This window comes from Sorex araneus, chromosome 1 (genome assembly GCF_027595985.1).
Source record: "Sorex araneus isolate mSorAra2 chromosome 1, mSorAra2.pri, whole genome shotgun sequence".
In the NCBI taxonomy this organism is placed as follows: Eukaryota; Metazoa; Chordata; class Mammalia; order Eulipotyphla; family Soricidae; genus Sorex; species Sorex araneus.
In genome coordinates, this window is record NC_073302.1 from 145,662,604 (window position 1) to 145,790,261 (window position 127,658).

Sequence of the window (127,658 nt, forward strand, 5' to 3'; positions counted from 1 at the left end):
ATAAAAATGCTAAGATGCAATTTGATCTCATTGACCCAATGCTTCCAGACTTAAAAAATAAAACAAAAACAAACTACTCTAGTCTGAAGGATAGTGTTTCCTGTATACTGCTGTGGTAGAAACTTAGGTTTTGTGTGTGTGTGTGTGTGCGTGTGTGTGTGTGTGTGTGTGTGTGTGTGTGTGTGTGTGTGGCTGGTGACAGTGCTTGCATGCAAAACATGCTTTTAGCCCATTAACTCTTTCTCCAGTCCTAGATAATCAAATTTTTGTTAGGTGTTCAGAAAGGGAAAACGTTCATACGGAAGTTTTCCTTATTTGCAAGGGTTACTTTGTGGCCATAACGCCTGTGCTGCTTGTAGGATGGGGGAAATGACAAAGCAGCACCCTACTCCCACCCCACCTTTTTTTCTTTCTTATGTGACCTTTTAAAAAGCAGTGATAGGCTCTTTGCTGGAGAGCTTTCCTCCAGTTGCCCAGCCCTAGCCTCTCCCCTCTCCCCATGAATGCTATGTGCTTTCCCTGGAATGCTTAAGGTCTTAAGGTCTTTCCTTCAGATATGTAGCTTATCTTTAGTAGACAGTAATTCCTTTCCTGACTCTAGCAGTTGAGGAGAATCACAAAGTAAGAGTACTGTCTTTCAGAGAATTCAGTTCCGCAATGTGGAAGAAGGACCCATAGTATCAACCAATCAACAAATAATAGTTTATTTTCTATGGTGGCTCTGGAGTTGTTAATTATCACAGAATCACAGTTAGGTTGGCTTGTTTAAAGAGCTTTAGTTCTCTTTTTAGTCATAATTGAGTCCATTTGTGTTCAAGTTTCTGTGGGAGGATTTTCAAAGGAAGCTAATCTGTAAAGTCTGGAACAGGAATGCCTTGTTTTTTTTTTTTTTAAAAAAAAGAAAGAAATGGAAAACTTGGCTATATGTGTGCTGTTTTATGTTAGAACTATAGTCAATGATGAATAACAAAGATGAATCATTATTTCTGATTACTAAATACACAGATCACCTGTGATTTCACCTTTTTTAAAGAGTCTAGATGCAAATTTTTATAAAGATGTGAAAAAGAATCATTAGAGCAATATTTGACAAAATAGGTACTTTATTGAAAAGTATGCCGGCGCCCATTCTTGGAAGAGCAACATTTGGGGGTTTACTCTCTTTTCTATTTGCTTTTGGGCCACATTTGCGGTGTGGAGGGTAACTCCTGGCTCTTTGCTCAGGAGGACCATGCACGAGGTGGCCAGGGACCGAACCAGGATTCCAGCATGCAAAGCGTGTGCTCCATCCTTTGCACTCTCTTCCTAGCCCTCGGCATGGGGACTCATTCTGTCATTCTTACTCTCAAAAGTAAGCAGTGGTGTTAAACTGATTCTTCAACAATCAATTACGGTGCACTTTATTGTCTATATTTCTTTACTTTTCATATTCTGTTGTAAGGAATGAAATTACATTTCCCTTTCTTCCTCACTCAGTATCGGTTATTCCTATGTTATTCCTATATTCTCTCCTATCTAAAAGCTGCTTTGGGGAAACAATCTGATGAATTAGTTATAAATGACTAATAAGGCTTTAAATATTACCTTTCCTGGGATTAAGGCTTTGTGCTAGGGAAATAAACCTTTCAGAGGGATTAAATTCCAGTGGCAAAATTTCAGATGTTTAGAAGAGTTTTTTGGTTATAGGACATTTTGTCACTTTTTTTTTTTGTTATAGGACATTTTGTTATCTGAAAATCAACCAGATTAGTCCCTAATATAAGTTGGAAAAGAAAAAACAAAAGCTAGGATCAGGATAGATTTCTAGGCTGGGGGCTGATAGGGTCCTACTTATTTTTGGGGTGTGGTGTGCAGTAAGTTTACATCTATTGTAGTACATTTAAAGGATTAAAGCAAGGCTCAGACCCCTGTTGGTGTCCTGCTGGGTTTAGGACAAACCCCATTCTGGGATGCTTTTAGAGAGCAACCCTTTGGATAGAACTTAACCACAGAATTCTGACCAGAATCAACCCAGTTTTGGTTGATGGAGTAGGAAACCTTTATTGTGACGATTACACATTGGAGTTCATACAATGGCTAAGATTCATGTTAACATAAAATAGACAGCTAGCTTGGATTTTATTGACCCCAGGAGCCCTTTCCTAGCTTCCAGCTAAGCTTCCAGACTCCAGCATGGAACAAGGCTGAAACCTCACAGTTCCGCTGAAAAGCTGTGTTTTAACCCCTGCACTGCTGGAGAAGGGAAATGTGTCTATGCATAACAGAATCTCTGGAATATTTTTGGAGTTTTTTCAAGTGTTTGTCATTAGCATACAACTCACTTTGGTAAACAATTTGATGGACTTTATGAACTCTTTCCTTTGGATGCAAGCCAAAAATCATCTGCAGGGCATCCAGCTCTTTATTCAAACGTGATAATAAATAATTATCTCTGGAACACAGACGGAAGAACTGAAGCAGTGTCTTCAGGGACACAGAGACTAATTACCATCACTGTTCGCGGTTAAGTAAAGCAGAGGCTGGGGGCGGGGAATGGTTTGTTCCCTATCTACTACACTCCATCTCGGGGTAAAACAAGGCCTTCTTGTTTGTTAAGATATTTAAAGCAGTAACTGCAAAAATTGTGCAATATTACGGTCGAGATGTTTTATGTCATATGTGTTGATAGACTGTTTAAGAGTCTCTCTCCGCAATGAACGCAAACCCTGCCAGCCTGAATAATTAGGGCCAGCGCAAACCAACCACTGCACCACCGAAAGCGTAGGGGTTGGGAGCCAGTGTCGCATTCGCAGTGTATCCAAATGTTTCCCCTAACAAAGCCACAATCTCCAGGCAATTTCGCGGGCCATTTTTCCCCCCCACCTCTCTCTCCCCCCCCCCCCCAACCAGCGCCAGCTTTGTGTGCCCGCCGGTGCAAGGCTGAGACTTTGGAGAAGCCCCAGCTGCGTTGCAGGGTGAACGAGCTCCAAGCCAGCCAGGGCCGGCGTGGGAACCTCCACCGAGCTGCCGCTGTGGTTTCCTGCAAACTGAGCGTGCCATTAGAGGAAGTTGGTGGGGTGATGCAGTCGAGATACCTGCAGCCTTAATTAACCGCGGCGAGCTGCACTTGAACCCGTCGACCACGGGCGGACCCGGCAGCGCCAGCGGCCCGATCTGGGCTCAGGGCTGCGGGGGGTGTGTGTCTGTGTGTGTGTGTGGTGTCTGTGTGTGGGAGGGGGCGTGTGTATGTGTGCAGGGGGAGAGCGGGGGGCGTCACAGGGCCCCCACTCGGGGGTGTAGCTGCGTCGCGGGAGCCCGCAGGCCTCTCGCGGCCTGGGCCCAAGCTGGCCCCAAGCCCCGCCTCGCACGCGCACTCCGCGGCCGCCGCCGGCCCCTCCCCCCTCGCGGCCCCGGGCCCGCCGACCCCCGCCGCTGCCGCCGCCGCCGCCGCCGGCAGCCCCGCCCCCGCGCGCGGTGACTGGCTCACGCCGGCCGCCAGCCCGGCTGTGGGCGGTTGGGGCGCAGCCCGCGGGAGGCCGCCCCGCCCCCGTCGCGGAGCCGCCGCCGCTGCCGCCGCCGCCGCGCGCAGCCTCCCCCCACCCACCCCCCCTTGGCCGCGGGGCGGTGGCGCTGTTGCCGCCGCGGCCTGTGAGGCCGTCACTCCCCTCCGCCCCTGCCCCCTTCCCTCCTCCTTTCTCTCCGCTCCCCTCCCTTCGCAGTCTCTCGCTCGAGTGAATGTGGCGCGGCGGCGCGGGACGCGGTCTGGGTCCCCGCCGCGGCCCCGCGAGCTCCTGAGGCGAGAGACGCGGCCGCCGTCGGCCCCCCGCCGCCCCCCGTCACTCCGCCCCTCACCCGACGCGCCCCGGGGCGGGGGGAGCCGCTGCCGCCGGGGGCCGAAGACGACGGCGGGGAACGCGGGGGACGGCGGCGGGAAAGCGGGCGAGCAGCTAGCCGAGAGGGTGCGAGGGCCCGGAGGGCCGGCGGGGACGGACGCACGGACGGCCCCGCCGCCCGGCCGCGCGCGGGGGTGACGGGCCGTGGGGGGGGGGGCGCCTTCGAGCCTCGCCCGGCCGCGCGGCTCGGGCTCGGGCTCCGGCTCGGGGGCGGCCTCGGCGGCGCGAGGCGCGAGGCGCTGGGCGCGGCGGGCGCTCTCGAGACAATAACCCCGCCGGCCGGCCGCGGGGGCTGCGGCGGGGAGGCGGCGGCGGCGGCGGCCTAGCGCGGCCGAGACTCGCGCCCCCGAGCAACCCCCCCTCCCCCCGAGCGGGGGGCGTCTGGGCCTCGTCCGGGCCGGCCCGGGCCGCCGCGAGCCGGAGCGTCCCGGCCGACGCCCCCCGCGGCCCCCCTCCCGCTCGGCGGCGCGCGGAGCTGCTTTTCCGGGTTCCCCTGGACCGAGCTGGATCCTGCTGCTCTCGCCAAGGCAGGAAGTGAGTTGCGCTCGCTAATTCCGGGCGGTGTCACGAGTGAAAAGTTTCCCACCGCCACCCCCCCCCGCCCCCACCTTGGGCGGAGAGCCTGGCGGTGGGGGAACTGGGGAACTCCTGCCCGACGCCGGGACCCGAGAGCCCGCCGGACTGCCAACCCCCCCCACGCCCCCGCGCCGCGGCCAGCCCCCCGGCCGGCGCGCCCCGCGCTCCCTTCCTCCTGCGGGAGGCCACTCCACATCCGCCCTCGCCGGGGACCGAAACTCGCCGGGATCCAGGGAGACTCGCGAAGGGAAGGAAAGAAATCATGTCCGGCCAAGCCTTGACAAAGCTGCCCTGAGACGCTGCCCGGCCGAGAGGTAATTTTTTGCATTTTCTCAGGAGGGAGGGAAAGAGGAGGGGGAGAAAAGAAAAAAAAAAAAAAAGTCAAGCAAGTTGCGAGGCTGCCGCGCCAGGCAAGCAAGGAGACGAATCTTGAGGGGGGCAGCGTTAAAAAACAAAGCAAAAGTGAAATGAAAAGGAAAAGGGCTGGTTTGGCAGCGTCCGGCCGCGGTGGAGCTGGCGGGGGGCGTCGGTGAGGGGCCGGGGTGGAGGCGTGATGTGCGCCCCCGTCGCCTGCCGTCTGCGCTCGGGCTTCTGGCCGGGGAAGCTGGCTCGGAGGCGGCGGGGCCGGCGTTGGGAGCCCGCGGGAGACAGCGCGCTTATTGTTGGGGCCCCGAAACTTTTTTTTTTTTTTATTTCCTGGAACATGAGCACCGTGTTACAGGATGAAGTTGCTGAACCTGACAACTTTGGCTTTGCAGGGAAGTTGGGTGCCTGCAGCGAGCGCCCCGGCCGAGATGGCTGCCACATTTGTTTGTACTGGGACCGAATTTTTCGGCTCTGGCGCTCTTCGCATCGAGTTTTTAGTTCCAGCTATTATTATTTTTTTTTCCTTAAAAAAATGTGGGGGAAAAAGTTGTTTCGTTGGATTTGATCAACAATAGCAGTAACAGCACAAATCGTTTTTTCTTTTCTTTTCTTTTCTTTTCTTTTTTTGTCCTTTTCATCCCGAAGTGGGTCGTATAAGTATGAGTTTTTGATGAACTGGTTTCTTGCAGACTTTTAGAACCTGGTTGTAACACTTGTTCGGTTGATTGATCGACCGCAAGTATCTGCTGGGTTTTCCTCGTTTGTGCCCCAGTAGGACGAGAAAGGAGATTGTTGAGTGCGGGGAATGAAGAGAGAGGTATCATTGGAAAGTAAGGGGCAAGTCTGCCAGGAGCTTCATTTTGTTAGGGCTTTTCTGCAGGGCTGAACAAGACGTATGTAAGGGGAAAAAACAGCCCAAAACGGGGTGTGTGTGTGTGTGTGGTGTTAGTGATTGTGATAAACAGCTGTATCTTTCTGGAGCGTACATTATGTACATTTCTGTATTGACCCAAGTTGTTTTGCCCGTTTTTTCCCAAGGAGTGATAGGTACTTCACTATCCAGACCCCCAACTTAGTGAAGCATGGGAGACTTTCCTCTCTAACGAGTTAGAGACTCAGTTATGCCTAGTTCTTTGTAGCTCAGATTAGTTTTGGTCGCTGCAAATTATTCCTTCAGCGATGTTTTTGTGTTTAATTTAAAAGTCAAGTTTCTGCTAAAGGAAGGCGAAAGATAATAGTGTACTTTTGAGTAAGTATTGAGTATGCTGTTCTGTTGGGTATTGGTAGGTATATGCCAGATACAAATTGATGTTTGGATTGCCCAAATTACTTCACTGCTTGTTATTTGTTGCTTTTAAATACATGTCAAAATACGAATCATTTAACTCTTTATTACTATATATGTTGTTTTGATTCCCCCGGAGATCCTTTTTCTTTTAATGTTAATTAATATTTGGAACTATCAAGTAATTCCTGTTTAAGTTAAAGTAGCTTTATCAAAGACTTTATAGTGCATAATCTGCTTTATGATTTTGGAGAAGGTATCATTAGGTGGAGGAGAAGGTTATTCTTGGACATCTGAAAGAATGGCACAAAATAGATGGCATTGAACTTCAGTTTCCTTAAATGGCTTATACTTGGCCTTGGAACAACAAAGCCTTTCTACATAGAACAGGTTTTTTTTAAGAGAATTATCACTTGCATAGATATTTCTCTATGTTGTTAAAATTTACATATAAAAAGTATTGTAGTACTTTATAGTAACTATTTAAGTTCCTAGTTGTAGAAGTTGTTCTTTGATTTTTTTTTTTTTTTGGCTTGAGGGAACAAGAATGTTTAGATGCACACAGTACATTTTTTTAAAAACTGAGATACTCACTTTTGTAATTGCCTTTGATTCTTTTTATTCTCAGCATAGCAAAACTATGTTACTTAGAATGGTACTGGTTTAACACTGAAATAACTAGTGAACTTTTAGCTTTATATTATTGTAAAACTCTGTAAATATTTTCAAAGTCCTGTCTAAATTATGGCTGGTTTTAAAGTATCATTTTAAAAGATACTCAATTACATGTTTTTAAATAATTTCAAAATTGGGATTTTTATATCTTGTACATTTCCTTAAACTTGTGAGTAGAGATTCCTCACAAAATGTTTGTTTATATCGTACAAAATGTACATTTAATGACTTTTCTAAAGGTACACAGGAGTTTTCAATAGTCATGAATGTAATCCCTTGACTAATTAGGTATTAAATTATGCAGTCCTTGATGTTTGAAATCAAACTGTTGCTGTTTTCATGTATGGAAAGCTTACAACCTTCAAATATGGCAGTCATATTTTTATTGTATGCTATTACTGGATGAGATGGCAACTGTAAAGTTAAATTACATCATTGGTAAAGTTCTAAAATCTTGTTCTTTTGGCGATAGTGGTATTGAATTGTTGGTAGTAGTCATACCTTACTTTAGGGAACACTTTAAAATTTCAGAAAAGTAGCTATTGATAGCATAGTTTTGAGTATAAGCTGTTTGGGATTTAGAAATAGATTATAAGTGATTACATAGTATTTTGGGGGAGGAATTTTGGGTCACACTGGGTAATGCACAGGGGTCACTCCTGGCTCACGCACTCAGGAATTACTCCTGGTGGTGCTCAGAGGACCATATGGGATGCTGGGAATCGAACCTGGCTTGGCCGCGTACAAGGCAAATGCCCCACCCGCTGTGCTATTGCTCTAGTCCCTATGTAGTATTTTGGATAATGAAAATTGTAGTGATGTATAGCAAAGTTTTTCCCCTAATTATTACATAAATCAGATTTTCTTTAAATATACTTTGTTGGTTACATTTTCATTTGACTCCCTTGCTCATCCTCTTCTTTGTACATGCCCCTTTCCCCCATTGGAAACACACCTGGTTTATAAGCTAAAGAGGTCTTTCTCTCTCTCTTTTTTTTTTAATTCTGACAAAATACTTTGTTTTTGTTCTTAACTGTCTACAGTATACTTTCCTGTTTTAATTGTTTTGTCATTAAAGATGTGTATGTGAATTAATGTCTAATATCTTCATTTGACTTTTCTAAGGAGATAAATTTACTTCTGTTTTCCATTTTTTCCTTGACTTATTTCACATTATTATTATTGCTATTTTGGGGGGCGCCTGTCTTGGATCTGTATTGTACCCATATTCCTTATATTTCTTTCAGCTTTCTCCTGTCTTTTGTTTCTTAAATTTAAGAATGAAATGTAGCTAATATTCAGTTTTCTTGTATAATTCCTTTAGCTTATTTTTATTTATTTACTTTCCTAATTTTCTGTATGTTTAGCTGTTCTTTCTTAATTATATTTTGCCCTTTGCCTCTTTTATTAGTCCATGGTTTTCACTTGAAAAGCTGTCCAAAGCATGAGTAGGAAAACTATTTGATTAACCCCATTTACTTTGAATATCCACCCCCACCCCCTCACCCCACTTTTTAGATTTTGGGCAATGCTCAAGAATTACTTCTGGTGGTGCTCCATATGGGACCATATGGGATGCTGGGGATCAAGCCTAGGTCCACTGCATGGACCTAGGCCTTCAAGCACCCTACCCACTGTTCTATCTCCAACCGTTTTGAATATATATTTTTTGTATTCCAGCTCAATTTATATATCAGTATATTAATCTTGCATTTATCTTTCATTAATATTACTGGTTAATATTTATATTTTGTTTCCTCAGTTATTTTGAAAATTGTTCTAGAACTGGGCTGAAGAGATAATTCAACAGACAGGGTGCTTGCCTTGCATGTGTCAGCCCAGGTTTGATCCCCTGAGGTCTGCCAGGAGTATTGCTGGGCATCACCGGCTGTGACCACCCTCCTTCCCTTTCAAAAAAAAAAAATTATTCCAGAGCTCTACCTATCTTAAAAGAGATCAAATCGTTAATATTATGCTTCTCTTCAATTCCCATACCTTTTTGTTTTATTATGCTTTTGAGTTTTTAAAATCAGAATATTACCCCTACATCTCCCATTTGTTTGTTGTTGTCGTTCCTTTTCTTTCTGTCCTACCCCTCAAGTTAGATGTTTGCTCTATCAGTATTCCTAGAATTTGGAATTGCCACCTTTTGTCTTATTTCACATTTCTTTTCCTTCTGTTGATATCTTCATGAGACCTATTGTTACTAGTTTTGGCATATTAAATACGCCACAGGTAGCTTGCCAGGCTCTGCCCCGTGCAGGCGGGATACTCTCCATAGCTTGCCAGGCTAAGAGCCTCCAATCGTTGGGAAAGATGAGTAAGGAGAGGCTGCTAAAATCTCAGGGCTGGGACGAATGGAGACGTTACTGGTGCCCGCTCGAGTAAATAGATGAACAACAGGATGGCAGTGACAGTGATACAGTGATATTTTCATGATAGAGTGTGGTTTGAGTGTAGAACACACACATGCTTGGTTGTGGTGCTTGCATATTCGGTTGTGGTCACCAGCGATTGCATACTTTACCAGTGCTTGCCCTGGGTCACACTGCTTTAGTTGTGGTGCTCATGCACAGACTCTGGGTTTGTACTCCTGGTCACAATGTTAGCAAATCATTTTACTTGCCATGCTCACCAGGAGTTGAACCCTTTTATTTGTGGTGCTTTCACACAATGACTGTGGTGCAGCTGAAAATTGGTTGCTGCATCTCTGATCTCAGACAGTAGAGCTCCCAGGCTACTAGGATTAATTTTGGTGCATGTGGCAGTGCTGGGGATTGAACTAACAACCTCATGTTTGCAAAGCAAGCACTTTAGTCACTGAGTCATCTCTTGTTCCCCACAGACTTTATTAAAGTCTTTAACCTTATTATCACTTCAGTTTTATTTCTTTTGCTTTGGAACCACACCTGATACTGGGATACTGGTGTTTGCTCCTGATTCTGCTGTTGTTGCTCCAGGTGTACATGGGGACTAAGTTGTGCCAGGACCAAACCTTGGGCACTGGCATGCAAAGCAGGCACTCCAGTCCTCTGAGCTATCTCTCTATCCCTGTCACTTTACATTTTATATCATGTCTCATTTAGTGAAAGTCTTGAAAGTTTTATAAGTGATAGTCTGTAGGTCAGTAGATAACAATATATAAAATTAGGTTAATAAAAGATGATTTACGTTAATCAGTGCAGGTTATTTATGACTTCAGATATATAAACTAGCAGAAAAGCTAGAAAATATTAAAAAGATTTAAGTGATCTAGCAGGTATAATAAAATTAGGGGGCTTCCTTTCACAAGGGCATCCTATTCAGAGCCCACTTTTGCATACAGTGATCTATTTTCTGACTTTTTGATGTATTAGATGGAATGAGAAAGGAATGAAATGAGACCTTGACAGTACTATAAAATTATGACTGATGGCTTTATGGCAAGAGAAGAAAATGGAAAGAATAATTTTGAAAATGAGTCTTCTGGGCTACCTTGCTTTAGGGCAGAGACCTTATACAGAGGATTCACTTTATAATAGCACAAAATAATTATAAGTAGTATTAGCTCTAAGGTTAGTATATCAGTCTTGGTCTTAGGATCCCTTCCTATACTTGCAAATTATTGAAAACTCTGCATTACTTTGGTGTTTAGGTTGGTTATACTTAGTATAATTCTCAAGTTAGATTTTTTTGGTTTGTTTCTGTGCTACATTCAGTGATTCTGGAGGCTCACTCTGGTAATGCTCAGGAAATCATGTGTTGCCAGGTATTGACCTAGGTTTTCTTCATGGAAAGCATGAGCTAATTTCATTGAGCTATTTCTCTTAACCCAAATTAAGAAAGAATTTAAATTACTTTAAAAGTAACAGTAAGCCCTTGCATGTTAACATGATACTGTTTTTGGCTGTTACTTTGTTTTTGTTCTTTTGGCCATGCCTGCAGTGCTCAGGGTTACTTTTACTCCTTGTTCTGTGCTCAAGGATCACTCCTGGTGGTTCTGGGGGACCACATGTGGGGCCCGGGATAGAAGTGAGGTTGGCCATGTGCAAGGCAAGCACCTTATCTCTCTGGCCCCGTTTAAGTATTGTTTAATAAGAGTGTTTTGAAATAGGTCTCGAGAAAAAAAGTGTGTAGTACTAGGAATTGAACTCAGCACCTCACATTGCAAGGCATGTATTTTACCATTGAGCACATCCCTAGCTATACAAATAGTTACTTTATTTTGGTGATACTGGAGATGTAGTTAGTGGCTTTGGACATACCATGCATGCACTTTACCTATTTGACCCACCCCCACCCTAACTTCCAAGTAGTTTTTTAAAGTTTAGTAATACTGGATATTCTTTTTACCTTAAAATTCGTTGCTTTATCTTGCGTTTTACATTTTTTACTGGTTTATAATTTTGTAGCATCACATACTAGTTATTTGGTAGAAACTGGTTTGTTGAGTTAAATTTTACTTTCTCCAAATGTTGACACACTTCATTATGCAATAGCAAAGAAAAGCAAGAAAATAAATTGTTAGTATCATAACTATTAGAAAAGTTTTCGGAGGCTCGTGAGTGTAATGTGACAGAGACAAATTTTCAACAACTCTTAAGTTTTCAATTGGAAGTTTAAATATTAAACAGAGGCATCAAGTATTATTAGTGCTTGTGTTGTGTCAGGTGACTGACAGTGGTAATGGGTGGGGTGGAATAGGCAGGAATTGCACCCAGGGCTTCTGTACATGCACATCAGCCCTTTGCACTATTTTTCCTGTCCTAGTGTTTTTGAAGTTGCAGGCTTATTGATTTGTTTTTGGATTGATTGTTGCTATTACTGTGGTGTCTTTGGCTTGTACACTTGGTTGCATTGCTCTTACAGTTGGTTGCTGTGTGCTGGGTTTCACTTTAGGCACCAGGAATCCCACCTGTTAGTTACTGGTGGATTGCACTGGGCAGTGTGTGACAGTGCCAGGGATCAAACTCATTGCTTTATGCTTGCAAGGCAGGTGTTTTAATCCTGAACCTCATTCCTTGAGCCTTATGTGGTTTGTTCTGAGAGTTCTGTCAAATTTCTAAGTCTGGAGGTAAAAGACCTATACAAAACACTGCTAATAAATAAGAGAGAAATAAGAGAGGACATGAGGAAATGAAAACATATTCACTGTTCATGGATCAGGAGGATTAACATTGTCAGGATGGCAATATTCCACTGAGCATTATACAGATTCAGTGCTGTCCCTGTGAGAATACCCATGACATTTTTCAAAGAAATAGATCAAACACTTCTGAAATTCATATGGATTAATAAATCGGGTCCTGAGTAGCCAGAGTAGTCCTAGGGAAAAAGAAGATAGAAGGTGTCACCCTCCCCAATATCACACTGTACTACAAAACTTTAGTAATTCAAACAGCATAGTGTTGGAATAAAGACTAGTGAGGGTAGCAGGGATTAAGGGAGGGTGAGTGACAATGTTGGGGGTTGCTACGGCAGGGGATACTGGCGTAGGAAATGTACACTGGTGGAGGGATGGATCTTAAAAAAGTTTTAGACTGAAACCTGATCATGAAAGCTTTGTAACTGCATCATACATTAAGGAAATAAATCATTGTCACTGTGTCACTGTCATCCCATTGTTCATCAGTTTACTCGAGAGGGCACCAGTAACGTCTCCATTCGTCCCAGCCCAGAGATTTTAGCAGCCTCTCCTTACTCGTGTTTCCCAACAATTGGAGGCTCTTTTAGGGTCAGGGGAATGAGATCTGTTATTGTTACTGTATTTGGCATATTGAATATGCCACGGGGAGCTTGCCAGGCTCTTCCATCAGAATAAATTAAATAACAAAATAAAAAACAATGACATGTCATACCTATAAGAAAAATCAAAACATCCTCTCCCCATAAAAACAATTTTTTGTGTACTAATTAAAACTAGTTTCTAGCTTCTTTTAATGTCTAAAATCCTTCTTTCTTTAAAATCTTTATTTTGTGGCAGAGTGATAGTATATTGGTAGGGCACTTGCTTTACATGTGGCAACCCAGGTTCCATCTCTGGTGTCCCATACAGTCTCCTGAACACTGCCAGCAGTAATTTCTGAGTGTAGAACCAGGAGTAAGCCCTTAGCAATGTAATAATATTAAGCACAGCATTATTTACAGTGGAAAACTGAAATGAATTTGTCAAAACTAGGGGAATATATAATGTCTATATAATGGATATCATTCTGAAATAACTCATGAAATAATTTTCATAAAATATAAATTTCATATAGAGTATTATTTTCATGTATATAGATAGATGCCTTTATGTGAAATGCAATATATAGCAGTGTCTGAAACACCCGAAGGGAAATAAATCAGAATGTCTTAGTGCACCACCATATTCTTGAACAGTTGAATGGCCCCATTGGCCAAGAATCATCAGGAATGATCCCACAAGACCCTAGAGCACCACTTGGTAATAAAATATTATTTTTATAAGAGAAGACTTTACTTTCTTATTGCATCAAACAAATGGATGTAAGATTAAAAACTCAGAGTAACACTAGGAACACATTAACATCACTATCAACGTTAATTAAAGACTTACTAAGCTCACATTTGCTTTCATATAATCATTTTCTAAATAGATTTTAAATAGAATTATGTCTTAAATTTACATTGAAAAATTAATTTAAAACAGAATTTTGAGCAGTGGATTTTAATTTGGCTAAATCATTTTTTAAAATGTTTTACTGTATCAGATATGCTTTTATATTCAAGACTGTGTTTTACAATTTTTTTCCTAATTGTTATAATACTTTTATATTTTTCCATCATTTTAAAAAATTTTTTAATTTATTTATTAGTGAGTCACAGTGGGGGTACAGTTACAGATTTATACATTTTCATGCTCATGTTTCCTTCATACAAAGTTCAAGAACCCATCCCTTCACCAGTGACCATTCTCCACCACCAATAAACCCAGCATCCCTCCCCCCCAATCCCATCTCCCCCTGCCCCCATCCATCATTATTTTTTACATTTGAAATAAACCTGTTAAATATAAAAGTATAAAAATGATATTCAAAGTCACTAGTAATTTTACAATTCATAAAAGATGATAGCATTGGGAGAGGTGAGAAAGGACTTTCCAATTAAAAAAAAAACAACACTCTCAGATCAGTGGAAAGAATTGAAAATCCAGAGACAGATCCTCAGGTACATGAGCAGTCCATTTTTGATAAAGGCCAAAATAACTATGAAATAGAGTAAGAAAAGCCTCTTCAACAGATGATGTTGCTGGTTGGCCACATGCAAAAAAAAAAAAAAAAGAATTCTTTGTAATGCCATGCACAAAAGTCAAATTAAAATGTATTAAATACCTTGATATCAGATCCAATCTATAAGTTACATTAAGGAAAATGTAGGCTAAACTTTCCATGACATTGAAACTAGAGGCATTTTAAAGAAGTTAAGACCAGGGGCTGGAGTGATAGCACAGCGGGTAGGGCATTTGCCTTGCACACGGCCGACCCGGGTTCGATTCTCAGCATCCCATATAGTCCCCCGAGCACCACCAGGAGTAATTCCTGAGTGCATGAACCAGGAATAAATCCTGTGCATCGCTGGGTATGACCCAAAAAGCAAAAAAAAAAAAAAACAAAAAAAAAACCAGTTAAGACTATTGACCAAGCAAACAGAAACAAAGATCAACAAATTAGAACTACATTAAGTTAAGAAGCTTTTGCACCTCAAGGGAAGCTTAACCAAAATACAGAGACATCCTGCAGATTGGGAGAAAATATTGGCCCACCGCTCATCTGATCAAGGGATAATATCCAAGATATATATAAAGCACTGGTAGAACTTTACAAGAAAAACAAATCCAGCCCCATCCAAATAAAAAAGAAATGAGAACAGATGAGCAAAAACTTTCTCAAAGAAGTATAAATGGCCAAAAGGCATGTGAAAAAATGTTTTCTATCACTGATAATCAGGGAAATATAATTGAAACAACAATGAGATAGCTCCTTACACCATAGAGACTGGCAAACATCATAAAGAACAAAAACAACCAGTGTTGGTGTGGATGCAGAGATGATAGTGGCGAGAAGGGACCCACATTCACTGCTGATAGGACTATTGATTAGTCCAACCTTTCTGGAAAACAATATGATCATTCCTCAAAAAACCTGAGGAATTGTGCCCTTAGTTAACACAGAAATTCCACTTGGCATATATCCCATGGGACCAAAAACAATGTAGAAAAGACATTTGCACACCTGTGTTCATTCCAGCACTATTTACAGCCAAAAATCTTGAAAACCAGATGTCCAAGAACAGATGACATTGGTGGATTGGTGGAGGACAGTGGACACTGGTGAATTAATGCTGAAACATTGTATTTCTGAAGCCCAGAAGTTACAAAGAGTAACTTTGTAATTCACTTAATAAAAATTCACTTAATAAAAACTTAATAAAAATAAACAGAAAGGTAGTGTTTAGAATATGTTAAATCTTTCTAACCTTAGTTTGTCATTCATTCAGGTCTAAATGATGTTTCGTGTAAAAGGGCCAGTTTAGTTTATAACCTAAAGTAATTATGCCAGTGCTTTTCCTCAGCATTGTTCTTCCTTTAACATATACTGTGAAAATGTGTATTGACTTGTTTGAATAAAGATATATATGATGCAAGGTCTCATACAAGATATGTGTTCTACTTCTGAGCTGCATCCTTAATTCATTAAAATTCTTTTTCTTTTGTTTTTGGGTCACACTTGGTGATGCTCAAGGGCTACGCAAGCTTGATGCATTATTGGGTTCATTTCTGGCATTGCTTCAGGGGACCATTTAATGCTGAGGACTGAACCCAACCCCCAGTATGCAATGCTTGAGCTCTAGCCCATGGAATTGTTTCTCTGGCTCCATTAGAGATACTCCCTTTTCTTGGTTTGGGGGCTACACCTGAAGATGCTCAGGTCTTAACTCTTGTTGGTGCTTGATAGAATCATGCCTATTATTGGGTATCAAACCTACATTGGGTGAGAGCAAGACAAGCACCTTAACTGCTGTTCTTTGTCTTTGTTCTCTGAAGAAATTCTCAAGGAAGAGTGGAATTAAAAGAAATGAGGGCCAGGGAGATACTCCAAATGCTTAGTGTGTTGGTATTATACCCAGCGCTTCATGGTCCCTTGGGCACTGATGGGAGCAGTTCAGACACAGACAAACCCCCTCTCCCTCCCTCCCAAATCTGGAAATACATAATGGTAATATAGCTTGATATTACTGCCTCTGAGCTAGGGTTCTAGGACACTACTATTGTTTTTGTATGTTGCTCTCTATTTTACTGGTCTTTGTTTCCACCACACCCAGCTGTGTTCAATATTTACATGTTCTATGAACTGTTTTGACTATGCAAGGCAAGTGCCATAACCCTTTACTATCTCTCCAGACCCAGTTGCTGTCAATTTATACTGGGAAAGGGCTGCTGATGCTTTTTAGTGTTAGAAAGTTTGGACCTTGAACACTCTTGGAAGATATCTCAGAGTACGTGAGAATTTAGGTGCATGTTGGGAATTGGGAATATGAGATTTTATTGAATTTTTTTCTCCTTGGTGTTGCAGTCTATCAAAATCCTGAGGCTTAATCTTTTACTTCAGATTTTTTCATTTCTTTCAGTAAGTTTTGGTGTGGTGGATAGAATTTCAAAGAATTTTTTTTCCCCACACAGGATTTGAAATTTTCATGATTATGCTAAGTGTTGGATCCCCCATACTACAAAGCATTGTACTAGATGTACCCTTTTCATGTAACTGTTTTACTATAGTTTTATTACTTGACTGACTGCCCAGGATACAAATCTGCCAATCTTTCTTTCTTTCTTTATTAACAAAATATTTTGGACACCCTACTTTTATGTTTCTTTTTGTATCTGCCTAGCCAAATATATTGTGTTTTGCTGTCATTCCCACTCCACCTCTAATCATTTTTACATTCTCTGCAAATTTCCTTATTCTAGTTCAATTTGTTTTGTTTTTGTTTTTGGACCACGCACAGCAATGCTCAGGGTTTACCACTGACTTGGTGCTACGGGCTCACTCCTGCAGTGCTCAGGGAATTGGGTGTGTTGCCTGGGATGGAATCAGGTTGACTCTGTGCAAGGCGAGTGTGTTAATACCTGTACTATCTCTCTGACTCTCCTTTCTAGTTTTAATCTGTAGATACAGCCTTTTCGGGTGTTTATATATACTTCTTTTCTACTTTAATCTTTCTCATGTTTTGAAGCTTGGGACAATAAAACCCTAAAAGCATAGTACAAAGATAATTTTTGTTTATATAAATTTTTCACCCATACCCTGCCTTTCCCAAATACTTTATTTTCTACAATAAAGACACTTTCTTACATTGACTTTGTAACAATCAAAATCAGGAAGTTAACAAGAATGCATTCTAATATCCGAATCTCACTGGATGTGTGATGATCTTTTAGAGCAAAAGAATCCAGTAAAGTCATTTGTCTTTTTAGTCTCTGTAAGTTTACAACAGTTTTTGCTTCCTTTTAAGATCTTAACACTTTTTTAGGCTATTCCTGGAAACAAACTCAAGACCACACATGCAAGGCAAGTGCTCTACTGCTAAACCGTATCCTTGACCACAAAGTCTTTTTTTTTTTTTTTAATAATGTAGGAGTACTGCTGATTTATTCAGCCACTGATTAAGCTGATTGAATTGGGCATGAACTCCACATTACTTTTATGTTTATTCTATTCTGAATGTTAACTTTATTATTATTCCCCCCTCCTTTTTTATTCATCATGAGATACAGCTACAAAGCGTTTATGTTTGAGCTTCAGTCATGTAATCATCAAACACCCATCCCTTCACCAGTGCACACTTTCCACCACCAAAATCCCCAGTATTCCCCCCAACCCCCCATTCCAATCCTTCCCCTGCTTGTGCAGCAGACAATTCCCCCTATACTCTCTTTCTGCTTTGGTTACATTCGATATTTCAACACCAATCTCACCACCACTCAAACCTGCCAAAAAGGCAGTGCTAGACAATTTGTTTTGTATTGCTTGTTATGGATAGAGTATAATGTCCAAGAAATTCTGTGTCATTCTGTTCTGGGAGCTTTAGTGTATAGTCTCTGGGTCTTGGCTATTGATGAGATTACATGGTGCCAGGGGCAGTTTGTGGGTGTGACTGCCAAGATACTGGAAAACTGGGGATCTGGGAGGAGGAGGCCCAGTCCCGATCCAAGCAGGCTTGGAGGTCTCAGTCATGGGTTCCCGCATGTCTGGGTTTTCCTGTAGTTCTGCTCTCTGGTGAGGTTCATCCCCTTTTGGGTGAGGCTCATCCAGGCATGTAGAGAGTGACCTTGGGCATGGTGGCGATTGGGTTCTGGAGGTTTTTGACTGCCGGGGTTCTGCTTGAGGCAGGGAGGGAAACTCAACCCACCCCGCTCCGAGGTGCCCCGATGAAGACAGCCTGGCACAGGGTTGGGGCATTCTGCTGCGCTCTCTTCTGGGAGCTTTAGTTTATAGTCTCTGAGTCTTGGCCATTGATGAGATTACAGGGCGCCAGGGGCAGTTTGTGGGTGTGTCTGTCAAGGTACTGGAAAACTGGAAACCTGGGGGGAGGAGGCCGGAGCTCTAATCCAAGCCAGCCTGGGGCTCTCAGTCATGGATTCCCACCTACCTCTGTGCTACAGACCCTAACTGCGTCTTTTGATCTCTTTCGAGCTTTATGGGTCTCTGAAATAGGGCCAACAAATGAGCTTAAATAGCTGAGATGGAGGTGGTTTGTGGGTACTGTGGGCTGTTTAATTCTTGGTAAACTTGGCCCCAAGTTGTTGGGGTCTGGATAAAGGCACAGCAGCAATTTTGGGGTATTTGGAAGTCCGAAGGTATCATCAAGCTGATGAACTTGCCCCACAGGTACAGGTTTACCTGCTAGCGGCACCATACTCCCATTTTTTTTTTATAATGTAGGAGCTCTGCTATTTATTCAGTCAATTATTGAGCTGATTGAATTGGGCATGAACTCCATGACCACAAAGTTTTAACACTTTAAATATTACTGATCTAGTTATTTTATAAAATATTCCATAATTAGCATCTGATCAGATTTTATTTTTAGAACTTTGATGTTTAGATATTTGTGTTCTGAAAGAAGTAATGCTGCTTTCTTATTTTATCTTATGGGGCAGATAGTTTCAATTTTCTCAACTGATAATTAGTGATTATCTGATTAAGATTGTAATTGCCAGACATTTTTCTGTCTTGGTACTATAGCACTGTCATCCCGGTGTTCATCAATTTGCTTGGGCAGGCACCAGTAACGTCTCCATTATGAGACTTGTTACTGTTTTTTGGCATATCGAATATGCCACAGGTAGCTTGTCAGGCTCTGCTGTGTGGGTGGGATACTCTTGGTAGCTTGCCGGGCTCTCCGAGAGGGACGAAGGAATCGAACCTGGGTCAGCCATGCCTCACCCACTATGCTATTGCTCCAGTCCTCTTGGTACTGTTTTCTCAAAAATTAATTTTTGGGGTAGGTATTTTGAAAATATGCAAACACTTGTTCCTCCTCAGATTCTTACTCATGTCTACAATTACTCATTATTACGATATACATACTCATATGATTCTATACTTCTTTATCTCAGTTATGAAATGATATTAATTTCAGTTCTATGCTAGTGCCACAGGGTTTTTAAATTTTACTGACTTTCCATAAATGTAATTTATCTGGTAGTGAAAATTACTCTTGTTTCTATAAATTGTTTTAAATGAGATGGGATGAGGTAAACATTTATTCATACGTGTTCATTTATTTTCAGTCATAAGTCCCTTTAGTCCAATTAATTTCTGAAGTATTTCTAAAGGGATATAATTTAAAATGTAAATATGTTGGGGAAATAGTTCAAGTGCTAGAGCATAAGGCTAACATGTGCTACGCCCTGAGTTTAATTTCCGGAATTGCATGGGTCACTGAACACCAAACTCAGGCCCATACAACCACCCATAGGTCCCTCCAGAGCTACAGGGTCCCTATGTAAAGGTACAATGTGTATAGTATATATAGTAAAATACACTTAACACTTAAAGGAACTTTCCTTTTGGAGGTGGGGGAACTGTTACAGATGTCTATGCCCATCGGTACTTGGGTTCACCTTTTTCCATTTCTAGGAGAGGTTAGCAGACTACCAGGGCTGTATCCAGTGTACTGGGTATTGAACTCAGGGCCTTGCACATGTGAGGCATAAAGCTGTCTGCACTTGAACTGTATCCCTGACCTGAGAAATATTTCATGTCTCAGTAATTTCAGGATACAGTTTGAAAGTTGGATGGAATTATTACTTTGTGCATGTATGTGTGACGAGGTTGGAGTGACTAGATCCCCAAGGGTATTCAGGTTTTCAGGGGCCCTGGTGTGTGTGTGTGGGTGGAGGGGAAGGTCTGATGTTTAGATACTTTAGCCTAGTGGTACAGGGGATACCATTGATACACCTGTTGGTATGCTGAAAGCCCTGTGGTGCTGGGGATCAGACTCTGGGACTAATGTATTCAGGCACACACTGCAGCCTTTTATCTGTCTTCCCAGCCCCTGAAATGAATACTTTGATTATCTACATTGGATGACGTGTATAATATTGCAGCACAATTTTAGAATGAATCCAGTGATTCTGATGCAGCTGTGTTTTTCCTTTTTGGCATTGTGTTGTTTGTACAAACCCAGAAATTTGATCATGTACCTATCATCCTGATAATAGGCCTTAGAATTTCAAACCTTAGACCAATTCTAGAATTTGGGGATAGGGGCAGGCAAATGGTTGTTTCACTTATATTACTAACAGTGCACGAACTCTTTAGTCTGAAAGTGAATCTTCTTGTTAAGGCTAGAATAATTTGACTTGATTTAACCCTCTCTGGAGATTTTAGAAGTTGTTTCAGCATATTAGAGTATTTGTGTGTGTGTGTGTGTGTGTGTGAGAGAGAGAGAGAGAGAGAGAGAGGGAGGGAGAGAGAGAGAGAGAGAGAGAGAGAGAGAGAGAGAGAGAGAGAGAGAGAGAGACTACAATAGATCAGTCTTCTAGGAAAAGATAAGGATCCTGGCAGTAGCAAATGGATTCTTTGGGTGCTGTGTTAATCTCTGGGGACTTTAAAAGATTTAGTTAATTGTCCTAGGGCTAAATGCAGAGTAGCAAAGACTGTGTGTAGTAGATGCAGTCTAATTCTTCATAAAGAGCACTTTTTAAAAAAAAATTGCCCATAAGCCAGAAATGTTTTTTTTTTTTTTTAATTAGTGAATCACTGTGAGGTACAGTTATGGACTTACAACTTTTCGTGCTTGTGTTTCAGTCTAGAGCCATAGCACAGCGGGTAGGGTGTTTGCCTTGCACAAGGCCAACCCAGGTTCTATTCCTCTGCCCCTCTCGGAGAGCCCAGCAAGCTACCAAGAGTATCTCGCCCGCACGGCAGAGCCTGCAAGCTACCCAGGGTATATTTGATATGCCAAAAACAGTAACAAGAAGTCTCGAGATGGAGACGTTACTGGTGCCTGCTTAAGCAAAATCGATGAGGAACAGGATGACAGTGACAGTGACAGTGTTTCAGTCATACAATGCTCGAGTACCCATTCTTCCACCAGTGCTCATTTCTCCACCACTGATGTTCCTAGTATCCCTCTTATCCACCCCCCACACCCCATCCCCTCCACCCCTCCCCACCTCTGTTGCAGGGCATTCCCTTTTGTTCTTTCTCCTTTTTGGGTGTTGTGGTTTGCATAAGAGGTATTGCGTGGCCATCGTGTTTGATCTGTAGTCTACTTTCAGCTGCCATCTCCCATCCCCATCCGGTCCTTGAGCCACACTTTACTTGGTGTTCCCTTCTCTATCTGAGCTGCCTTTTCCTCCAGCATGTGAGGCCAGCTTCCAAGCTGTGGATCCAACTTCCTGATACTTACCTCTACTGTTCTTGGGTGCTAGTCTCCCATTCTGTTACTTTATATTCCACAGATGAGTGCAATCTTTTTGTCTGTCTCTCTTTGACTCATTTCACTTATCATGATACTTTCCATGTTGATCCACTTATATGCCAAGGTCATTGCTTCATCTTTTCTAACAGCTGCATAGTGTTCCATTGTGTAGATGTACCAGAGTTTCTTTAACCAGTCATCTGATCTCCGGCACTCGGATTTTTTTCCAGATTCTGGCTATTGTAAACAGTGCTGCAGTGAATATTCGAGTGCAGATGTCATTTCGACTGTACTTTTTTGCCTCTGCGGGATATATTCCCAGGAGTGGTATTGTTGAGACAGATGGGAGCTCAGTTTCTAATTTTTTGAGAAGCATCCATACTTTTTTCCAAAAGCTAAGCCAGATTTCTTCCTTGTCTTCCTTACTTGACCTTTTGTATACATTGGACATGTGTGTTGTGTTTGTGTACATATATATACTCATACATATATATGTGTGCTCATACATGTACATGTGCTCATACATGTACATGTATATTTTAAAAAATAAAAGGGATGGGGCTGGAGTGATAACACAGCGGGTAGGGCATTTGTTTGCCTTGCACACGGCCGATGCAGGTTCGATTCCCAGCATCCCATATGGTCCCCCAAGACTGCCACGAGGAATTCCTGAGTGCAGAACCATGAGTAGCCCCTGAGCATTGCCGGGTGTGACCAAAAAAGTGAATAAATAAATAATAAAAATGGACCTATGTACAATTATTTTGTTTAGATGTGAGGGATATGCAAGTATGTTAATTAGCATTAGGATTGTTTCAAGGTGGTTACATACAATGATGCCATACAGAATAAAGGTTCATTCCTGTATTCATTCATATGCAGTTATGTACTTTTTTGTGTTTTTAATTTATTGCTTTTGGGGGGAGTGGGGGGGATACTTGATGCTTTACTTGGGGCTGGACCACTCCTCTTCGTGGTGCTTTACGGACAGTGCAGTGCTAAGAATTGAACCTAGGAATTGAACCTAATGTGCTTTAGTCCTTTGAGCCTTCTTCTGGGGCTCACTTTTTTTTTTTAATTGAAAACATTTTTTTTAATTTAATCACCTTGAGATATAGTTACAAAGCTTTTGTGATTGAGTTTCAGTCATAAAATAACAGAACACCCATCCCTCCACCAGTGTACATTTTCCACCACCAATGTCCCCAGTGTCCCTCCCACCACCCCCACCTGACCCCACTCCCTGCCTCTATGGCAGGCATTTTTCTTCTTACTCTCTCTCTCCTTTTGGGCATTATGGTTTGCAATACAGATTCTGAGAGGCCATCATGTTTGGTCTTTGATTCATCACACATCTCCATCCCAAGTGATCCCTCCAATCATCATTGACTTAGTGGTCCCTTTTCTATCCCAGCTGCCTGCTCTCCTAGCTCATGAGGCAGGCTTGCAACCATGGAGTAACCTTCCTGCCCCTTGTCTTTACAGACCTTGGGTGTTAGTCTCATATTGTGTTATTTTATATTCCACAAATGAGTGCAGCCATTTTGTGTCTGTCCTTCTCTTTCTGACTCATATAATTTAGCATGATACTCTCCATGTCCATCCACTTATAAACAAATTTTATGACTTCACCTTTTCTAACAGCTGCATGGTATTCCATTGTGTAGATTTACCATAGTTTCTTTAGCCAGTCTCCGTTCTCTAGCACAGATTCTGGCTGTTGTGAATAATGCTGCAGTGAGCATACAGGTGAAGATGTCATTTCTACTATACTTTTTTGCACCCCCAGGATATATTCTCAGAAGTGGTATTGCTGGGTTTTATGGAAGTTCAGTTTCTAATTTTTTGAGGAATGTACATTGGGACCCACTTTTACATCTTTTTTCTTTCTGGTTTGATTCCTCTGCCCCTCTCGGAGAGCCCAGCAAGCCACTGAGAGTATAGAGCCCACACTGCAGAGCCTGGCAAGCTACCCATGCATATTGGATATGCCAAAAACAGTAACAATAAGTCTCTCAATGAGAGACATTACTGGTGCCCACTCGAACAAATCAATGAGCAACAGGATGACAGACAGACAGATGTTGGCAGGTTAAAATATAGAAATTCTTTGAGAAACAACTGTGCATTTTATTTACTTATTAATTTTTCCTTCCCTTTTGTTGTTATTTTTATGGTGTACCAAGACACATACTCACTTTATTATGGTGCTTACATACTAGATCTTGGTTGAAAAAGGGGTCACAGGCACTTACTTGCTGTGCTTGTACAACTGTTTCGAGGCACTGGGGGTTATACACTTGGTGGTATCACCCAAGATTACACCAAGGATCTCACTGGCTGGTAATGTGGGATAGTGCTAGGGTTGAACTCTTCATGCTGGGCTAATGTGTTACCATTGTATCATATACTGATTATAGGATGTGACAGTAAGAAAATACAGTATTAAAATAGGCACATCTTAATATTGTCAAATTTATTGGTCTGCTTATTTTTTTTAATGATTGATATGTGCCATGATTATAAATTGAATAGTGCAAGTTTTCTTGTTTTTGGCTTAAGAAGTGAAAACATTGTCTAGTTTTATTCTCCAAATTTCTAATAGGTTGTTTTACTGTTTGCAGAATGTATTTTCTTTTTTACTTTTAAAACATTCTGTGTAGGGGCTGGAGCAATAGCACAGTGGGTAGGGCATTTGCCTTGCACACAGCCAACCTGGGTTTGATTCCCAGCATCCCATTCCTGAGTGCAGAGCCAGGAGTAACCCTGTGCGTCACCGGGTGTGACCCAAAAAACAAACAAAAAAATCTATATAGTAAATGCCCAGATATATTTAGTTCATTGGATTGGAGTGATAGCACAGCGGGTAGGGTGTTTGCCCTGCACGCAGCCGACTTGGTTTCAATTCCTCCCTCTCAGAGAGCCCGGCAAGCTACCAAGAGTATCCTGCCCACGCCCACACAGCAGAGCCTGGCAAGCTACCTGTGGCGTATATAATATGCCAAAAACAGTATCAACATGTCTCACAATGGAGACGTTACTGGTGCCTGCTCAAGCAAATTGATGAGCAACGGGACAACAGTGCTATACAGTGCTATGTCATTTTTTAATTTATTTTTTGGTTTTTTGGTCACACCTGACTCTATGCTCAGGGCTTACTCCTGGCAGTTCTTGGTGGAGAGATCGGGGCATATGTGGTGCTCGGGATTGAGCCAGGTTGGCCATATTTAAGGTAAGCATTTTATTCTACCTGCTGTACCGTCTGTCAAATCCCCAAGGCTTTGGTTTTGTTTTTGTTTTTTTGGACCACATCTGGCAATGTTCTGGGATTACTTCTGGCTCTATACTCAGGAAAATATTCCTCTCGGTGCTCAGGGGACTATGGAATGCTGGGAAACTAACTTGGTTCAGTTGCGTATGAGGCAAATCCCTACCCACTCCAGCCCCCCAAGTTTTTCTTTCAAATTATTTTTTTGTTGTGCTTGTAACTATACGATCTTGGTTCCCTCTACTTGGGGACCAAGTAGAGGGAACTTGGGAAGTGTTTATGGATAATTCTGCTTTTTTTAAAAAATAATTTTATTTAGTCATAGACTGTTGCATTTAGCAGTCAATCGCATAGGTTAAAAAAAAAAACTACATTAAAAACCTTTGTTGGGCTGCTTTACACAGTGTCTTCACAGAACTTAAACCAAAATAACCTGTTATACAATTAGTCACAAATACAGTCCTCTAGTCATTTATTTAGTTTTGGGGCCACGCCCCGTAATGTTCAGGGATCACTCCTGGTGGTCCTCAAGGGACCGTATGTATTGTCAGAGATTGTACCTGGGTTGGCTGTGCTCAAAGAAACACCTTACCTCTTTTTCTATCTCTGGCAGGGTTTTTGAGGTTTTTGCCTGTACACATGCATATTATCTAAAGTATGTCCTCTTTGTAGCAACTGGGTCCTGCCACTGTGGTGCTTGGCTGAGTTCACAGATCTGTTGTAACTTGTAGTTTTCTTGTCAGTTTTTTGGCTCTCTTCTGCTAAGCTTTGTTTCCTGGCAGTTAAAATCTTCTGCCACCACTGTAGCTACTGTTACTGCTGGAACCACCATAGATAGATGCCTTGGTTTTGTGGTTTGGCAAAGTATTGGCTTTCACCACGGTAGGGACTTGAGCTTTAGCCTCCTGTTTTTTCCCTTAATATGTCCAAAATTTGAAGGCTGATTATTTTAATTGCCAAAATCATTGGGATTTCTACCACCTCCAAAATTGCTCCCATCTACAGACAGTCATGCCTACTGCTGCCCTGTCTACCACCACTTCCGATGCCATCGAAACCACCCCACTCATTGAAGTTTCCTTCACAACAAAACTTGTTATTCCTTTCCAACTCATCGCTACAGGAAGCACTCAAGTTTTCAGAACTGCTCTTCTTTGGCTGGATGAAGCACTAGTCACCTCTTGCTTGTATAAGGTTTCTCATTCCTTATAGAGTTGTGGCCATTCACAGTGCCAGTCCTGTCTATAAATCATGATCATCAAGTCACAAAAACAAAGTTTTCTTTCTTGCCACTGCCTCAGTCAGTCATGATTTCAGTCACTTTGGTTTTCCCATACTAGTTATATTTATCTCTTAGGTAATATTCTTCAGTGACTCCATTAGTGGCAAGAAATCTTTATCATAGATAAAGAGGTCACCAGGTCTTTGGAATCTTCTCTTGAGACAGCCTTCTTTAGCTCCATGACATCCACTTGATATGGTCTTACATTCATGGATGAAGCCACCTTCTTTCTTCATTGTGACCACCCAGTGCCTCTGGAGTGGTTGGTGTTCAGATCTCATTACCACTGTATTGTTCCCTATTGCAGAATGGCTTCACAATATTTTGTGAATTGTCATCACAAGATGACAATTCCTTTGGTCATCTTGAGGCCCAGCTCTCCAGTGAAGAGCTTCTGCAGCTGTTCAGGCTGCTTGGGGAAACTCAGACTTACACAAGAAGGTGGTAGAAGGGGAAACCTTGAACTACTATATCTGTGACCAGAAAGAAGTAACCTAACAAACATATCTCTGTAACTATACTCTTTAATGTTTTCTTTTTTGTGAGGTGTGTTATTTTATTTTTTTCATTCCTTACCTCTTCCTTTCTATGTTGATATTGTTGTGAAGATTTGCATACTCAGCTGTAGTTCCTTTTATTGAGGGTCTTGCGCATGTGCTCTCTGGGAATTGCACTTTTAGTGGAGGCACACAAGTTGGTGGTACTTGACTAAGGGGTGGCCGTCACTGTAGTACTTGCACATCTATTTAGTTTCAGTACTCATTAGGGGGACTGGAGTGATAGCACAGCGGGTAGGGCATTTGCCTTGCATGCGGCAGATCAGGTTCGATTCCTCCATCCCTCTTGGAGAGCCTGGCAAGCCACCAAGAGTATCCCGCCCCCATGGCAGAGCCTGGCAAGCTACCCGTGGCATATTTGATATGCCAAAAACAGTAACAAGTCTCACAATGGAGACATTACTGGTGCTTCCTTGAGCAAATCGATGAACAACTAGACGACAGTGCTACAGTGCTACTCATTCGGAGGGTGGGGGAGAGGCACTTTGTTTTTGTGCTGCTTTCACATACCTGGCTGTGGTGTAATCAGAAATTATTTTTCGCACCAGGGACTGCAGATGGCATTACCTAGGATTAAACTGCAGAGCTGCCAAGATTGCACTTATACATGTGGGACACTGGGAATTTGAACTTAAGTTCCTATTCCTGTAAGGCAGGCAGTCTAAGCCATTTTGCTGTTCTCTGTCCCTCCCTCACAGCCTGGTGATGCTCCGGGGCTAATCTTGACTTTGTACTTAGAGATTGCTTCTGCTGGGTCCAGACGTGCTGGTGGCAGGGACTGAACTGCGGTTGGCCACCTGCAAGCTTAGCACCTTAAACCTCTGTACCATCTCTTTAGCGCCATTGCACCATTCTTAAAAAAAATCCCTGCATTGTCTTGCTTTTGTGGATACCACTCTTGGTGGTCCTTAGGGAACTATTCAATACTAGGGGTCAAATCCATTTTCTAACATGGGCAAGGCTCTACAACTAGAGCCAAAGTTCTAGTCCCATGTTTTGCTATATTTTAAAGCTTATTTTAGGGGGGGGGGTACTCAAGGGTTGTTCCTGATGGTACTCAAGGGTTGCTCCTAGCAGTGTTCAGGGCACAATGTGTGGTCCTGGGAAATTTCCTGGACCTCTGGTTTCTTTGATCAAATCTGGGTCAGGCCCCTATGTTGATTAGTGTTCTAATGAAAACTTAAAAAAGAGTTGCCAGTAGGTTTTTAGGTATGTACTTTGATTTTCTAGTTATAAAATTGTAGATGACTTATAATCTTTTTTATTAGAGAATCACTGTGATGTACAGTTACAAAATTATGAACTTTTGTGTTTGCATTTCACTCATACAGTGATCGTTTTCCCATCCCTTCACCAGTGCCCATTCACCTCCACCAATGGTCCCAGTATCCCTCTCACCACCCCCACCCCATCCTCCCCCCCCGACCCCATCCTCACCATGCCTCTGTGGCAGGGCATTCCCTTTTGTTCTCCCTCCTTTTGGGTGTTGTGGTTTGCAATACAGGTATTGAGTGGCCTTCGTGTTCGGTCTATAGTCTACTTTCAGTTCACATCTTCCAACCCAAATGGATCCTCCCAGCATCCTCTACTTAGTGTTCCCTTCTCTATCTAAGCTGCCTTTTCCCCCAGCATGTGAGTCCAGTTTCCAAGCTGTGGGGCAGACCTCCTGGTCTTTATCTCTATTACTCTTGGGTGTTAGTCTCCCACTCTGTTATTTTATATTCCACAGATGAGTGCGATCTTTCTATGTCTGTCTCTTTCTGATTCATTTCATTTAACATGATACTTGATGACTTATAATCTTTCATTTTAAATTCAATCTATATTAGATTGGTTTTATATTATATAATATAATGTGTACATTACCAGGTATCTACTAACCTGACCCCCTCTGCCCCTACCCCTCCACTTTTACCCCCATTTTTCGGCCATACCCAGGGTGCTTAGGGCTTACTCCTGGCTTCTGTTCAGGAATCATTCCTGGCTGGACTTAGGGAACTGTGAGTGTTGGGGATCAATCCCAGGTCAGCCATGGGCAAGGCAAGTGCCCTATCGCTGTACTGCCTTTACAGCCCCTGACCTGTCTTTTAAACTACAAAATTTCTCATTTTATAAGTTCATCTTCCAAACATCAGGGTAGCATTCTAGTTAATTTAATATCCAGTAAGGGAATAGAAAATTGTTATTACTATCTGTGAGTTTTTATTTAATCATACTGTATTTGGTGTCTTTAGTATTGTTTAATTGTGGGCATGGGAAGTGAGAAGGGAAAATTTGATAAACATGAATTTTCTTTGTCAGAGAAGCAAAAATTTCTTGGATTGATTTAAATATAAACTACTACTTTTATTACTATTCTGCCCCTTAACAATTGTTTCTCGAAGGTGCCTTTAGTAGTAGGAAGATGGTTTCTATCCTTGAACTTTGTGATTCCTTAATTATTTACTTAGCTCTGAAAAAAAAAAATACAGATTGTTTTCTTGAACTGCTTGTCTGATACACAGAAATAATTAACTAAAATCATTGACAGTTATTTTGCTCCTTATTTGATTATAACAGTAAACTCTGCATAAGTAGTTTACATACATAATAATATGCTTCCAGAGAGATCTTTGCCACCATTTACATCCTTGAGTTTGTAAATTAGTGTTTTGTTGACCTTGATCTTACTCTTCCTTGTAATATATTTAACAAAATTTCATGAAAGATATATTCCTCATATTCAGTAGATTTTTTTTATGTAGGAATACTGCTATTTATTCAGCAACTGAGTAAGGTGATTGAAGGCATGAACTCATATTAGTTTTTTTTTTTTAATTTTTAAAAAATGTTTTAGTTTTCCATAATGTTGTTCACTAATTGTTTACATTCAACATTTCAACACCAATCCCACCACCATTGCACCTTCCCACCACCAGTACTTTGAATCTTACCACCACCACCCCAGCCCAGGCAGTTACTAAATAATTTATTTTGTATTGTTTGCCATGAACAGTATAAAGTGTCATGCAGCTGCTCAATGGATTTTTTTTTTTAATCACTGAGGGTGACTTAATCTAGATTGCCACCACTACTATTCTTTTTAATTAATTAAAGAGGAAACTGTTGGTTCCTAGGGGGAAGTAACATTTTACAGATTATTTGATTTATTTAATCTATGTAAGTGCGATTAGGAAAAAAATCCACATTTCTAAATGTTAACTGGTTTTCCCTTTTATACCATCATTATTCTAGTTTTTCAGTTTATAATTTCTTTAGAATAGGACTATTTTTTTTTCATTTCAACAGCTTCTTTTATTTTTTTATTTTTTATGTTTTGGAATTTTTTTTAAATTTATTTATTAGTGAGTCACAGTGAGGGTACAGTTACAGATTTATACATTTTCGTGCTCATGTTTCCCTCATACAAAGTTTGAGAACCCATCCCTTCACCAGTGCCCATTCTCCACCACCAATAAACCCAGCATCTCTCCCCCCCCAATCCTATCCCCCCCACTGTGGCAGGGTCTTCCCTTTTGTTCTCTCTCTCTAATTAGGTGTTGTGATTTGCAATAAAGGTGTTGAGTGGCCATTGTATTCAGTCTCTAGTCTACATTCAGCACGCTTCACCCTTCTCCCGCATGGCCTCCAACCACATTTTACTTGGTGCTCCCTTCTCTATCTGAGCTGCCTTTTTCCCAGAATGTGAGGCCAGCTTTAGAATAGGACTATTTTCTTTTGTGCCAGATGTGTGTTTTTTGTGCTTACTTTCAATTACTACTTTTTCCTTCCAACCTATATCATATAAAAGTGATATGTGTACATATGTCTGTAATATAAAATCACATTGAAAGCATACATTGTGTTCATTTGACATATTGCAATATGATTAATACTTGTTGGGTTGTTAACATCTCCATCACATTAGTTATTTATCACTTTATTTTATGCTTAGTAACTTTCAGGTATATAATGTGGTATTACTGTAGTCACGATATGTCCTTTAAATCTCCAGAACATGTTCATTTTCTAACTGGAAGGAAAAGTAGCACCAATTCTCAAAGACTTACAGGAATTAGAGGAAAAGAAGTTCTGGGTTCACATTAGAGGAAACTTTGAGTCAGTAAATCTCCCCCACTATCACCACCCACAAAGATGTCAGTTTTTTATAGAATATACTTTTTGTTTTGGGCCATACCTGGTGATACTCAGGGGACTATGTGGTACTGGGGATTAAACTAAGGGCTTCCAAATGCAGAGCATACACTCCAGCTCTTTTATCCCTCACCCCTACCCATAGGATTTTTTTTTTAATTGAATGACTGTGACATACACAGTTACAAGGTTGTTCGAGATTGGTTTCAGTTATATAATGTTCAAATACCCATCCCTTCACCAGTGTACATTTCTCACCACCAGTGTCTTTAGTTTCTCTCCCACAGTGCCCCCCCTCTCTTTTTTTTCTCTCTCTCTCCTCTTCCTACCCCCCACCTTTTGGGTATTATGGTTTGCGTACAGCTACCGAAAAATTGCCATGTATATTTCTTTACTTTCAACACAGTTCTTGCCCAGACTGATCATTTCTAACTATTGTCATACTGGTCCCTTCTCTACATGCAAGACAGTTAGCATTGTGGCTTGGGAGAGTGCTCAAGTGGTAGAGCACATGCCTAACACATGTGAAATACTCAGTTTGATTCCTGCACCACATACCCCTTCTGCCAGTAGCCTTGGGTGTGCTCCTGGTGTCTTCGGAGCACTGCATAGCTGAGCTGAGCATCACAGGAGTAGCTCCAGGTTCTTGTGCACTGAGTAGCTTATTTTTCAAAAATTAATACTAGCTGATACTTAGTCTGAAACAGTAGAACTACTTGCTGGAACTGCTCTTGGTGGCTGTGGGCTGCATTGGGGATGGATCTAATGCCACACTCTTGCAAGTCATGCACTTTAGCTTTGCAAACAACCCTGGGCCCTTCAATGCAATTTTAAGAAGTCATACAGGGACCAGAGATATAGTAAAGTGGGTAGGGTGCTTGCCTTGCACATGGGTAACCCAGGTTTGATCCCCAGCACCTCATATAGTCCCCCAAGCCTAGCCAGGAGTCAGCCATTAAGAACTGGTGGGTGTGGTCCCAAAACAGACAACAGAAACAATCACAGGGAAATCTCATGTACTTTTTTTGGAGCCTGTACCCAGTTGTGTTCCAGGGTTAGCTCCTGCTGTTACGCCCAATAGCTTAGAGAGTTGGGACTTTGGGACAGAACCTTGGTATGCAGTGTGCTCAGCCCAGTGAACTGTCTCTCCAGTCTAGAAGTTTGTAATTTTATCTTGTTGATTCTTTCCTTCCCTCTATTGATGTTGTTATAATATGAATCATACATATGCTTGGTTGTGGTGCTCACATACTTACCTAAGGTACTTGGAGTCCCGCCCCTTTTAATTGTGATACTTGTACGTGTGCCTCCCAGGTTTATATATCCTTGCGTTATAACTTGTGTTATAACAACTATAACAATATAGTTGTGTTACTTGTGCCCATTCTGGTAGTACTTCCTGGGGGCACTAACCAATAGCAGAACTGCCAAAATCATACTTGGTGTTAGCACTGGGAATCAGACTTAGTGATTTCACGTTGCAAAGCAGACACTTTGCATTGCCTGGCCCCCTCTATTTTTTTCCCTCTGTATTTCTGATGTCTCAATCTTACTCCATCAGCCTCTACTTCTATCCTTGAGCCACCACCCTTTGATAGGTTCACTGTTTTGATAGCTTCACTTTGTAATATGTTTTGAAATTGGAAAATTAGTCTATCAATCTTGTTTTAACATTTCAAGTTTATATATTTTGTTTATTCCAAGTTTCTTTTACTTCCATGTGAATTTTAGGTTTATTTTACGAATTTTTCAATTATAAAGGAAGTCATGTGAGATTTTGATGGAGATGGATCACACCGGTTCTTCAGTGTGGTTGCCATTGTCTTACTGTTTACAGACAGGGGCTATATTTTCAATTATTTAGCCCTCCTTTAATAACTGTCATCTTTTCATTACGCTTTATAGTTTCAATGTATAGCACTGCACGACCTTTAAAAAGACTTATTCCAAATTTCTCTAACTTGAACCTCCAGTCCAGTGTTAAATGAAAGTGTCCAGCGTGGACATTTTTTTGTCTTGTTTTTGTTCTTAGGGGGAAAGCACCAATTTTTTTTTCACCAGTAAGTCAGGTATTAATTGTGCGATTGTAATTCTTATTACATTAAAAAAAGTTCCCATCTATTCCTTGTTCATTGAATGTTGTCATAAAGGAGTTTAGGATTGGATTTTGTCAACTTTTTTCTTGTGATCTACTAATTTCTACATGGTTTTATCATTCATCAATGTTGCAGTATATTTCATTTTCCTCTTTTTTTTAAAAAAAGAAAAAAGGAATCAGAAATCCAAAGCAGTGCTTTGGATTTTTGTGTGCTGGGGTTCCAACTCAAGAAACTTACTTTGTAAGGTATACACTGTACTGCTTAAGCCATATAAAACCTTGACTCAGAAGTTTACCAACTTCTGATTCTAATGAAGTTTCAAGCTTAATGATGTATATTCTAATGGGTGTGCCTTTGGTGCTGTACTTAAAATATCGTTGCCATACCTAAGGTTATCTGATTTTCCTCCTACATTATCTAATTCTGATTTAAAATTTTTTGTGGTTTGGGGCCATTCCCAGTGGTGCTTATGATGGAAGGGATAGTGACTATTACTGGTTTAGGGGTCAGGGGTTGCTCTCCATGGTGCTTAGTGCTCTTGAGACTATGTAGTGCTGGGAGAAGAATCCTAGACTCCTGCATGTACTCCAGCCCTTTTGGACAAGATCAGCTCCTAGCCCCAGTTTTTCCATTTTCCTTTTTCTTTTCTTTTCTTTTCTTTTCTTTTCTTTTCTTTTCTTTTCTTTTCTTTTCTTTTCTTTTCTTTTCTTTTCTTTTCTTTTTCCTTTCTTTTTTCTCTTCCCTTTCTTTCTCTTTCTTTCTTTCTTTCTTTCTTTCTTTCTTTCTTTCTTTCTTTCTTTCTTTCTTTCTTTCTTTCTTTCTTTCTTTCTTTTCTTTCTTTCTCTTTTTTTTTTTTTTGCATGTGGAAATGGAATCCAGGATCTCACATCTGCCAGACAAGTGCCCTACTGCTGAACTACATCCATGACCACCTACATTACTTAATAGGAATTTTGTCATTTTTGATTTTATGTATAGATCTTTGATCCACTTTTGAGTTAATATTTATTATGGCTGTGAAATCTCTGTCTGGATTCTTTGTGGATAGATGTTCAGTTCTGGCTCCATTTGTTGCAAAGCTTTTCTTGATCCACTTATATCGTTTAAAAGGTACTGCCTAAAGGTCTGATTCTATACAATTAAATAGAGATGTTTTGTGGATTGTGGCTGTAGTGCCAGGAATTGAACCCAGGGATTTGTGTAGGCAAGGAAAGTGCTCTACTACTAAGCCATACTTCCTCCCCTCAGGGGAGTTTTTCTAAATGTGTCTACATTGTCAGTCTCTCCTTCCCCAACATCCATTTTGTTGTGGACAGAGTGCTTAAATTTTAGAATGGTTCCCACCCTTAGGCCATAGAATTTTATTGCAAGAGAATGCCAAATTGTGTGTGTATCTGTGTTTCCTTAATACTTGTGTAAGGGTACTTATGTTCTTTATGTTTTTGGATCTAAGGTGTTCTTACATTCTTTGAGACACGCTGATATTATGGAAGCTAATATGCTTAGAGTCTTAAGACGCCTCTTATTTGATATGAACTTTGTTAATATTTATTTTTGTTGAACTGGGGCCACGTATGCCAGGTTAGAGCTCAACATCTGAGCCACACCTTCTCTGTTAATATTTAAGTTAATGTGATACCTTAGAGGAGTGATGTTGTTCAGTATATGTACAGTTCACTGGGTGTTTTTTTTTTGTTCTTGTTGTTGAATTGTTCCCATTTGGGGGCACCACCCAGTGGTGCTCAGGAGCTGCTCCCAGGGTTGCACCTGGCAGTGCTGAGAAACCTGCTGGTACTAGGAATCAAACCTGAGGCTCCTTCATGCAAAGCATGTGCTCAGTCCCTTGAGCTATTTTTCCAGTCTCACTTGGCAATTTTTCATTGGACAACTTTTTCCCCACATCCTTTTTTACAGATGATTTTATTTTTAAAAATTTTAAAATAGTATTCACTGTGTATATGTGTGTGTTTCTATGTCTATTAGCCACTGTCATTTTTGTTTTCCAAAAAAAAATTAATCCAAAGAAAGCTTAATTTTTAACCACAATTAAACTCTAAATTAATAACAGAAAAATACCACTAAGTTGTAACTATTATATTTATAATCCATGGATAAGGGGGAAATAATTTCCCAAGAAGACATAGAAAGTATTTTGAAGATAGCTTTTAAAGAGGGACTGGAGGATGGTACAGCAAGTAGGGTGCTTGCCTTTCATGCGGCTGACCAGAGTTCAATGCCCGGTTTCGCATATGGTCCTTTGAGCACTGCCAGAGGTAACTTCTGAGTGTAAGCCAGGAGTAACTCCAAAGCATCACAAGATGTAGCCCCAGACAACAACGGCAACAAAAAAATTTCTCAAGAAATTTATAGAATTAAATGCTACATAACATCTATTTTTAAAAAAAGAAAACAACAACAATTCTGCAGGGGCTCCCAAGAATTGCTCAGGAGACTTAGAGATTACTCTTGGTGTTACTTAGCAAACTGGGCCAGTTGTTAAAATCGAGGGCCTGTGTATGTTGTGCTGTGTTTGGACAGTGCAGTGTGGGAAGTTATCTCGACACCCCAGCAGTGCTTTGGGGACCTCCAGAACTGCACCGTAACTGCAATACTTAGGGGACCACATGCTATTGAGGATCACATTTGTTTACCTAGTATGTGTCCTAACCATTGTGATGCAGGTGACTTACATGAAGTGGGGAAGAAGATGGCTAGCCTAAGAGTGCTTCCATTTCTCTGCTCCATCCACATCTGCCACTCAGGAGAGCAGGTACAGACTGCATCCAGCACCTACACAGCAGGTACACTATCATCCCACTTGTCCCACCAGGCAGCTGGCAAGCTGCATTTGAAAATCACTTGCTTTGTATGGCGCTGGAACTGGTTCCTTCACCGAAGTTCTAGGGGGAACCATGGACTCTAGGTTAGAGCTAGTGTCGCCTATCTGGGTTTTTCTTCTGGAGGTTTGTGACCTCTGGGGTTCATCTGGAGTAGGCGGAGGGAGAACACCTGCTCTGTCTGAGGCTCACGGATGAACTCAGCTTGGCACGGGGTCAGAGTGCATCTCTGTGGCAAGCTGCTGTCCTTGAGACCCACTTGTGAGTCTCTGGATTATGGCCATTAATGCACTTAAATCAATCTGTCAATCTTATGTTTTAAAAACTAGTAAACTATATCTAATTTTTTCCCAATTCCACAGATGAGAGAGCTGCTGGTTGCTTAGCTTATGAGGTGACTGATGAGGGTTCCTGAGTTCCGCCCTCTCAGCTTCAGAGTCCAAGAACTTAACCATTACACATACTCTATAGGAATAGCTCACCTATGTTTAAATCCTCTTGCTTAGTTATAAAGCATGGGATTATTCTTGTTTTCATTTAAGAAATTTTATTGGATCACCATGAGATACAGGATGAAACACCACTGACCAAGCAAGTGGAAACAATATAAACAAATGGGGACTACATTAAACTAAGAAGCTTCTGCACCTCAAAAGAAAGTGACTAAAATACAGAAAGAGCCCATAGAATGGGAAAAAAATTTTACCCAATACCCATCAGATGGGGGCTTAATCACTGTCACTATCATCCCGTTGCTCATCGATTTGTTCAAGCCTGCAAACCTGGGTTCGATTCCTCTGCCCCACTTGGAGAGCCCGCCAACTTACTGAGAGTATCTTGCCTGCACGGCAGAGCCTGGCAAGCTACCCCCGGCATATTTGATACGCCAAAACAGGGGCTTTATATCCAGGATATATGAGACATTGGTAGGACTTTACAAGAAAAAAAACCTCTAACCCCATCAAAAAATGGGGAGAAGAAATGAACAGAAACTTCCACAAAAAAAAAAATCATATGGCAAAAAGACACATGAAAAAATGCTCTACATCACTAATCATCAGGGAGATGTAAGTCAAAACAACAATGAGGTATCATCTTACACCACAGAAACTGGCACACATTAATAACAAGAACAACCAGTGCTTGTGCAGATGCAGGGACAGTGGGACTCTCATTCATTGTTGGTGGGAATGCCGATTAGTCCAGCCTTTTTGGAAAACAATATGGACATTCCTCCAAAAACTAGAAATTAAGCTTCCATATGACCCAGCAATACCACTCCTGACAATATATCCCAGTATCCCAGAGATGCAAAAAAATACAGTAGAAATGATATCTACACTTGTATGTTTATTGCAGCACAGTTTACAATAGCCAGAATCTGGAAAAAACCCAAGTGCCCAACAACAGATGACTGGTTGAAGGAATTCTTCATCTACATCTACACAATGGAATACTGTGCAGCTGTTAGGAGAGATGAAATCATGAAATTCACATAAAAGTGGATGAACATGGAGAGTATCATGCTAAGTGAAATCAGTCAGAAAGAGGACAAACAGAATGACTGCATTCATCTGTGGAATATAAAGTAACATAATATGAGACTAACACCCAAGGACAGTACAGATAAGGGCCAGGAGGATCATACTATGCTTCAGAAGCCAAGACCACCCTCTCCCCTCAGCCCCTCCCCCCCCCCCCCCCCGTGCTGGTGGAAAAGGCAGTTGGGACAGAGAAGGAACCATTAAGTAAATAATGATTGGAGGGATCATCCAGGATGAGAGATGTGTGCTGAAAGTAGAACCAAGGACCAAACACAATGACCACATTGTGGTTTGAAAACTCCAAGCCACATGGAGGCAGATCTATGTCGACCCTCCCCATCTTCCCATCCATTCAGTGTCCTGGCTGTTACACCCGAGAACTGGGTGCCATTTAAGCGCATTAATGGCTGTGATTCAGAGACTCATAAATGAATCTCGGAAGACAGCAGTTCACTACAGAGATTTCTCCAGACCCCAATTGTTTAAAATTTTAGACATCCTATACTATTCATAACAAGCAATATAAATAAATTATTTAGCATCTGCCTGTGGGGCAGGCTTTGATGGTGGTGAGAAAATTCGAAATAATGGTGGAGTTGAAGGTGTAATGGTGATAGGACTGGTGTTGAAATACTAAATATAATAAATTACTTTGAACAACTTTATGAAAATAAAATTAAAAAAAGAAAATAAAAGATTATTCTGTGAATAATTTTCTGTGATTATTGTGAAGCAGATGGGTTAATGCATCACAGAGCATATAGCATAAAATCACATCAGTTTATACAGCATTTACTCTGCCTTAGAGTAGCACTCAAATGTTTTTGTTTTGTTTTAATACCTAGTTGTGAAATACGGTTCCTAAAACTTGGCCATTTTGATTTTAAGACACAGCCACTTTGTCTTAAAACCATAACAATGTTCTGAGAATCCAGCCTCAGCCAGGGATTCCTATATGCAAAACCTGCACTCAGGCCTTTAGTTTTCTCTGATCCCTAGTCAGAGCTATCTTTCTAACCTCTAATCTTTTTTTTTTTTTTAAGTGAATTCTATTTTATATCTGCCTTTACTGTTTTATTTTTTTTGCTTTTGGGGTCACATCTGGCGATGCTCAGGGGTTACTCCTGGCTCTGCACTCAGGGATTACTACTGGCATGCTCCGGGGACTGTACGGGATGCCGGAAAATAAACCCAGGTCAGCTGTATGCAAGGCAGACTCCCTACCCGCTGTACTGTCACTTCAGCCCAAGCACCTTTATTTTTTAGAATGTGTCCCTTTTCCCTTTGTTCTTGCTGTGATGACAAGGGGTTGCTCAAGCACCCAGTTGAGATGATTACACACATTTTTTTCAGGGAGTCATACACTTGTGGTGCCTGTGTACATTCTGATTGTAGTACTTGTCACGAACTGAACCACCAGGCTAGCACAGTTTTTAGTTCTAGTATCTACTGGGGATTGGCACACTGAAGCTATGGTACTTGCACACACCTGGCTATATGAGCTGAAGATTATATGCTATTTTGCAGTGCAGTGATGGGGAATCCCAAAGGGAGTCACAGATTGGGCTCATTGCATGTGGGTAGTACCTTAGACCAAACCCATGGCCTAATTCTTAATGCAGGTGGTTTTGTCGAGTCATTCCATTTTTTGCTATACAGCCATCTTTATAGAAAGTTCCTTTATAGAAAGTCAACAAGTGATAAAATGGTTAAAAAGAAAAACATTGTTTGGTTAGAAGATGAACCTTAATATTTTTTTCTTATGTTCTCTCTTTATAGAGAACATGCTGTATTAACAAAAGTACACCTTCAGCCCTCGGGATATTTGGGAAGGTTAAATAGAACCTGGCTTTAAAAAACTGGGTCGAGACCATTTATGAGATTGTAACTTTTTAAGAACCTGTTTCTAAATAAATTTCTTCATGACTTTTTATCAGTAGATGTTTGGTACGTGTACCTGTTTTATATACCTATATACACATACGTGGGTATAAATTTCTCAGGCAAGAAAGGTATGTAAGTGGAAAAAATTTAAGAAGCCCTGAAATAGAATCATAAATCATAAATATACATAAAATATTAATCCTTAAGCACTTACTATAAGTTATGGTTTTATTGATAAAACTTACATCAAGTGTTTTTTAAAGCTTTATATATACATCTAATAATTAAAGTTTAAAATTTTTTCTGTAACAAGTTTATAACAAGTTGTTGAGAGAGACTGTGGGGTTTTTTTTTTTTAATAAGGTCTGTAAGATTTTTGTTTTACAGATTTGTTTTACAGATTTGCGATGCTTATAATCTTTGATTACTGAGCTTAGTTGACCTAAGAATAAAGTTTATAGAAAAATGAGGATTTCAAATTGTCTGCTCTCTCACTCTCTTTTCTGATTTCTTTTTTCTTTTCTTTGTTCCTGATTTCTCTATAGGAAAATAAATGCCAATATAGAGGAAATAGATAGGAATACAGAAGGAAATAAATACTTGATGAACTAGGACTTTGTCTTCACCAGGAGAATTTGTATTTTAATAGAGGTTGTTCACAGGGGGTCCAAAATAAATAAGAGTGGGATTTCAAATCAGGTCGTGTTCTCAACAGGTTTGGCTCAGTTTCTAGGTCAGTGTACACACTGCATAAAACAATTTATTTATAGATAATTTCATTAAAAAAAAAAACATTCCAGTGGATTTCAGGGTAAAAAGAAACCTTGAAGAACCAAAGGAGACATTAAAATATTGTAGTGGCCGGTGTTTTTTTTTTTTTTTGGTCACACCCGGCGGTGCACAGGGGTTACTCCTGACCTCCTGGCTCTTCATTCAGGAATTACTCCCTGCGGCACTCAGGGGACCATATGGGAAGCTGGGAATCAAATCCGGGTTGGCCATGTGCAAAGCAAACGGCCTACCCGCTGTGCTATCACTCCAGCCCCTAGACTCATTTGTAAGTTTGTATATTGGTGTTAGACTATGTTGTTTAGAGTATAAGTATAGTTTTTGTTTATTTGCCCATGCCTAGTTGTATTCAGAGGCTACTCTGGCATGGTGCTCGAGATGGAATCCGGGCCACCTATTTACAGTGCATGTGTTCCAGCCTGTTAAGTTCTCTCCAGCCCTAATAACTCAAAGGTTAATGGGAGGAGTGGCGTAGGGATCTCAGCTAGCAGTGCTCTGGGGCTGTTCCTGACTGCCCAGGAGTAACTTCTGCAGTGCTCAAGGGACCATATTTGATACAGAGAATTTGAACCAGGTTGCAGCTGCATGTAAGGAATACCTCCTTACCTTCTTACCTCTCTGACCCCAATAACTCAGTTTTATTTATTATTTATTTTATTTTTTATAAAGTTGTTCATAATAATTTGTTACATTTAATATTCCAACACCAGTCCCACCACCGTTATACCTGCCCACCACCATATCTTTTTTTTTTTTTTGCTTTTTGGGTCACACCTGGCGATGCACAGGGGTTACTCCTGGCTCTGCACTCAGGAATTACCCCTGGCTGTGCTCAGGGGACCATATGGGATGCTGGGATTTGAACCCGGGTCGGCCGCGTGCAAGGCAAACGCCCTACCCGCTGTGCTATCTCTCCAGCCCCACCACCATATCTTGAATGTTTTCATTCTGACCTGCAAACCCTGCCCCCAAAGCAGTCCCTGAATAATTTATTTTGTATTCCTTGTTATGAATAATCAACTAAAAATGATACAAAAAAATTTCCTTAGAGGAAAGTATGTGAAGATTGTTGTATTTCACCCTGGAGCCATTAAACCCTTACAAGGCTCAACCTTGAACATGTTGTTAACATATTGTTGAGCACTTGTGTGCTCAAGGTATGTGCTTACACCATCATATACATGGATGTATATATATATATATTTTTTTTTTCCTCCCTGAGATAGGTTGCCTTCTGCTTTACACCCCATCAAATATGGTGTGCTAGTCTTGATACATCAGTGGTGTAGAGTATGAGATGTGGCGTGGCCACATTTGCAGCCACATGCTCTAGGAATGGCAGTTCATTTAAAATTTTTATTTTTTTGACTTGATGGTAACTTTGGGGTCCAGAGGCAACTCTATGGCATATCATTCTGTGTTCATCTCTTTCGAGAGATTTATTTGGGACTCTGGATCATGGTCGTTAATGTAACTCAGAATTTTGAATGACTTTTTTTTTTATGTCTGTGTGTGTGTGTATGAGAGAGAGAGAGAGAGAGAGAGAGAGAGAGAGAGAGAGAGAGGGATGGATGGATGTTTGGCTTTGTTAATGAATCACATCTGGCTTGCTCAGGGATCACTCTGTGGAACTTGGGAGACTCTGGTGCTGGGATCAAATCCAAGTCAGCTGTCTATAAAGGCAAGCATCTTAACCACTGTGCTATCTCTCTGGTCCTTTTTAAAGGAGTGTTTAAGGGAGAAGGGAGGTAATAAAAAAGGAACTGAATGACTGGAATTAGTAAATAAGTTTGATATTTTGGGGTAATTCATAAGTTACATTAAGTCAGTACATATCCTAGAACTAAAAAACACGTTATCTGTAGGATAACATTGGATTTGTCCTTTTAGCCTTGCCACAGGGAACTTAGTTTACCTTAAAGCAATGTCCTTTCTGTATGGACACAGGAAGACAGTTAATGTTATGTTTTGTAACTTGGGAGCTGATTGACTCCAATAATACTTACTCTTGGGCATCTGCTTTCTCAACTCAGTTGCCCTTAGTTTCTAGCACCCCAAAAGCAGGTTCCCGACGAGAGATGAAATGGACTGAGGGCAAGCTGTGAGCTACCCTGGCATCGAAATGGGCCAGGCCAAAGCGCCACAGTACTCAACTATAAGTTGAGAACATGGTCATAGATAAATGCTGTCATGATCCAAAAGTAATGACGAGACTAGGACCCTGCTGGGGTTAGGAAGACTAACCTGACCTGAGGACTGTGGTCTGGAATATATAGTGAATGTCCTCAGGAAGAACCAAGTTCTAAGTTTGATATATCTATATCTCTTGCTGTGCTCATAAAGAATGACATTGCTAGAAATATTAGAAGTAGATTTACTGTAACTGTTTAAGTGGATTACTAGCTGAGGAAAGAAGGAAGTGACACACCCTGGATGGGATCCCACCCTTGAGCGGATCTCCTAGTAATCTGGAGTAATCTCCTTAGATGAGATTTTTGTTAATCTCCTGGAGGAGTGGTCTTACCCCTCTTTGTTGATTTGTTAATGTTCAACCCACCTTTGTGTAATCACCCTATGTGATTGCTGTATAAGAGAAGTGAGGGAGAAGACACAGAAGCAAAAGAGAAGACACAGAAAGGAGAAGACACAGTGGGGAGAAGACATAGAGGAGAGAAGACACAGAAGCAGAGCACAAAGCAAAAGAGATGCAGGGAGTCATCGGAGCTAGAAGCAGGGGAAAGAAAGCACAAAGCGAGTGAGAAGAGTCAGAGTCAGAAGTGAGCGAGGAGGGCTTCAGAGAGAGAAGCAGAAGGGCTCTGGAGAGAGAAATCAGAAGAAGAGAGGTGGGAAGAGACTAGAGGAGAGACGACAGAGACAGAGATAGAGAGACAGAAGAGAGCATAGTGGCACACACAGAAGCAGAGCACAAGGAGGAGCCATCCCAATCCAGTCCATACACAGCGGCTCAAGAGCACCGAACACAAGGAGAGAGAGAGAGAAAGAAAGAGAAAGAGAGAGCCGCCCCGAGAGCCAGAGAACAACACAACACACATATCACATTACTCCCTTCCGTGCGCACACGCTTGTATTTTTGCAGTTATCTTTAAAAATTGTTTGACACACACTTCTGTTTTAAGAAATTGATGGAGGGAAGTGAAAAATGAATAAATGTGAAAGTGTTTTCTAGCTTTAAAATTTATATAAGTGATAGGTTATGGTATATAATAAGATAGCTTGCACAGTACTTCTATTAAATACCATTCATATCTAAGCCCATTGTCAAAAATATACTTATCAGATTAGACGAATAGGTGGAGGCATTTATATTTTATTTTATAGATTTATGCTACATTGAGTTGGTATCAGCAAGGTACATGATCAACCCAGATTCAAGGAAAATGTAAATAGACTCAGTTTCTTGATTTTAGGTGTTGTGAAACATTGTGACCATGTTCTTAATTTATTATGGTTAAATCAGAACCAGTAAAGGGTGGAATTTAACATAGAAGCTAACATGTTGACTTGTTAGAAAACAGAAGACTCATATTTCAGAGACTGTCACTTTCTTCAGAGCATTAACCAAGGTAATAGTAGTTACGTCAATTTACGTGTGCCTAAATCTCCACAGGGAAGCACCGTGGGCTCAAGTGATACCTGTACAGATAATGTGTATAGGATCTCTGATGAAGACCTCTTATTTTTATCTGGAGTGCTATTTCCTGGAGCCATATACTTACCTGAGTAAAGGGCATGATTACATGACATTTCTAAGACAACCTTGCAAATGTGAGGTGTTGATGGAGAATGTCTCTCCTATATGGCATTCTGTCTTGCACAGTGATTTGTATTTCTTCCATATACAGAAATCACTCCTCTAAAAAGTCATAATGAGAGTGCCAGATTTGAAATCCTAAATGAGATTCAAGTTTACAAATTAGATTCTCCACTATCACCTGGGTAGGGGGTGGTGGGGGTGGAAGAGAGCATGGTGGCAGGGCAGCAAGGAGAACAGATTTGGGCGGCACATGGCTGTACTCATAGCTTACTCCTGGCTCTGTGCTTTGGGATCACTTGGGACTGAATGCTGTCCAGGGCTCAAACTCAGGTCGGCCATATGCAAGACAAATGTCTTACCCACTGTACTGTCTTTCCAACCCCAGAAATTTGATTTTTAACTTAAGAGAAATACAAAACAAAATTAACTTATACTGTTTGCACTGCTGTGCATTCATTTCATAGGTTCACAACTGAAAATATTATCTTGGTGAGAGTATGCTTGTACAGAGTTACTCGCTCAGCATCACCGAAGTCTCCAATACTCTCCATGTCTGTCCCTGTGTTACTCCTAGTCTACTTCTTCCGTACCCTTCCCCCACTGCTTATTGATCTCACTTTTGTAATGTAATATTTTATCTCATAGTTAATAACTCTGTGTGTATATATGTCATCTTATTTACCTATCTCTTGGGTACTGTTTGCAAGTTTCTTTTTAAGAGGGCGGGAGAGGGCAAGGAATGCTTAGGAGTCATGAGGGTCACTCCTATTGATTCTGTCCAATTGGCCTGATGTGCCAAGGTTCAAGGATACAGTGCTTCTTGGACCTTGTGGTGCAGGAAAACCATCCAGAGCACCTGAGAAGCCGTCAAGGGCCTTAGGGCTACACCTGATGGTGCTTGAGCCTCCAGGACTCTATCCAGTGATGCCCAGGAGACTGTGCTATCAGGAATCAAACTGGGGTCAGCCATATGATGTACCCTGTACCATCTCTTTTGCCTCTTTTTCCAGATCTTGGCTATTATTAATAGCATTCCAATGGACATAGGTGTACATATATCTTTTTGATTTAGTGATTTTATATTCTAGGAGTAGATATTAAGAAGTTGGAATTGCTGGATGATATGTTAGCTATGTTTGCATTGTGGGGGAAAGAAGGAGAATATATCCATCAGTGCCTAGGAGTTGGGGCTCAAACCCAGGAAATGGAACTCTGGGTTCCCACATGCAAAGCATGTGCTTTATCCCTTTGAGCCATATCCCTGCCTCAGTTTCAGTTCTTTGAAGTTTTTATTCTCTTTTCCATAGAAACTGAACCAAACTACCTTCCCACAGTAAATAACACAGTTTTTTCCACTGTATCTCTAACTAGTATTAGTTGTTGCCAGACTTTTGAAACCATTGAACCCTGTTATGAGGTGATTTCATGGTACTTTGCATTTCTCTTATAATCAGCAATAATGAGAACTTTTTCATATGCCTATTGACTATATATCTTTATTCTTTTTTTTCCTTTTGATTTTTGGTGCCTAGGAATTGTTTCCACTGGGTCTCCGACATGGAGAACATGCCTTTTTGCCCTTTGAGCCATCTGCTCTGTCTTTGAAGAATTGTATGTTCAGCTCTTCTCCCCATCTTTTGTATCCCTCATGGTCTGTTAGTTGTTTTGTGTTTTTGGAAACTTTTGATACTTCTCAGATATGATGAGCATTTTATCTTTATCTGTTTGCCCCCTTTATCAATATAACATCTCTTTTTTTATCTGGTTTTTGGGCCACTTCTGACTCTGCTCAGGGCTTCCTCCTGGCTCTGTGCATAAGGATCATTCCTGTTGGTGCTTGGGTGAACATATTTGTAACCATATGTGTAACGCATACGGTCACCCAAGCACCTCCAGGAACGATCCCTAAGTTACCAAGGGTCAGGATAAAATAAGGTTGACTGTACAATGCCAGTGCTTTACCTGCTGTACTCTTTTTTTCTGGCCACTGTTTTTGCTTTTGTTTTTTCAGCTGAAGGTCTTAATCAGTTACTGCCTTTTCTCTGCATTGTTAATTTGGGGTACCCTGCTTTGACCTTTTATTCTGAGTTTATGTTGGTTTTACATCTGATGTGAGTCTTGCTTTTGAGACTTTACCTAGTGTTGCTCAGGGGCTTCTGGTGCATAGCTGAAGGTTGCTTTTGGAGGTGCTCAGGGTACGACCATATGCTGGGGATCAAACTTTGTCCCACATGTGCACTAGCTCTTTGAGCTATCTTCCTGTCCCCTGGATTGATCCTGTTTTTAATATGTTCAACCACTTTTTGTAAAAAGGTTTTGAGTTTCTACTTTTTACCTTTAGTATGGGACTGGAGCAATAGCACAGCGGGTAGGGCATTTGCCTTGCACAAAGCCAACCTAGGTTCGGTTCCTCCGCCCCTCTCTGAGAGCCCAGCAAGCTACCAAGAGTATCTGGCCCGCACGGCAGAGCCTGGCAAGCTACCCGTAGCAAATTTGATATGCCAAAAACAGTAACAAGTCTCATAATGGAGACGTTACTGGTACCCACTCAAGCAAAATCGATGAACAATGGGACAACAGTGCAGTGCTACAGTGCTACACCTTTAGTATGAATTTTTTTTATGACTATTGTTACATGGGACTTACTGCCATCTGTGTGTACATACACACACACACACACAAACACAAACACACAGACACATACACACATACACCTTTTTTTCTGTATTTCCAGACCATTTTTCTGTTTTGTTTTTAAATGCCTTTTCATTTGTATTTTTTTAATTCTACCATTTTTAATTATAATTTTTCTTTGCTCTGGATATTTTTTCTTTTGTTCTTTAACTCCAGGGATTTTATCATACTTTTTGTATCTGAAAAAAATATTTCTTGTGTGTGCTGGTATTGACTCATTATTTGGCTAAACTGATTTTGTTCTTATTTTTGTCTTTTGTTGTTGACTTATTACTACTGTTATTTTGGGGGGTGGGTGGTACTTTCTTGTGATACCTGGGCCAACAGTGCAAGACCCTCTAGAGCCACCTGGTGGTACTATGGTACCATGTGGTACAAGAAATCAAAACCAGATCTTCCACATGCCACATTTGCATTCCAGCCTTTTGTGTTATCTTCCTGACTCCTTGAGGGCAGTTTTTGATTTTTTAGTATTAGAAATCTGTCATTTTACTTTTTTCTCGTTTATTGGAAATCTGATGCAAGCCTGATAGGGGTGTTACTTTATTCTTTTCCCTAACAGTCTTCAATATGTTTTTTTGTTTGTTTCAGCTTAATGATGTAATGAGGATATAATTTGGTATAGATTGGAGTAAAAAAAGTTAGATATTCTTAGGTTTAAGATATTTTCAGACTTTAACAGTCACTTCCCTTCTCTTTATTTCCTAGCACTTCCCGAATTCTGGCATTTACCCATGTAATGTATTTTACTTACCATACATAGACTTTATTTTTTTTCTTAGTCTTGTTTCTTTCACGTCTTCCATTTGAATATTTCTATGATTTTTATATTCAATTTTAGATATTCTTCTCTCATAATCAGAAAAATACTGTTAAATGCAATTGGTGACTAGAACTTAATTATTTAAAAAGAGCTTTATTTCTTAGGTCAAATAAATGGGACTTTAATGATCAAAGGGAAACAGCAGGTCCTTGAACAAAGTTGTTTCATGGTAACGTTAATGAAAAAAAACGTATCCTGGCAGATGTTAACAAAATGACTATTGAGGACTTGGTTTTGAAGTACATTGGTTTCTCTTATGGTTGCAGTTATAAAGAACCTATTGATGATATTAATTGAGGGCCTCCTATATTTGTTAGTTCCTACAAACAAGAGCTTACAATTATATAGAGAGCAGTAAACTTGTTTGCTAAAAGGTAATTATTTAGAAGTTAGCAAATTTGTTCATATTTGTTTATACTGGTAATGTTACGAGAATTTATGTTTTGAGGTAAATTATAGATGTTCCTTAAAGGCATTGAAATTTTTTTTTTCCTGTATCCATAGAATGTTGGCTCAATTAAGAAACATCAGGGAGACAAATTCGACCTAGTGGTAAGTAATTTATTTCTTCCATTGAAAGTATTTGGTTTGGTTTTGTGTCTTTTTTTTTTCCCTAGTTGGCTCCTCTTTCTCCATTTGACTAGAATCTTTTTGTCTACCATAGGGTGTCTATTAGTGTTCCTCTGAAGTTTTAATTAGCACTGCTTATGTTGGTTACTTCCTGTTCAGGCCATGCTAAGCTTTCTGTCTTTTGTTTACTTTCTTGCAAATGATTTTTTTTGTATGTTGTTACTCTTTGATATGGCACTTTTTCTGTCCTTAATAACTAAGACTACCTTTTTTATTTCTTTTTAAGACTTTTTATTCTATTTATTTATTTATTTATTTATTTATTTATTTATTTATTTAGGCTTTTTGGGTCACACCCGGCTATGCACAGGGGTTACTCCTGGCTCTGCACTCAGGAATCACTCCTGGTGGTGCTCGGGGGACCATATGGGATGCTGGGAATCAAACTCGGTTCAGCCGCATGCAAGGCAAATGCCCTACTGTCGTGCTATCTCTTCAGGCCCCCGACTACCTTCTTTTTTAAAAGTAGTTTTTATTTGTTATTGTTGTTGGGTTTGGGGCCAGACCGAGTAGTACTCAGGGTACATACCTCACCTTGAACTCAGATTGCTTCTGATAGGGTTTGGGGGGGCCACATGGGGTGACAGTGATCTGAGGCAGGTTGGGGACATGCAAGGCAAGAGCCTTCCTATTGTGTTGTCTTTCATTTCTAACAAGTAGCTTTTAATCTACTAAATTTGGATCTATTTTTGTAATGGCTTTTGAGGCCTAATGAATTTAATTAATCTGAAATTTGTTCAGTATTCACACTCTCTACCCATGAGAAGATTTTGCAGCAAAGCACTTTTAATAGTCTTTATCTAAAGTAATTGTCATTTCTGAGGTTCTGTAATTTTTTTAAAAACACATTATCTTTATTTACTTTATGGAGTTTGTTGGATAACATTGGGTTGTCCTTGCTTCTCCCGCAGGGAGCTTAGTTTTATTGAGTTACTCCCACAACAGTGCCCCTGAGGCACACCCAATTCCATCAAGCACTAACAATCCTATATTGCTTTTCTCTTTTCTTTTTTTTTTTTAATTTTATTTTTTTATTGAATCACCTTGTGGAAAGTTACAAAAGTTTCAGGTTTAAGTCTCAGTTATACAATGCTCAAACACCCATCCCTTCACCAGTGCACATATTCCACCACCAAGAATCACGGTATACCTCCCCCTTCCCCCCACCTCCCCAGCTCCCCACCCCGCATGTGTAACTACTGGTAAATTTCAATTTACTTTTACTTTACTTTGATTACATTCAATATTCTCTTTTCTTTATGTCATTTACATGGTTTATTTAACAGTGTCCTTTTTGTATAGACACAGCAAGACAGTTCATACTATGCTTTGTAACATGGGAGTTAATTGACTCCAAAATAATATTTACTTCTGGGCATCCATATTTACTTGACTTAAACCTCAGTTGCCCTTAGTTCCTAGCACTCCAAAAGCAGGATCCTGTCGAAGGGGCTGGATAAACCCAGGGCAAGCTGTAAGCTACCCTGGCATCAAAAGGGGACAAGCTAAGCACCATAAGTATAAGTTAAGGGCACAGCCATAGAACAAACTCTGTCATGACTCAAAAAGAAGTAACTGAATAAGGACCCTGCTGGGGTTAGGAAAGGCTAACCTGATCTGAGAACTGTAGTCTGGTATATATAGCCAGATGTCCCCAGTAAGAGCCAACCTTTAAGTTTCATTTATCTCTTATTGTGTTCATACTAAATTATTTGAAATATTATAAGAAGTAAATGTACTATGATTGTTGAAATAGATTACTAGCTGAGGAAAGGAGAAAGCAATACACCCTGGATGAAAGCAGTCCCACCCTTGAGCGGATCTCCTAGTAATCTGAAGTGCTGAACCCTCAGATGAGATTTTGTCCTTTGTTAATCTCCTGAAAGAGTGGCCTTACCTCTGTTTGTTGTTATGACAATGTTCAAACTCACCTATGTTGTACCCCCACCCTTCATGATTTCTATATAATTATGCTGTAAAGGGAAAGAGGGGAATATAACGTTGTCATGTCAAGGACTGGTAGAGAACTTTAAGGACTATGATGAGACTAGGATGGTGGAACTGTGATGACTGGGACTATGACCAAAACTACGGCTATGATTGAGCTGTAACAGAGAGATCAGACTATGCTGGGGAGGAGCAAGAAATAAACTGACTACCACCCAGCCTAGGGCCCAGGTCCTGTTTCTCCATTCCCCCATCCTTTTTCCTTCCGTTGCCATGGGCTAGCTAGGGAAGTGGCTCTTCACCACTGAACGCTCAAGTTCCACGTCCCTGACCTTTCATTTAAAACTCACCAGGGGTCACACTTGTGGAAACTTGGGGGCCATGAGGTGCCAGGGATCAAATTTACGACTTGAACTGTGGCTCTGGCATTGAAACATTGCCTTTAAATTTGGGGACCAAATAATATCTTCTGCACCACTAGTACTGTTGCCTATAATACTTAACCAATAAAATAAATTTTTTTAAATGCTATATGTGTAGATTGGCAGTGACAAATTATCGTGAATTGTAGATGATAATAATATTTTACAGAATAAAATTAGGAGAATTACTACAAGATACAAGATAACCCCAAATAAAGTTTAAAAGAAATATTGTAAATGGTAGCAAGTTCTGTAATTTTTTATGCTTTGCCTTCAGCATGATCCTGTATGTGATTAACAAGACTGGAGCGATAGCACAGAGGATAGGGCATTTGTCTTGCATGCAGTCGACCCGTGTTAGATTCCTTCATCCCTCTCAGAGAGCCCGGCAAGATACCAATAGTATCCTGCCTGCATGGCAAAGCCTGGCAAGCTACTGGTAGTGTATTCGATAGGCCAAAAACAGTAACAGCAAGTCTCACAGTGGAGGCACATTACTTGTGCCCGCTCGAGCAAATCGATGAACATCGGGACGAGATGACAGTGCTACAGTTCTACATTTTCTCTGAGATAGGAGCCTTCATAAGAAAATGAAGACTCATTTAAATTCAGATATTTTTATGTTGATGAGGAGTGGACAGTGCCATAAAAAATAGGTCAAACAGTAAAATTTAATCATTTTGATCTTTATATTTCGGGGTTTTTTTTGTTTTTGTTTTTGTTTTAAGCAAGTGTTGTATAAGCTACTGCCAGTTAATGACTGGGATTGCCTTGGCACTATCCTGAATATGCTGCAGGGTAGCTCCAAACTTTTAATTTTTAAATTAGGCATGGATTAAGCATCAGAAAGATGGCCCTGTTTTGTATGTGGAAGGCTTGAGTTGGATCCTGAGCATCACTTGTGTGGCTCAAAAAGCAGAAACAAAGGAGAGCAATTAAAATAAAAATAGAAAGATTATACCGTATACTATAACATACTTAATGTGTTGCGTTCTTCAGTTGTTCTCAAAATATCTTAGTGTCCATAATTTTGGTCTTTACAGATGAATGAAATTATAGAAAGGGAAGTCACAGTTTAGAGGGTACTACTGTATTCACTAAATTAGTGCAGTGTGTTCTGAATCCTGTCACTATTTATAAACCCTTAAGAGATAGTAAAGGTCTTTTGATATCATTTGGAGAATCTGGGGTTTCTTTGGGTTTTTTGTCTTGACTTTTTTTGGGTCACATCCAGAGATGCTCAGGGGTTACTCTTGGTTCTGCACTCCTGGAAGTGCTGGAGGACCATATGGGATGCTGGGGATTGAACCTCGGTAAGGCAAACGCCCTACCTGTTTTATACTGTTGTTCCGGCCCCATTTGGAGAACCTGAATTAAAATACATCATTATAAATTCCAGTAGGAGTAGACCAGATTAGATGAGAAAGTAACATAGAAGACAACTAAATTCAGCAAACAAACAATAACACAGAAGGCTCAACTAGTAATAAACAGCTTAATAAACTCTTTTTAAAAATTCTTTTTTTTTAAATTGACTCATTTTGTGGTACACAGTTACAGAGTTGTTCGTAATTGGGTTTCAGTCATTTATTGTTCCAACATCAATCCCTTCATCTTAATAAATTCTTAGACAAGGACTTCATGATCAGATATAACAATTTCTACATAAAAATTAATTTTTATACATAATGATTTTAATATTGAGCTTTGTTATCTAATCAGTTTCAGCTCTAGAATTGTATCAACAGTTGTGATTTTATGTACGTTAAAATTATATATATCATTATTATATAGTGTATTTATAATAAGAAGCAGTGTATTTTATTACTTTGTAGAAAACCATGGCTAATGGTCCTTGTCTTAAAAAGTTATGAGAATATAGTCAGAATGTGTGTATAGTTTATCAGAACAATTTTAGAAGCTAAGGATGGAGCTCAGTGTAGAATGCACACCTCCCACTCCTGAGACCCTGGGTTCAATTTCAGTATTGCAAAAAATGAAACAAGACAAAGTTAACAGAGTGCCAGGCACATTGTGATCAAGTAGTAATAGTAATCAAATACTAATAGTGAATCTTTTTTTAAAAGAAGATTGTCAGAATGGGGAGATTGTGCAAGAGTTATGCACTGTGTCCCCCTAACCCCCTATACACGCCTTGCAAAGGATTGCAAAGTAAATACCCTTTTGTTCTCACTTTATGACTGTCTTATCTGAACTAGAAGAGTTTCAAACAGCAATGTCGTTTATAACCGTATTTGAGTCTGAAACAAAAGAAAATCAGTAAAGTTATTTCTGTCTTAATTTTTAAGAGGAATTATTTAAATTTTTTTTCCTGATATATTATTAAATGATGTATTAAGATTATATTTTATTACCGAATTTTGCTTTATTTTTGTACCAAAGACATATTTTTTATGTTACATTTTGTACCAAAGGTATTTGTTTGATTTACTTCAACTTAGTGTTTCTCCTGGTAAATAATTTTTACCTAGAATAAGGAATCATCATTTAAAATCAGTCATAAAATTCCTCAAGTCACTCTGGTTTTGTGAATGTACAAGATTCATTGTTTGCAATGAATCTTCCATAAACTTTGGTTGAAAATTATTAAAATTTATGCTTTTTGCACTTTAAGTTAAAAAAACCTTAAAACCTTTAAAAAAAACTCATTTTACAAAGAATTAGTAATGCTGATTATCATTCTTCTTTGTTGAAGTAAGCTTTTGTTTGATGGAGTGTGTTAAGGTTCTCAGGTACTCAGGAGCTGTTTCAGATTCTGTGCTCAGAAGCTGTTTCAGATTCTATGCTCAGGGTCCATCCTGATGGTACTCTGGGGGCATAGGGTGGTACAGGGAATTGAACTGGCATCAGCCACATTCAAGAGCTTAACTGTTATACAATCACTTTGGCCCCTAAATTAAACTAAAAAAATTTTTTTAAAAACAATAATAATATAGTTGAATTATACCTAAGTACCTTCGTTTCCAAAAGTGGCATTTAAAATTGGGTTATCATAATTTGTAATAAGTATTAATATCAATGTTTTAGGGGTTCATTGTACTATGCCCACACTGTCCCATTATCTGCTTCCTAGAATCCTTTTTGCCTGTCCCATTCCTTTTATTAGCCTAAATCAGTTTTTTTAACCAATAAAGTTTATATTGAGACAAATTTATTCTCTACTTTATAATCTTGGACTGGAGTGATAGCACAGCGGGTAGGACATTTGCCTTGTACGTGGCCGACCCGGGTTCAATTCCTCTGTCCCTCTTGGAGAGATTGGCAAGCTCCCGAGAGTATCCCGCCTACACGGCAGAGCCTGGCAAGCTACCCGTGGCATATTCGATATGCCAAAAACAGTAACAAGTCTCACAATGGAGACATTACTGGTGCCTGCCCGAGCAAACTGATGAACAATGGGACAACAGTGCTACAGTGCTACCTTATAATCTTAAATATAGATCTATGAAATCTTTTCGATACCAGTGTTTTATTGAAACAAAACATATTTGGCAGGATTGGAATTTTGATATTGAAGAGTCTTGGGAAGAGTCTTCTCATCAATGAATATTTAGGAAGATATGATGTCTTATAGTCTTATTTCTTGCTTTAAATTGCATGTAGTCAGCCTCTTAAGAAATAACTATTAGTCAGAAATTAAATCTCTTTGTTTTAGTAGTGTTTTTCTTACTGAGAATGAGACTCAAAATGTGTAATTCTTGTAGGTTAATGTATAAAAATGAGTACCTGAAGTGCCAAAGTGTTTGAATTTAGTTTGAAATTTAAAATATATAAAATTTGCAAGCTTATTAGCAATGTTGCATTCATAGTGTGTGTTAATAAGGGAAACATAATCAATATGTGATATATATAGTAATAAGTTGCAATATTTGTGTTTTGAAATCGTATCTGTGTTTTAACTAAATTTATTTTTACTTGAATATTGCAGTTTCTGAAAATGACTACAAAACGAAGTTTGTTTGTGCGGTTGGTCCCATGCCGTTGCCTACGAGGGGAAGAGGAGACTATCACTACTCTTGATTACTCTCATTGCAGTTTGGAGCAGGTTCCCAAAGAGATTTTTACTTTTGAAAAAACATTGGAGGAGCTCTATTTAGATGCTAATCAGATCGAAGAACTTCCAAAGGTATATCCTTCAAGAGTTTCCCTTGGTTACTATTTTTCTGGAATAACTTGTTTTGCAAGTCTTACTTTTATGAAAAGCACACACTCTTGCTTTTGTGAAAGCAACATATGGGAGGCAAACTATAACCCCATGGGATGTGTGTATGTGGAGGTGGGGACTTAGCTTGCATTGCTGGGGATATAAAGCCCTACCATGAGCACTAGAGCCACTTTCCTGACTTCTACCTTTGACTATTTTTAAGCCTAGGAATAAAATATTCCTAATGTCATAATGATACAGATATTTAATTTTATCATAGGGTAAACCAAGCATTTTCTTTTAATACTGCCCATTTATATCTAAGGTCTCAAACATAACAAGGCATGCATCTACCTCTGAGACACAACTTCTGACCCTCATGTTTTTTTGTGGGGGTTGGGGATTTATACCTGCAGTGCTCAGGTGCTTAGAGGTGTTGCTGGGTAAACCATACCATGTCAGGTATGCATGACCATACCATATAGAACTTGGTCTTCTATATGCAGAATATGTGTTTAGTCTTTTAAGCCATCTTTCTTGCCCCCATCAAGCATTTCTTTTTTAATTAATACATTAATTCATTGTTGAAAAGGTATAAATTCCCTTAACAACTTAGGAATAAATAGATCTTTCTTAACCTTGTAGAGGGCAACCATAAATGCTACTGTGGGTGAATGCAACACTCAACGGCAAAGTGCTTGCTGAGAAGTATTTTGCCTTTTTTTTTTTTTTTTTTTTTTGCTTTTTGGGTCACACCCAGCAATGCACAGGGGTCACTCCTGGCTCATGCACTCAGGAATCACCCCTGGCGGTGCTCAGGGGACCATATGGGATGCTGGGATTTGAACCCGGGTCGGCCTCGTGCAAGGCAAACGCCCTACCCGCTATGCTATCACTCCAGCCCCAGTATTTTGTCTTTTAAAGATGCTCCTTTAATGCTTCTTGCTTTAAAACTTGTTTCAGGGCTATGAATTCTTGAACTGTTTCCTGTCCATGAGCTCTGCATTGCTCCTTCAAATCTGATTCTAACTGGATAGACTAATCTTGGAGGTTTTCATTTCATTGAGGGTTGTTTTTTTTTAATCTCTCCTTTCCCTCTCATTTTTAAAAATAAGAATTTTAGCCTTTGTGTCTTCAAATTGTTAGAATGTTACAATTCCTCATTTTAGATGAAATAATATTAATTCAAGCTTTTTGCAGCCACATTTTCCTTTCTCAGCATAGACTTAAAACTGTACTTCTTTTCACTGTGATTTTACTTAGTGCAAAAGTGTGAGGCTATAAATCATTCTTTGTAATTCAGTTGTGTTCAGATCCATAATAAAATAGTAAGGTCTTTGTTTTTGTGTAGATATAACACATTAGGTTTTAATGATATATAAATACTTAGATTAATAACTGAAATATTTAAGAAAACTTAATCTGTCCTTTCATTTTTTTCAATAGCAACTTTTTAACTGTCAGTCTCTACACAAACTGAGTTTGGCAGATAATGATTTAACAGCATTACCAGCATCTATTGCAAATCTCATTAATCTCAGGGAACTGGATGTCAGCAAGAATGGTAAGGCTTTTCTCCTTAACTGTTTTTTCTTTCTCTTTTGTGTGTCGGGAATCAAATCTACAGACTCATATAAGTGAAACATGTACTCTCCTGAGCTTGTACTGCCTGCTTTCTCTAGTGTTTTGTTAGGGAATTTATTATATTTACTTGGGAACATGTTATATTGCTAATATTTCATTGTTTTTTAATGACAGAAATACAGTTTAAAAGCCAGGGGCTGTAGAGGTTATACAGTGGATAATGCACTTACCTTGTACTCTGCTGATGACCAGGGTTTGATCCCCACATGGTTCTCCAAGAACCGTTAGGATTGACCTCCAAGAATTGAACAGGGAATTAGCCCTGAACATTGCTGTGTGTGTGCCCAAACAAACACAAAAATCCATATTGTAATGTATTAGCATTCACATATATAAACTTAGATGTGTGAAAGAAAGTAATTGTGTGGGGGTGAGGGGGGTTGTGGGAGGAGTGGTTGTGCTATGTCCAGAAGTGCTCAGGATGGTGCTCTTATGATGCTTGAGGGACTGTGTGCAGTACAAGGGACTGAACGGGTTGGCTGCATTGAAAAGCCAGATGTCTTACCTTCCTGTACTATCTCTCCAGCTCCTAAGCTCTAGCATTTTTATCCATTTTCGTGTTTGTATCAGTTCGGTCTAATAATTGGTATATTTTAATATGCCAGATAAAGGCACTTTTAAAATACTCGTCTGTTGCTTGAGAGTTGCCCAGAAACAACATGGAATACTTGTAATGGATTTTTAGCATGTTGTAGTTATTTAAAATTGTTTCAGGATTTTACTTTTAGGTTTTCTTGATTTCTCTTCTTTCAGTTCAAGTCCTTCCTCTGCCCCCACCTTCACTCCACCCCCCACTGCCCCTGACTGGCCAGATTATATGGTTTAATGATTAAAACACTTATTTGGAAATAAGAACTCAACTTTTATTATTGCTTCTCTGTTTATTGGTTGTCTTGTTATATGAAGGCTTAATTTAATTTTTAACTAACCTCTATGTAATACGAATATTACCATTTCCCTGCCTGCTTTGTGAGACTGCTAATTACATTGTGGTGCATGCAGTCTGTGTATAAGAGGTACGCAGATTGAAGATTTTGTTCTTTGTCTTCATTTCATAAGAAATTGATTTGGGGGCCCAAACGGATAGTACAGCATGTAGGATGTTTGCCTTGCAGGTGGCCAACCTGGATTTGATCCCCAGCACTCCATGTGGTCCCCCAGCCCATGAAAGATCCTTGAGCTCAGAGCCAATGCTGAGCAATGTCAGATGTGGTGTTCACCTCCCCCCTCAAAAAAAAAAGAAAAAGAGATAGTGGGGTTTGTGTCACATCTGACAGTGCAGGTGGGGGTTGATTCTACTGTGTTTGGAGTTGGCTCCCAGTTGGTGCTCACAGGACCATAAGGTGCCAGTTATCAAATCAGGGTCAGCTGCTGCATACAAAGCAAGTGCTGTAATTCCTTATTCTCTGGCTTAGAAATTCATTCTTTAAATTATTTATAGTAAACTGGAGTGTTCATCCATGAGTCTTAATATGATCTACCCTTTTATGCCTAGAGTTTTGACTTATTGTTAGCTTTTAAAAGAAATACAAAGTTCACCATACTGCTATCCCAAGCTATCCAAGCTGCAAATAGCAGCTGGTATTAGAGAAATCATTTTTTGTTGGATTAAAATGGTTTTTCTTCTTATGAAAACCATAAAGTATGGTGATTATAACACTCAGAATGGTTCATAGGGAAAAGTGATGTAGAGGGGGAGTGAAAGGAATAAATATCACGTGTAAACTCCCAGTACTGGGCCAGAAGTAATAACTGAACATCACCAGTTATGTTTGCAAAAGCAAAAACAGAAAAAACAAAACAAAGCCCACAAACAAACACGCAGGTTCTGGGGAAATAGTATAGGGTCGAGATACATGTGTGTACCAATGCTGGCTTAATTCCTGGCACAGTGTGCTTCACTAGGTATAGCCCTGGAGGCCCCTAGCATCACTCAGGTTATCCCCTAGGGTCCTGGCATTGAATTGTCTGGTCTGGTTAGCTGAGAATTGCTTGATAATGATCCTTCGCCCTCTGAGCTCCTTTTGGGAGGTGCCCCTTTAGATAGAGAGAGAGAAAGAGGGGGAGGGAGAAAAAAAAGGGAGAGAGAGAGAGAGAGAGAGAGAGAGAGAGAGAGAAACACCACGAACACGGGGCCAGAGTGCAAGTCCAGCTGATAGGGCATTTGCCTTGCATGCAGGTGACCCAGGTTTGATCCCGACATCCCATATAACTTCCCCCTGCACAGCCAGGAGTAACTCCTGAGTGCAGAGCTAGGAGTAACCCCTGCGTCACCAGGTATGACCTCAAAAAATAAAAAAGAAGAACACCATCTGTTGAAGTCAAAATAGTTCCTTAACCTCTGAAAATCTGGTAATTTTACTGTATTGGAAATATAACAGGGAAATAAAACTGTTAAAGATAATTGATGGCATAAAATGAGGCAGTGAGCAAAAAATTGAAACAGAAAAGGGAGAGATTATTTAAGTGATTGATGTTTTTCTATTTCTGTTTAGTTTGGTAAAATCTGAAGGTATGAATTATTTACTGTTATTATTTTTTATAGTCTTTTACTCATTACATACTTGTTTATATTCTAGGAATACCAGAGTTTCCAGAAAATATAAAAAATTGTAAGGTTTTGACAGTTGTGGAGGCCAGTGTAAACCCTATTTCTAAGTAAGTTTTTTTCCTGTTGAATTATATTAACTTATAAAAGAACTAAGAAATAGTAATTTAGTTTTAATTTCTGTTTCAATAAATTCAATTTTTATAAGATTTCAGTTTTAGATTAAAAAGGAACCTTTTAAATAATCTTTCTCACTCTGTATTTTACCTAGATTAATTTGAAATACAGGTGAAGCAAATGTTTTTGTCTAGGTTTTATAATGTCTCACTTGATGTTACCTATACAATTTAAGAATAATATTTTTACAAATCAGATTGCAGCACACTCAGACTTTTGAAAGCAATAAAAACTGAAATATCAAGGAATGAAAACAGGAAAAACAGAAAACTATGTGGTTTGTCTATAGCATATGTCAAGTGTCACACAATTTTGTAAAAATGGAATGATGTGAAGCAAGAGATGAATAGAGTGAAGCCGACTTAGTATAAGTTGAAAGTTAAAATCAGCTTTACTATATTGCAATGTTGTGTTTAATGAATTTCTGGAAATATAGTGTTGCTTACTTGCTTTTACAAATGATAGGGGAGAAGAAGGTGAGTGAAAGACTGATAATTTACTACAAGAAATTACTGTACTTCTTTAAGAACAAACATGTTATATGAAGGTGTCTTCATCTTAAAACATTGGTGCTAGAACTTTGAAATCAAGTTCTTGGTTTATAATTTCTTTCTTTCCGGTGAAAGGGGCGCACACCCAGTAATGCTTAGGAACTCCTCCCCACTATGATGCTTAGGGGACCATATGATATGGGATACTGCACCTGAGACTTCCACATGCAAAACATTTCATCTGTAGATCTGTAGTTTACTTAATGACAGAGGAAATACACAGAATAATCCATATATTATTACATGACTTTAACATGTTACTCAGCTTTACATACTCTTATCTCTTTACAGGTGTATAGTCTCTTAGGAGCCAAATGTTGATATTAAGGGGAGGGGCTGGAGCGATAGCACAGCGGGTAAGGCTTTTGCCTTGCACGTGGCTGACCCAGGTTCGATTCCCTGCATCCCATATGGTCCCCTGAACACCACCAGGAGTCATTTCTGGGAGCAGAGCCAGGAGTAACCCCTGTGCATTGCTGGGTGTAACCCAAAAAAAAAAAAAAATAGAATAGGGGCTGGAGCAATAGCACAGCGGGTAGGGCGTTTGCCTTGCATGCGGGCGAGCTAGGTTTGATATCCAGCATCTCATATGGTCCCACAAGCACCGCCAGGGGTTATTCCTGAGTGCATGAGCCAGGAGTAACCCCTGTGCATCCCAGGTGTGATCCAAAAAGAAAAAAAAAATAACCTGAACTAGGGCCAGAGAGCTTGCTTTGCATTCAGCTGATCTGTGTTTGATCCCTGGACTGTATGTGGTCCTCAGAGCCCCGCCACAAGTGATTCCTAAGTGCATAGCCAGGAGTAAAGTAAGCCCTGAGCCACTGCCAGGTGCAGCCTCCAAAACAACAAAATAATAATAATAGTACTGTAGCACTGTCATCCCATTGTTTATCAATTTGCTCAAGGGGCACCAGTAACGTCTCCATTGTGAGACTTGCTGTTATGTTTTTGGCATATTGAATATGCCACTGATAGCTTGCCAGGCTCTGCTATGCGAGCAGGATATTCTCAATAGCTTGCCCGGCTCTCCGAAAGGGATGGAGGAATCGAACCAGGGTCGGCCATGTGCAAGGCAAACGCCCTGCCTGCTGTGCTATCGCTCCAGTCCAGTAATAATAATAATAATAATAATAATATTAATAATAATAATAATAACCAAAACTAGTGGTTATCAGGTGGGGATGATTTTGTCCCTAGGGTGGTTTTTTGGGCAAATTATGGAAGCTTGGTTTTTACAATCTGTGGAGGTAACATCTAGTGCGTAAACAAGGTTGCTATTAAATTCTGTACATTGTACAAAACAGCCCTCACGACAAAGAATATCCAGTCTTCCAAGTCAAAATAGTGTGATGAAACTTTAGACATTCTTATCTAATTCTTCTTTGGTAGTTATGTGATGGTGGTGCTTGGGATTGAACCCAGGCCTTAATATGCAAGTTAAGCCCTCTACCACTGAGCTACATCCCTTGCCCAATAAAGAATTATTTATTTTTTCTTACTGTTTTTGTACTGGGAATCAAACTCACAGCCTAATACATGCTAGACAAGTGCTTTGCCATTGAGTTAAATCCCTTGCCTTTATCTTGTTCTTTGGTTGATGTTAGTAGGTGTCTACTGATTGAATACTTGTCCTTAGTACATTTATTTGTATTGAGGCTTATACGTAGTAGTATATATACAGAATTTTTCTCTTATTGAGACAAATGCTGCCTTTTTTTTTTTTACAAACAGAGAAGATATAAGCACTAAAGTAGATAAGTTATTGCTACTAAAGAAATCTCAACTTGAAGATCTTTCTAAAAGTAAAATGACTATTATAAGAATGTGTGTTGTTAGCACTTATATTTTAGTAAGACTGGAATTCTGTATATGAATTTAAATTCTGGTGTATTTTATTTAGGCTTCCTGATGGATTTTCTCAGCTGTTAAATCTAACCCAGTTATATCTGAATGATGCTTTCCTTGAGTTCTTGCCAGCTAATTTTGGCAGGTAAATTATAGTTTATTGTTAAGCCTTTTTCAATTTTACAAAACTGCAAGTTGCTTTAGTAGTACTATTAATTATAGGTTTGTTGGCTCTTCTTTTGTATACTCTCTAAGTATTATGGTTTTTATAGTTTCTTTGGATCCTGTTTTGACTTCGATTTTATTTTCCCAATAAATAGTATTATTGAAAATGTAAAAAAAAAGTCAGTTAAGTCTTGAATTGATTTTTAAGGTATATATACAAATAGTTAAAATGGGAACAATATCTAGATATTTTAGATATGGAATACTTTGTTTTTTGCACTTACCCATTTTAAACCAGTCTAACTATTGGTTCTATCTCTGTAATTCAAAGTCTTCAAACTAACAATCTATTGATTCTGTCTAGACAGTCTCTAATTCAGAGTCTTTAGGAAAGATAATTTATTTCTGGGGATTATAGACCTTATTTATGTACCAACCTTCCTTTGGTCAGACTACAGAATAATTCTTGTCATATTATATTCTTTGGTTATTTTTAACTTAATTTTTGTGTCTTTGGGCCATACCTGACATTGTCTGGGATTTTTGCTCAAAAAGTTACTTCTGGCAGTGCTCAGAGAACATGAGATGCTGAGTATGGAATCCTGTGGGTAAAACAGGTGCTCAATATTTTGAGCTATCTCTCTAGCCCAGTCTCTAAATAATTTTTTATGGTAAAATGAATTTGTGAGTAATAGGTACAACACAATGTTAGAGTTTGCCTTTCTCAAATTAATCATTATGTCTCAGGTTCCTTTCTGTATCTGAAATTTGTTACATTTTATATTAATGCAAATATATTGACTCTAAACATTTAAGGTATACAACATATTAATTAGTTTATATATATGTTAGAATATTAATTGTAGTTGCAGTGTAAAAGCATTTGTGCACTGCTTTTTCTCACCTTCCCTCTGATTTTATTAAAGTGCTAGAGAGAGGATTTCTTCACTTTTATTTCCTCATGTTTCCTTATTTTTCCCCTCTCAGAGCCAAACTCTAGAGGTGAATTATTCTTCAATCTACTAATGGCGTAATTTGGGGAGATGTTTGCAGAAAAAGATAGGAAATGTTCTGGAATTGATATTTAGGTATCAGTCATTTTGTGCTTTGGTTATGTCTAAAACTGTTTATCCCTTTAATTCTGAGGAGCACATAGTTTTTTCTCCTTTTTCTGTGTAATTTTTAATATGAAATTCTGCTTTCATAATTATATCAGTTATTTTTAAACTTAAGTATTATATTAATTTATTAAAGTGTCATATATCTTAATTTATTTTGCTTTACAGGTTAACTAAACTCCAGATATTAGAACTTCGAGAAAACCAGTTAAAAATGTTGCCAAAGTAAGTTTTATCCTTCTAAAAAATATAGTTAATTTTTTTAGTTCTGGGCCAAAGAGATAATGGGTCAAGAGGGGCTGACCCAGTTTCAATCCCTATCACTGTGTACGGTCTCCTGCACACAGCCAGGTGTGGCCCCAAAACAAAACAAAAAACTTATTTTAAAAATATTTCTTAAGACCTTAGAGAAATTTAAATATTTTAATATCTAAATGTGTGCAAATTATTTTAAAAGACAACTATTTGTGGTCATCATATTTTAGTTGGTTCACTATAGAGTTCTACATCATTTGTGTTTAAAGTGAATATGTAACTTATGGAACTAAGAACTCAGTCTTGACTGATAATTTGTCTATAAAAGGGGAGGTAAAGAGGTTAAGGTGTTAAGATTTGGCATTAAGGATTCAGGAGTTAGGTGTTTGCCTTGTATTTTGAATTCCAGTACCACATACAGTCTTCCCTGTCCTCTCAGCAACTTCAGGGGTCACTCCTGAAGAACTAATTAGGAATAGCCCCGAGCACCACCAGGAACTAATTAGGAATAGCCCCGAGCACCACCAGATATGGCCCCAAACCCCAAAATAAAAGTTAAGATAATTAGTATTTATTGTCTACCTGAGTCCCAGTAAAGTCCCTACTGGAGTTTGGGCCAGTAGTTGTAGAGATCTTAGGGACTTGGGACATGGCTCAGAGTCAGTGTAGACTACACCTGGGGGTGTTTGGGAGTCCTGGTTCTCTTCTGTGGGGTCATTGCTGGTGAAGCTCAGGGTCCATAGGCTGTGTCAGGGGTCAAACTGACACCAGCTGCATACCTGTAGGCATTTCTTGTGAAATGTAATAACCAGTTGAAAGAAGTGTCTTTTTAAATTAGAAATGTAGTAGAAGGCCCTCTAGTGGTAACTTAATATCACACAAGGATAAGCCACCTAAGAGATAAAAGAAAACTAAAAGAAACAGATCTACAAATTCACATTTAGTTTATTTATTGTTTTGTTTGTTTGAGTTTTTTGTTTTTGTTTTGTGTGGGATTTTGTTGTTGTTGTTGTTGTTGTTTTGGAGCTACATTCAGCAGTGCTCAGTGCTTACTCCTAGCTCTGCGCTCCAGAACTATGGTGAGGTGCTATATATTGAACCCGGGTCAGCCATGGGCAAGGCAAGCACCCTCAATGCTATGTAATCTTTCTAGCCCCTGGCCATTTATTAAAAGATTTATTAATGAGCTGGAAAGATGAAGACATAGTTTATTTAATTATGAAGTTAGGTTGAGCATTTTAAAAGTCTTTGTAGGTAAAGAAAAATAATGGTATTGTTAGGAATTAAAATGATATTATTATGACTTTAAGGTACATATTTTAGGGGCTGGAGTGATAGCACAGTGGGTAGGGCATTTGCCTTGCACGCAGCTGACCCATCTTCGAATCCCAGCATCCCATATGGTCCCCTGAGCACCGCCAGGAGTAATTCCTGAGTTCAGAGCCAGGAGTAACCCCTGTGCATCGCTGGGTGTGACCCAAAAAGCAAAAAAAAAAAAAAAAATCCAAAGGTACATATTTTATTCTTATAAAACTTAATTTGAGTCTTAGTTTAATTTTTAAACTTGGAAAAACTAATGCTTACTGTTTATAGAATTTTGAATATTTATTTTCAGAACTTGAACTTTTAAAAATAGGTGATTGGTCTTGAAAAATGACTGTAATTACTTTGTGATTACTAAATAGTCTAATTCATTAGTTGATTTATACTACATAACAAATTTTTCTGGGATGAAAATTTTAAATTACTTTGTCTATTCTGATGGGTTTAAATTTATTATTACTTTTTTTTTTCTTTTACTGTGGAGCCACACCTACTAGTGCTCAGGTCAGGGACTTATTTACTTATTTATGAGAGTAGGGTATACCACAGCCATCAGTGCTTAGGGCTTCCACCTGGCTCTATTCAGGGATCAGTCCTGGCAGTGCTGGTGGGTTGGGGGGACCTCATGTGGAGTGATCAAGTGGAGGGTGGGGCGGATGGGGAGTGCTAGCTGCATAGCTCTGTAATATCTCCCCAAGAGAAGTGAAAATTAAAAAATAATCGATAGACTATTTCATTTTGTTTAGAGATTAAGTATCTTATGGCCAGAGAAAGTATAAGGGTTAAGGTGCTTGCCTCCCATGCCTAATCAACCCAGGTTCAATTTACCTCCCCATATATGGTCCCCTTAGAATAAAGGTCAGATTAGGCCCCTGAGCACCACCAAGTGTGGCCCAACTTCCATTCCTAAGGAAAATAATTAAGCATAACTTTTAAGCTTTTTCTTAGTTATTTTTGCCAACATGCAAAAGCCTGTACATCATTAGATTTTACTACTGTACAGGGTCGGGAAGATTAGCTAGCTCAGTGTGCATGATTAGCATGCAGGAGACCCAGGTCTATGTCTGGCACCTTAATGGTCTCCTAAACACTGTTGAGAGTGACCCTCAAGCACAGAATCAAGAATAACCTCTGAGCACTAAGTGTAGCCCTTCTCGACGGGCGGGCGGGGGGGTGGGAATGTTGCTTACTGCTAATTTTAAAAGCATCTGTGTAATGGATATTACTGTATTCTAATTCTTTATTAATCTTTTGTGAATAGAACCATGAATAGACTGACCCAGCTGGAAAGACTGGATTTGGGAAGTAATGAATTCACAGAAGTGGTAAGTTATTAGTCTCACTAACAAGTTTGTATTTGATCAGGAGCAAATACAAAGATTAATATATTAAGTATAAAATTGGGTAAAGATATTTTCGAGAGGCAAAATAGGAAATCGCTTTTTTTTGGGGGGGGGGGGCGGTACTTTTTGGATCACACCCGGCGATGCTAAGGGGTTGCTCCTGGTTCTGCACTAAGAAATTAGTCCTGGCAGTGCTCTGGGGAATATACGGGATGCTGTGGATCAAATCTAGATCAGCCACATGTGAAGCAAATGCCCTACCCACTGGACTATTTCTCCAGCCCCAAGTATAAAAGTTCTTGACTCTGACAAACTAACATTTTTGAGAGATTATAAGGGGAAACAGTTTTATCAGACTAGAATGCATCAGGAATAGTACTTCTGAGTCAAAAAATAAGCATCTGATACTATTTAGGAGTTTATTTAAATGGTAAGGTCATTGATATTTTTAATAACTAATGGGAAAATTATAGAGCAGAATTTAGTTGATAATGAAATTTCAAGATTGTTTTTAATTTTTAGTAAAGTTACTATAATATGAATCAAAGAAAAGGAGTGTATATGGGGCTGGAGCGATAGCACAGCGGGTAGGGCATTTGCCTTGCATGCAGCCGACCCAGGTTCGATTCCCAGCATCCCATATGGTCCCCTGAGCAGCGCCAGGGGTAATTCCTGAGTGCAGAGCCAGGAGTAACCCCTGAGCGTTGCTGGGTGTGACCCGAAAAAGCAAAAAAAAAAACCGAAAAGGAGTGTATATGTAAGAAGTATTGTTTTTCGTCAGTTTTCCAAGAGAACTCAAATAGGATTTTAATAATTTATTAAGTTGAATATTTTAATAGTATATTAAACGTTTTGTTTTTTAAAATCCTGGTGGATTTCAAATGAGTCTTTTTTAAAACTTCATTGACTCACTGTGAATTACAATGATTTTCATGATTGAGTTTCAGGCAAAATGATCAAGTACCAATCTTTTCACCAGTGTCCCCATTTTCCCTCTCGCCTCCAGCCTGCCTTTAGAGCAGGCACTTTGTACTTTTTCCTTTTTGGCACTTACGTTTTGCAATACTGAAAGAGTATCATGCATATCACTATCAGCACTCAGTTCTCATCCATGTCCCACCATCATAGTGGTCCCTTCCCTTTTTTTTTTCCTGTGGTATTATTAAATTTTTACGTGCTCCCCCCCCCCTTTTTTTTTTATTGAATCACCACGAGAAAAGTTACAAAGCTTTCTGGTTTAAGTCTCAGTCATACAATGATCAAACACCCATCCCTTCACCAGTGCCCATGTTCCACCACCAAGAACCCTAGTATACCTCCCATCCCACCCACCCCCCGCCTGTGTGGCTGATGATTTTCACTTTACTCTCTCTTTACTTTGATTACATTCAATATTTCAACAGAAAACTCACTATTATTATTTGTAATTTTCCCCCAACAATCAGACCTTCCAAAAAGCCATCATTTGATAATTTGTTTTCCACTGCTGAGAATAAAGAGCATATGAGGTTATGGATTTCTGCTATTTTAGTAATTAAGTCCAGAGAAATTTCTGCCAGAAGTCGTGTCACTGCAAGCTCGCACCTCCACTTAGTGGGCCTTACAAGATGGCAGTCGCTACGCCGCCCGAAAGGAAAGGCTGAGAGAGAAAAACCTTTCCCCTCCCAGAGCGGCATGGGGCCATAGCTTAGTTCACAGTCTAGAGGCATTTCTGCAAGAAGCCGCTGGATTCCCAAAGTAGTTAGTGGACCTCTGGGATCATGGTCTTTTAGGAGCGGAGGAGCTATTCGTGTGCGGCTGCTCGGGGGTCTCATCTGGGCGGAAAGTGTGCCTTCCTTTTCTTGACCCCCTTTCCTCTGCTGATGCAAGTTTCCTACAAAGGGCCTCTTCTCCTGTCCTTCATTTCTTTTGTCATTGGGCATTGTTCACCTACTATGTTTTCTTTAGTACCTCACAAACATGTGCAATCATTGTGTCTGTCCCTCTCCCTGAGTCATGTCTCTCAGCATGATATCTGAGATCCATCAATGTATCAGTGAATTTCATGACCTTATCTTTTCTGCAAAGTAGCATTCCATTGTATATATATATATATATTATATACTATAGCGTCTTTATCAAGTCATCTGTTCTTGGACACTTGGGTTTTTTCCAGATTCTGGCTATTGCAAATAGTGCTGCAATGAAAATAAGGGTGCAGGTGGCTTTTCTGCTGTGGTTTTGAGTCCTTAGGGTGTATTCCCAAGAGTGGAATTCCTAGGTTGTATGGAAGTCTTTTTAGAAAACTGTCCAGTAAGAAATTTCGCTTGAATACTAAGTTAAATTAACTCTGGTTTATATGTTGGTTCTCAACTTAGAAAATTTTCTACCAATTACTTGCTGGGAGTTTGAAATAATATAGTTCTGTAATTATACCTCTACTTAGCTTTCCTTCATACATTTGGTTATGTATTATATAGTCTGTTTCTCCTCCTCTTAGTCACTAAGAAGCATCTTTATGATTTTTCTGATTTTCTAAAAGGCTTATCTTTGACAGATAATAATTCAGAATATATTTTTGTTATATTCTTGCAAGCAGTAAGTGTTATTTTGAGGGGCCTCTCCAGCAGTACTTTGGGTCGAGGTTTCTCTTCTGGCAATACTTGCCTATGCTTTGTGGGCTTGACATTTTAGTGCTCTGAATCCAAAGGCAGAGATGCTTGGGCCAGGCACTGCTGAGGACTATGAAGGCCAGACCTGGGTATGTTGAGATTGTGTGCAGTATGAGGGATAGCAAGGTATATGCACCCGCACTGTTTGAGCTGTGGTTTCCCAAGGAACTTGTGGGGGGGGGGGCGGGGGGAGGTGGTTAAGGGAGAGAAAGACAGAGAGAGATGGAGAGGAGGAATCAAGAACTATATAAATATTTGAGTTTATTATGTAAGTAAAAGCTTTTGGGTTTATGGATAGAATATTTTTGAGTTCTTCACTAATATTATTGTAAAAGGTGTATGCTAAGAAAAGTTGAATCTTGACTCTGTTTCCCTCATTTATTTCATTACTTGGTTTTAGGTTTTGATTTGGGGGCCAGCTGTGCTCAAGAATCACTTCAAGGCTGGAGCGATAGCACAGGGGGTAGGGCTTGAGGCCGACCCAGGTTCAATTCCCTGCATCCCATAGGGTAATTTCTGAGTGCAAAGCCAGGAATAATAACCCCTATGCATCGCCAGTTATGACCACGCAAAAAGTCAAAAAAAAAAAAAAAAAAAGAAACACTTCTAAGCAACACTCAGAGGACCATTCAGTAGTGCCAGGGATCAGTCCCTGATTGTATGCAATGCAAGCACCTTACTCTTTGTATTCTTTCTAGAGAATGTTTAAAATTTTCATTTACTATTTCATATTACTTTATTTATTTTGGCTTCGGGAGCCACACCTGGTGGTGCTAAGAGATTAATCTTGGCTCTGTGCTCAGGGATCCCTTCTGGCAGGACTTGGGAAATCATATGGGTTCCAGATCAAGCCCTGGTCAGGTCTGTGAAAGGCAAATGCTTTACCCACCATACTATCTCTCTGACTCCTAGTAAACTCCTCGTTAACTGAAAGTTAATATTAAAAATTTCTGCGAACTGCTTTTGCTGAACCAGGAGATTGAGGTACATTGTTGGATTTCACCTTTTTTTTTATTTAAACAGCCTGAAGTACTTGAACAGCTAAGTGGATTGAAAGAATTTTGGATGGATGGTAATAGACTGACTTTTATTCCGGGGGTATGTATATAAAAGTTTAAACATTTATACTGCTGCTTTTTACAGTTTTATGTATGCTAAGAGTTTACACATTTCTTTAAATGACTATATAATTTTAATACTATTATTAGAAAATTAATTTTTTTACTATTAACACACTCTTTATTAAAATCAGGAAATCTCTAAAATAAACTTTTATCAAATAGTCCCTTTTTGCAGGGCCAGGGATCAATCCCAGGACCACATACATGCATACCACATACATGACTAAAAATCATTTTTTAATAGGGAATTATGTCCTTTTTAGGGCTTTGCAATTAACTTTAGACCCTAATGAGTTAGGATTTGTTAAGGACATTATTAAAGTAGGATATTTCCTATATTGCCATTGTCATAATAGTAACTGATAATCATACATCTCTAGATCTGAAGAAGCCATAATAGTCTCCAGATGTGTTGCTCACCTAGCAGATGAGTTTTCAATGAAATTTTTGCATCCATTCTGTGTCTGTTGGATTGAATTGATAGATACTCTTATCTCTATTACTAAATCTATTTCTTCTTTTTGAAATAAGTTTGTGATTCTCAAACATTTAATTATGAATTATGTAGTTGGTATATTGGTTTACTACTTAATTTTTTTTATCAACTAATATTTGACCAGTCATTAAGATTTCTCTTTTTTAAAAAAAACCTTTCAGTTTATCGGTAATTTGAAACAACTCACATATTTGGATGTTTCTAAAAATAATATTGAAATGATTGAAGAAGGAATTTCAGCATGTGAAAATCTTCAAGATCTCCTCTTATCAAGCAATTCTCTTCAGCAGCTGCCTGAGACTATTGGTTTGTATCACTTCTTAATTCATAGAATTAATTTAAACTAACGCAGAGTAAGAGAATTTTGTTCTTCTTGATTAGAGCTTTGACATACCAAACTTTGTTATGATATAGTTTGCAGGGTTTTGTGGATGGGGTTGGAGTAGTGGTGGTTTTAGGGGGAGACTCAAGGGATCAGACTGGGGCCAGCCATTACAAGATAATTTTACTGTATTGTCACAGTCACAGATTTATTAAATTTTTTCCTGATGTAATCATTTAAAGTTTCTTTCTTAACATTATTGAGTTTTTTTCATGCTAAGGAAATACTCATTTTTGTTACTAATAAAATTGTAAGAAATTAAAAATGTTAATGTTAGTTTATCCAAACTTGATTTGCCTTGGGGCTGGAGCGATAGCACAGTGGGTAGGGCATTTGCCTTGCACGTGGCCGACCTGGGTTCAAATCCCAGCATCCCATATGGTCCCCTGAGCACTGCCAGGGGTGATTCCTGAGTGCAGAGCCACGAGTGACCCCTGTGTATCGCTGGGTGTGACCCAAAAAGCAAAAAAAAAAAAAAAACTTGATTTGCCTTTTAATCATATACTTACCTGGTAATATTTTTCAGCCCTGCTCCATTTTGGACTCAAGGGCCAAAAGCAGATCCTCTGAGATAATTTTAGTAATTGAGACTGCATTGTATAGCTGCTTATTTGGATTTATGTTACTTATTTTTATTACAGAAATCTACCATATTAAATGTCAGCTGCATTGTGATGTTTAAATACAAAATAGCAGGAAAAGAACAATTGATTTTTTTACCAAGTCAAATTTCATAGCACATTGTATTTTATAGGTGTACCAAAATTTATTCAACACTTGTAAATTTTAATTAAACATTAACTTATTAATTAAATAACCTTGAGATACATAGTCACAAAGTTGTTCATGATTGGGTTTCAGGCATACAATGTTGCAACATCCATCCCTTCACCAGTGAACATTTCCTACCACCAGTGTCCCCAGTTTCCCTCCAGCCCTTCCAGCCTTCCTCTCTGGCAGATGCATTCTTCTCCCTCAAAATCTTAAATGTTTTAGTATTTACTATGCATAGAATATATGGAATGATTTATTTGTACAACTTCGAAGACTACTTTCAAAGGTGTACAAATACTACCTTTTTAAAATCCATTAGTACTTAGTACTATGTATTATTTTTTCATGCATGATAATATTTTGAAGAGCAGGTTATAAAGATGAAACAAATTCATCAAGTTCCCTATTCTATGATGCTAACATTTGAGAGAAGTTTAAATAGATAAATACACACTAAAATTAAGAAATGAGAGTACAGGAAGGAAAGCGCTTAACTTGCCTGGCATACATCTGCTACAGTCACAATCCTGCTTCAAATCCCTGAAACCATGTATGGTTCCCTGAGCACTGCCAGGGGTCACTCCTGAGCACAGAAACAGGAGTTTAAGCACCAACGGGTATAGCCCCCAAATCAGAAGGAAAGAAAAAAAAGTGATAGGTGAAATTAGAAATACAGGATAAGGGGATACAAAGTATATTGTTGTTAAGTATTTCAGATTGACTAGTTAAGAAAGTTCTGTATGATTCATGTCAAATATAATGGATGCTCATATTAACTGTTAACTTTCCTATAGTTCAAGTTGGAAAAACTTACATTATTTCTTTCCACAATAGGTTCATTGAAAAATATAACAACTCTAAAAATAGATGAAAATCAACTAATGTACCTACCTGACTCTATAGGAGGGTAAGATTTTTGTGAATTAATAGAAGTAAATTTTACTGTTAGTTAAGCATGCTATATAAAGGGGATTACATAAATAGTTAAATAAGCAATTGTTTGGGTATAGTTATAATAAAGAGAGGCCTATTTTTTATTGGTGAAGTATAACATAGTGGAAATAGCAAACTGCTAGGTTTAAGTCAAGTCGAAGTTTTGGCATATTAAGTTATATGAATCTCTAATAAAATTTTTAATTATAGGTTAGTATCAATAGAAGAACTGGATTGTAGCGTCAATGAAATTGAAGCTTTGCCTTCATCTATTGGACAGCTTACTAATATAAGAACCTTTGCTGCAGATCATAATTACTTACAGCAGTTACCCCCAGAGGTAATATATTTTAAATTTTTTAAGTGTTTTTTTTTTTCTCTGAGATATCCAGAGTAGTTTTATTTTTGTTCGAAAATAATTATGTAACTAAGATATTATGTTTTGGATGATAACTAATAACATTGATTTGAAAGGGGATAATGTTATTCTATGAAATTAATAATTGAAAATAGAATCTTTTATAAAAGAATTTATAGAACTTTTTAAAAATAATAATTTAAATTCTATTAATAGGCTAGAATTTTGATTATCATATGTATTTTTTTTTTCAGATTGGAAATTGGAAAAACATAACTGTGTTATTTCTCCACTCTAATAAACTTGAGACACTTCCAGAGGAAATGGGCGATATGCAAAAACTAAAAGTCATTAATTTAAGTGACAATAGGTTTGTAATAACATTCATCTGTTGGTGTATAGAAGACATTAGAGAAACTAAGTTTTGATCATAAATTTATTTTTAATGTGCACTTATATTTTAAGTAGAATTTTTAAGAAAAAACTCATCTGATTTTACCTGATGTTTTTTTTTTTTTTTTTTTTTTTTTTGCTTTTTGGGTCACACCCAGCGATGCTCAGGGGTTACTCCTGGCTTTGTACTCAGGAATTGCTCCTGGCAGTGCTTGGGGGACCATATGGGATGCCGGGGATCGAACCCAGGTCAGCCGCATGCAAGGCAAACGCCCTACCCGCTGTGCTATCGCTCCGGCCCCCTGATGTTATTTTTTATTGGTGAAAAAACATACTGGTTTTTTGTCATAGTTTATTTTGTGTTGACATAAACTAGACAGTCTCTTTCAGTCCTACAGTTAGATCTTTGCCTTTTTTTTTTTTTGCCTTAATACCAATATTAAGTAAAACAGTTTTTAGTTTGATTTATTTCATGTATCTTTCTGGACAAAAGATGTGGTCAGGTGCTAACATTACTTAGCTCAGCCAGAGGACAGAGCAGATAGATTCCTGGGGTTGCTAAACTGGAACAGTGTATAAGAACTTTTTCTGATTTGTTTGTTTGGGACTTTTTTGTTGTTTGTTTTTGTTTGGGGTTTTATTATTATTATAATTATTTTACACAGTGTCGGATTGAACCCAGGGCATCAACATACAGGGCAACATACAGTGCTCTGGTGCTAAGGTACATTTATTTTAAGTAGAGTGCTATTCTGTTTTAGCATTCCAGTGAGTGTACTGATTGTGATACTAAAATAGTCTTTGAGTCCAATGGAAATCTTGGCTCAATACAAAATAACAGCAACATAATTTTTTTCAAAATATGAGTACTTGATCCAAAGTGATTTTACTTATTTTTTGTGGTGCCTATATTCAGCCCAATGATTTATACATGCAAAACAAGTGGTCTGTTGCTGGGCTGCATTCCTGCTCCGAAGCAGTAGTCTGAGACTTTGCCTAACATATCCTTGTTTTTTCCCTGAGGTTAACTGTTAGTATTTTTTCTGGCAGGTCATTTTTTGAGATTTGTAGGCTGTGCATTCTCCCCACCCTCCCCTCCAACTGAATTGATTAGATTCTGTGTTCTTTAAAACTGGACAGTATTTTGTTTTATGTACCATTTAAATACGTATGTTGGATTTTCCTCTAAATTTAACTTAACTTTCTCTTGTTTTCATATGCAATAATATAATATTATTTGAAAATTATTAAGTCTAGCTTTTATATTTTAATATTTCTCATTTTAACATTTTTTATTTTTTCACAGATTAAAGAATTTGCCCTTTAGTTTTACAAAACTACAGCAATTGACTGCTATGTGGCTCTCAGATAATCAGGTGGGTATTCTAATTTTGTAAATTATTGAAATTCCACTTACTGTTATTAGATTATGTATTTCCATAGGTTCTTAGAAGAGCAATTGTACTCTTGGTATATATGTAAAATTGTAGTAGAAATGTGGAAAATATTTTAAATAATTAAATATTGTTTTTTTGTAAACTATGCATAGGTTCATAAATAAATGCTTTTGGAATTATCTAACTTCTTTTAAATCTTTTATTAAAAAAAATTTATAGGGGCTGGAACAATAGCACAGCAGGTAGGGCATTTTGCCTTGCACACGGCTGATCCGGGTTTAATTCCCAGCATCCCATATGGCCCCTGAGCTTCACCAGGGGTAATTCCTGAGTGCAAAGCCAGCAGTAACCCCTATGCATTGCCGGGTGTGACCCAAAAAGCAGAAAAAAAAAATTATAGACTAGGCAATGAGATTCAATCAGTATTATCTGTTGTAAATTTTTGTGTCTTTATCAAATACATCTGTTGATATTTGTTAAGCAGTTTAAATTACACTTGTAGTGGAACACCTTGACAGATCACAAAGAAGCATTTATAAGGAATTAGAAGTTTTTTCTTGGAGGTTTTTTGATATCTCCAGCAGTAACTTTTGGTTTCTTTTGGTTTGAGCTGCACTTGGTGGTACTCAGAAAGGTTTAATAGATCATTTATGAAGATTTATAACATGTGGCTCCATAGCTTGAAAGGTGGCCTCACACGCTGGGGGAAAGTCATCCCAGACAGAGAAGGGAACACCAAGTAATATGTGACTGGAGATTCTGCACAGGAAGGGAGATGCGTGCTGAAAGTAGACTAGAGACTGAACAGGATGACCACTCAATACCGCTATTTCAGGCCACAACACCCAAAAGGAAAGAGAGATATCAAATTGGAATGCCTCGCCACAGAGGCTGGGTGGGGTGGGGGGATGGGACTGGGGGGTGGGAGGGATACTGGGTTCATTGGTGGTGGAGAGTGGACACTGGTGGAGAGATGGGCTCTTAAATATTGCATGAAGGCAAAACAAGAACAAAAATGTGTGAATCTGTAACTACCCTCACTGTGACTTACTAATTAAAAAATAAATTTTTAAAAAAATTAGATATTTTAATATTAAAAAAAAGATTTATAACATGAACTAATAGCTCTGGAACTAACAGCTCTAGGAGATATTGGAGAATATACAGACAGATGGAATGTTTATATTCTCATTGAGCTTATATTTTCATGACAGAGATAGTCTCTCTCTCTCTCTCTCTCTCTCTCTCTATATATATATATATATATAAAATGTGTCAGTGCTGCACTGTAGCACTGCACTGTCGTCCCTTTGTTCATCGATATTTTTGAGCGGGCACCAGTAACGTCTCCATTGTAAGACTTGTTGTTACTGTTTTTGGCATATCAAATACACCACGGATAGCTTGCCAGGCTCTGTATGCAAAGCAAACGCCCTACCCGCTGTGCTATCGCCCCAGTCCACATGTCAGTTCTACAAAGAAAAATAGAATCAAAAGAGTAACAAGGTTGTAATAAACATCCTGTTGTTTCTTTTTGGTTTTGGTTTTGGTTTGTATTGTTTGTTGTTTTTTTTTTTGATTTGGGTTACATCTGGCAGTATTCCTGACTTTGTATTCAGAGATCACTCCTGAGACAGTGCTTGGGAACCATATGGGGTACCAGAGATAATCCCAGGTAGGGCTTATGCAAGGCAAACATTCTACCCATTCTGAACCCAGTATCCTGTTTTAAGTATGGTGACTTAGGAAATTCTTTTCTGAAGAATACAACAGTAGAGCATATTCCAAATGAAATCAGTGTGAGCTGCATATACTGGGTTGAATTGGATGAGGCAGATTATTTAAATACTACTCAGTAAAGACCCTATTTGGGGTTGGAGCAATAGTAGAGTTGGGTAGAGTGGTTGCCTTGCACGTGGCAGAACTGGGTTTGATCTTCAGCATACCTTTTGGTCCCCTGAGTACCACTAGGAGTAGTTCCTAATCCCTGAGCATTTCCAGGTGTGATCCAAAAAAGGGATTTAAAAAAAATCCTATTAGTAAAATATACTATTATTGTAAATGTACTTATACCACTCAGTAAAGATCCTACTAGTGAAATATAATATTGATAAAGACCCTAATATTAAAAATGAATTAACTTATTGGGGAATATATTAAGGGAGAGAATTTAGACTCGCATTTAGGACTTTATTAGCCATACCAATCCCTTGGGACTTTTCTCATAGATATAAAGCTGTTGAGGTATTTTAAGCCAGGAAATAACAAGATCTAATTTCATCTTTAAAAGATTGTCCTGAGGGGCTGGAGCGATAGCACAGCCAGTAGGGTGTTTGCCTTGCACGCGGCCGACCCGGGTTCGATTCCCAGCTTCCCATATGGTCCCCTGAGCACCGCCAGGAGTAATTCCTGAGTGCAGAGCCAGGAATAACCCCTGATCATTGCCGGGTGTGACCCAAAAAAAAAGAAGAAAAAAAAAGATTGTCCTGATTATTGTGTGTGAAGTGGATTCTCAGTACTTAGAATATGGGTATAATATTCTATATTGAAAGCAGGGACGTTCAGTAAGGAGGCTTTTGTAGTTTTCAGAAATAGATATTGCTGGGCTTTTAACAGAAATAAAGAGTTTAGATTTTGTGTATGTTTTAAATGTATGTCTGATAGGAGTTAAATGTACTGGAAGTGGTATCTGAGAAAAAGAATAAGAGCAAAAAAGCAAGTATGACTCTTTGGCTTTCACCTTGGAAGAAAATAATTGGAATTGCTATTTCTGAGCTAGGAAAAATAGAGAAGTAAGTGGGGATAAAGTTAATAATTGAGGGCCTAGAAGATGGCTCAAAGGATTTGCATGTGGAAAACAGGTTTGATCCCCAGCTCTACATCATCCCACGAGCATCGCCAGAAATGGCTCCAATTCTCTAATAGCACCAGGTGTGGTGTGTCCCCCCTACCCCTCAAATTAGCTCAGAGTATGATTTTGACATTTTAAAATCTGGGGAGCTTCAGCCAGGGATGTTACCTCAGAGGTAGAGTAGGTGCCTTATGTTTATGATGCCTGGGTTCAATCCCTGGCACCACCAAGAAAAGAAAACTAGAGTTTCATTGTGAAGGCTCGAGGATGCAGTGGTGCTGGGGATTGCCCCTCTACCCCAGTGTGCTCTGGAGCCTGCCTCCAATGATGCTCTGGGGACCATGTGTTGCCAGGGATTGAGCTAGTATTAGCTGTGTGCAAGTCATGTACCTAAAACCCTAGAGTCTCTCGCTGGCCCAGTAAATGGGTTTTTTTTTTTAATTAAAAAAAAAATATATATATATATATATTTTGTTTTTGAGGCCATACCAGGGTTTACTCCTGGCTCTGTTCTTAGGGATCACTCTTGGTGGGCGCAGGGAACTATGCATATGGAGTGCTGGAAATCAAACTCAGGTTGCCCACGTGCAAGACAAATGCCCTGCCCACTGTACCATCTCTCTGACTCCTCAATTGTTTTAAAAAATATACAGCATGTTGGGCTGGAGTGATAGCACAGCAGGTAGGGCGCTTGCCTTGCATGTGGCCAACTCAGGTTTGATTCCCAGCATCCCATATGGTCCCCCGAGCACTGCCAGGAGTGATTCCTGAGTGCAGAGCCAGTAGTAACCCCTGAGCGTTGCTGGGTGTGACCCAAAAAGCCAAAAAAAAAATGCTTAAAAATATACAGCATGTTGATTTTAAAAATGTGTATTAGTGCTTAGTTTTTTATTTAGAGCCATGCTATAATTATCTAAAGCTGTATTTTCTCAAAGTTTGAATAAACTATTCTCTATTTTCCAAATGTGAGAAACTGGAGTTTTCTTTCCACTACCAAAAAAATTTTATTGAGCTGTTATTGGAAACAGGAGACAAAGGAGAAGAGAGAAAGAGGTTGTAATTTAATTGTTTAAGTACTCTCATTTTTCAGTAAAACTGCCACTAGAGTAAACTTTCTAAGCCTTTCTACAAAAGTATCTTTCCAAAGGGAAACACTAGAGGAGATAAATTGCACAAAATGCAAGAACTTACAGCTTTATCAAATTATTATAAGTAATTACTGGACTGCAGGTGTGTTTCAGTACATGTGAGCTTTCAAAACTATTGATAATAAGTGCTAATTACACACCCTGGACAGATTTTTCCTACTTATACTAAAACCTAGTTTGGGGGGGTTTGGGGCTGGAGTGCGTATTGGCTCTGTGTTCATCATATGTCATTCCAGGAATGAAAAGAGGGTTGGAGGCCTTAACCTCTGTGTGTTTCTCCAGCCCTCAACTCTTTAAGTTTTAACTTTAAGATATTTATAAGGTTTCAAATAAGTTCTTTCTAAAATTTGATGATATATGTTTAAATTTGATTTTATAACTATTACATATTCTTTCTAGAAATAATGCTAAGTACTTGAAGGAATTGCTTTACAATTGTTGAAAGTTAAACACTTATTTTGTTTTTCCTAGTCTAAACCCCTGATACCTCTTCAAAATGAGACTGATTCAGAGACCCAGAAAATGGTGCTTACTAACTACATGTTCCCACAGCAGCCAAGGACTGAAGATGGTAGGAACTTAAGATTTTCTTTTGTTTTTTAAAACCAAGTCAGTGACAAATTATAGCAAAGGCCTAAAATGAATTTTAAGTTTCAGAGACTTAGGATTTATAGAATTGCTCAGTCAGGTTCTCTCAAAATGGAAAAATGAGAGAACACCTCAGTGTTAAAGATAGTTGACTTTCAAAAGAAATTTTTTTTAATTGAATCACTATTAAATACACAGTTACAAATTTGTTAATGATTGGATTTCAGTCAAAGTTCAAACTAGAGAAAATTCTAACACAAGTCCCTTCATCAGTGTACATTTCCTATCACTAATGTCCCCGGCCTCCCTTAGCCAGTAACCCCCTCCCCTAGCCTACCTCTGTGGACAGACTTAGGACAACTTCTCAAGAAAAAAATGTTTTCCCTTTTGCTATTGTAGGTGTAATTCTGCCCTGGAATCTACATACTAGTCTTTTGAGTTCTGACAGCAATAGTTACAAATGATTTTCCACAATTACAGTAGAAAGCTCTTTAGACTAAGGAACAAATTGCTTCTAATGTTTATATCACAGAATGTGTATAAAATATAGTTTATATTTTCTACTTTAAATTTTTGTACTATCTGTCTGAAAGTGATAAATCTTTTTTGTTGGTTTTGGGCAATACCCAATGATGTTAAAGGTGTACTCCTGGCTCTGTGCTCAGTGATCACTCCTGCTGGCCAGGGCTGGAGCAATGGTACAGCGGGTAGGGCAGACTGGTGGGCGGGAGGCAAATGGGGATGGGAGGTGTAATAGTGGAGAGAAGTGAGCACTGGGAAGGGATGAGCCTTGAAACACAGTATGCCTGAAACCCAATCATGAGTAACATCAGTGACTAATTTTCTTTTAAATGCTGTTTAAGATACAGTAAAGAGACTTTCTGAATCCCCAGAGATGACTTTGTTGGAAACTGCTCAGTTCTGCTTGCCTTTGCAAATAAGCCACTATATGTATATATGCAAGCTACCAAGAGTATCCCACCCACACGGCAGAGCCTGGCAAGCTACCTGTGGCGTATTCGATATGTCAAAAACAGTAATAAGTCTCACGATGGAGATGTTACTGGTGCCCGCTTGAGCAAATCGATGAACAATGGGACGACAGTGCTACATATACACACACACACACATATGTATGTATTAATAGGACTCTCAGGTTTTGAACCACATTCTACAAATTTTGTTAAACACTCTATTAAGCAACTTCATACATCAAAGAAGTTCTTAAACCAAAATTTTTTTAAAAAATGAAAGGTTGAATTGAATTAAAAATTCATTTTTTTAATATTTGTTTTGAATTTCGTTTTGGTTTTTGTTGGGGGTTATGGGTGGTGAGCACAACACCTGGCCTTGCTCAGGGGTTACTCCTGACTCTGCACTCAGGGATCACTCCTGGCTGGCTTGGGAGACTATATGGGCTCTTGGGGATCAAAGCTCCCTATGTATTACACTGTCTCTCTTTCTCCAGGCCCCTGGTTTTATGATAATCTTTATTTTGATATAACAGGATAAGAAACCTAAAATAAGAAGTAGTCTTGTTGGGGGCTTTGTTCTGTTTTATTTGTTTGTTTTGGGGCCACACCTAGAGATGCTCAGGGCTTATTCCTGGGTCTGTGCCCAGGGATCAGACCTGGTGGGGCTCAGAGGACCATATGTGCTTCCATGAATCAAAACACATGCAAGGGACAGCACCTTACCTTCTCTACTGTCTCTCCAACCCCAAATAAGGACTTTGAAGTGATAGTTATGTTACTTTCACACTGAAGATTCCAATTGATGACATTTGGGTATCCAGATATTTCAGCCTTTCTATTACAAATCCTTTTATTCTCTTTTTTTTTTAATGACTAGAAACTAGTTACGATATTTTTCTTGTATTGATTTTATTTTGCATTATACTATTCATAAGATGATGCATAAGAATTAAAAGGATTGAATTTTGTCTTTTTGGTGGCTGCCTAATAAAAAGCAAAAATAAAGTGTAATAGTTGTTAAGTCTCACCTCAATACTAAATTGGACGTGTTGAATTTATGTTAAGTCTTCCATTTTCTTTATATACTGTATAAAGATATCTTTTACTGGAGCTGGAGTGGTAGTACAGAAGGTAGGGTATTTGCTTTACACATGGCTGACCCAAGTTCAATCCCTGGCATCCCACATGGTTCCCTGAGCACTGCCAGGAGTAATTGCTTGAGGCAGAGCCAGAAGCAAACAGTGAGCAGGTATGATCAAAAAAGTTTAAGGGGGCCGGAGCGATAGCACAATGGGTAGGCGTTTGCCTTACACACGGCCGACCCGGGTTCGATCCCCGGCATCCCATATGGTCCCCCAAGCACTGCCAGGAGCAATTCCTGAGTGCAAAGCCAGGAGTAACCCCTGAGCATCGCTGGGTGTGACCCAAAAAGCAAAAAAATAATAATAATAATAAATAAATAAATAAATAAATAAAAAAGTTTAAAAAAAAACAAAAACAAAAAAAACTTTTATTTTATCGTGTCATACTTAAGGCAGTGATAAAATTTCATACCATTAAAGTAATTTTTACCAAAATACTTCATTCTTTCTCTTATAAATTTCTCCCTTTTCTCAGTGCATATTGAATAAATTAAAATTAAATTATATTTCTGAATAGAAAAACTTGGAAATAATAATCTATAAAACTGCTTATACTTTTTTACATATAACTGCTAAAATCCAATACATATTTTAATTGGTATATTCTTTTTTTTGGGGGGGGGGTCACACCCAGCGATGCTCAGGGGTTACTCCTGGCTTTGCACTCAGGAATTACTCCTGGCAGTGCTTGGGGGACCATATGGGATGCCGGGGATCGAACCTGGGTCGGCCGCATGCAAGGCAAACGCCCTACCCGCTGTACTATCGCTCCAGCCCTTAATTGGTATATTCTTTTTAGGAACTCTTCCAATGAGACAAAAGAACATCACAAAAAGATACTTGATTGCTATTGTTTTTTTTTTTTAAAAAAAGGAATCAAAACCTAATTGATAGTGTAGAATTTATAGTTGCTATTGGCATCAACCAGTTGTGATTTAATAAACTCCTAAGGAAAATCATGAGCAATGAGCTAGAGAGATAGTACAGTGGGTTGGGCACTTGTCTTATACCCAGCTGATCCTGGTTTAATTCTAGGCATCACATGAGGTTCCAAGAACCACCAGGAATAATTCCTGTGCACTTTTTGCTTATTTGCCGCTCATAATGAAAGAGAATGAAAAAAAGGAAAGAAAAAGGAGAGGGAGGAAAACAAAAAGAAGGGAAAAAAGAAAAGAAAGAAAAAAATTATGAGCAAGTAATAGTTTTTTACAATTACAATAAAATATACTGAATTTTTTTTCTCTAGTTATGTTCATATCAGATAATGAAAGTTTCAATCCTTCATTGTGGGAGGAACAGAGGAAACAGCGTGCTCAAGTAGCATTTGAATGTGATGAAGACAAAGATGAAAGGGAGGCACCTCCCAGGGTGAGCCTATTCATACTTCAATCTTTAAATGGAATTGTTTGTATATATTACTATGCCCCTCTCGGAGAGCCCGGCAAGCTACTGAGAGTATCGAACCCTCATGGCAGAGCCTGGCAAGCTACCCATGCGTATTGGATATGCCATAAACAGTAACAATAAGTCTCTCAATGAGAGACGTTACTGGTGCCCACTCGAACAAATCGATGAGCAACGGGATGACAGTGACCAGTATGGTTCTATTTGGAGGAATACAGAGGAGTATTCATGTATTTACTTGGTCTCAATCCACTTGAGGTTTTATTAGTTAAGAAAGAATTTGAGAGTAATATAAAGCTAATTAAAGAACATTGCAAAGTATGTATAAATATGAGGAAAACATTTCTTGTTTTTGTTCTCTTAGTCACTTACTTTTGTATACTCTAGGAAAGAGAAGAAGTTATGGATAACTTTATTTTCTTTGTGGGATTGAGAATGTGTGTCACAGTGATTAGAAATAGCAGATGCCCCTTTCCAAGTTATGATTGTAGTTTTTTTTCCTCATAGAAATAACTAAGTCAGCAGTTAGGCTTATCACAGAAGAGTTTGGTTCCTGAAATATACGATAGGGTATATAAATGTGGAAACTTTATATGTAATTAGATAAAGTGGCTAGCTAGAAAACTTAATACCTATTTAAAGCTAGTTGATAATTTAGCAATATTCACGATACATATCTACAAATGGATTATTTAGGTTTGCTTTAAAATATTTGAAAACATCGAAATCTGTAAACTGGTTTTTACATATTGTTCAATCCATTTTTTTTATCAAATCTAAAATGTTTTCAGCGTGTTGTCACATGTCTTCACCATTATCCCTACATGCCAGATTTACAATGGCTTATAGATAAATCTTAAAATTGGTGTTAGAAATAGTCCTATTTTTAAATTTCACTTATTTTATTTCTCTAGGAGGGAAATTTAAAGAGATATCCAACACCATACCCAGATGAGCTTAAAAATATGGTCAAAACTGTTCAAACCATTGTACATAGATTAAAAGATGAAGAAACTAATGAAGATTCTGGCAAAGATTTGAAACCACATGAAGATCAGCAAGTTAAAAATAATGATGTGGGCATAAAGGTTGGAAAACTCAATTCAAAAAGAATTTACCAAAGCCTGTTTCAATTCCTTTAAAAGTTTTAAATAATTGAAATAATGCTTTTTGTATACACTAAAATGTACTATATTTTATGGTCTGATTCTCAATTTTCTATACTAGTTAATTATTATTATGTTTATAGAATGTCTACGTGTTCAGGAAAGCCTTTAAAACATTTTTGCCTGAACAGAAAATAAGATACTGAATGTTAGTAATTATAATGCTTATAATTTATGAAACCATTTTCTCCCTGATAATATTTAATACATATTCTAATTTCAAATGTAGTTTTATGACAGGCCACCTTTTCCTCAGATTGGATCCATAGAAAGAGAAGGGTTTTCTTGTCATTAGTTACTGTAAGTTCCACAGTGAGCAAAAAAATATTGTAACTATACTGAGTTTGAGCATTATGTGCGTTAGTCTTATTCATTAATGCCCTCTTTGTATATTCAAAAACAAAATGTTGCCCCATCTAAATGGTTAAGTTAAAGTGTTTTGTGAACCTTTTGGGATTGCCTGTGTTCAAAAAGAACATTTTGGTTTTGAGTTGATTTTTCATGTTTAAAATGTCCTTGGGGGGCTGGAGCAATAGCACAGCGGGTAGGGCGTTTGCCTTGCACGCGGCCGACCTGGGTTCTAATCCCAGCATCCCATATGGTCCCCTGAGCACCGCAAGGGGTAATTCCTGAGTGAAGAGCCAGGAATAACCCCTGTGCATCGTCGGGTGTGACCCAAAAACTAAATAAATAAAATAAAAAATAAAATAAAATGTCCTTGATTTATCCACATTAAGATGATTAAATTGATTTTTAAAATCTTATATTCACTTTAATACCAAAATATATATAACTAAAGTTTAAGAACTATGAATTATCTTTTACTCAGACTTCAGAAAATACTTCTACAGTAAGAAACAAACCTGATGAAAGAGAAAAGTATCTGATAGCAAACTCTGTGCAGAAAACCCGAGAGCCTGAAGCTGAGATCGGTCCTGGTAAACTCCCAGTAACTACAAATATGAAAGCCTCTGAGAACTCAAAGCACACTGTTAATCATACTGATGTGTTTGAGGTATGGTTCAGTTACGGTTGTTCTGGAATATGTAGCAACTGATAAAGAAAATATTTTATTGCTAACTACTAAATTTTGGAGAAATCTGATACTGAAAGCAACAGAAATAAACTAACAGATTCACCATTTAAAATTTTTCTATTATTTCCTGGTATTATTCATCACCTTTATTATTTTTGTTTGCTTTTGTTTTGGGGCCACACCTGGTGGTGCACAGGGCTTACTCCTGGTTCTGCACTCAAGGATCTTTCCTGACAGGCTTAATTATTTCTACAATGGCCTTTAAGGACCTTTTTTTCCCCCCCTCTACTGTTTCTTTTCATCATATACTAGGAATAATCTAACCTAAAATTGATCTGTTTATGAACAGTATTACAGTGTCAATATTACATTAATGTATGTTGACCACCAGACATCTTCGTTTCTTTTTGTTTTGTTTTGTTTTGTTTTGTTGGAGGGAATATCTTAGTACTGGAGCCCAGGGAACACACTTCAAAAATGCCCAGCCAGCCAGAACCAGAGGATGCAGTTCTGCTCTATCTGATCTATCTATCTCTGTGGTCCTCACAGGGGCCTGTAGGCCATACCTGGTGATGATCAGAGAACCATGTGCTGCCTGGGATGGAATTCTGGGTTAGATACATGTCTAACCCCTCTTTGATCTCACAGCCCACTTTTTATTTTTCATTTTATTTTTGCTAATAGCACTTAATTGTAGATAATCTGGGCCAATTGCCAAATTTTGGAGAAAAAAATATGGCAAAGCGACTGTTTCTAATTTGGGCAAGAATTTTCATTAGGTCATTGTAATGAAAATCCTTATGATTTCTTCGAATCCTGTGTGATTCTTGAGGGGCCCTAAATTTGAAGATTAGGATGAGACTCGAGCACCTTCATTAAGCTGAATGTTTTATTGGCAGAGGTTTTGTTTTATTTATTTGCTTCTGTGGCATTTGACATAGTACCAGGAACATAGTAATCATTAATACATATTTATTGGGTCCTTGACATATTTCTAATAATTGCGATAGTTCTATTGCTATATCTTGAAAAACTTAAATCTTATACTAGTTTTCGCCATTGTTACTATGCAGTGCTTTCATACAAGTTCTAAATAATCTTCTTTGGAGTTAGTATAATTTAATAGTTAAATCAAAATTCAGTTTTAAAAGTATTTTCTTTTTCCACTAAATTAGGAATCTGAAGAACTTTCTTCTGATGAAGAAATGAAAATGGCAGAGATGCGACCACCATTAATTGAAACCTCTATTAACCAGCCAAAAGTGGTAGCACTTAGTAATAACAAAAAAGGTTAGACATTAAAATAATACATCCAGACTAAAAAAATGGGCAGAATGAAATTAACAGTTTGTTCTTTATCTTTCTTGTTTTCAGAAAAAGCTCTTGATAATTTTTTTCACGGCCTTCATGCAAGTGTACCTCCAAGGGAACAAACTTATAAATGGACAAGTTTTGATAATGATTATATTTCCACCACTTATTTTTCTATGAGCTATTTTTTGTGGGGGAGGGCAACACCGCCAGGAGTGATCCCTGAGCATAAAGCTTGGAGTTTGTCCTGAGCACTGCCAGCTGTGGCCCAAAAAAAAATGACCAGGGGAAAAAAATCATTGTTTCATCTCTTTGCATATTGCAAGTAAATTTTATTTTAATTTGGGGTGGGGATGCAGATCCACACTTGGCAATGCTCAGGTGCTACTCCTGGCTCAACTTAGGAATGACTTCTGGCTGCTCAGGGACCCTATAGGATGCTGGGACTTGAACCCAAGTCAATTACATGCATTGCAAGCACTCTACATGCTGTACTATCTCCCTGGCTCCTGGTTATCTAATTTTTACCTTTGATACTGAATTAGGACAATATAGACACCATTTGTCACAACAAATTCTTGATGAATTTTCAATGGATTAAATTTGTTTGTTTCAGATGATATAAAAGATACTGATTCTTTATCAGATGAAGTAACACACAATAGCAACCAAAATAACAGCAACTGTTCTTCTCCATCTCGGATGTCTGATTCAGTTTCTCTGAATACTGATAGTAGTCAAGATACCTCACTCTGCTCTCCAGTGAAACAAACTCATATTGGTATTAATTCCAAAATCAGGTTTGTGAACATCAGAACAGAATAATTCCTTGGTTTAGGAGGTTATTTTGCATTGGGGGTGGGGAGGGGGGCACACTAGTCATGCTCAGGACTTGTTTTAAGTAGCCTTTATCTAATTATAGTTTACATTAGTCTTTTTAAAAAGAGGTAAAAGGGGGGCCGGGGAGATAGTACAATGGGCAGGACACTTACTCTGCATGCATTACCTGTAGAAGGCCAGTTTGATCCCTAGCAACCCCTGATTCACCACAAACTGCCAGCAGCAGCCCCTGTGCAAAGAGTTTTGGAAATGGTCCATAAACCAAAAGAGAGGCGATAAAATAATCTTTGTGGTTTATTATAATTAAAGAATTTGAATCGGGGTCCCAAGCAATAATATGGTGGGTAGGGCTCTTGCCCTGTAGTCAGCTGACCCAGCTTCAATCCCCGGCAGCCCCTTTGGTTCCTGAACCCCACAGGAGTGATCCCTAAGCACAGAGCCTGTAGAAAACCCTGAGCACTGCCAGCTATAGCCCCCAAACCAAAATAACAATAAAAGATAAGAGTGGAAGAAAAGACAATATATCTAATTCTCTTCAATAAACAATTTTATATATCAAGATATTAAGGCAAACTGCCTCTTTGGAGTAATTTAAAATGAAAGGAAGTTATTTTTAGTTTTTCGTTGTTAAAAATTTTTTTTTGCAAACACATCCCCCAAACCTTGCAACATAGTCATTTATTTAGGTTTTTACCTCCCTACAAACCCCATTCTCTTGATTTGTGGTAGCTGTTGCAGGGACAAGGGCTTGTACACAGGACTGACGGGTAGTCCCATATTTTTCACTGTGGTACTGCTATGGTGATTACACAGCAGATCACCGTGCTTCCATACTTGGCTATAATGCTTGCCAAGGCTTGTACTTCTTTTTGCAGTGGCAGTGCATGCACACGTTTTCCCCAGAGTTCACAATCTCAGTTGAGGAATACAAGTTAGTATTGTGGTATTTGCAGAAGTGACTACGGTCATGCACATGCTTGCTAGAGGTTGTATTTCCAGGCTTCGCTCAGACATCTTTTTAGTGATAGTGCTCACCAGGGGTGGTTCCCCTTTGTACTGATTACACACATCTGACTGCAGTACAGCCGAAAATTGCTTGCAGCACTGCCAGGCTAAAACCACAGAGCTGCGTGGATCTCACCAGGACACTGGGGATTTGAATTCCTGACAATACTTTTGCAGGGTAGGAGCACTAAGTTACTGCACTATCCCATTAGGTTTGAAAGAGGAGCAGTTTTAGAGTTAGAAATAAAATGTGTGTGTCGGGAGGGTGTGGGCAGATGCGCCTTTAAATGGTTTACTAAACTGCTTCTTATTTTTGCCTGTATCTGTAGCTTAGAATTAAATTTTTTTGTATTTGGAAGGAATGACCAAGATTGTATCCAAAACATGCCAAGTTTTTGTTCTGCTAAGTTTTACCCTGGCCGTGGAATTTTTTTTTTTTTTTTTAATTTTTGAACTACATGTGGCTGTGCTCGAGTCTTACTCCTGACTCTGTGCTCAGGAGTCACTCATAGTGGGGCTTAGGGGACTATATGAGGTACCAGGGATCAAACCCAGACTGGCTGTATGCAAGGCAAGTGCCCTGCCCACTGCATTTCATTGTGAACTTCTATCAATTCATAATTTTGTGTACCTACATGTAAATTAGTGTTCTGTTACTGAGAAAGTGAGATTAATATTATATCTTCATAAAATTACCTTTTTTTAGGCAAGAAGATGAAAATTTCAACAGTCTTTTACAAAATGGAGATATTTTAAACCATTCAACAGAGGAGAAGTTTAAAGTTCATGACAAAAAGGATTTTAAGTTAAGAGAATATGAATTGAATATTGAAGAACGATTAGTTCTTCTTGAGAAGGGTGTTGATACAACAACCACGACTAATGAATCTCATAAATTGGACCATATTAATATGAATCTTAATAAATTCGTAACTAATGATACTTTTCAACCAGAGATAGTAGAAAGATCAAAGACACAGGATGTAATGCTTGGAACAGGCTTTTTAAACATAAATGCTAAAGGAGAAGCTGAGCACTTGGAAAATGGCAATGAGTATCCTAACCTGGAATGTGTGAATAAGATTAATGGACATTCAGAAACTTCAAAGCATCCTAGGAGGACTGAACCACATGACACTGATACTTCTGTTGAAGTGGGTATTTCCAAAAGCACTGAAGATCTCTCCCCCCAGAGAGGTGGGCCAATTATATCTGTTGTGAAATCACATAGCATAACTAATATGGAGACTGGAGGGCTAAAAATCTATGACATTCTTAGTGATAATGGACCTCAGCCACCAAGTGCCACAGTTAAAGTAACATCTAATATTGATGGAAAAAATATAGTCAGGAGCAAGTCCGCTACACTCTTGTATGATCAACCATTGCAAGTATTTACTGGTTCTTCTTCATCTTCTGATTTATTATCAGGTACAAAGGCAGTCTTCAAGTTTGATTCAAATCATAATCCTGAGGAACCAAATATACTAAGAGGCCCCGCAACAAGTGGCCCACAGTCCATACCTCAAATATATGGTCCTCCGCAATATAACATCCAGTACAGTAGCAGTGCAACAGTCAAGGACAATTTGTGGCACTCCAAACAAAATCCCCAAGTGGATGTCGGTTTTCCTCAGCATCTTCCTAGATCAGAAAGCACGGAAAATCATAGTTATGCAAAGTTTTCTGCCAACATGAATTTCTCTAACCATAATAACGTTCGAGCTAATACTGGTTACCATTTACATCAGAGAATTGGCCCAGGAAGACATGGGGAAATGTGGGCCATGTCACCAAATGACCGACTTGTGCCTGGAGCAGCTCGAGCTACAATTCAGCGACAAAGTAGTGTGTCATCTACAGCCTCTGTAAATCTTTGTGAGCCAGGTTCCACAAGGCGGGCCCAAATTCCTGAAGGGGAGTATTTATCATACAGAGAGCTGCATTCCGTGGGAAAAACTACTCCAATGATGTCAGGATCACAGAGACCTCTCTCTGCACGCACATATAGCATTGATGGCCCAAATGCATCAAGGCCCCAGAGTGCTCGACCCTCTGTGAATGAAATACCAGAGAGAACTATGTCAGTTAGTGACTTCAATTATTCACGGACTAGTCCTTCAAAAAGACCAAATGCAAGGGTTGGTTCCGAGCATTCTTTATTAGATCCTCAAGGAAAAAGTAAAGTTCCTCATGATTGGCGAGAACAAGTACTACGACACATTGAAGCCAAGAAGTTAGAAAAGGTAATCAAATGCAAGATTTTCTTTCTTCTCCTAATGCAGTAATTTATTTTCCTTAAAAACACTTGGCATTTTTAAAAAATATTCCGAGTTACTGAATATATATCTACATTCTAGGAATTTTCTTTGGTGCTCTGAACAGGATTCTAAGTTAGGACTTAGAACAGTTGAAATGGTAGTGTATGCTTGATTCCGTCTCTTTAATCTCAAGTATTTTCTAATGTACATACATTTTTTGTGTGTGTGTTTTGTTTTTCTCTTTTAGATTCTACATATTATAACATGTGTACACTTTTCTCTCTGTCTAGCGTTTTTCTGGTCTCTTGCTCTCGTTTATTTGTAATTGTTAGTTACATAATTATGTGTGAGACAGTAGCAGTTTACAATATACTTAGCAGAATAACAAGAAATAGATTGCATATGTGAACATTTCATAGTGGTGCTTTTCTGAGTTTATGTCTTTTGACTAACACCAAACAGACCTTATGAACTGTCACACAAATGGTTTTTGGCATGGCCTTGTGTTCTTTGTTCTTGATTTTTTTTTCTTTTGTCTTTCTTTTGGTTTTGGGGGCCACGCGCTATGGCGCACAGGGATCATTCCTGGTGGGCTCAGGGGACCATATGGAACCATACTGCGTGCCAGGGATTGAACTGGATCCGCATACAAGGCAAACACCTAACCCACTGTGTTATGACTCCATCTCCCAACTCTTGACTTTTCTTAGTTACAGTCCTGATTGGCTTGACTCGGGTGTCTATGGCTCAAGCATGATTTTGTAAAGTTTATATTTATATGTATAGATCCTAGCGTTTTGAAAGGAGAGGGTGTGTGTGTGTGTGTGTGTGTGTGTGTGTGTGTGTGTGTGTTCCTTGTATGGGAGAAGAGATAGTACAGGGAGTATAGTGTTTGCCTTGCAGATAGCCAACCCTTTTTTGACCTCTGGCACTGCATATGATTCCCCAAGCACCTTAAGGATTAAGCCTGAGCTACTGCCACGTGTGGCCTTCATCCTCTCCTTCCCTCCAAAAAAATACTATCCTGCAAAACTGATACCAGTGCCACCTTTCTTTGGCATGTATGTAATAAGGTATATTCTTTCTTTCAAATTTAGCTTATATCTCTTGATGGACAATATCCCCATACTGCCTTTATCAAATATCAGGTTAGTTAATTTGTTTGTTTAATTAGCTGAAGACATGCTACTTCAGTTCGTGGTTTTTTTTTTTTATTTCTAAACAACAGTGCCAGGGATTGATTGAACCAGAGTCTCAGACATGTATCGCTTTAATTCCTTAGATCAAATTTTTCAGAAATAAATGCCTCCAGTATGATTAGTACTTTCTGTCATTGAATCCTTTTGACTTTTCAATCTCAACTTTAAATAATTCAGCATCTGTATACAGCTTCATCTCTCTCTTCATTTTATTTTATCAGTAACTTTAAAGAGCTATCATTGAAGCTCTTTAAACTTAAATGTGACCTTTCTAAGGAATTTAGAAGATAATGAAATGAGAAATATATGAGCGGAATTGAGATCAAGAATTAAAGAGGCATTTCTGCAACAGACTTCAAGTTTACTTTTGATTGGAATATTCTTGTAATCAGTTATTGAGAAAATGGCTTATAATTTGTTAAGGAAGTATAATCCATTATTGAGGAAATCGCTTGTAATTTGTTATTGAGGAAGTAGCAGCTTAAGAATGGTGCCTTGAATAACTGGTTGTTGAGAATGCTGTTTAATTATTACTAAACATAGAGAAGGAATCACAGGTTTGGAGAAGATACAGGTTTGATTATCATTGCAGTTTGTTAGTTGACATCTCAGCTGGCTGTTCTCCCCTTTCTTTTTCTGTATCACAGAGATAATAGTCACCACATGTCCATTGTTACTTACTGCTTCTTATAATTAGAAATTTAATGATATAGTAGATGGTATTTTCCCAGTTGTTCCCACTGGTAATTTAGTGGTGAAAATTAGTCAAACTAAGATAAATCTTCAAGATAACAGATTATATGAACACAGATCTGTGGCAATTACATTTTCCAGGTATAGGTCACACTTTGAGGTTAAGAGAGGTGCTCTTTTTCATAATACACAAGTATTCACATATGAGATATGATTTTATGTAAAAGTGTTATCTGAATTATTTTTGCAAGTTGTGATAAACCATACTAAAAAAAGTTTATAAAAAAAGATATAGGTTATCTTAAATTTAAAAATTAGCCACCATGTTTTACAGCATTTTGAGAAATATTAATAACTTCGCACTCTGCTATTTAGCTAATTGTATAAATAATTTAAGACTCTTCCAATTTCAGATTTCATCTGCAAAATAGAAACAATAAAAGGAACTACTTTTAAGATTTATTTAAAAATTACATGAGGTAAAGAGATGTAGCTCAGTATTAAAATGCATGCTTTTTATGCACAAGACTTTGGTTCAAGCCTCAATACCAAAAAAATTTAAAGGGGTTAGAGTGAATGTACTTGCTTTGCATGCATCCCACCAGGCTTCAGTACCCGGTACCACATATGGTCCCTTTGAGCCTCATCAGGAGTGATCTTTAAGCTCAGAGCCAGGAGTAAGTGCTGAGGACTGCTGAATGTTGGGTCCCACCATTCTTTCCCAAAAAAAAACAAGTTTTTTATATTAAAAATAAATTTTAAATAAATAAATGAGTTTATAGCACTTGGAACAGTGTCTTTGTATAACTGTCATAAGAATATTCATTATCGTTCTCTTCCTTATTGCAGTATTAAAATACTTAAGATACCAACTGATTAATATTTTTATTTATAACATCAAATTACTTGATTAGTGTCTAGAGAGATAGTACAGTGGGTAAGGTGCTTACCTTGCACACGGCTGACCCACGTTCAATCCCCAGCATCCCATATGGTCAGTTCCCTAAGCCCCACCAGGAGTGGTCCATTGAGCGAAGAGTCAGAAGTAACCCCTGAGCATAGCTGGATGTGACCCCAAAACCAATAAAGAAAATAAAAAGGGAAATTTATTATGATACTGAAATAAGGAATAGCATCTATAAGCAAAATTTTAATAACAGCTATGAAAGTGCTTTTTAGAAAATTGAGGTACTATCTGTTGTGTGCCCTATATGAATTTCTCATTAGCATACTTTATTTACAGTAATACCAGTATCACTATTTTATACTTTTCTTTTAAACACACTGATTAAGGACCTGATAGTGTGGCTCAGGGGCACAGCACACATCTTGAATGCATGAAAAATGAGACCAGTGTCTTGCACCAAATAAATTAAAAAATAGACATTCATCAGAAGTGATGATACTGAATAATGTTTGGGTTATATACTTACTAGCAGAGAAAATTTCTATAGAAACATTTGACTGGGCTGTAATCATCATGATGATTACCTCTGGTACTTTTGAATGCATTTTCTGTGAGTGTTTGATCTTTCTATTTGAAAAACCTATCACGATAAATACGAAACTAATCAGAGATGATGGAGCTATTCACAAGACCTCTACTTGTTGAAATAATCCTAAAATTTTGATAAATAAGATTAAGGTAGAAATCAAAACATGGAAGGAAGAGAGCAAGGGACAAGAGACAGAACTTAGTAGAATTAGGGTTTATATTGAGAAAAGTAACAATAAAATGTGGGTCAGTTTAGGAGTAAGTAAATAGTAGAGCTTCCAGGGGTGGCTCAGCAATATCTTGTATATATGGGACCCTAGGTTTCATCTCTAGCACCACACCAACAAAACAAAAAGTAACAGTAGTAATAAGTGTGTTGAGTGTCAGAAACTATCACTATGTGAACATGATTTGTATTTTTTATAGCAGTCTTATAATATTTTTGTCTTATTATTTTGTTTTATCCCACTTTGCATTAAGGAAATGGAGAAAGAAATTAGTGAAGTAACTTTCAGGATGATACACATGTCACATATGTGGAAAAGAGGATGCAAAAAATTTTTGCTTAGTGTACAGGCCACAGTGTGGAACCACTGTTGTTTCCTGAGTATAGAACTGATATGACATGAGAGGTGTTTCAGGATCTCTCTGGCCAAAGTTTAGGATGAATTAGTTAGAAAAATATGTCTGAGCAGTGATTTAGCTCAGTGGTAGAATTTGCCTATGTGAGGAGGCCCTTAATTTGGTCCTTAGAACCATTTAAAAAAAAATTATTTTCAGTAATAAAGTACAGATTAGTTACCGTGTGTGTGTGTGTGTGTGTGTGTGTGTGTGTGTGTGTGTGTGTGTTTAATTATTTTGTTTGGAAGAGGTTAGGTGATAAGATCCACGTAGATTTCAGGGATGGAAGAGATATTATAGTGGATAAGGTACTTGCATACAGCTGACCTAGGTTCATTCCCATCACCACTTATGGTCTCCCTGAGCCCCACCAGGAGTGATGCCTGAGTAAAGAGTCAGAAGTAAGATTTGACCAACCCTGACTGTGACCCAGTGAAAAGAAAAGAAGTGAGACCTGTTCTGAGCATTAGACTTCTTGGTCAATGAAATGTTTATAAAAACGTCTGTGGACCAGTGAGACAGCTCAGTAAGCAAAGCACAGGCTTTGCGTGCAGGAGTCCCAGAAGCAGTGCTGAGGACCACATTCCTTTGCACTGTCATGTATGGCCCAACCCCCCCAAAAAAATTAAAAAACAATAACAAAAAAACTAAGCCAAAATAACCTTATGTATGTTTAAAGATAACAGAAATTCTTCCAAGATCTATAAATCATTAAAGATCAAAACATTCAAAAACATGCTAAAACTCTGCATAAAATAGTGTGACCTCTAATTTATACTGCCAAATTCCTGTTCCGTGTGAAATAGTTTGGAAACTACAGATCTGGCCTATTAAGTTTCATATTTCTTTAGTTATTGCTTTTAAAATTCACGAAATAACTGAAAAGTATATATTGTAACTTTGTAGATCCCTTTCCTTCTGAAATGCCATATTAAAATTTCTTGGTACCAGATGTCAACTTTACAATCTGGAGAAGGCATGATGTGTTGGCTAAGAGTAACATGGAAATGATTGCTACAGTCTATGCTGTTAGTAATTGATCTTTACTATGTTTCTTAGTAAGAAGCCAACTGAAATTAAAGTTTTTCTCAGATTTGCCATTAGACCCTCAGTGTTTAGGGACATGATAAAAACATCTCATGAAAAAAACAGCGGTTAACAACTCTGGAAATAAACGGGAAGAATGAGACTCAAGCTATGTGTTTATGAGATACATTTTTTTACGCCTGTCAGGGATTAGTTATTAGTTATTCATGTAAATGAATTCCACTAGTGGTTCTTAAACTTTTAAGCAGCTGGGTCTGGGACATAGAATGGTTAAGGCAGTTTCCAGCATCTCCTGCACCACCAGTCTGGCCCTGGTGTCCTGGCACCACAGAGCTAGGCCGCATCATGTTTTCAAGCTGTTGCATTGAACCAGTGACCAGATTGACTAGAATCACAAGGATAGGGCTCCCAGGTCTCTTGAGCACCACTTCAGAATCCCCCTCACCTCCTTAGCCCAAGAAAAAAGAGGAAAAAATTAAGCAGCAAAGGCCACTACAAATTCCTGTAGTATAATCATTAACATCTCTATTTGGAAAAATTTTTACCCGTGTATTTTTCTGTTTGGGGGTATTTTTTATTATTTTTTATTAATTGTAGAGCAATGGGAGACTTACGAATTTCACGTTTGGGTTTTTTGTTTTGTTTTGGTTTTTGTTTTTTTTTCTTTAATGTACTAAAACTGGGGCTGGAGAAATAGTACAGTGGGTAGGATGCCTGTGTTGCACAACACCAACCCAAGTTTGATCCCAGCATCATCCCATATGGTCCCCACCACCAGAGTATTCCTCAGTACACAGCCAGGAATAAACCCTGAGCATCACCAGGTGTGTCCCCAAAACAAAAGTTCTAAAATTGTGTTAATATTAAAATATTCCTAATGTAAACTATTTTTCTATGTTTGGAAGATAACTTTTAAGGAATTTGCAATAGCTACAAGCTAGGTATTTTTTTTGCAAATATATTTGTGCTATATTGTGTGTTTAAAATTCATTTAATAAGATAGTTTTTTTAAAATGAAGCAAACTCTAAAAATTAATTTTGACTTAGGAATTACTTGTTGTTAAAATTTATTTTCACAGAGAAGTGAATTTATATTCCATGTAAAACTACTATCGATAAGATGACGCCTATTTTCTGACAGATTTCTTCCAAGATGTATTTCAGTAGAATGAATGAAACAACATAAAAGAGATTTTATGTTTGTACTTAGTGTTTATACATCTAACCAGTTGTATTCACATGTAATATATGTATATATGGTCATGTAAATATATGGCAAATAGTACCATTTTCTTTCTTTCACTGGCATTAAAGATCAGTGTTGCATGGTATTTCTGAGAGATACTGGGACTTGTAAATATTTCTGTGTACATAACCTGTCTTGTGAATTTTGCATGCTGCACTAATCTCTGTTAAATCTGTCCCCTCTTTATTCAGAGCATGCTGTCAAGGTCCTTTAATTCCAATTTTACTGCTGTAAGCAGCTTTCACTATGGCAGCTCTAGGGATCTGCATGGCAGCCAAGGTAGTCTTGCCTTGAGTGTTGCAGACGGAAGAGGTTCTGGTGGGCACATTTTCCGAGTGAGTACCCATGGTAGACCAGTACTTTTAGTACATAGAAGAGGGGGAAAAGCCCATATTTTAATGTTGTATTTTTACTGTAGATTAGATACCTACATATCATCTTTTGGTTCTAAAGCTTATTCAAATCTAATTTAATCTTTATCTCATAATTAGATTTCTTAAATACTTGATTTGGCTTTTTTTTTTAATTAAGGGAAGGGTAATAGAAATAATTGAGAGCTTTTTTTAAATGATTGTTCTTTGTAATGTTTTAGTATTAAAATTAACTTGCTCTGAGAGGTTAGAGCAATAGAACAGTGGGTAGGACTTTAGCCTTGCATGTGGCCAGCCTGGCTTCGTTTCCCAGCACCCTATGTGGTCCCCTGAGTACCACAGGTATGGTTTCCCCCACCCCCCCCCCCACATAAGAAAAGTTTAACATGCCCTGGGCTGGGGAGGTAGGACTGGAGTATGTTTTGCATGCAGGAGACCTGGGATTGAGCTTCAGAACAGCATGATCCCCTAATTACTGTCAGAAGTTTAAAACCTGAGTGTTGCTAGTGTGACCCAAAAGCCAAACTAAATACGTTAATTAAAATAATATACTGGGGCTGGAGTGATAGCACAGTGGATAGGGTGTTTACCTTGCACGCGGCTGACCCAGGTTCGAGTCCCAGCATCCCATATGGTCCCCCCAAGCACTGCAGGAATAATTCCTGAGTGCATGAGCCAGGAGTAACCCCTGCGCAATGTGGGTGTAACCCAGAAAGCTAAACAAACAAACAAAAAAATTTAATATACCTACCCTAACTCAATGTTTTAAGACCATATCACATATAATTCACAGAGAAGTTGTTGGGAAGACTAATTTTTCTAGTATTTGAGAATTAGTAAATAAAAACACAGTACCTGAAACTAAGTGACATAATAAATGTGCGACTGTCAAGAGGGCCAGGAATTTTTCTAAATGAATGCCTCATAATGTGAGGTCCTGTTCCCTGGCACCACTAAAAAAAAAAGAAGGAAATTATAATAAATGCCACATCCTTTGTTGCCTACATTTCAGCAAAATAATAATGGCAAAGAAGAAATCTTTTTAAAAAGTTGTTTTGGTAAAAGTTGAGAGTCAGATAAAGATGGACGATTAAGAACAGAATAGCTCTAACATGGCTTTTAAAGATTTTTCTCTCCGAACTAACTTGAGGTGGTACCATGGACTCTAATTAGCAATTTTGTTCTACCTAAAAGACTCTTACATCCTGAGAAGACCCTTCTTCCCATACAACCTTAATTTATCCCCGTACCCCAGAATATTAGTTTCATGTTGACTTTGCTGACTTTGGGGTTCTTTGCTTTTTCTTGAGTTCTCTGTTCCTTCTCCTTGTTATTATACATTTTTGACACTGCTTTGCTATGTTCTAGGGTCGGAGCAATTTCCTGCATTTATTTTGTTCTAAACTGGGCCTTACTTTTTCCTTTACCTTCTGTTGCTGACAACTACTGGGTTTATGCTAGGCTAATAGTAGCAGCAATCATTTTGTAACTGAACAGTTGCAAAGAGGGAGAGGCAAGTGATTGACTTTCTGATGCTCATTCTAGTTGAATCCACGAAGTAAAGATCAGGACTTTTACTAAGTGATAATCTTTATAGTTATCTGGAACAATTGTTTTTTACATATTCTTATACTATTATTTCTTATTTTTATTATTCTTTAGTTCACACCCTTTGAGTCTGTTTCATTTTCATTAATAATGTTTATTTTTGTAAAGAGTAGGTAAACATACTTGTACATTTAGACTTTCTCTCCACATTTAAAGTTGTGAACTAAACTGGATTATAAACATTTGAAAAGCAAATTTTGAAAATGGAGGGGCTGGAGCAATAGCACAGCGGGTAGGGCGTTTGCCTTGCACAAGGCCGACCCGGGTTCGATTCCCAGCATCCCTTATGGTCCCCTGAGCACCTCCAGGAATAATTCCTGAGTGCATGAGCTAGGAGTAACCCCTGTGCATCCCAGGATGTGACCCAAAAAGCCAAAAAAAAAAAAATTGAAAAGGAGAAGGAAAATACTTATTACAGAAATACATTTAGTTAGACTAAACCACATAAATATACTGAGTCATGGTTTGAACAGTGAACTGTGCATTCTGTATCTGCTGTACATATGGATTCTAAGATTAAGTTATGGACCCCTTAGGTTTTATAAGTATCATTATAATGAACGACATTGCATATTTTTTACTATGATGGGGAAGTTTGTATTATCTATATTGCCAGTCATACCCTATTTGGAAAGCAAAATAGTGCTATTTATGACAATGTCTTTCATTTTCTATTAGTTTTGAAGTGAATTACAGAATGAGATATTTTCCAGTTTTATAGTGACAGAAAGTTGACGCATAACACTGCTGACTCTGTCAGTCATAATGATCTGCTACATGTGTTTATTATGAAATGATTACTGCCATAAAATTAGTTAACATCCCGGGGCTGGTGTGATAGCACAGTTTGCCTTGCATGTGGACAAACCAGGTTCAATTCCCAGCATTCCATATGGTCCACTGAGCACCGCAAGGAGTAATTCCTAAATGCAGAGCCAGGAATAACCCCTGGCAAAAAAAAAAAAAGCAAAAAGAAATCAGTTAACATCCCTCATAAGAGTACTAATATTGATGACAGGTAATGTAACATTTTATTTGGTTCTTCATCTTTCTTTACATTATCTAGTGATATTTCTTCCTTATCATTTCCCAAGTGTCATTTTGATTTTACATCTTAAAAGATCATTATTTATTTTAATTTTTATTTCCTCCTCATTTGAAGCATCCTCAGACATCCTGTCCAGGAGATCCTTGTCAAGATGATGTATTCATTTCAGGACAGCAGAACTACTCAGCAGCTACACTTAGTCACAGAGATGTTTCTCCAGACAGCTTGATGAAAGTAGGTCCTCAGGAAGTGAAATAGTGTCTGTGAGCTTACTGTATTTTACAACTTTTGAATTAAAAATATTTTGTGTACTTTAACACTAAAAAGACTTTTTGTTGGTTTTCCCCCCTTTGGTTAATTAGGGTTTTGTTTTTAATTATTGAGAATTATTTGATTATTTTTTTGAATAGAGTTTCATTCTTACATGCTGTTTCTCAGTACTTTCCAGAGTTTTTTCCCCACATTCAACAGTTATTTTATTGTTTAAATTTATAGAGATCACATTTACTTAATTTATCATTTGAATCTGTTTTTTGAGCATTCCTAGTAATGGATCTATTTGGAGAGTTCAAAGATAAATCTGCCATAAATTATTTGAGGCTGTTTTATTATTACTAAGGGCATTTAAAATATAATTACAAATCACTTTGAAAATCTTTTGTGTGCTATAAATAGATGGCTATATACTTAGTATGAAAGCAGCCATCAGTACATCACCAATTCAAATAGAAAATTCTTTTCTTTACTATTCTTTCTCAGAAATTCTTTCTGAGAAACTTACTCCATAAACCTGATGAAACAAGTTATAATTATGTGATATTGTGTTACATTAAAATTGACGTTGTTCTTGACAGTCAGAATTCAGCCATATATGTTCAGACGTACCTCTTTGTTTACTCTTGTTTTCTATTTTAATTGAACTGAGCTGTTATCTAAACTTTCATTTTCTTTTGTTTTTTAATCCATTTTTTTGACTTAGATTTTTAAGTTTATTTTATGATTTTTGTTCTCATGAGCCACCTGCTAGTCTTGGCTCAATATATTCTTGGACATTTGTACTATTGGTATGGAAATTGGAAATGTCAGGACAACCAAGTATATCTAGGTGTTAGGAAGTCTTAATGGATCAGAAGTTTGGGGCTAGAGAGATAGTGCAGTGGGTCCTCTTTTGCTTTTGAAAGATTCTTCACACTTAGCAAAATAAGGTATTAGACACATTTCCACAAAGAAAATTTTAAAAGGATGGAGACAGAGCTTAAAGCACTGAGCTCATATTTTTAATATAGAAGGCTTGGGTTTGATTCCCAGTTTTTCATGGTACCCTGAGTACAGAGCCATATGTGACCCCCCAAATATACATAGATTTAGATTCAATCTCTAAAATATGAGGACATAAAAGGTTAACTCAGGACCAGAGAGATAGTACAGTGATCATGGCATTGTTTACATATAACCAACTCAGGTTTGATTTCTGGCACCCTAACTGGTCCCCAGAGCCTACCAGAAGTGATCCCTGAGTGCAGAAACAGAAGTTAGCCCTGAGTATCACCAGGTGTGGCCCCAAAATAAAGTTTCAAAAATAAAACAGAGGTAATTCCAACAGAAAAGTAATAGTGTTTCAAATATAGTTTGTGAAACAAATTTGAATGCCGTGGCATCATATTTGTTGCTAATATACTTTGTTATTAATTCAAATGGGTGAAGTTCTATCACAAAATTGCTTTGTTTTGGAAAAAAGCACCAGTAAATGCATCTTTCAAATATATATGACTTATTTTAAAAAAACTTTGCTGATGGGCTTTCTCAAACTTTTTTAGCAGTGTAAAATCTTAGTGAAAAGTTAGTGTGAGTGTCATGTATATGGTTTAGAATGTTAAATGCTAGTGCTTTTTTAATGCAGCAGGAAGAAAGCTCAAATATTTGTAATAAGATATTTTAAGACACTTTATGTTTTTCTTAGATGCCTTTGAGTAATGGACAGATGGGCCAACCTCTCAGGCCACAGGCAAATTATAGTCAAATACATCACCCCCTTCCTCAGGCATCTGTGGCAAGGCATCCCTCTAGAGAGCAATTAATTGATTACTTGATGCTGAAAGTGGCCCACCAGCCTCCATATACACAGCCCCATTGTTCTTCTAGACAAGGCCATGAACTGGCAAGGCATGAGGTAAGAATAATCAATATTTTAAATATGATCCTAAGCTTTTAATTAATTTTAGTTTAATTATTAATAATACGTCCTTAACAGTAGTATTAAAAGTTTTGTTATAATCTGTATCCTGTTCTTGATTAATCAGCATAAAATATCAATATTGATGTTTTGGGCATAATTATTTTCTTTTGAGCGGTCATTTTCCCAAACCAACTGATGATACTCTAGTAATCAAGCCTTCTTCAAAGAAAAAATATGAGTGGTATATTATACTTAGCTATTTTGACACTTGGATTTTGATGTTGACTATAATCTCCAAACTACTTTGAGAATTAAATCTTTCCAGAGTATTTAAAATGTCACTGGTCATGTTTTAGAAAGTGGAGCAAGGGACTGGAATATTGGCTTTACTTCTGGAATCTCTGATTTGATTCTTGCCAATGCATGACACCCCCTGAGCATCACCTGGAGAGAATTCTAAGCATTGATATGGGAGTAGTCCTCAAGCATCATTAGTTGTAGTCAGAAAACAAGAGTCACCAATTATACATTTATTTTATTTGATTGTTGATAAAATAATAGAAATTTTAGTAGAGAATGAATGCTTTATTAAACTTTGGTTGAGTGAGTCTCTGGGGAAAAGGAATTTATTTTTTTCTTTTTGGGTCACACCCAGAGATGCTCAGGGGTTAACTCCTGATTTTGCACTCAGGAATTACTCCTGGCAGTGCTAGGGAGACCATATGGGACGCTGGGGATCGAACCTGGGTGTCAGCATGCAAGGCAAACACCCTACCCACTGTGCTATCGCCCTAGAAAAGGAATATTTTATTTTTAAAAACAGTTTACTTCTGGTCTGGAGCAATAGCACAGCGGGTAGGGCACTTGCCTTGAATACAGCCGACCCAGGTTCGATTCCCAGCATCCTATATGGTCCCCCGAGCACCGCCAGGAGTAACCCCTGTGCAATTCCAAGTATGACCCAAAAAGAAAAAAAAGAGTTCTTCCTCAGTTATAAAAATTATTACAGGTTGGCTATAAAATTTAGTAATTCATCATCTATCCCAACTCCTTAAGCCATAAACAGATTCAGGAAGTAAGTTAACTTCTGACGAGTCTTTTGGATGTTTTAGGAAAACACCTAACAGGGACTATAGTAATAGTACAGCAGGTAGGATGCTTGCCTTGCACACAGCCAACCTGGATTTGATCCCCTGCACCCCAGATGGTTCCAACCTGAGCCACCTAGGCATGATCTGAGTGCAGAGCCAGTAGTAAGTCCTGGGTAGAACTGAACCTGGTGTAGCACAAAAAGAAAAGAAAACATCTAACAGACAAAGGTAATATGAATTTAAATGTACTACAAATGAAAGCTGATAATAACATGTTTGAGGTATATACTTTATTGTCATGAAATGCTTTGATGCCTAAAAATTGTAGTAAGGTAGGGACCAAGGAGAAGTACAGTGGGCAAGGCACTTGCCTTTCACATAACCAACCAAGGGTCCATCCTTGGCACATCATATGGAACCCCAAGCACTGCTAAGAGTTATCTTTGACCACAGAACCAGGAGTAAGCTCTAAGCACCATCAAATGTCAACGCCCCCCCACCACCACCAAATGTACATGTGTAATAAGGTCAATACTTAGTTGGTCATAAAGTCATCAATATGTTAAACGAGGAGCTTTGCTTTATAACTCTGGCTTTTAACTCACTAGTTTATTAATGCAGTATTCCACTAGTTTAATAATACAAAATTACAATTGTAATTTCACTTCATCTGCTCAAATATTTATTTTATACAAATATTACATGTGTCTCTTTGCTTGAACTTAAGTCAACCAACATTTAAAATGTAGATGTTCAAATGTGTTTAGTCTTTCTGCTTCATGAGCGGAGAGGAGAAGGCAGATGGATTAGAGAAGGGATCACTAAGAAAATGATGGCTGGAGAACCAGTTGGGACCAAACATGATGACCTCTCAGTGTTTGTGTTGCAAGCTATAATGCCCAAAAGTAGATAGAATATGAGGAATATTGTCTGCCATAGAGGCAGGGGGAGGGTGGGAAAGGGGGGGTATACCTGGGATATTGGTGGTGGAGAATGTGCACTGGTGGAGGGATGGGTGTTTGATCATTGTGAGATTGTAACCCAAACATGAAAGCTTGTAACTATCTCACGGTGATTCAATCAAATTTAAAAAATTTAAAACAAAAACAAGAATAAAAACAAATGTGTTTAGTCTATTTGAAATAGTAATAGTACATTTTCTTTTCATTTTAATTTTAGATTTGTGTAAGGGTTGAAAAAGATCCAGAACTTGGATTTAGCATATCAGGAGGTGTTGGGGGTAGAGGAAACCCATTCCGACCTGATGACGATGTGAGTTTTGTTTATGTAGACTTGAAATCACCATAAATGTTTATTTACTAATTTAATACTTATTTAGGTTAAAATAACAACTTTTAAATTTTCCTCTTTTATTCATTTGTTTTGGAACATGACTAGTTCAAATCTTTAGTAAACAACATTTTAAATGTTATGTCACGGAATGATTTGTAATTTTGCTGTTTGCTGCATATCTACAGAAATAATTTCTTCCTTTATCCAAATCACTGTACTAAGGGTGTATTATTAGATATAAAAATAAAATTGGGTTATCACAATACTCTTAATAGTCATCGGAGACTTCTACCATGATTCAAATATTTGTAAACGGATTCTGTTATTTATACATACTGTTTTCCCATTGAATAATTTTTTTTATTGTTGTTAAAGGGTATATTTGTAACAAGGGTACAACCTGAAGGACCAGCATCAAAATTGCTGCAGCCGGGTGATAAAATTATTCAGGTAATTTTTTTTTCTTTTATAGAGCCTACCTCATCAAAAATTGTTAAATACCATATTAAAAATAAGCATTTTATGAAATTTATCTTAAAGTATGTATGAAGTGCCAGGGAGATGCCTCAGAGAACTGATGCTCATGTCGTGCATGTAGAAGGCCCTGTTTGATCCCCAGCAACCCATGATTCCCCACACACTGCCAGCGGTAGTCCCTGTGCAGAACTGGATATAGCCCAAAAACCAAAAGGAGGGAATAAAATTATCTTCTTTGTGGTATATGATCATTAAAGAATTTAAATCAGAGGCCAGAGCCATATTGCAGTAAGTAGGGTGCTTGCCTTGCATGCTGCTGACCAAGATTCAATCTCCAGCACCCTTAGCCCACCAGGAGTGGTCCATAAGCTCATAGCCAAGAGTAAACTGTGGGGGACAAGGAGGAGCAACAGCTGTAGTGGAGGGAAGATCAGATAGGAGTAGCCAGTGGTACTGAAAGGTGGTAAAGTGTTATGTATGAAATCATATCAGCAGCAGTACAGTAAGCCACATGCGAAAAATTATGTTATAAAAACGTGTCCCTTGTAGAAGCAGACTGGTGGATGGAAAGAAAAATGGGGGAGAAGGGGATACTGGTTGAGGGAAGAGGGCACTGGTGAAGGGATTGGTATTGAAACAGTGCATGCCTGAAACCCAATTGTGAGTAACTTTGTAATTTTTTTTCTTTAACCATCATTGCTTTCAATATGTATACTTTTTTTTATCATTATTTTTTTTCAAGTCTCAGTCATACAATGATCCAACACCCATCCTCACCAGTGCACATGATCCACCACCAAGAACCCCAGAGACCCTCCCTCCCTCTCCCCCTCTGCCTGTGTGGCAGATGATTTTTCAATTAACTCTCTCATTGCTATAACATTCAATTTTTGACCAAAAAACTCACTATCATTATTTGGAGTTTCCCCCACACAGTCAGACCTGTCAGAATGGCATCATTAGATCGTATGTTTTCTATTATTGATAGCAATGAGCATATGATGTTGCACGGTTGTGAAATTGGCCGCCTCGTTTTGGGATTCTGGTATTAAGTCCAGAGGTATTTCTGCCAGCCGCCGCTGCATTCTGAAATTGGTCTGTGTGCCTCTAGGATCATGGCTGTTCAGGAGTGGGGGAGCTGTGCGTGGGAGGCCACTGGGGTCTCATTAGAGCAGGAAGCAGGGCCGATTTTGCCCCCCCCCACCACCATTGTGAGATTCCCCATGGGTCCCATCATTGCAAGCTCCTACCTCTCTGTCCAGTTGGCACTAAATGGTGGTGGTCGCCATGCTGCCGAGAGGGGAAAAGGATGAGGACCAAAAACCTTTCCCTCCCGGGGCTGCACGGGACTGTAGTTAAGTTCAAAGTCCATGAGTGTAGCTGCCGGCAGCCTCTGGGTTTCTGTGCCTCTGGTATAATGGCCGCTCAGGGGTGGCTGAGCCATTCCTGAGTTGTTTTCTTTGGATATCAGGAGGCCGCGCGGTTTGGAGAGATATCCTAGTCCCACAAACCAGAGCTGTGTTAGTAGAAGCTCAGTGTCGCCGGGATTCCATCTGGAGAAGGCGGGGACTCTGCACCTTCTCCGTCTGGCGCCCCGGTGTTGTTGGCCCAGTCTGAGGTCCGGAGCATTCTTCCGGCTTGCGGTGCTCACGGCCCGGGTTCTTGCTGCTGACTGTTGCGGCAATATGGCACTGAGGGCGGGTTAAGGACGTGACTTCCAGCAGCAGGGTGGGCTGGAAACTGGGCTGGCATTCCAGTGCCTCCACGTATTTTGGAGAGGTATCCCAGTCCCACAAACCGGAGCCGTGTTAGTAGAAGCTCAGTGTTGCTGGGACTCCATCTGGAGAAGGCGGTAACTTTGTAATTTCATGGTGATTAATCCCTGAGCACTACTGGAGGTGGGACGCCCCCTCCCACTCCGGCCACACCAAAAAAAATTTTTTTAAATCATTTGAGGCAGCCAGAACTATGTGATATATAGTAAAACCTCAATAATTATTTAGACTAAATTATGAAAAGTGTAATGTTCTTGGTCTGATTATCCCTAGAAGGAAGACTAGACCTGTGCTCCATTCTCCTTAAAACTTGGTGGTCTCATTTGCATATGGCACCATGTACCTAACACTGAGTCATCTGAAAATGTGGGCAAGACATAGGTGCCATCTTCCGAGATTGTATTTTCATAGATAAGTGAATAGAACTCTTGTTTTTAAGTAGCTGAAATGATTCTTACTTTCTGCCACATGAAAGTATGTCATATGAAGTATTTATCAAAATTTTAAGTACAGAGATGTGAGTTACTATGAAAACTTTTTTGTAAAAACATTTTTCTTTTATAGGCAAATGGCTACAGTTTCATCAATATTGAACATGGACAAGCAGTATCCTTGCTAAAAACTTTCCAGAACACAGTTGAACTCATCATTGTACGAGAGGTTTCTTCATAAGCACTATGGATTGCAAAAGGGGAAGACAGCAAGATTCATTGGAAGATACTTGCAGGGGAAATTAATATTTTGACTATTTTTATATATAAAGAACTCAAATTATGTACAAATTTGTACATTAATGAAATAATGGAACTTGTGGTTAGAGGGAAAGAACCACTGTATAGTATATAGGGGAGACTGTTGAATTCATACCGTATAAAATTTCTTGTTAGGTTTTTAAACATAACAATCAAGGATACAAAAGCAAACATGTGTTTTTGTATAGAGTGTAGGTTTATTTTTGGATTTCATACACATGACTCTGCAAGGCTCTAGTTAGCCTTCATTGTAGTCCAGAGACAGATGGCAGAGCTATCTGTCTCATAGTTTATATGTCCTTATTTTTATTCAACTGGTATTAATGTTTTTCTGTTGAAACTTTTTTTTTAATGTGGGCAAGAGATTTGAAGTGTTGGTTTTTGCTATGTGCATATTGAATTGAAGAGTGAGTAGGTGAAGGTGGTGCTGGTGGATTCACTTTCCAAGGCCAGATTAAAACAGTTAATTCCTATAAAAATCTGGAAGCAAAGAATGAACAAAAAACTGATCCTGTGTTTTTTAAACTAGAATAATGCAATAAAAATGTAATGTCTTTGTAAAGAAATTTTGAAAAAACAATAATTGCATTTTATGAACTGTACAGGATTTGTTGTCATCGTCATTGACAGTACATTTGCTACTGGTGGCTTCAGTTTTTAATTTTTCACAACAAAATTTTGAACTCTACTGTAGATGCTTGTCCATGCATTTTTGTGCTATGGAGACACCCTAATATTTTTGCAAATGGCAGTACTTAAAATCTGTTTTATGATCAGTACTCCATTTTTATCATGTTATAAATTTTATTTTAAGCAGCAAATGATACTAAAATGGCCAATTTTAATTATTATGCTGCTGTACCATAAAATACAAGATTAGAAAAGCTGCTTGATTTTTATTTGGCCTCATATTGCCTTGGCAAAGTAAAAGGAAATAGTACGCATGGAGCTAGGAAACCAAAGCAAGTTTATGAAACTGGCACAGTAATAGAGAATTGCTGTGGAAAGCTGTAGAGCAAAGGGTTAGGTCCGCAAGGCCTGCCAATGTGTAATGATGTTCAAATAAAGGGCTGTTCCTACAAGTAACATTAATGTGAATTCAACGCTTCAGAGTCTTTAAAGGGTTTCTAAGTGTATTTGTATAATAGTGTGTTTTATCACCAACTGCCTTTGTTCTTCGTTAGTGTAACAAATACTTGATAGTTGATTAATTTTGTTTATTCAAGCAATTTTACTTGTGTTCTCTCTGTGTAATCAAATAAAAATTGAATAACATGCAATGGTAAGAATTAATGCATGGTATTTGGACCAGATTAAAGTGCCATAGAAGACCAATAACTGTTTTTAGTTAAGGCTGGTTTGGAGCCTTTCATTAGAGCAATATCAGTTACTACAATTTATTTTTAATTACTAAGATATATAGTTTTGGGATTTTTAATCTGTTATGATCTGTTCTTCAATCTGATTTTGATCAGGACTTTTATAGGACTAGCAAAAACAGCAGTCTACATTTTGCAAATGAATCAAAGTTGTTCCTTTCTTGCTAGTCAGAGTAAGTAGGCAGTACTTTTAAAACTATGTGAACTCAAATATTGCACTTCTTTTAAGATGTTACCAATTGGTTGTACTGTATAGTTTTAATAATGATTGAAACCCTTTAACAACTCTTTGTAAATTTTAACTCATTTTAGTTGATTTTCAGTAATATTTACATAGGAATTGATTTTTATGAATATAGTAGAAAATGTGCTGTATTTTGATAAAATTCATTTATTGTATGTGTGTTGTAATCTCTTTAAAAAAGAATGACAAACAGCTTCTTTAAGACAAGCCTCAGTGTTTACTTTATTCAGTTTATTTTAAAATAATAATTTTGAGTATATAAAATATATACATGATATTATTGATTTCCATCAATCTTCACAACCCGGTTTTGCTTTTATAAGGGATACATAAAATAATTATAATTATAAGTATGATGTTTTTCAAGTACTTTACCTTGAATCTGAGACATATTTTGAATCAGATACACAGACTACAGTTTTGGAAGTGGAAGTAAGCCACAGAGAACAATTGATTATCAGCAATCAATCTTTGAGTTCATTGTCTTATTATATTGAAATATTAATAGTGTGCAAGTGCTGTAGCTCAGTAGTAGAGCACTTGCCTTGATTTACACCTGGTATTAATCGCTAAGATTTTATTCTGCCCTAAATAATTTTTTTAATTAATGATTAAATTTTAACATTCTTATAACTAAAAATCTAATAATAGCTAAAAATTTTTGCACTTAAGTAACAAAAGTTTTATAATGCTGGTTCTTCAAAATTTGAATAAAAAAGTAAATCTGAGGAAATGAAATCATTTATAGCTATAGGCTATATCCATAATTGATTTTATTTTAATAAGTATTATGTAGCAAAATATTACTTTAATACTTTAATAAGTATTATGTAGCAAAACATCACAAAACTGTCTCAACAGAAATTTGATGGTCCTAAATTTTTAAGCTGTTAAAATTATATGTTCAGAATAATTTACTCAGCTTGGAATTGGGGATCATAATTTCTTCTAACTCCACAAAATTCTAAAATTCCCTACGTATTTATTTTGTAAATATTTTTTCCAACTTTGGGCCTGAAGGTGTGTATATATTTAAATTCTTTTAAGCACTTATGTTACTATAAGGAGAACTACATTTTAAATATTAATTTGCAGTACTTAAAAATCCCATTAGCATCTGTGTACTATTTTATCAGTGAGCATTTATAAACATTCTATTTTTTTAATATATCTAGACTATTTGAAGTAACAGTAAATAGGTAATAAATAATGTTGTATAAAGTTGTGTGATTTATTTTATGAAATTTAGGGTTTAGAGCTGTCATAAAAAGAAATATACTGTTATTTTCTTCGATTATTCAAACCCTTATATTTCTGGGTTTGGAGGATATGTAGTTTACTACCTCAAATTAATGCTTATACTTCTAAAGGGACCATTGAGATAAAAAATTTCTTTCAATCAAATGATTAGTCAGGCTACGTGGAACCTTATTTTTCCATTCTCTGTTGAAACTTTTATTAGGTTATTCTTCTGTTTCAACATTTGATGGATTTTTTGTGTAACACATTGAAGTACAAATTAAGACTTAAATGATTTATCAGGAGCATTAACATACACATTGGTGTACATGTGAATAAGGTAACACTTTCCTCTATATTATTTAGATTTGCAAATGTAATTTAGATTAGAGAAGCAACTGTCTAAAACCTTTAGGTATTACATAAGAGCATTCCAAAAGATTAACCATATTATAGTTAAAGTTGCTATCTGTTGACATTTGCAGAACATTTAAACCCACCATATCACTATATTACTATCATCTAGTTGCTCATCAGTTGGCTCGAGCGGGCACCAGTAACATCTCCATTTGTCCCTGTTGGTGCTAGTGTAGCCCGATGGCATATTGGGAGTACTTTCAGGGTCAGGGAAATGAGGACCGTCATTATTACTGTTTTTTTTGTATATTGAATATCCCACGGGTTGCTTGCCAGGCTCTGCCGTGTGGGCGGGATACTCTCGGTAGCTTGTCGGGCTCTCCAAGAGGGACAGAGACTTTTGGGTCGGCCTCTAATCACCTTTACAGGTGTTCCCTGTCTACCAAATGTAAGCTTTTGGTCAACTGGCATGTTGTAAACCCAACTGATAGTAGATATTGTCATTCACAATTTTAGAAAACTCTTGAGGACTTGGAAATTCTCTTAATGAAAGCAGTTTGTTAAATGTATCATCTCCCAAAATGTACAGTCTGAATATCCAGATGCATGAGGAGCCAATTCTAAACTGAGAACAGTTGGGGCCCAAGGAGATGCGGGAGCATTAGTTTGATCCTGGAAACTTAATGCCACCCCCCCACACACACATTACACACACACACACCCAAGCACTGGTAGAGTGACCCAAACAACAAAATATAAACTAAGGAAACCTATCTAGGGAAAACATCTCAGTAGAATCTGCTCTTTTTATATTTCACAGAATAATAATTCATGAATCTTGGTGTAAGATTATCAGTAAAGAAACTTTAAAAAGTACTCAGTTAAAATTTCCTTTTCAAGTAGAACACTAGCGCTAGATGTCTTCCATGGAATCCTAGTGCTAATTCTAGTTCACAGTCAACTTAGATTTAATTCAATCTAATGATTTTATATGAGAAGCTCGTATATAAGTGGGAAAGGAAGAAATTCAAACTGTAAAATGGTGTGCCTCCACTCCTTCATGATTCAATAAAGCTACTTAAATTTTGCTTGCCATTTTTCCTGAACTGGCTTTCCATTAGTTGGACAAATTGTGTCCCTATAGAACCACAATGGGATTGTGCTTTTTTGTTGTCCTTGTCAGAAAACTTACACTCAAAGTGAAAATGGAAGAAAATGCACAAAGCATGGCCAAAGAGGATGGATGGTTCAAAGGATCCTTATGTTCACAAGAGGCAAAACCTAATATTCCAGTGGCACAGAAGTATAAAAAGCATACTTTAAAGAGTATTTAATATTCGATATGCCAAAACAGTAACAAGTCTCAAAATGAAGACGTTACTGGTGTCCGCTCGAGCAAATCGATGAGCAATGGGATGACAGTGACAGTGAGTGCCATGATAGGTAATGGTTTTTTATCTTAACCACTGGGTAACTGAAGATACTATACATTTTACAGTATTCCTTGAAGGTGAAGGGTAGAGGATCTGAATTTGATTCTTGACACTGCCAGGACTGCCCGCCCCCTTTTTTTCCTCCCAAAATTGAAGGTGGCAGATATTAAACCACAAGGAATTGTGTTACCTTTAGATTTGGATTCTATGGGATGTAATACAAACTTAAGAAACATAAAGCAAGAAACAAATGCCCTTAGATAACAAAAGACCCTTATATTTCACCAAAATCAAATAGTCCAAAGGTGAAGGAAAGATATGGATACATAAGAGGGAAGTGGAGTGATAACACAAAGAGTAAGATGTTTGCCTTATGTACAGCTGACCTGGATTCCATCCCTGGCACCTCATATGCTTCCCCACGCCCACCAGGAGTGAGCCCTAAGCACTGCAGAGTGTGGCCAAAAACAAGACCACACCTGATGATGTTCTGGAGGGCATATGTTATTTGGGATCGAGTCATATTGGGTTCATGCAATCAGTTTCCCAGTCCCTTGTTTTATTTTGGTTTGGGGGCCACATCCAGTGTTATCAAAAGCCACTCCCAGCACAATGCTCTGGGGCCACTCTCAGTGGTACTTGGAGAAATACGTGGTGCCAGTAATCCAATCTGGTCCTCCTACATGCAAAGCTTGTGTGCTTATCTTTTTGAGCTATCTCCCCAACCCTGGTTATAAGTTCCTAAATTTTTATGGGTTGGGGGTATGGAGAAAGATAGTACAGTGGTTAAGACTTGCATGCAGCTAACCCTGGTTCAGTCCCTGAGCCAGGTGTGATCCCTGAGTATTGGTGGGTGTGGCCAACACCCAAAACATTGAAGTTGGAAGTCACTGGGTGAATAATAAGTGTTTCATATTCTGGTACTCACTTAAGTAAATACTATAGGCTATAAATTTCCATTTGACACTCAATGACGTACATAGAGTGCGACACCACTGCATTTAACATACTTTTAGTGGTGAACATATATGATACCTCCCTTCACATCTCTGATACTATGAACACCATTTTGGTAAGTAGCCTCACTCATACCAGGTGAAGAACCTGTATGACAGTTTCTTTATCTATGAGTACTATCATTAGGTCATACATAGTGTTAGTTTAGCAAAATGCTGCTGTGTGTTTTCAGAAACTAGGAATTTGCTTATATTCTCACTCACTAAACTTGAATCTATTTTTCACATAAAATTTTGGCAACAGAATTAATTATGTGATTTTCTGACTTTGATGTTTGATGAGTATAACTGGTGTATTTTGACAGTTTGTTTGATTCATTTGATAACTGATAATATTTGACATGAACATATGCTTGTCAGCCCTTTGGGCAAACAGGAATTTTTCTATTCCCCTTTTCTGACATTTTAAAGATTGATTTGTTAGCGTGTCTGTCTACTCCAGATGTAACTCTCCTTTCTCTGTAGACTTTGCATATATCTTCTGCCAGTCTGCAGTCTGGCAAAACGAAAACACTTGGGCTTTCCAAAGGCACCTGCACATCTGTTTGAAGCCTGTCTTTATTTTGGTTTGGGAGCCACACCCAGCAGTGCTTGAGGGCTACTCCTGATGCCGTGGGGACTGCCAGTGATGCTTGGGGCACCAAGCAGTGCCAGGGGTCAAACCTTTAATTCCTACATGCAAATTGCAGTCCCTTGAGCCATTACCCTGACGCTTTTAAATTTCTTTTTTTTTAATTATTTTTATTTTTAATCACCATACAATACACCATTACAAAGCTGTTCATGATTGGGTTTCAGTCATACATTGTGTCAACACCCATCCCTCCACAAGTGTACATTTCCCACCACCAGTGTCCCCAGTTGCCCCCGCCCTCACCCCCAACTTGCCTCTATGACAGGTGCTCTCTCTCTCTCTCTCTCTCTCTCTCTCTCTCTCTCTCTCTCTCTCTCTCTCTCTCTCTCTCTCTCTCTCTCTCTCTTTCTCCCTCTCCCTCTCCCCCATCCCACCCTCTCCTTTTAGGAGTTATGGTGGTGCTGGTTTGTAATACAGGTACTGAGAGGTCATCATGTTTGTTGTTCCTTTACCCACTTTTCAGCACATAGTTCTTATTCAGAGTGAGCATTTCTACCATTATCCTAGTGGTCCCTTCTTTATCCCAACTGCCTTTTTCCCCAGCACTTGAGGCAGACTTCCAACAGTGAACCAATAAGTTATGTCATCATGGAGACAAGTCCTCTAATGACAGATTACTAAAATGTTAGAGGTTAAGCCTTCTATGTTTATGTTTGTTAATGGAGATTGGTTGCCTTCTCCAATTTGGTGTGCTACTACTGGTTTATAAGTGTTGTAGAGTGGGGCTGGAGCGATAGCACAGCGGGTAGGGTGTTTGCCTTGCACGAGGCCAACCCGGGTTTGATTCCCAGCATCCCTTATGGTCTCCTGAGCACCCACCACCAGGAGTAATTCCTGAGTGCAGAGCCAGGAGTAACCTCTGTGCACCACCAGGTGTGACCCAAAAAAGAAAAAAAAGTTGTAGAGTTTCAGATGTCAGGAAGTTCAGTATTTTTATCAGGAAGCTATATATTTTCAACTGTGTGGCAGCTTTGGGATGTAGACTTGCTGTGAGGGCTTCCAGAAAGTACAGGGAAGTGGGGGGAGGTATCTGATTATGACTCCGAGAAAACCTGGAGATTTCAGCATACCTGAATTTTCACATACCTGAATTTTCAACAGGTTAATTTCTCGGTGAGCTCCATCTTCAAACAATGGAGTCCAGTCAGGGGCATGGCAGTGATTTTGGATTGTGGAAGCAAGTGGCTGCTGGGGGCTCTGGGCGGGCACTGGGCTAACCCGCCCCCTCTGTGGTGCCCTGGATATCTCAGCCATGCGTGGGTGTCCCAAAAAATTTTTCTGAGACCTGTTGTTCTCTTTCAAGATTTATTTATGAGCTGCTGGAGCAAGGCTGGTAGATGAACTTACATGGTGATGCCAGAGTTGACTTGTGGGTGTGACTCCCAGATACCTAAATTTTTGGTAGTATAATTTCTGGAGAAACTTGCTCCCAAGTTGATCGAGTCCTGGAAGCATGGCAGCAACTTGAGGGTGTCAGGAAGCCTGAGGGTACTATCAGGCAACTGATGCTCTCACCTGGTGAGTTCAGGTCTACCCACCAGCAGCAGTGCACCCTCTGGGTCCCCATGATGGTGGTAACAGCAACCACAGCTAGGATCAGCACAGGCTTGTTTGTTTGCTTTTGGGGCCACACCTAGAGGTACTCAGGGCTTAGTTCTGAGTCTGTGCTCAGGGATTATTCTCAGTGGGACACAGGAGATCAAATGGGATACAGGGGATCAAACCTGGATCAGCCAAGTGTATGGCAAATGACTTACCCACTGTACTATCCTTTCAGCTGTGTGTATTGATTTGGCATCCTGGAACTGTATTAAAATGTGATTAGTTCTAATAGTTTTTTTTTCATGAAGTCATTGGAGTTCTCTATGTAGAAGATCATATTATCTACAAAAGAGAGACTATTTTACTTCTTCCTTTGCATTTGGATGTCTTTATTTTTCTTGCCTGATCAGGCTAGACTTCCAGTTTTATATTGAGTAAGAGTGACTGGAGGGGACTGGAGAGATAGTACAGTAGATGCAGCGCTTGCCTTGCATGTATCCAAGCCAGATTTGATACCCAGCACCACTTATGTTCCCCTGAGCTCTTCCAGAAGTGATCCCTGAGTTCAGAGCCAGGAGTAGCCCTGAGAACATCCGGTGTGGCACCAAAAACAAAACTACTAATTTGAAGGCTACTCCCAGCTGTGTGCTTGGGGTGCTCTCCCCAGCAATGCTTGGGGAGGGACCATGCAGTGTTTGGGATCAAACACAGGTCTCTTGTGTACAAAGCTTGCACTTCAGTCCATTGTGTTTTCTCTCTGGCCCTCCTTCTGACTTTTGATCAACCTGGCTAGACAACTGATCTATTATTCGATTTAGGTGTTACTGGAGGTCAGTGGGCCTACTTATTACTGAGTCCTTCTAGATAGAACAGAATGATGTGCATTATTACCAAATCTAGCCCCCAGGGCCCATTGAATGGGCCTGGACAATCAACTTTGGAAGTGGGGCTATAGGCACAAAGCCAAGATCCAGATATTAGGCTATTCTAGCTCTGGTAGGTATAGGTCATAAGAGTCATGGGGAGTGGAGCGGAATCGGATTTATTACAATTGTGCATTTTCTTTCTATCGCTCAAGAACAGGCTCAGCAGTGTAAGCCTATTTCTGTGGGTCAGGAGTCAGGGTTCAGCTCACCTAGGGAGTGCTCCCCACTGGGCCACAATCTCTCTGGAGCAGGATTTCCTCTCCCAAGATCAGGTTGCAGCACAATTTCCTTTGAGCCCCTGAGTAATGCGGAGTTCACCTCTCTGTCAGCAGTTCAAAGGCTAGCTGTGTTTTCAATAGGAGGAACAAGTCAATAGGGGAACTCTTCTCTTCCTTAAAATTTCCTTAAGAGATGGTCTGGGATATGTCTGCTTCCCTGTTCCACTCCTATTTTATTAAGCCTCCCTCTGTGATATTAGCTGCAGTTATAGATGGGAGCTGGGAAGGTAGCTGCAAGGGCTGGAGCACATGCCTTGCATGATAAAACCTTGGGTTTTATCCCGCATGTGTAAGAGATTATCAACATGAATTATCTCATGATGATGATTCAAGTGACGAACATGAATAAGGAAATAAACCAATGGACACATATCATTGGAACATTGTTCAGTCTTAGAAAGGAAAGTAGCCTGGAGGCAGGAGAGTTGGCTCAAAGCACATGCCAGAACACGTGCCTAACATGTGCAAGGCCCCAAGCTGTCCCAATACTGGTGATCATGACAGGTGGGGCCCTGGCTCTATTGTCCCCTCCCCCTGTGGGCTCAAGCACTAAACCTTCAAGCTCACATCACTCCCAAGATCACTAGGATTGATCCCTGAGTGCAGAGCCAGGAGTAAATCCTGACACAGTGTGACTCACAAACAAATAATTAATAAAAGCATCTTAAATGGTAGATTGTATAAGTTACAGATGCCTGGGAAAGATGGCTGAAGGAACAGCTCGTGGCATATACTGAAAGCCTGTAAAGGCATAATCAGATTTGAAAACAAAAGGTTTGTTATGTACATAGTAAAGCATTCAGACTTTGAGTTCAGTAAATATTTGTGGATAATGAATAAATATTCATGTGCAGCTCAGATGGTGACATAGTATCATAAAAATAGCAACATTTCATATTTTTAGCACTGGATGTACATTTATGGAAAAACTGACAGCCAAGGAGCAAAAGTAAACCCAAAATTGGCTGACTGCCCCCATAACTATTATAACCATGGGAGGTTATAATGAAGCAGCTTTTGGCTTAAAAAAAAAAAAGTAGTGAAGATGTCTTCTGATGGACAAATCCTGGATGGCATTTCTTTAATTGACTGAGGTATATCAGCGCCGTATGCTAGAGCATTAGCCAGCCCCTGCTGTTCACTATCAGACTGGCCCACTCTTTGCCAAAACTCCCATCTGTTCTCAGTCCTCAGTATCTCCCCTGCCCAACAGCCTGGGGTTCTTTTTGTTTGTTTGTTTGTTTTGGTTTGGTTTGGTTTTTAATCTCTAGGGGAAAAAGAGACAAAAACTCTTTTTTTATTACTTTTTACAGCTATTGTAATTGTAACTGACCAATTTTCCTCCCCACCCCAACATTTCTACTGTAATTACGGTACTCATGGTTTAAAATTAAATGAATTTGGACCAGAAAGATAGTATAGGGGTTAAGTCATGCAGCTTGCACAGGTTCTATCCCCCGGCACTTCATATGGTCCCTGAGCATCGTCACCAAGAGAGATCTCTGAGCAGAGTCAGGTTGAGTGTGCCAAGAGAAAGTATGAGAGGGGAGAGGGATGAGAGGGGGTGGAGGGAGGGAAGGGAGGATTAGTAAAAGGAATAGTACATGAGGAAAACTTGAATATTTGTTTGTTTGTATTTAATAGTCCTTGGGGTTTTTTATTTTGGTCAGTGATTTGAAAAAATGCCTACTAATTTTTTAATTACTACAAAAATCCAGGGGGGGAATGTCCTCTATATAACAATATGAAATAATCTGGTTTTTTTTCCTAAAATAACTTTCTTCTAAATATATAGATATAGATATAGATATTTACACACACACACACACACACACACACACACACACACACACACACACACACACACATATATATATTGCTTTTTGGATCACACCCGGCAATGTACAAGGGTTACTCCTGGCTCTGCACTCAGGAATTACCCCTGGTGGTGCTCAGGGGACCATATGGGATGCTGGGAATCAAACCCGGGTCGGCCACGTGCAAGGCAAACACCCCACCCGCTGTGCCCCTAAAAATATTTTTATCTAGAATATTTAATTCTAGATATTTCCTAAAATTCTATATTGTTTGCTATGAATTCTGCTAAACATAAGAGACAGTGTAAATTAGAAAATTGACAAGTCGTTTCCTGCAAGACAAAAATGGAATTCTCATGATGTCAGAGTCTTAGAAATTATTTTAATGGTTGTGAAAGTATTACATTCACATATATGTGTATATATATGGAGATATATATGTTTTATAAGTCCCCAGCCCCAAGGTAGTTCTTCTGAGTATTGGATAACATTGGGTTGTCCTTGATCCTCCTACATGGAGCTTAAGGTTTATTGAGTTACTCCCACCACAGTGCACCTGAAGCACACCCAATTCCATCAAGCACCAATAAACCTATATTGCTTTTCTCTTTCCTTTATGTCATTTGCATGGTTTACTTAGCAATGTCTGTTTTGTATAGATACAGGAAGACAGTTCATATTTTGCTTTTGTTACATGGGAATTAATTGACTCCAAAATAATATTTACTCCTGGGCATCCATACTTACTTGACTTAAGCCTCAGTTGCCCTTAGTTCCTAGCACTCCAAAAGCAGGGTCCCAACGAAGGGACTGGATGGACCCACGGCAAGCTGTAAACTACCCTGGCATTGAAAGGAGACAAGTTAAGTGCCATTAGTATAATAAGTTAAGTGCACGATCATGGAACAAATTCTGTCATGACCCAAAAAGAAGTAACTGAATAAGGACTCTGCTGGGGTTAGGAAAGACTAACTTGGTCTGAGGACTGTAGTCTGGAATATATAGTGAGATGTCCCCAGGAAGAGCCAACATGTTAAGCCTTTAAGCTTAACATATCTCTTGCTGTGTTCATACAAAATTACTAGAAATATTATAAGAAGTAAATTTATTATGATTGTTTAAATGGATTACTAGCTGAGGAAAGAAGAAAGCAATACACCCTGGATGGAATCCCACCCTTGAGGGGATATCCTAGTAATCTGAAGTGCTGAACCCTCAGATGAGATTTTGTCCTTGAGTTAATCTCCTGAAGGAGTGGCTTTACATCTGTTTTCGTTATGAGAATGTTCAACCCACCTTTCTGTATCCCCACCCTTTATGATTTCTATATAACTATGCTGTAAAGGGTAAGGGGGCATTTGAAAGTCGATGACTAGAAAGAGGATGAGAACTGAGACTTTGGACTTTGGGACTTTGAGGACTACAAGGAGAACTAGATGACATCAATGACTGGAAGTAGAGGACTACTAGACTATGATAAAATCACATATATCACTTGTATCACTTGTCATCCCATTGCTCATCAATTTGCTCAAGTGGGCACCAGTAGCATCTCCATTGTAAGACTTGTTGTTATTGTTTTTGGCATATCGGATATGCCACGGTAACTTGCCAGCCTCTACCATGCGGGCAGGGTACTCTTGGTAGCTTGCTGGGCTCTCTGAGAGGGACAGAGGAATCAAACCCAGTCGGCCGTGTGGAAGGCAAACGCCCTACCCCTGTGCTATCGCTCCAGCCCATGACAAGATGAAGAAAGTATGAAAGAGAGGACTTTGCGGTCTATGAGGAGACTAGGATGATGGAACTATGGTGACTGGGACTACAACCAAACTATGACTACGATTGTGCCATAAGGGGAGAGATGGGACTACGCTGGGGAGGAGAGAGAAATAAACTGTCTATCGACCAGCCTGGGGCCCAGTTCCTGTTTCTCCATTCCCCTGTCCTTTGTCTGTCTGCCGCCATGGACCAGCCTGGGGAGACGGCTCTCGACCACTGAGTGCTTGAGTTCCCCACGTGCCCACGTGTCCTCACAACTTTTCTTGGAAACTCAGAGAGGAGGACTGAAGTAGTTTTGTAAAGGTGCATGGTCAGTGTCAGAGTACATGCGTGGCAACAAGAGCATAAGGTTCCATCCACAGCACCAAATGGTTCCTTGAGCACAGCCAGGTACTGAGTTGGGAGTAGCACAGACCATGGCTGGATAAAACCCCCCAAACCAACAACCAAAACATGTGTGGGTCTTGACTGTAGCTCTGGGGATAGTGCACCTGTTTAATTTGTGTGAGATCCTGAGTTCAATACTGCCCCCACCCCTGAGTTTGCCAGTTGTGATCCCTATTTAAAAATGATTTTAGGGGGCTGGAGCGATAGCACAGTGGGTAGGGCATTTGCCTTGCATGTGGCCAATCCGGGTTCGATTCCTAGCATTCCATATAGTCCTCTAAGCACCGCCAGGAGTGATTCCTGAGTGCGGAGCCAGGAGTAACCTTGAGCATCACTGGGTGTGACCAAAAAGCAAAAAAAAAAAAAGCTCTTAGATTTACTATGCTAAATGATCTCTCATAATTCCTCCAATATTCCCAATATTCTTTTTATTCAATTTTATTTGGGGGTGGGGGTTAAGGGGATGAGCACACCTGGTGATGCTTAGGGCTTACTCTTGGCTCTGCACTAAGGAATCACTCCTGTCAGGGTTCAAGAAACATATGTGATGCTGAGGATCAAACTCAGGTCAGCACACCATGAAAAGCAAGTCCCTTAACCCCTGTACTATCTCTCTGGTTCTAATTATCTTTATTTATTTTATTTATTTATTTACTTATTTATTGAGAGGTTGGGTCACACCTGGTTTTGCTCAGGGGTTACTCCTGGTTCTACACTAAGGAATCACTCCAGATGGTGCTTGAGGGACCATGTGGGATGCCGGGAATCAAACCCATGTTGGTTGCATGCAAAGCAACATTCCTTACCCGCTGTTCTATCTCTCTAACCCCCATTCTCTTTATTTCATATGAATTTAAACATAGACCTTTATTTCAATTAATAAATAATGTCCACTTGGAATGAACTTATTCATCTGGAATGTTTTCACAAGCATATTCTGTGAATCCTTAAGTGACTATTGGTTCATCTTGTGATTATCACGAGAAGGGTACTACCATCTATCATTGGAACGTTGTTTTTTCCCAGACTTTCATTATATCCTAACTCATTTCTGCTCTAATTGTTTGGAGTATAGATGTTACCGAGGCAATTTCTAAACTAAAGGAAAATGTAACTTATTTCATGTAAATTGTGCCTTATAAGAACCAGAACACATATAACGCTCAGAAGGCATCTGAGAAGTCACAGGTACAACATTTGTGTGTTAAATCAAAGTCACTTTTCCCGTCACTGACACAACAGTCAGCAAGTGTGCTTCAGAGATATAACTCTCATGGAGTTATATGGAGTAGGTGGATTCTATTTTTATTTTATGCATACCATTTTATTTTGAGGGTTTTTGCAGCTACATCTGGTGATGCTCTGAAGCTATTTCTGGCTCTGTACTCAGGACAAACCCCAGGTGGTGCTTGGGGTACCATATAAGGATCTGGGGATTACACTATATCAGCTGCATGCAAGGCAAGGACCTTAACCCTGTACTATCTCTCTGGCCCTGGAGGCTATTTTTATTTCTAAGTTGCCAATTTAATATAGAGATAGTGGGGCTCTTGCATGTGGCCAGCCTTGGCTGAATCTTTACCACTACACATGGTCCCCCAGCACGATAGGTCGCTCTTGAGCACAGAGCTGAGAACTATTGAACATAGGGGTTTTGTACCCCCTTCCCAAAATTCAAAAAACACAAAGATAGAATAATAGAGCAATAATGACTATTTTCAGATGTGTCATTGGATATGCCAAAGACAGTAACAATAAGTCTCACAATGAGAGAAGTTACTGGTGCCTGCTCGAACAAATCGATGAGCAACGGGGTGACAGTGACAGTGACAGTTATATGTAAAACATTTGCCAAATTTTCTTTTATTCACTTTCATAGATGATTTGTTCTGTTACCTATTTATCCTTAGTAAAACAGTTTTAAAATTTATTGAACTATAAGTGAATACTTTAGGATCAGAGTTATCTTTTTTCCCATTTCATTGCTGACACCAAAATTGGTACCTACCTTATACCAAAGGATGAATTAATACTATTAAATTTGTGTATTTGAGAGAAAGATTTTCTACTTTAAGTTACTTTATTCTTTACAGAAATGATGGGCACCTACATTTAGCTGTGTTTAATTACATGCTGAGTGGATAAAGAGCTCATACGCAAAAAGATGCTTTTCTGCATGCCACTGACCACAGTTCGATCCTTGGTGCCACATGTGGTCTCCAGAATACCATCAAGGAGTGACCCCAGAGCACAGATCCAGGAGTAATCCTGGAGCTCTGCTGGTTGTTGTCCAACTTTCCCAGTTCAAAAAATTAATTCAATACTCAAATTCATGGACCTGGGACAATCATATAATTAAGCAACTTGACTTGCCTGTGTCTGACCCTGGTTTGATCCCTGGGACCTGCAGGGTTCTCTGAGTGATCTCTAAGCCAGGAATAGCTCCTGAGCACTGCCAAATGTGGTCCAAATGCCACAACACCACTACAAAAAAAAAAAACCTTAAAATCTTATTCATGAAACCAAGAAGCCCAGGGAGGATAATTAAAAAGAAATCCATGACTAAATGCATATGTCAATATTGCAGAAAGTTGAGCTAAAAAGAAAACTCTTAAGGTAGGAAAAAAGTTGTTTCCAATGGAGTCATAGTTTAAGTTACTCTCACTGTCATCCCATTGCTCATTGATTTGCTCTAGCAGGCATCAGTAACATCTCCATTGTGAGACTTGTTACTGTTTTTGGCATATCGATTACGCCATGGGTATCCTGCCAGGATCTGCCATGCTGGCGGGATATTCTCAGTAGCTTGCTGGGTTCTCTGAGAGGGGCGGAGGAATCGAACCTGGGTCGGCCACGCACAAGGCAAACACCCTACCCGCTGTGCTATCACTGGGCTGGAGCGATAGTTTAAGTATCAACCCAAACCAAGGCAGTTGAAAAACAATGAAATAATGTTTTCAGTGAGTGAGGGGAAAATTGACTGCTAATATGTAATCTTATAATTAGTGAAAATAGTTTGGAGAAAGTTTGTTTGGTTTTGGTTGTGATGGGGAGAGTGCAGACCCAGGGATTCTGGGGAACACCAGCACCATACCTGGCAGTGCTAGGGATATCTTGTAGCGCTTCAAATCAAACCCAGGGTCTAAGCATGCCAGGCATATGCTCTAACTCCTCAATGCATCTCCCCAACCCTAAGGAAAGTTTATTTTCATTTTTTTTACCTATTGGTGCTCAAGGATTACTCCCAGAACTCTACTGTCTTTATTGTTTTTTTGTTTTTTTTTTATGGGGGGGTCACACTCAGCGATGCACAGGGGTTGCTCCTGTTACACTCAGGAATTACTCCTGGCGGTGCTTGGGGGACCATATGCAATTCTGGGAATTGAACCCGGGTCAACCACATGCAAGGCAAACACCCTACCCACTGTACTATTGCTCCAGCCCCTTTTTTTGGGTTTTGGTTTTAATTTAATTTAATTTTTAAAAGTTGCTTACAATAATTTGCATTTAATATTCCAACACCAATACCACACCCTTTACCATATTTCACCCACCACCATATTTCGAATGTCTCCACCCAGACCACCAAACCTTGCCCCCAAAGCAGGACCTAAATATTGCTTGTTATTTAGGTAATAATCCACTAAAAATGATGTAAAAAAGGTCTCCTTAGAGGAAAGTGTGTGAAGATTATTGCATCTCACTTGGGAGTCAGTAATCCCTTGTATAAGAGATTAACAACATATAAAATGTGTGCAGCCATATTTGTGCTGTGGGCTCCAGGAATTCTAAAATTTTACATACGGTTATAAGGTGAGGTTAATTTTTTTCTTAATTGTATGGTGACTTTGGGGTCCGGATTCATCTCTGTGGTATATCCTTCTGTGTTGCTCTCTAGCTTTATTTGTGCGTCTCAGGATCATAGTCATTAGAGAGCTTAGATGGTGCAAGAGGCAGTTCCTGGGCATTACTGCTAGGCTACCTGAACCACAGGGAGATAGGAGGAGGTCACCCATTCCTGACTTTGTGCAAGCCTGGAGATTTCAGTCACAAGTCTTGCATATCTGGGTTTTTCAGCAGATTCACTCATGGATGAGGCTCTCTGAGCCTGTGGATAGTGGCCTTGAGCATGGTGGCACTTGAGTTCTGGAGGTTTTTGGCTACCATGGCTCAGCTGGGGCGTGAAGGGGAACTCACCTGCCCCCTTCTGGGTTGCCCATAATGAGACAGCCTGGCACGTTGTCTGGAGGAATCTCTATGGAGTATCATCAGAACTGTACTGTTTTCAAATCACTCTTAGTGATGCTTGGGGTCCTGCTTTGACAGCATAAAACCTGTGCATAGCTAGTGCTCCAGTCCACTCAGTTATCTCAATGGCTTCAAGAAAGATTTTGTTGTTTTTATTTTGGGGCCACACTCAGAAGTGCTCAGGGCTTTACTCCTGGCTCTGTACTCAGATATCACTCCTGCTGGGGCTGTAGGGACTCCGTGGTTCTGGAGATCATACCCAGATTAGCATATAGCTAATATGCAAGGGAAGTGTTTTACCCAAGAACTCACAGGAGTGATTCCTGAGCACTGAGCTAGGAAGAAGCCCTGAGCATCACTTGGTGTGTCCCCAACCCATACCCCCTGCAAAAAAAGAACAGCAAATACATTTTGATGAGCTAATAATGTTAAAAAAATTCACATGAGATTGATCATGGAATAAAAAGAAAGTATATTAGAAATCGTCTAGAGGTGAGGAATCATAAAAGGGGATATCATTACTAGAGATAAGACAAAAGGGATATCATTATTGATCTTTCAGATATTAAAAGATTATAAAGTGATACTCTCAATTTTATGCCAATTAATTCTCAAAGTTTGGGAGAACACTCAAGTTCCTAAAACATAACTTACTCAACTTTAGCAATAAATATGAATATTATGTAGGGTTGCCCATTAATAAAATTTGTCGGGGACTGGGGCTGGTGAGATAGTATACAAGGTAGGGGGCTAGATTTGCAGGTGGCAGACCCATACTTGATCTTTGGTATCCCATATGCATGAAAAAGCGCCAACAGGAGTAATTCCTGAGTACAGAGCCAGGAGTAACCCTGAGCACCGCTTGGTGTGGCCCCCAAACAAAAAGAAACAACCCCCCCCCCAAAACATCAGGAAGAAAGCAATAGCTTGAAGGACTACCTACTTTGCATGCTGAAGACACAAGTTCAATCCCTGGCAACACGTGGTCACCACTGGGAATGACCTCTAAGACTGTAGCTGGGAATAGCTCTTGTGCACTGCCATTTATGCTCCCATCCCAATATTTGGGGATGAGAGATAACTCAAGAGACTGAATTTTATACGGATTTGTATTTAGGGACTACATTTAGCAGTGCTCAGGGCTTAATACTGGCTCTATGCTTAGGGATAACTCTGGTGGGGTCAGTGGATCATAATGGGGTGCCAGGCATGGAACCCGGGCCAGCTGCACACAAGGCAAACACCTTACCCACTGTACTGTTGTGCTGGCCCCAACTTAATTTTTATTGCAAGAGTAAGTCATTTTATCTCTTCTGTTCTAGCTCCTTGTAATTATTATTTTTCTGTTTCTCTGACTTCAAGATTGGGGAAATTGAGATTTCAGCTTGGGGGTGAGATGATATGTCTGAGATATCTATCTATCTAGACACATGTTAATGCAGTTTTATGCAGATAGCAGTCTGACTATCCAGACTATTTTTTAAAATTCTATTCTTTACATTGATCTCGGGGCTGAAGCGATAGCACAGTGGTTGGGCTTTCACCTTTCACGCGGCCGACCCGAGTTCAATTCCTCCGCCCCCCTGGGAGAGCCCGGCAAGCTACCTGTGGCATATTGAATATGCCAAAAACAGTAACAATAAGTCTCTCAATAAGAGACGTTACTGGTGCCTGCTCGAACAAATCGATGAACAACGGGATGACATTGATACAGTGATATTGATCTCAATACTTGAATTGTTTACATTAGAACCAATTCGTCACCAGGTTGATTGTCTGGCCAAAAGGGATGTTAAACAAGCCATACAATTTCTTCTTTAAAAGGGAAACTAGGGCTGGATCAATAGCACAGTGCGTAGAGTGTTTGCCTTGCACGCGGCCAACCCGGGTTCGATTTGCAGCATCCCATATGGTCCCTCAAGCACCGCCAGGAGTAATTCCAGAGTGCATGAGCCAGGAGTAACCACTGTGCATTGCCAGGTGTGACCCAAAAAAAGCAAAAAAAAAAAAAAAAAAAAAAAACCAACCAAACAAACAAGGGAAGCTAGGTGGCTGGAAAAGGACTGAGGCAAGATTTTTTTTCAGGCCCTACACTCAGCAGTGCTCTGGAATGACCTCTGGGACCACTCCCTGTGGGTTCAGAGGACTATTTATGATTCTGGGTTAGAACAATAGTACAGTGAGTAGAGTGCTTGCCTTGCACGTGGCCCAACTGGGCTTGATCCACAGCATGCCAACTCCCCCCCATACCCCCCAAAAGTTTGCCAGGAGTAATCCCTGAGCCCAGTGCCAGGAGTAAATACTGAGCATTGCTGGGTGTGGCCCCTCCAAAAAAAAGCAGAACAACTTTTTATGCTTCTGTTAATCTTAACATTTCTGTATTCAGGTTTCTTAGGAAGATAAAGCAAGATGAAATTGGTGAAAGTTGTTCTCCACTGAAAAGTGTCATTCACAACTAAATGATTGCTGAGTGTTAGGAGCTGAGGGTGTGTCCCATCTGATTCTGCCAAATTACTTGTTGACACTCTTGTCCCCTGTATCCTGGTGTTAGCAGGTGTGGCCCTCAGGATAGGTTAGAGCTAGAAAGTGACTGCCCCATGAACAGAACCTCCTTTGTCTTGTTTTGGGGCCATACCCAGCAATGCTTCTGGCTCGGCATTCAGTAATTACTCCTGGTGGTCTTCAGGGGACTTTATGGGATGCACGGGATGGATCCAGATTCATCATGTTTAAGGCAAATAAATGCCCTATAGGCTACACTATCACTCTGGGCTTCTAGAATCACTGAAGAGGCCTCAGAGAGTGCTCAGCCCTGCCACCTGCAAAACTGCTCTGTGAGGAATGTCCCAATAGTACTGACAGTAATGGGTGAAAGGTGGAAGCAGGGTCTCCCCAAGTCCACAGTCTGCAGGCACTTAACTTTCGGACTTGTCAGCCTCCTGACTGTGAGGACCCTTACTTTCACACAGTCACCGAGACATGGGCAAGAATTGAGGCCATCTAGACAAAGTTCCATCTTCTGCTCTGCATGAGTCAGAGGGTCACCTCTGACCACCACAGAAGAGGGCTTCTTGGCATAAAATTGGGAGTAGCTGTTGAGCACTGCTGGGTGTAGCTGCCTCCCCTTTATGTTCCCCGTCCCCTCCCACCAATTAAGTAGGGATGAACCAGAGACTTAAGTTTTCATTACTATATTAATATTTATTTTGGGTTTGGGCCACATCTGGCAGTGCTCAGGGATTGCTCCTGGCTCTGTGCTCAGTGATCAATCCTGGCAGGCCCTATAGGAAGAACAGATGGAGTGGCAGGAAAGAAACCAGTGTCGACCCTGTGCAAGGCAGGTGCCTTACCTTCCGTACTATTACTCTGGTGTCAAATTTTTTGAAAACACATCAGAGAAAATTAAATCATGTAAACTCAAGTTAGGCAAGGATTTATTAGGTGTGACCAAAAACCATAATCTCTAAGAAAAACATTGAGGGCTGGAGAGATAATAAAGCCAGTAGAGTGCTTGCCTTGCTTGTGTTCAACCTGGGTTCCATACCCAGAACCCCATATGATTCCCCCGCAAGCCCAACAGGAATCTGGATGTGGTTCCCAAACCAAACAGAAAAAACTAAAAAAAAAAGTGTGAAGATTTAATAAAATTAACTTTCCTTTTATTGGTTGTGGTTGGAGGGGGGGGGGCTTCCAAGCAGTGCTCAGGGGGTATTACAAGCCTGACAATTCTGT

The 127,658-nt window shown here is 39.1% G+C and overlaps 1 protein-coding gene across 3 annotated transcripts; it reads left to right on the forward strand.

Moving 5' to 3' along the window:
• The first annotated feature begins 4,204 nt into the window (after positions 1-4,204).
• ERBIN (erbb2 interacting protein) lies at positions 4,205-109,491 on the forward strand. Of its 3 annotated transcripts, XM_055144608.1 has the most exons (27): positions 4,237-4,762; positions 47,896-47,943; positions 54,340-54,537; positions 56,002-56,119; positions 58,779-58,857; positions 61,376-61,465; positions 62,772-62,828; positions 65,443-65,506; positions 69,199-69,273; positions 69,954-70,098; positions 71,783-71,855; positions 72,092-72,221; positions 72,494-72,609; positions 73,939-74,008; positions 78,500-78,599; positions 81,979-82,100; positions 83,051-83,224; positions 84,132-84,317; positions 85,514-85,628; positions 86,266-86,449; positions 88,201-89,740; positions 96,248-96,391; positions 99,198-99,317; positions 101,044-101,253; positions 103,530-103,622; positions 104,019-104,093; positions 106,460-109,491. In XM_055144608.1, the coding sequence occupies exons 3-27, from the start codon at positions 54,349-54,351 to the stop codon at positions 106,565-106,567; spliced, it is 4,377 nt and encodes a 1,458-aa protein (XP_055000583.1). In that variant the 5' UTR covers positions 4,237-4,762; positions 47,896-47,943; positions 54,340-54,348; the 3' UTR covers positions 106,568-109,491. The 3 variants fall into 3 exon arrangements, with proteins under 3 accessions (XP_055000640.1, XP_055000689.1, XP_055000583.1); XM_055144665.1 differs by lacking the exon at positions 99,198-99,317 and having other exon boundaries at positions 4,205-4,762; XM_055144714.1 differs by lacking the exon at positions 96,248-96,391 and having other exon boundaries at positions 4,235-4,762.
• Positions 109,492-127,658: the final 18,167 nt, after the last annotated feature.

Excerpts from the sequence above, each read along its gene's own strand:
- ERBIN (XM_055144608.1), top strand. The coding sequence starts at position 54,349 with ATGACTACAAAACGAAGTTTGTTTGTGCGGTTGGTCCCATGCCGTTGC. Across the intron at positions 72,610-73,938 it reads ATTAATTTAAGTGACAATAG|ATTAAAGAATTTGCCCTTTA; the intron begins GTTTGTAATAAC and ends ATTTTTTCACAG. Across the intron at positions 89,741-96,247 it reads AAGCCAAGAAGTTAGAAAAG|AGCATGCTGTCAAGGTCCTT; the intron begins GTAATCAAATGC and ends CTCTTTATTCAG.